Genomic DNA, 115,348 nt, shown 5'->3' with positions numbered 1-115,348 from the left:
TGGCAACACACGCATGCATCCTGCTCAGAGATCTCCCTAGCGTGGTGGAGGAATTTGACATGTCATTAATTCGACCTTGCATGCTTGTTGCGAATGCCTCTTCGAGACTTATATTCAAAAGAGACAAGCATTGAAAAGCCATTCTCATTGTGAAAAGGGAAAGGGTCACAGGGCCTACAGAGTACATCTGTGTACCTCTGTACCCATACATGTTCACACTAAACACCAAACTGCTGCTGCTGAGCCGCATGGGATACCTGAGGCCACCAGTACAGACAGGAATGCTGCCCTTCTCCAGAGCTTTCCAACTAGCTCAAGTTAAATAGCTATTATTTCCATTTCACAAACAGTAAGTCTTCACAAAATGGAAGCAATATAGACTACCTGCTACTTTCTTCCTGGCCTTCCATGCTAGAGATGACTGCCGATAGTAATTGGGGCAGCATATGTCTCCACCCACACATACCATGCCCAGAAGCCAGTTTGCTGCTGGAATGAATGTTTTTAAAAGGTAGGCCCAAAACCAAATCATTTAAAAGATTCTGCAATTTATTAGTGTGCAAGAGGACAAGAGATTAAGCCAGTGCCCGATTTGATGGCTACCAGAGGCCAACCCTTTTCTATAAAAGCATATCTATGCAATGTCACCTTGCTTTTGACCTTAGGTAGGCACCACCTCTGATGGTATTTCGCCATCTCCTTAACACATTTTTATTTAACTAGAGCTTTGCTGTTTAATTCCAGTTTGCTTCTTTTTATTCTGCCAGATTGCAGCTGCATTTATAATCACACTTATATTCTCTTTAATGTGTGCTTACGCCTCAAAACTTTGGTGAGAGGTGACATAGAACTGCTAGAAGCCCCAAGATCTAGTCCTCTTGTCACAGGGCCAAGCTGTTCAGCTTATTCTTTCCTTCTTTTCTTTGTGTTAGGCAGCAGCAAGCCACACTGGATGTAAAGAAAAGTAAGGGGTAACAGGGGAGATTGAGAAAACTGGCAAGGGACCAAGACCTCAAGCAGAAGCAAGTGTTTTGCTCTGAAGGGGCAAAGGTTCTTGGGAAGTCTGTGCATTATTTACACTGAGACGAAGGAATGAGTGTACATACATACTGTGCAATTATGAAATTTTGTAGTTTTTTTCCATGGCCCAAAGTAGCTCCCAAGGGTCTACAGTGTTTGAGAGGCCCTTTTGATCTAGTGTTCAGTACTTAAGAAGCTACCACTGAGTCAAGAAGAACCACCATTTGCTAAGTAGTATCTTCCTATGGTGTACAGACACCCACGTGGGAGGCCGCTTACCATTTCCCTGTACTGATGCCCTGTTCAGGAATCCACAGAAACAGGAAGGCTCTTTTTACCACTTAGTATTTAGCTCATCATCCTCTGCTCACTGTGAATTTTTTAATTCTTGTAAAACTAGCAGGCTGTAGTCCTCAAGCAGACCATGGAATGAAGACCATAAGAGCAGCCCTGCTGGATCAGGCCAAAGGTATATCTAGTCCAGCACCATGTTCTCATAGGGGCCAACCAGATGCTCATGGGAACTCCACAAGCAGGACACGAGTGCAAGAGCACTCTCCTCACATGTGATTCCCAGCAACAAGTATTCAGAGGCATCCTGCAGCCAAGAGTGAAGGCAGACCCTAGTTATGATCGCAAATAGCCTTATCCTCCATGAATTTGTCTAATCCTCTTTTAAAGCCATCCAATAGGTGGCCATGGCGAAATCATATGGGAGTGAATTCCATAGTCTTAACTATGTGCTGGGTGAGCAAGTTATTTCTGTTGTCTATCCTGAATCGTCCAGTGTTCAGCTTGGCTCGTGCTAGTCTTGGCTTCTAAGTTATTTTAGCTTTCCCAGTTTCAGATGCTCAGCTGTTCCAGATGCTCAGCTGTCTTCTGTTAAAAATGAATCTGCTGCCCATCACACAAAGCTTGAGCCAGTGTTTCCTTATTGCTGGACCATGGGAAATGTTTTTAAACAAAGTTCCTTCTACAAATTATGGCTAGGCCAACCTTTCCCAACTAGTGGGCCACCAGATGTTGTTGGACCACAGTTCCCATCTTTCCCGACCATTGGCAATGCTGGCTGAGGCTGATGGGAGTTGTGCTCCAACAACATCCGGTGGCCCACTAGCTGGGAAAGGCTGGAATAGGCCGCTCTTTGTAGTTTGGTACCTTAGGAGATATTCATAGAATACTAGAGTTGGAAGGGGCCTACAAAGCCGTCAAGTCCAACCCCCTGCTCAATGCAGGAATTCATATCAACATAATTAAAAGCATTTGTAAAGGCTTCTCAACATCCATAAGCAACTCTCAACAGAGTGAGCGTCTGAGTGAAGGGTGTGTAGAGAAACAGTACAGTCTGAGCACCAGTTCTAAAAATGTTGAAGCATTAGGGCCAACAATATCTTTTATCCCAAACCTGTGGGCACAACCTTAAGCACTAACACCGTAACTTAGCAGAGAGGCTTGGGCACTCAGCCTGTTTTGATAGTTTGGACATCCCTATGGAGGTGGAAGGAGAGGGGCTTGCATGATTGAATACTCTTCTAACTCCAGTACTGCCTTTCCCCACATGAACCAACTGGGACCCTAGAGTTTGAGGCCCTTCTTTGTGTGCTCCCCTCCATGGGGGGTCCAGAGGATGGTAACACAAGAATGGGCCTTTTCAGTGGTGGGCCCCTGCCTGTGGAATGCTCCACCCAGGGAGGCATGCCTGGTGCCATCTTTATTTTTAGGTGCCAGACAAAGACTTCCTTCTTTATCCAGGCTTTTGTCCCTTAAAGGTGTCAGGTATTTGTGGCCTCTATTAGTGGTGTGGAATCTGTAGACCTGTCTTTTATTTGTATAATGTTTTTCGGTTTTTATTGGTTGTGTTTAATTGGTGTTAATGCAATTTGCTTTAGATCACTTCTGTGAGGAAAAGTGACTAATAAATAATGAAATAAAAATATATGAAATATACCTAGAATCTCTCTAGAAAGGTAGAATTCAGAGCATTCCAGCCTAGCCTTCTCCCTAATATGCAGCCTGAAACAGTAGCACCCAAACAAATTTATTATTTCAGTCTGGACAGATTATGTATAGCTGAACCTCCAAAAAAGTGTCACAAGCCCAATAGTACGAACTTGGCACAATTCGGACATTATCATCGTAATGGTACCCCACACAGTTTAATCTGAGTGCAGGACTTGAGGATGTTGAATGCAGAAGCCTAGGTAAGCATGAGCACCTATAAGCAGAGCATTCTTAGCTGTGCTTAAAAGCTGTCAGCATACATCACCACTACTGTGACTGACCAAGATGCAAGAACAGCCAGAAGTTCAATGTGCAGTCACTGGGAAGGAAGACCCTCCTGAAAGAGTACACACTGTTTCAGTGACTAAAATGCATTTTACCCTGTGGAACTGCAACAAAATAAAACCAAGCCCCCACATCCCAACCAACCACTGTAGATCTTCATGTTACAGGTTCTGTGGAAGCTGCATTTTATTTGAAAATCCACCTTTTTTTTTTTTGCTAACATACTTTTCAACATTTTAAACAAAAATAGAATCTGCGGAGACAATGCAGCAAGTATGCTTAATTCATGTACAGAATTGCTTTCATGCCTTCAACTATCCTTCTTAAGGCCCCAGATGCCACCCAAACTGGTATGATTGTATTTACACGAAGCACTGATCAACAGCGCTGCTCCAAATTCTACAGAAAAACTAAAAAGGGTTCCTAAGCACTGAGAAGCTAACCCACCAGACAGCCCTCCTGCACAAGCCCCCCTGCAAACTGAATGGAGACCTTCCGCTGGAGAACTTAGTGGTGAGCTATGCCCTTTAGTAAAGACACAACTTCTTTTCTGAGTTTTTAATTCTATTTCATGGTACATGATCATGGAGCTGGCACTAGCCAAAAAAAAAAAGAGAGGAAAAAATCAAAGGCATTTTTCACATAATACCTCAGAAGTTGCATTGGGGTTTTGTTTTATTTTTGTACAGAGAAGGAGTCTTTGAAAATGAAAGCAATTCCTCACATTCATTTTGGAAAGGCCGTACGTCAAGTGTAAGATAAATGACATGCCAAGCAAAAAGCAAGGAAAAAAGTTCTTTCCAGAAGCACCAATGTCTGGTTGAGAAATACTGTGCTTGTCCCAACCAGTCAGCTGTTCTTCCCCACCCCCCTTGCCAAAATCCTTAACAGAATTGATGGTTTAACACATTGACACCTCTAATTCTCATGGAGATTTGACAATGGGTGTTTTCAAACCTCTGAATGTACTCAGTGCTCTGTGTGGCTGGGTGCATTACTGGAGTGAAGATGTACGCTGAATCAGAATTAAGTTTTTGTGGATAAAAATGGGAAGAAAAAAATGAGAGAACCCCAAAAGAGAGACATATTGTATACACCCACGCTCATTACTCTCCACAAAAGGAGGCTCTGTGATAGATACATTGTTACTTAAACTGATAATCATAAATAAATACAAACAATAATATATAAAGGAATGTCTATGCAACAGAATATATAATTCTTTTTTTAAAAGTTAAACTTTTCATTATCGAGTCTAACATTTCTGATGACTGCAGAGAAGAAACGGCAGAATTAAGAGTGTTTCGGATTTGATCCCCTAGAGAAAGTCATTGGAGTTAATGGTCAAAGTATGCCCAGTTCTTCGTTCCAAATAGCAGTTCCAGGTTACACGTTTTACCCTTCACAGCAGAATAAGAGGTTTGAGGGCAGGGTTGTGTTATCAATTGAGATTATTAAACAAGAGGTGAGTTACTGACATGATTAAGTCACCAGGAGGGAGAAGAAAAAGATCCCACACCAGAATTGTGGCAATTCTTGGCTTTATACCGAGTGCTGCAGCGGGGTGCAAAGGCTTCCCTATGTGGTGCTCCTACTGCCGTTGTGGGCCTTGTGTGATTTTACTGGGCTGTTCTAGTGAAGAGGAGAGTTGAGATATCAGTTTCGATTTGGCTGGAAAGAAGGGTTTGTTGTTGAGCACGTGACTTGCTGGAACTGTTCTTGTCCCACCCCTTCTGGTACAGTTACATGAATTGTATCTGAGGAGACAAAAAGGCACTGATGTTAACTTGTTTGCACAACTAACCTGCCCACCCACCCATAAGGTTCTTTTACTGTCCACAGGCTTAAACGTGAAGGCAGGCTCAAGGGTCGTTGACCAGCAATATTTTTATACATAAAGTGCTTCTATATAATAACGAATGGATCCTCTGGAAACACTTTCCTCTTACATGTAAAATATGTTCAGGCAAATGTCTGTAGCAACAAGAGACTTGCTCTATCCCCATTTCTACAGAGCTGGAGGGCATAGTGCTGCCATGGCAATTGTTGCATTTGTATCACCCTCTAGGGCAATGAGGAAATAAACTGTAGGGTGCAACCCTTGAGCTGTAAACAGAGGATGGGGAACTGTAATCATAAAATTGGTGAAGGCATCCCAGGTCAGTTCTCCAGGTGACAATAAAGTCAACTGTATAGAAAACAGCATTAAGGAAGCCACAAAAGGATTATGGATTTCTACAGTAAGTTGAAGCAACTCTCTCTTAAACAACCTGGGGCTTTACACCTAGGAGGCTATGCCAAGAAACAAACACACACAACAACTGCCACACAATGCAGCAGCAAGAAAAAAAAAGGTAGGCAAAGGTCCACTTTCTGGAGGATGAAAATTCCAATGAATGGGAATGAGTTATGCAACTACAGTCTGTCGGCTCGTCTCCCTCCTACAATGGTGCTCAGGTGCAGGGTTTGTGAAGATTCTGTTCTGCAGAATGTGGGGTTCATTTATTCACATGGGGAACAGGGTTGGGATGCTTGAGAAGTCTAGAGTAAGGGCGGAGAACCTGTAGCCCTCCAGATGTAACTTCACAACAATGACCAATCATCTCTGACTGCTGGCCATGCCAGCTAGGCCAACAGGTGCTGCAGTCCATCAACCATATCTGGAGGGTCACAAGTTGCCCATCCTGATTTAGGGGAAAAGAGAATCTCTCTCAAAGGGTTGAACACAAAACCAAAATTGTCAGCTTCTTTAATTAGAGATTGGAGTGTGTATAGCCCCTATCTTAACCATAGTAAAGAAGTTTCAGATTTTTCTTTACCATTTTAAGGGCTAAACACAGCAAAATTATCTGCTCCTGCATTTCACATTAGCAGCTGTGGTTTATACCAGGTCACAGAATCACAACATGCAAATTTACAAAGCCCCCAATTGTGATATTTTAATCTGAGGATGAATATTGCTAGGGAGGTGCTTATGTTTACGCAGAAATGTTAACACATGAGGCATTATCCGAGCCACCAGTGCCCCCAGAGTTAACATGCAATACCTAAATTGTCCTACAAGAAATCCTGGAGGGAGAGCTCTGCAAAAGGATCCTTTCCTGAAGCTCTGTGTGGACTCTGTGTGGATGGACTGGATGCTGCAGACAGCTGGGAAAGAAGATGGCAGAGAAGGAAAGAGAAAAAGGAGAAGGCCTCAATGACGGAAATATGAAGGCAGAAAATGTAGTGATGGAGAGGAGGCTGGAGAAAGGTAGCTAGGACTGAAGTGGGCTGGTTAAAAAGAAAAGGACCGATTGCATGCTAAGTTGAAATCTGCTCCAATGGTATGACAGATGCAGGCATTAGAGGGCTACCCACACCAAAGGTGAATTCCAGGATGTGACTGGCAGAAATCACTAGCACTTTTTCCAGTGATATGGCTGATGATCTCCATTAGGAAACAGGGCCAACTAGACACAACAGTGTGCATTCCAGCAAAAAGCAAAAGCTGGACCTGAGGTCAGCGTTCAAAGCAGCCTGAAAACTTACTTACATTCCACGGAGGGCCAACTTGCAGCGTGAGGTGCCAAAAGTTGCAAAAGCAGCAGAACAAAGAGGGGGCCCTGTTGATCTGGCTACACAGGTTTACATTCTATTCAAATACATACTGTCTGAATAGGTTAATAACCTATATTAACATACCTATGTTAACATATAAACATGGAAAATACCACACACACTTGCTCAGTGTTAACTGCTGCCCTGATAGTCTTACATTTTCTGCAGGAGAGCTCGAAGGACAGTAGGGGCACGTTTGGGAAACATTGACCTAGCTACTCCCTCACACCCATGCACGTTCCTCACGGAGCAGACCCATACTTTGTAGGCATTAAAAAAAAAAGTTCCAAGAACAGTTGCATAGCATGAGAGCCAGTGTGGTGTAGTGGTTAAGGTGCTGGACTACGACCCGGGAGACCAGGGTTTGAATCCCCACACAGCCATGAAGCTCACTGGGTGACCTTGGGCCAGTCCCTGCCTCTCAGCCTCAGAGGAAGGCAATGGCAAACCTCCTCTGAATACCGCTTACCATGAAAACCCTATTCATAGGGTCGCCATAAGTCTGGATCGACTTGAAGGCAGTACATTTTTTGTACAGCATGAATGAGGGCAGAGAAGAAATATGCTGCTAAAAAGTCCAAACCCACTGACAGCCTCCATCGTGCATGAAGAAGCATTGTGGCTTTCCTTGCTAAGAATGCAATGTAAGAACATAAGGAGAGCCTGGCTGCTAAATCAGCCCAATGGCCCATCCAGTCCAGCATCCTGTTCTCAACAGTGGCCAACCAGATGAGAAGCCCATAAGCAGGACCCAAGCACAACTAGAGATTTGAAGGCCTGGGGGAAAAATATTTTCCCCAATTTTTTAAAGAAATGAAACCAAAAAAAAGAGGCTTTGGGAAAAGGCTGCTGGACCCCACATTTTTTCTGATTTTTCCCTGGGCTTCCACAACTCTACTCTCTTCCCAGTTACGATTCCCAGCAAGTGGTATTCAGAGGCCTACTGCCTCCAAAAATGGAGGTATATCATGGTTATTGTGGCTAGCAGCCATTCATAGCCTCTTCCTCCATGAATGTGCCTAATCCTCTTTTGCAGCCATCCAAATTGGTGGCCATCTCTACATCTCGTGGGAGTGAATTCCACAGTTTAACTATGTGCAGTACTTTCTTTTTCGCCCTGAACATTTGCCCCACCCCACTCCTAAGAAATTCAATTTCTTCAATTTGCTTGCAGCAATGCAGGATGGCAGACGTCTACCAGAGGGAGAGTCAGATGAAGGTAACAGATGATTCAGCTTCCTGTATGTTGTTAGTGCACATGCTTGCACAAAGTCCAAGCAATCACCCCCTTCTACCTAGTCACATTTATCATCCAAGTTATCTGCACAGCATAAATGTGGGCATCTGTGCATTTGGTTGACCTATGCAGCCAATATCACTTGCTTAGAAACCCACAGTTATTCATTAGCAGCATACTTGCTTTGTGCGAGCCACAGTCTATTTGCCACGTGTGAGCAGTATTTTAAAAAATAGCCGATATAAAAGCCCTCATCATCCAAATGGTCTCTTGCTAAATGTTTATGGCTGGTCTCCCAGCTGTGATCTAAGCAATCCATGTGGCAAGGTTCTACAAAGCCTCACACAGACCTGGTTCACATTGGACTCCAAGGCTCCAAGTGGCAAGAAGCTTCCTGGTGACTATAGTTGCTAAAAAATCCCCTTCCAGCCCTCTGTACCAACTTGCCCCAATACCACATTGCTTCTTAGACTGAGCAGCCAACGAGCAAGTCGGCTTCCTTGTTCCTCTGTTGTTACCAGTGACAACTACAGAGCAACAAGCTCTCCCAATGGATGGCTGCAGCAGTTGGAGCCAGTAGCTCAGGGATGGGGAGCCCATGCCCTCCAGATCTTGTTGGATTACAGCCCCCATAATCCCTGAGCAGTGGCCATGCTGGCTGGGCCTGATGGGAATTGGGAGTCCAACAACATCTGGAGGGCCACAGGTTCCCCCATCCCATGCTAGCTGCTGGAAGCTCCTCACCACATGGGAAGCTAGCTCATAAGACTCCTACGTTAACTAGGACTTGTCATTTATGTGCAAGGGGCCAGGGGCTGGGCCAGACAGAAGCCAAATGTTTTGTCTAATATGGTGTGTCTGGAGATGACCAAATGGATACAGAAGAGAAAAGTGCAAATTATGTAGATGGTTATGAAGGAAGAGGAGGAAGGTGCCATGAATGGTCTGTTTCAGCTTCATGGCACTGATGGAAGTCAAGAGTCATCCATTTAAGTTAGTTTTGCAACATGTTTGGTTCATGCAATGCAGAAAGCTCTCCTACTTGTGCAGCTTAATTAACAAAAGAGCTGCCAAGACCAACAGGTGAGCACAAGGGAGATGTTCTTTCACAATCCCGTAGCAGGCACTTGGTACACAATGCATCTAGTGTGGAGGAACAGGAGGCCGAGTAAAAAGCCAAACACTACTAGGACTCAGAACAGCAAACAGGCTCCCACAACAGCCCTTTGTTTCCTTCCCATGAAACGCTAATAAATCTGATATCAGCAAAGTAAAACCAAGAGTAAGGAGGAATGACAAGCAGCTCAACCCAGCAGCAAACTCGGCAAGTGCCTCAATTAAAGGGTGCACTTCCAACATCTGGGATTTCCAGGGGAAACCTATTTCCTCACCCATTAGGCACATAGTCAAGATAAATTTAGATGTTCAGAAGCAGCAAAACTGCTCTATCACTGATGAGTATGTGCAGGGAGAAACAGCACATGATTGAATGCTTTCCCTGTAAAGAATAACACTAGCTGTCAGGCAAGATTCTGCCCGAATCGTCTCCCCGTTATGCTGAGGGTTTTGTTTGTTTACATACCGATTGTTCCCCAAACATGCTAGTACCTACCTGGCATTCTCAAGTGGTATAGTCCCATGTTCTGGGAAGCTTTATAATTCATGCATCCTGCTAAATAGTCCACCTAATTACCTACTACTAAGGTACACAGAGATCCTTTCCCAAAGCCATTTTAGCTTTCATTAGAGACCGCCATCACTTTCCATTACATTCTGAATGCTTCAGGAAACTATTTAACAGACACAGGAATGCTGTAGCTTATGACAGCCCACCTCAATTCAGGGACGCCTCCATGAGACAAACTTCACATTTTCTTACTAGGGAGGTACAGAAACTAAACAATATATCCTCTTAATTACCAATAACCTGATGCTTTCAAATATAACCTAGGCCAGCCTTTCCCAACTAGTGTGCCACCAGATGTTGTTGGACCACAATACCCATCTTTCCTGACCATTGGCAATGCTGGCTGAGGCTGATGGGAGTTGTGCTCCAACAACATCTGGTGGCCCACTAGCTGGGAAAGGCTGACCTAGGCCAAGATGAACAAGTATACCAATCTGAGTTTCTTTCAAAAGGGGAAGCCACTATAAACATCAGAATCAGGGAACAGTTTGGGCCTCAAGAAATCAAACTTGGATTTGGATAGATGTACTAGCATCTTACAATCTTTCAGCCTAATGCCTTGGGAAAGGGCTGTAGCTCATTGGCTGAGCATCTGCCTTGCATGTAGAAGATCACAACTTCAATCCCCGGCATCTCCAAGTGGGGCTGGGAGAAACTCCTTGCCTGAAACCCTGGAGAGCCGCTGCCAGTCAGTGTAAACAATACTGAGCTAGATGGACCAATGGTCTGACCAGTATAAGGCAGATTCCCATGTTCCTACCCCTTTGAACATGCACATTCGCACTCTTCATGCATTTATATTGAATGACTGACTTTTGATCGCTATTCAGCCAGTGATCAATGGGAGCAATGCCCCAAAGAGCCTTCATTCATATTATCCAGGGTTCCATCAAGTAGTTCTCCATGGACAAACATCGCTGAAGTGGAGGTTTGGAGCAATGGCCTGTAGATTGTGTTCACCTGAAGTGTGCTTGCTGGGGAAGATGAGCTGGGCCACATCTTTGTCAGAATGTTTCCTAACTTTTGGCGGATTTGAAAGACATACATTAGTGTCCTACAGTCAACTTCCAAGTACTCACAGCCATGAGAGAGACTAGGAGTTGAAAGCTTGTGCCTGTCATTCTAGGTGGTTTTGAATTCAGGATAAGTTCACAAGAGCCATAGGTTACAGCTAACAAGCAGGAGATGAAACAGTTTTGCAAGGGGGTGCGAGGAGGGGTGTTTAACAGAAAAAAAGAAGCCAAGAACAAGTTTTAAAGTTACAATGAGCAAGACTATGGAAGAAGGATTAAACAGCTGGATTTCCATTTTATACTAGTTTCACCTGAAAAGGGGAACTGTGTAAGCCATCAAACAACGTTCTACAGAAGCAAGTTTGAGTTTAGGGTTAATTTCAAATATGAAAAATTCCACACAACAAATGCACAAACATGACAATTGCGTACACATCTCTTCTGTTGTGTACAAATGTAAAGCAAATCCACAACTGGCCAATGCTTCCCAGAATGCGTTCAAACAGCTAAGCAACTGCATGCCTGTACCCCACCTTTTGGGACCTACTACACATAGCAACGCCTGTGGTTTTGTACAAAGTAGTACTATTTATGGAGCAAGCATTTGACACTGCTGAAGCCAAGTTTTATCTGCAATATTAGATTCTCTTCCCCCATCACCTTTCATCTCTTTAATATTTAGAACACACCTGCTAAAAACAGTGTCACTTCGATTCCTTTCTCTGTTTTCAACATAAATCTGAAAGCTACTAGTTGCTGCCTATTCCCTTTCATGCTCCTAATCCTGGGATAGGCTTCCAGATGATAATGATGATGATTTATTAAACTTCTATCCCACCCTGCAGAAGGAGCCGAGGGGAGCAAACAAGGGACAATATGCTAAAAACATCTTAAAAGATGATGCTTAAATCTGACTCTCATCAGCCCCAGTGAGCATGGGGCAATTGTTAGGGGCAATGGGAGTTGTAGTCCAACAATGGACTACATTGTCTACTACTGCTACACCATAAAGAACTGCTCTTCCCTCCCTCATGTTTTCATCCAATGCTTCTTAATACCTGAAACACTCCCTCTTCTCCTGGTAAGATGCCTTCCTGGACCATCTTCACCTCAACTGTTCAGCGCCTTTTGACCTTGTCCTCTCCCTTACGTGCGCTTTTTACTTGGGCTGCCAGCTTTCTGGGCTGAGACAGCATAATGTTTGAAGCGCAAGTATTGTGCCATCACACAACATGACCAAATACACACATACTGTTCTTGCTGACAGAAGGCTTTATCCAGTCCAGTTCAACACTTACCTGGGCTCCTGATACAGGACCAAAAGGATTTGGAGGTCTCATGACAGGTTGGCTGTATATTAAGGTTGGTTGCGTCATAACTGGTACTCCTCCCATTTGGGATGGCTAGAAATCCAGAACAGCACAGAATTAATTTCATGTACAGCTCTTTAAAAGATCACAGAGCAGCGAAAATCACCACCAGAAATTGCCTCCAATGGTAAAGTTTAGTTAGTGGCATTGTAAGGGAAATAATTCACGAAGCAAAAAGTTGCTTGCAACAACATACAGGAAACTCCTGGTCTGGGCTCTGTCTCTTAGTGCCTTTCCACTATTTCAGGTTGGCTAGTGGGGAACTGCTTCATGTTTCCACACTGAGCTGACAACTGTGAACAATGCCGGGTGTGCTATATCAAGCTTCTTCAATTCATTCATTCATTTCAGTATCAGGTTAAGATACTTAATTTAGGAAGACCTTTTAAATGTTAAGAGATTTTAACGCTGTCAGCTTGAGATTTTGATTTTAAATGACGGTTTTGCATCTGTTTTTAAATAAGCCAGTTCTTGAGTCTGTTTACATTGTTTAAAAACGCTAAAGAGTAAATGAGACAGCAGCAGTTAAAGCCTAAGATCTTGAACCAGCCATTAAAACATAACTAGATAAACTTAAAGCATACCTAAATAGAAAGAATCTTAACCAGGCGACCAGCACAGAAGGAGCCAAAAAGACATTTAGGAAGATTTTCACTTAACCCTGAACACCCAGGCTAAAACTAAACATTTCTCTGATTTGCAATTTACTTTCCTGTTATACTCCGCTCAGACGTGCCAACATTGGGGGCTAATCTGCAAGTGTGTTGCCATGAATGGGAGTGGGTTTTAACTTCCTAAGATTCAGAAGCCTGCCCAGGGAACCCCTGTATGCCTGCCAGAGGATTCTAGGTATGTTCTAGGGTGCATGCTGTTTCTGCGCAGTGTTGGCCAGGCCTGTTAAACTCCACCATTGCTCTGCACAGTGTCTTCAAAACACACCCTGTATGGCTGCACATACTGAGGGTGGGAGGCAGAAACTGTCTTTCAGCAAGACGCATCTTGCCCTTATGCCCTTTCCTTCCTCATTAAGGAAACCTGAGGCTTCCTGAAACATATTTTAAAGCCAGTGTAAGAGAGGACAGATGAATGGAAATAAAGAACACTCAACATTAGCTTTCTGGGGAAAAGAAGAAGTCACAAAACTAGAAACAAATGGGACTGAAACTGATCTGCCAGGTATGTGGCATCCTGTTCAACACACTTCTCGCAATCATACACAAAAGCAGTAAGGATATGGAAAGAACAGCTATGCTACAAGCCAAGATAAAATGTTCCTTACATGACTTAAAATGAATATAAACATTTACTGACCATTCCATACCCCACCATTCCTGTTGGCGTTGTAGCAGGGTAGGCCACAACAGGCGGCGCCTAATGGGGAAAGGACAGTGTTAAGCTGCATAGAAGTGGAAAAGAGTTCAGAGACAGTAATATATTGCTTTTAACTACATAGAGTCATTCCTGACAGCCAAGACTGACTGATTTCTGACAGAGCCAGAAGTTGGCAACTGAGCATCATGTTATCATCCTTGCAGGTAAGCCTTTAGTGTTTCTTTAGCTAAACACAGTTGCGAATGTACAAGGTCACACACTATATAGCTGGTGCCCAGCTTGATCCAGAACAAGGTGTGAGGGCGTCTCTCTAGACCTAGGATTGCTTAACAGGCAACATGAACCTATCCTATACATAAAAAAAAATCAGAAGCTTCCCAAAAATACCAATTCAAGTGCTGACACAACTCACTCCTAAAGCTGTATGAAAATGAAGCCACACTTGAAGAGGTTGATGAAATTACAAGATGATAGTTAGGGAACCCCCCACGCGACTTCATAAAGCTATTCTGAGGAGATCTGACACTCCAACAATGAAGTGTCTTTGGGGCAGGGATGAGAAGAAAAGAACCACATCGCTTTTCAAAAATGATTGCTCCTATGAACTACAATAGCCACTGGACAATGGAATCCAACTTGCTCTTGGCTAACATGGTTAATGAAGTGACAGTGATTAATATTCATACAGCTGATTAAGCAAAAATATCATGCATATGCATGGTCATAGCTTGTAAGTGCTGAAGACTGGCTTAGGATTTTCCCCACAATGAAAAGAACACAGGGAAAGACCAACGGTAACATGGAAGGAGACACCAGTTGGGATCACTACAGTAAGAGCTAAAGAATTAAAATCACTATGATTTTTAATGTAATACAATTCAACCCCAATATCCACATGTAACCCAGATGGGGTTCACCACACACAAGACAGCTATGAAAAAATGGGGTGGGGGAAACATCCCACAGTCAATTAAGAAGTTTACCTTAATACAGAGATTTGGAAAACATCAAACCCATTAGTTACTTCATTCTTTAGCTCTTATTGACACTTATGAACAATTAGGTTGATCAGTCATTTGTGGGGGTTGAGTTGTCATTTTCACCACTATTATTCCTTCTTTGTGTGTTGAAGTGAGATGGGCACCCATCTTAGAAGGATAATGCAAACGTTATGACAACGCCTTCAGGAACATAACCAAACAGGTGAGGATTTTAACTCTGTTCAGTATTTGGGGGCATATTGGTCTCTCCCTATTTGAAATCAAGTCTACAAACAGTGGAGGGTGAAGTCAAACAGCAGCCTGTAAGGTTTCATGCAGTTATTCACACACACAAATGCCTTTTTAATTTAATTTATTCACCAAATGCATTAAAAAAAGGCAATGCAGACACGCGCACCAGCTGTCTCGCGGCAAATGGTGGAGTTTAAAGCAAGAAAAATCATCATAGTATTTTTCCATGCCATCATTGGAGTCGAGAGATCTGAAGGACACCCATGAGGTCCAGATACGCTAGAAGCTGCTCAAGGTTGTCATCATGCCCAAAGATCTTAACAGAAGAAAAAGTGGGGAATAGCAGGATTATGAGATTCTGCTGTAGTGGTTAATATCAGCATGCCAGTTTGATTTTTTTTTAAAAAAAGGCTGCAGGTTTGGTTCACTTACGTATTGTGGAAAATGCATGCCATTCTGTTTTCCCCCGGAAGAACAATTACATAATGCAATAACACTGGATTAGAAATGAGCACTTACACAACAGAATATACACACAGAGCATTTTAGTGAAAAAGTGCACTTAATCCCACCCCACCCCAGCAATATAAATTCTTATAATCCAAAGCCACTTAAAGAAAGCATCTGGTAAAAAGCGTGCGATCAAGGTTGACAAACCCACAACATGACCTCTCCACTTGTACATGTTTAACATGCTTCATGTGGGCAAGTTTTCCAGATATACTGTCACCCTGGGCTCCTACTGGGAGAAAGGGCGGGATATAAATCTAATAAATAAATAAATAAATAATATACTCAAATCTTCCAATTAAAGACAAAGCAGTCACAAGGGAACCAGAACAGGACAGAATTAAGGATGAATGGAAATGGGTTAGTCTTTCCCTTTCCAACAGTTCATGAAAACTATTTAGGAATCTCTTAGCTTTGAATGTGACTTTCATCGGACTAGATCCTTTCCTCCCCTTCCGCCCCCAGCATATGAGTTTGGTTTTCTATGTGCAGAGAGATCTTGATATGAGCAAACATTAAGACATGCTATCCCCACCCCATCCACAGTGTGAAGTGATACAGACCAGGAAGAGATGTACCATGTCACAGTTCAGCTCAGTTCTCAAAGGTAAAATTGTTAAAACATTTAGAAAGCAACCATTTTGGGGCAAGCAATGTTGGGGTAGAATTAGCCATTAGGAGGCACTCTGAACCACATTTCCCTCATAAAGCCAGCTGGAACACTTGCAGAAGAGGGCACTCAGCCCGTCCCTCCTTCTAGCAATGTCCTCCAGAAGGTTTATAAAGGTCACATAAGGCTAAGAAGAGCCTGCTGGATCAGGCCAATGGCCCATCTAGGCCAGCATCCTGTTCTCACAGTTGCCCATGGAAAACCTGTAAGCAGGACCTGAGTTCAAAGAGCACTCTCCCCTCCTGCAGCTTCCAGCAACTGGTATCTGGAAGCATACTATCTCCATCTATGGAAGCAGAGCAGAGCCATCATGGCTAGTAGCCTTTTCCTCCATGAATTTGTCTAATCCTCTTTTAAATCTGCTGTCACTGCCTCTTGTGGGAGCAAATTCCATAGTCTAACTGTGCACTGTGAAGTACATTTTTATCTGTCCTGAATCTTCAAACATTCAGCTTCATTGGAGGTCCATGACTGTTATGAGCGAGGGAGAAAAACTTTTCTCTATCCACTTTCTCTATGCCATTCATAACTGTATACATGTCTATCATGCCACCTCTGACTTGCCTTTTCTCTAAACTAAAAAGCCTCAAATGCTGCAACCGTTCCTCATAGGGCAATCGCTCCATCCCCTTGATCATTCCGGTTGCCCTTTTCCGAACCTTTTCCAACTCTACAATATCCTTTTTGAGGTGAGGTGACCAAAACTGTTCACAGTATTCCAAATGCGGTCATACCATAGATTTATACAATGGTATTATGATACTGACAGTTTTATTTTCAACAGCTTTCCGAATGATCCCTAGCATGGAATTTGCCTTTTTCCACAGCTGCCACACACTGGGCTGATATCTTCATCAAGCTATCCACTATGACCCCAAAGTCTCATTCCTGGTCAGACACGACCAGTTCAGACCCCATGAGCATATATGTGAAATTAAGATTTTTTGCTGCAATATGCATAACTTTACACTTGTTTACATTGAATTTCATTTGCCATTTTAGGCCCATTCATTCAGTTTGGGGAGGTCCTTTTGGAGTTCTTCTCAATCCCTTTTTGTTTCAACAACTCTGAACGATTTAGTGTCAACAGCAAACTTGGCCACCTCACAGCTCACCCCATCTGTAGATCACTTATGAACAAGTTAAAAAGCACAGGTCCCAATACCGATCCTTGGGGACTCCACTTTCTACAGCCCTCCATTGGGAGAACTGTCCGTTTATTCCTACTCTCTGCTTTCTGCTTCTTAACCAATTCCTTATCCACAAGAGCTCTCCTCTTATTCCATGACTGCTAAGCTTCCTCAGAAGTCTTTGGTGAGGTACCTTGTCAAACGCTTTTTGAAAGTCTAAGTACACTATGTCCACTGGATCACCTCTATCTATATGCTTGTTGACACTCTCAAAGAATTCTAATAGGTTACTGAGACAGGACTTTCCCTTGCAGAAGCCATGCTGGCTCTGCTTCAGCAAGGCTTGTTCTTCTATGTGCTTAGTTAATCTAGCTTTAATAATACTTTCTACCAGTTTTCCATTTATTCCTGCTCTCTGCTTCCTACTGAAAATGGAAATGGACTGCCTTCAAGTCGATCCTGACTTATGGCGACCCTATGAAGAGGGTTTTCATGGTAAGCGGTATTCAGAGGGGGTTTACCATTGCCTCCCTCTGAGGCTAGTCCTCCCCAGCTGGCTAGGGCCTGCTCAGCTTACCACAGCTGCACAAGCCAGCCCTTTCCTTGTCTGTAACTGCCAGCTGGGGGGCAACTGGGCTCCTTGGGACTGTGCAGCTTGCCCACGGCTGCACAGGTGGCAGGGCACGTAACCCCTGAGCCACTCTCTGTGGGGGTGATCTTTAGCTGGCCCTTGACACCCAGGAGACCTGAGCGGGGATTTGAACTCACAGACTCTGGACTCCCAGCCAGGCTCTCCTCCCCACTGTGCTGTACCAGCTACTCTGCTTCCTACTACTAAACCAATTTCTGATCCACAAGAGGACGTCTCCTCTTATTCCATGACAGCTAAGCTTACTCAGGTGTCTTTTGTGAGGTACCTTGTCAAAAACATTTTGAAAGTCCAAGTACACTATATCAACTGGGTCACCTCTATCTATAATTACTGCTGACACTCTCAAAACATTCTAATAGTTTAGTGAGACAGGATGTACCCTTGCAGAAGCCATGCTGGTTCTGCTTTTATATGCTTGGTTATTTTATCTTTAATAATATAATATAATCTACCAGTTTTCCCAGGACATACATTAAGCTAACCAGTCAGTAATTGCTGGGACCTCCCCTGGATCTCTCTTGTAAGATTGGTGTTACATTGGCCACTTTCTAGCCCTTAGATATGGAGGCAGGTTACATATTTTTGTGAGATCAGCAATCTCACATTTGAATTCTTTGAGAACTCTTGGGTAGATGCCATCCAGACCTGGCGATTTGTCAGTTTTTATTTTGTCTGTTAAGCCTAGAACGTTAGCTCAGGCACTGGAATCTGCCCTATATCCTCCGCTGCAAAGACAGATGCACAAAATTCATTTAGCTTCTTTGCAACCTCCTTATGCCGCTTTAGCCCACCTTTGACTCCCTTGTCATCCAAGGGTCCAATCACCTCCCTAGACAGTCTCCTGCTTTGAAAATATTTCAAGAATGTTTTGTTGTTTGTTTTTATGTATTTAGTAATGTGCTCCTCAAATTCTTTTTTAGCACCCCTTATTGTCTGCTTGCATTTATTTTACAAGAGTTTGTGCTTTTTTTAAAATTCTCTTTGTTCAGGGCAAGACTTCTGTTTTTTGAAGTAAACCTTCTTGTCTCTAATAGCTTCTTTGATTCTGCTTGTTAACCATGCCAGCATCCTCTTGGCCCTGGTGGTACCTTTCCTGATCTGCGTTATATGCTCCAGTTGAGCTTCTAATGTTGTGTTTTTAAACAACTCCCAAGCATTTTGGAGTTATTTGACCTCCTGGACTTAGCCTTTCAACTTTCTTTTTACCAATCCCCTTGTTTTAGGAAAGTTTCCTCTTTTGAAGTCAAATGTGACCAGGCTGGATTTTCTTGGCAATTGGCTATATGTTTAATTTAATAGCACTATTGTCACTGCTCTCAATCGGTTCAACAACACTTAACATCTGACCACAGGTCCTGGGCATCACTTAAGATTAAGTCCCCCTGGTCAGTTCCATGACCAACTGTTCTAGGGCACAGTCATTTAGGGTATCTAGATCACCTCTCTTTCATGACTGGAACACATATGTAGCCACTCTATGCCAGGGTAGTTGAAGACAGCCATTACTACAACATTTTCTAGTTTGGATGCTTCTTCACTTTCATTTTTCATCTCAAGATCTCCCTCAGCATTTTGGTCTGGGGGACGGTAAAACATCCCAAGTACTAAATTACCCTTGAGGCCTTGTATCACCATCCACAATCTTTCTGTGAGGAAGTCTGCCTCTTTCGGGGTTTCTAACTTGCTGGAATCAGTGCCCTTTTTCAAGTATAAAGTGACACCACCTTTAACATATCCTTCCCTATCCTTCTGATATAGTTTATGTCCAGGGATAACTGTGTCCCCCTGGTTTTCTCCGTTCCACCAGGTTTCAGTTATGATGACCATTTTCAATGCTGTCCTCTAAGACCAAGCACTTCAGTCCTTCCATCTTGGCTCGGAGGCTTCTAGCATTAGCGTAAACAATGTCTCTTCAAGTGTCTTTGGCACTTTTGGTTTGGCCTGTGGCACTTTGGTCTCTTTAAATTGCTATCCTGTACTCCTGCCTTCACAATCCCTAGTTCTGGGCCTACCCCATTTAAACTTTCATCATTTTTATGTCTTTATCCTGGGGGTGGGTGGGGGAGATTTGTTCCAAACTCAACCCTCCTCAGCTTCTATCGGCTTTCCTTCCACCCTCAATCAGATGAAAAGCTGCTCTGCCACCTTTTTGGTTTTGTGCCAGCAATCTGGTTCCATCCCGGTTCCAATCGTCTGTCCCTTTTGAACAGGCCCAGATTGTCCCAAAATGTTCCCCAGTGCTTAACAAATCCAAACCCCTCCTCCCGACACCATCATCTCATCCACTCATTGAGACTACAAAGCTGCACCTGTGTGTGAAACTGGTAGCATTTCAGATAATGCTACTTTGGAGGTCCTGGCATTCAGCATCCTACCTAGCAACCTACATTTTGCTTCCAGGACCTCATGACTGCATTTCCCCACATAATTGTATCAACACGTACCACAACCATTGACTCCTCCCCAGCCTTATCTACCAAGCTACGTAACTGACGGGTAACATCCGCAGCCTTTGCACCAGGCAGGCAAATTACCCTGCAGTCTGCATGCCCATCACACCTCCCACTACCTATGTTCCTAATGATCGAATCACCCACTCCATCCGGTGGAGAAGTATCCTTGGCATGAGTGGATATCTGCTCGTCTCCAAAGGAATGGGTCCTTTCCAAGGAATAGTTTCCCTCTTCCTGGGATGGACGCTCTGCTTCCCTGAGGCCTTCATGCTCAGTGATAGCAAGGGAGCTATCATCCTGGGAATGGGACACAGCTACAATGTTCCTGAAGGTCTAATCCACCAACCCCTCTACCTCTCTCGGCTTCTCCAGGTCAGCCACCATGGCCTCAAGGAAATGAACTTGTTCTTGGAGAGCCAGGAACTCATTGCACTGAGGGCACACCCACAACTTCTGTCCAATAGACAGATAGCTGTACATGTTACAGGCAGTGCAAAACACTGGAAAGCCCCACAACCCTGCTGACTTCCTACTTGCATAATTGCTTTTGTATTTTATTGAAAGCTTAGGGTTTGTTTAGGTCAAGGAACAGATGGGCAGGGTAGGGTGCCCTGGCCTCCTTGCCCTGCTGCTTAACATGCCTTGACTCTCTATCAGCTGGGACCAGGATGCTTTGTCAGCTGGGGGCTTCCTCTGGCTCATGGGAGCTAGCACCTAACAGTGTGTGGGGTGGTGGTGGTGGCAGCATCTGAAGAACTAGCAAGCACAGGAGAAAGCAGGCCCCCTCCAGCCTTCCTCCATGGTCACATGCCCATTATCTCAGCAAACACATGGCTGGAACCATGTCTATTTCAGCACTCAAGTCCCCATTTTAAAGCACTAAGCTAGTGGCACAGGCAGGCCAGAATAGCACATGCTTAATTCTGCTTCCTTCATACTCGTTTAGATTACCTTCAGCCTAAATATATGTGCACTTGATCCTGATTGCAATAATTTAGAGGCAATAAAGCTATTTTCAGCAGCATTATCGCTAGCTCCATTTTCATTTACCCTCCCCCCAACACACTCTGCCCAATTTTCTAGCTCGAAAAGATGGCGTAAGAATGTTCAAATACTGATCAGAAAGGTAGTATTTATTACAAGAAAATACATGCATATAATGGAAATATTAAAATGATGAACCACCACTTCCAAGCATGTTAAAAATACACCCAGCCAGCAACTGCCACCAATGAATTATTCCTGCATGCAAGTCCTCATCAATAAGGCATTGGATCAAACACGCAAGTCATCATTTTCAAATTTCTCTAGTCAGTTATATGCAATATAGGCAGAATCAGACATTTAGGCTTTATTCCCCTGCCCCCCAATCCAGTTGTACTATATCCTATTATTAGTACAATTCAAATCCTCCTTTGTGAATGCTGTGCAGTCACATGGGATTGCACAAGTCACAGCTTGAAACCTTTTAGAACACTCTCAGGACATGGAGTGCTCCTGCCTCTGCAAGCGTGCATGCCCTACTAAGACTACAATTGTTTCTCTTGTAAGAGATTGCTCAGGGAACAATGCACCTCAAAATAAAAAGCCTCTGGTGAAGGTGCAGTGCCCAACACAAGTCTCTTTTCAGAGTGGTTATGAATAAAGGAAGCACCCCAAAACTGACATTTTCCTCATCAGAGTATCACTTCAGGAAAAGCCATCATGGTGCAGTGGACTGGGCATCTGACTCAGTGCAGGGAGACCTGGATTCAGATCCAGACTCAAAACTCATTGGCTGCCTCTCTCTCTCTTTCAGCCTAACCCTCACATGGGATAAGCCCATGGCTTGGTTCAAATAATCTTTCCTGGCTTCATAAAACATGTTCCGTAAAGCTGAGAACAAGTGCTGGGGTCAGGCAGTCCTCCTCAGCCTTCCCCTCTTCTGCTGGCTCTGGTGCTTTATTCCTGGCTTGTATTAAGCTGGAGGTCCCCATTTCATCTGAACCATTTCCTGGCTTTGTATAAACCAAGGCTATGGAACATCAGACCTACAGGTTGAATGTGGTCATGTCCCTCACTGACCCTGCTCCACACCCTCCTCAAGTGACCTTTGACTCACTGGAATGTGTCTTTGAACTATAATAATGCCTCCTGCTTGCCTGGATGGAGGACAGAGAGGCGTGCAGGGGTAGAAACCTTTGACCTTTACAGAGAGCAGTATTCAGGAGAAATCAATGAACCCAAGTTAGTCAGGTGTATAAACTTCAATTGGCCTACTCTTAGTAGGACTAGCACTGAATGCCACCCATGGGTGGAATGCAGCCTACTGTACTAAGGGAGGAGTTGCATCAATTGCTCCTCCCACTTTTGCCTCTGGCTCCACCCAGAACTGGAGGGAATATGGCCCTTCGACTGAAAAGTGCTCCCCATCTCCAATATAAGCCATAGCCAGACCTCATCTGAACTCATCACGTGTATGCACATATGCTGAAGTTCTGTAGTGGAACTGTGAAATAAATGGATTTGACCTGTTTTGAGCACAGTTTTGAGGTCAGATACACAGTTTTCTGTGCAAACATTGTGAGGCTGTATGTTCACCAACCTCTTACATCACTTAAGGACACTATATCAGCACTGAGTGTGAGCAGTCTTCTTTAAAGAAGAATGAACGATGAGTTATGAGATTTCACTTGAGCCTCTGGGTTGCTAACGTTACAGCACAAGACTGACTATTGAGAATGCAATAGCCAATAACCTAAAAGAAACAAGTCAGCTTATCTTGGGCGCCTACAGGGTATTCTAAAGTACTCTGCATCTCCTATCAAAATTCCTGTGGACCTCCTACCCTGTACTTTCACAGTACATTTTGAGTTGTTGGAATTATGTCCTCGCTCCTAAGACAACTACTTACCATTGTTGGAGTATTCCATGCTGTCGTAGGTGCAACTTTGGGTTGCCAGTTGGAGCCTCCCGTTAGTTTCTTTTCTCCTGGCTGTGTCCAATTTACATCACTTCAAACAAATGTTTTAACAGATTAAAACTAGGAAATTCCTTTCTAGCACAATACATAAAGTTTAAACAAGGTCAGAGTGGGGTTTTTCATCCTGGATCTATCCATGCCTCAACACCGTCAAGATTTCAAAAACAGCTGGACAGACGAAGATGAGGATGAAGAATCTTCACTAATGCTCATCACTCTAGAGCCATGAGCTCACAACTGCCTCAAGCGTCACATAAACAGGCCAAAGAGGCTAGGTCTAAGGCAAACAGGGAGAAAAAAGTCAGAAGGGTGACAAAGAGGCAGAGCACAGTCTCTAGATAAGAGATCTTGATTATTTGGGAGTCTGCAATCTTAAGGTGATCTGATTTATTGCAAGATAGGGATAGATCTAAGGTTCTGAAGGCTAGCTGCTTATCTACACCTTCCTTTCTTCAGAATACTCCTGCTTCCACTCACCCCCTCCAAAGAGGTTTCCTGTCATACTCAGAAACAGAAAACCTGGGAGGGAAAAGGAACAGTGTTACCCTGCCAGATTGATCTCCAGTAACTCAGCCTGCATTCACCATATAAAAATACTGCAAATGTGCGCTTAAAGGGTTAAAACATTTGCACATTGCCAGCATGAGAAATACTCACTTTTTAGTCGTTCCATTTCCAATGCCCAAATCTGTCACAAAACACAAAGAAAATAATTGAAATCAGCCTGTTCATTCATTTTAATGATTTAAAGAGTTGGTACTATAAACTTCATACCAAATATACTCACTGCCCACAAGGTTGGCTAAAGATGAATCCAGATCGTCCAATACTAACTTATTGGGTGGTGCTTTCGAAGCTGGAAGACTTTGGTTCTGAGAGGCCACTGTTGGTTTTAGGAGTCCACCTAATTCATCAAACCCTTTAAGAAAAGCCAAGTAGTAATAGTAAAATGCAATGGAATCCATTAGAATACAGTATGTAACATTTTAAAATCTGTATTTTTAAAGTCTAAATGTGATAAAGCTGCAAATAACTCAGAAGCTATGCTGCTATGATTCTAGGTCAAGAAGTGGGTCAGTGTTGTCAGATTATTATTTTTGCAGTGAAGAAATGGAGATTCCATACCTTCAGCACCCAGGATCCAAAGATAAATTCTAAGAGCAGCAGCATATTTAATTTATTGCATTTACATACCGCCTTTCTGCCAAGGAGCCTAAAGTGATTTACAACTGATAGTCCCTTCAGGAACTGGTGGTTATATGCTCCTGGCCTGGTCTTTCTGGCTGTTGCAGCAGAACCTCATGCTACCATACAGATTTATTGCAGCATAAGCTTTTGTGGACAAGAAATTACTTCATCAGCTATGTGAAAAGGCTCAGGAATCAGAGGACGTTGTCCATGAAAGGTTACACAACAACAAATGTGCTAACATTTCTAAGGTGCCACAGGATTGAAACAGCTTCTTTTAGACATGCACAGATGGTTGCATTATTACCCACTGAGATTTATCCCTTGTTTGAATGTTGTTTTTAAAATGGCTATTTAAAGAGACCTACCACCAGAATCCACTGGTACATTTGAAGTTTTGTTGCCAAACACAGATTCAAAGTCAACATTAAGGCCTGCTGAGGGCTGCGATGGAGCAACAGGAGATTGAGTGAACCCTACAAATGGACAGTTAAAAAGAAAGTTAAGCTTTATTTACATGCAATATGTGAATTCGCAGCTTCTGTACAAGTGGCAGTTCTCTAGCGATAAAAGGATTGTGGCCATCGGAAAAGGGCCTGAAAACAAAGCTTTCTTTGCAGTAGCTGTGTGTTTTGCGGCCTGAGAGGAAGAGTCCATTAAGGCATGAAGTGATGCACTCAAATTTACATGTTGTATATAGACCACGGGGTAACATAAAGAAACGCAATGCACCAGATAGCTACAGCCCTGCACTGCTAGTAAAACTTATTCCTCTAATGCAAAAAAGCCAGAATCCTTAGAAACAACATGGCCTAATACAAACAGTTACTCAATTTTGTCACCACTATACTATCCAAGAACAGATTTCTTTTGAAGTAATGACATGGATTCCTAGTTTCCTATTTCAGTTCACTACCTGCAAAATTGCCCTGTCTGGTGTTGAGATGTATTCAAAATCACTCACTGCTGCTCCTCACTTTACTCACCCAACCTTCAACCCCCACTTTCTGACAGTTTCCCTGGAGCCTCCATTGCTATACCACAAACATTTCAATGGGATTTAGGACCTACATCATACAGTCTATTTTAACCCTGAGCTTCTGAATTATGTGCTCATACACACAAGCCAGCCATGAGCCAGGGACAAGTTTTAAACTGTATTTCCATCTAGCACCAATACTGCACATTTTCAGCTGCCTATGCATTCCATTTCTTTTTAACAGAATTAAGGCTCCCTTGCTTGAACAGACAGGTATTTTTTAATTCATGTAGTTAAAGTCCCACACAAATGCTTATGGCTACTTTGGCATCAGAACTGAATCTGGAGGAATATCAATATAACTGCTGCCGGTTTCATTAGACAGAATGCTAGAGCAACATACAGAACAAAATGGATTAAGCTCACATTTTATTACAAATCACTACACTACTAAAATCCCATACAAACCAACTGCTCCACAACGTCCCCCTAATCAGATCTGTCCGATGCAATAGTAAAAATTGAAAACATTGGAGTAATAAGGCAAGGGACTGCAAGAATAGCAGTAAATACAAATGCAGTATACAAACATGTGGTCCTCCCACGTCTTGTACACTGTGAGCAACTCTGGTTGGTTAACCCCCTCCCCCGCTGCCCACCCGCAGTTTATAGAGCTGGAGATGGGCACTAAAATCATTACAGGATGGAGCATCATTTCTACAAAGGAAAGCTGAAAAGGGCAAGGCATTTTAGTTTAGAAGAAGAAACAAGGGCACAATAGAATTTTATGGTCGCAAATAATATAGACTAACAGAACATTGAAAGTTAGACACTAGAAAGTGGGAGCCAGCCAGTGAAATGTATTGGGAGGAAATCCAGGACAAAAGGAGGTACTTTGCATAATACACAACAGAATTTATTATGACAACAGGTTTTAGTTGTCATTGTTGGCTATCAGCCAAGACAGAAATGGATCAAGCTTTAATAATAAGGAATAGCCATCTCCTCCATGCTCTGCTTGTGAGCTTCTCAAGATGGACTAGATGGCCCTTTGACTCAAGCAAAGCAGTTCTTATGTCCTTAAGACTGCGTCATGTATTACTATCACTGTGACAGCTACTTCGAAGACGGAACCACAAGGACACTCTTTCACAAGGGATGTTGTGCTAAGCAGGTTCCTGCACAGTTGGCCTGTTCCAGCCAGAGCCGTACACACATGCACACACACACACTCTCTTAAATGTTAAGACCCATATGGTCCTTTTATGGGGTCAATGTTTGCTAAGTTTTTCTAACTAAATCTAAAACACATTTCCAAGATAAGGATGAAAGCAGTGGCTGTAAGTTACTTTTGAGGGTAAGTCACGGGTAAGGTAATAATGCCATTCTAAGTGCTTTAGAAATAGTTAGGCAACACTGACCAAATCTCTTGTCAATTGTCAATCCTTTCAATCTATGGCTACCCATGACCAAAAGGCGATACACTGACAGTGGAAAAAATTATTATTAGAGAGGTCTCGTGTGTAATCTTTTTGACTAGGACACACGAAGTTATTTGCAAATACACGCTTAGACCCATTTTGATGCTTTACAAATCTTTTTTACAAGTGTTGACCAGTGGTGGAAAATGCACACAATCCTGCAGCTTGTTTGCAATCCTTTAACTTTGGTTATGGGATCAAGGCTCTTATTTCTGGATAGGTTCAGAGTTTCAGTTCTACTCACATGCTTTCAGGAAGAGGAGTTAAGCAATCATTGGGAACCTTGAAATTGATATGTCTATGTATTTTTCCCCAAGTTTGCAAAATGAATCCAAGTTCCTGGGTTCCAATTTACCTACCTCCAAATAGACCAGCTACAGTTGAGGGCTCACTGCGGAAATGGGAAGCATTAGGATAAGCTTGAGGACCACAAAAAGAATCTGATAAAGGCATACGAAGCAGAAAAGAAGGAATGTTAAAGAAAGCAACAAGACATACTGTATTTGCTTAACCAAATATTTGGCTGCTAAATTAAGACAACTACTACATGACCTCTAACACACACAAGCAATCTAGTGACAACTTCTAAAAAAGGGAAGATTTGACACTATCTAAAGACAGGAAGAAACATCAAATGCCATGTTTTACATCTCTGCAGACCCAAGCAAGTGTAAAACCCTTAAGGCATTTACATTATACCTGAAGTAAAGTGACAGAGCTGAAAAGTGGATGCATATTTAGTTGCTACAAAGGAGTTTGATTCAGGAAACGGATTGAAGCGATCTAGAGAACCAGAAAGAGTTAAATTGAAAGTCATATGCATGACATGATAATCTTGGGATTTATGCTTCTGAGGTCAAACTGTGCTAACTTGGAACCAGAACAGTAACTTGCATGAGGCCAAGCGCACATAACATATCTTACGATCTATACCGGGCAGAAATGAAGTTTTTTATGTGGATTATCTTCTTGCTGATAAACAACCAGATGTTACTAAGAAAGTAGCAAAATATTGTGTGGCGGCCATTGTCTGTAGAAAACAAATGATAAACTAGATATATAATTAACTTGCAATTTTTTTTAATCCTTTAGCTTTACTTGTTTTAAATCTTTTAAATGAATTTTACTGTATGAATTATGCCATATGTTTGAATTAGTCTATTTTCCAGTCTAGTGTCTTTTACTTTTGTACGTTTTCCTCTTGTATTGGTCTTTGACCGTAATAAACAGTATTCATTCATTCATAACATATCGGTTATGCCTTGGGCTGCATATGACACACAGGCTGTACTGCAACCCTATACGTGGCTCATTTAGATGGGGAACCCTGTCACTAATGTGACTACAGCAAAGTGTTGCCTGCATTTAGGAAGAACGTGCCTGAAATACAGTTACCACTGGGTTGTTTGTTTTTACAAATACTAGATATAATAATGCTGAGATGGGAAGGAATACAATGTCTCCTCTCCCTCAACCTCAAAGTAGTTGCTCATCTGAATTTACAAACCACCAGTGTGCTACACTCTGTAGATCAGGTATTAATGCAACTGGGACACCTTAAGAATTGGCTGTAGTTAAACTAGATCTTGTCATTAAAGCTTTTCCCCCCTTTTTTTGAAAATCCTAAGTTTGCCTAGGATAGCCTTGATAGTAAAGAGAAAGGGAAAAGCCAGTCAGATGGTACATTACCAACAAACATCTCACGAGTTGGTGTCCTAGAAGTGAAAGTGGGTAGTACATCAGAGGAGACAGAGAGGTGATCGCTAGATTTTGTGAGGAAAGGATTTAGTCGTGGAATGGCATCATCAACAGCATCAGCAGTAGAAGTGAAAGGATCTGTGAAGCGCAGGCAGAGGAAGGAGGAGAAGAAGAGGTGGGGCAACCAAGTTAGCTGACTTTTAGTAATCAAGAACCGCATAAACAGAACAGTAAGGTGGTTCTGTTTTAAGAGGATCAGTTTGCAACTTGAACATGCCGAGCTTTCTTTTTCAATTTCAGAAAAAGGGACACTTATTCTACATGGCTTATTGGCAAGAGCTAACAGGCATTCTCTTAAGTTACCATGATTCAGATACTTCCTGAAAAGGATCTTGTCTTCATACTCTTGTCTCTAGAAGATAGAATCCACTGACAACATACTGCACAACACACCTTTGATATAGAAGAGTCCCCTCACTGCAGTGTCCCTAACATCTTCCCCAGCCCTTGATGATTTCAAAGCTTGCCTTGAGCCCTCACTATGCCCTGTTTAAATGCCTTTTTGTCTCCCAAGTTGTTTGTTACAACGGCTCGTATAAAGCACCATCATTGAAAAAACTGACTGCAAGTTTAGACCTACAGGCCCAGTTCACACATCATGGCAAACCATAGTTAAAAGTTATGCAGAGATCACTCCTGCTACTACTCTGGAACTAGCAGAGCCTGATGCCTGGCTTAACATTACATTACAACTGGAGATTGTGGCTTGGTTCACTTAAACTACAACTGCTAAGTCAAGAACAAACCTTGGTCTAACATCTTTGGTTTGAATGCAACATTAAGGGATCATCGTTTGTAGTTCCCGCTTGTGCTACGGAAGGAGCAAAGTGGAAGAAATCTGCACACTCATGATAAACCATTAATTATGGCTTATCATGATTTGAGAACGCTACCAGAAAGTGAATATTTAGGCTATAAAAGAGCAGCTTCTGCCACGGTCGGCTTACCACTGGGGTACAAAATGGGACCTAGATAAAGGTATCTCAAGGACAAAGTGCATCTCATCCCAATAGCCTTGGAAGGGGGTAACAGCACACTTGTCACTTAGAGTAACTGTGGGTTATCAACCAGCAATGCCATTCTATAAGCAACTGTTCTGGGATACATCTTTATCAACAAAGTCACGGCACTCTAAAGACTAACAAATTTATTATGGCATAAACTTTCATGGACTGGAGTCCACTTTATCCGTTACATGAAGCATTTTCCTAAGTTGGTGTTGCAAGCCACACTTAGAAGATGTGACTGTCTCCCCATGCGAGTAAGAGGCTCCTTACCTCCTCCTGTTTCCCATATGAATAGCAACATAGGTTTTGGCACAGCTTTCCACATATACTCCTCAGCTCTTTATTATTACAGTTATATCCCACCTTTCCTGCAAGAAGCTCAAGGTGGCATATGAGGTTCTCCATTTTATCCTAACAACAACGCTATAGAGTAGGTTAGGCTGAGAGACTGTGACTGGCCCAATGTCAGCTAGTGAGCATAATGGCTGAGTGGGGATTTGGACCCTGGTCTCCTAGGTCCTAGTCCCACACTCTAGTCAGTTCACCACACTAGCTGAACTGTGTTAAGGTGAGAACTTTACTAAAATAAAACCTCTTGCTGTTCACACTGGGAAGAGGATTAAAGAACTCTGCCTGAGTTCCAGCTCAGAAAAGAAGTCAGTGGGTGAAGCCTATGGTGCTAACTATTCATCTCTTGCTCAGTTCAAAAATACATGTGACATCACAGGCTGTAGGCTGCACTGTGAGAAGTAAGTGAGCAACTCAGATAACCCAACCTCTCTTCCTCTGGTCCTCACTGCTGCTACCAAGTGGATATTTTCTACTCCTGGCTGCCTCCACTTAACACCTCCTTAACTTCTGGAACTAACTTAGTGGCCCAGTCAACTCTCTACGATGGGTAGGGTGGTAAGGCAATTAGGTGTGGGCTGCAGACAAAAGTTAAAATGTAAATATACTGCCTTCAAGTCGATTCCGACTTACGGCGACCCTATGAATAGAGTTTTCATGAGGCTGAGAGGCAGTGACTGGTCCAAGGTCACCCAGTGAGCTTCATGGCTCTGTGGGGATTCGAACCCTGGTCTCCCAGGTCGTAGTCCAACACCTTAACCACTATCAAAACAAATGTAAGTCTTGTTCTAAATGTTTTTATAAGGCAGCAATTTACAGAGGTTTTGTCTGAACAGTTTATTTATTTATTTATTTATATCCCACCCTTCCTCCTAGAAGGAGCCCAGGGCAGCAAACAAAAACCCTAAGAACAGTCAACCAAAAGAGCAAATGAACATACAGGAAAATGGATCCAGCTAAACCTAATCTAAACTATTACTCTATTCAAGCCAATGAGTAGAAGTAAATCTGTTTCCAGCCATCTCAATTCAGCTTCTGGAATCTGGGTCCACTGCACCCCTCCCCATTCTGTCTTATTTCTTTTGATATAGCTTTAATTTCTCTAAGAGCATTCCAACTCTAGCCAACCAGATCAACTCGCCCAATTTACTTACATACATTTCCACTCTTCCCTCACAATCTTTTGGCCAATCATAAGGGCAGTAGAGTTTTGTTTAAATTTCTGTTTCCCACAATGTGTTGTTTCTTTTCCCTCTTAAGTTTCAGTTTCCCGGACTGCACTTTTAATTTCTGGATCAGAACAGCCTCAAAACAGGAAGCAACCATTTTACAATACCCCAAAACAAGACCCAAAATGACTGAAAAGTTCAATTCCTGTACAAGGATAATTAAAAACAAATTGCCAATCATAATTATAGGACAGGTGTGTGGAACCTCAGGCCTGGGGACCAATTGCATCACTCTAGGCCTCTTTCTCCAATCCTCAGGACTTTGTCCAGGCCATGCCTTCTGCCCAGGTTACACCCTCACTAGCCCTGCTCCGGACTCTCCTCAAGTGCTTTTGCCTGGTTGGAATGTGGCCTTGAACTGCTATAATGCTTGCCTGGCAGGAGAGATGTGTGCATATGTGAAGAAAACTGACTTTTTTTGTAGCTGATGGAGCTGAATATATAAAGGCAAGAGTCACAACTGTTGCCATATCCACCTCTGGGCCCCTGAAGGTTGCTCACAATGGAACGTGGTTTTCATGCTGAAAGGGTTCCCATCCCTGGTAAGGGAGGTATGTTTAACTAGAATGTGTTTACTAAATGACAAAAAAAGGCTGAAAGTGATCTACCATCTTCTAAATGAACAACCCTCAAATGCAGGTTTATGATACTCATATAGAAGATTCTTCCCATTTCTAAATAATTCTAGTAACAACTTCAGCAAAGATGTAGCATTAGCGACAAAAAAACCTGGGTTCTTCTACTCCAACCACCACAAAAATGCATGTAGCTACAATAAAAATATGCTTGGTATCTTGGCTGTTCTTTCACTATCCCACAAGATAGTTTGTGGCTGGAGCGAAATAGTGCAAGGGTGTCAAAGAAATGCACAGGAAAGGTCAAATATTAAAGGCAACTTGACCAAATTATTGGATATATTTTGAGGAGATGGGGAAGGAAATGGTGGAAGATGAATTACTAAAGGAATGCCCATGTGTGCAGCTTTGAGTATTACATAGATATATATCCATTGGCAGGACTTTTCTACAATGTCCAAAATGAAAACCTCTTAACTCTCATCAGTCTTACATGAGATGCACAAATGTGCCCCACAGGAGTCTGTCCATCTCATGCAAAGGGGTGTATATGTAAAAGTTCCACTTTGGTCATGTTGGAGAATGCAAAAACCAAATCATAAGGCACTCTACTCCAGGATTCCCCCACATCAAACCCTTTTTCATCTCCATCACATCTAAAGCATTTCTGAATACAGTGGGCATGGATTCAATTCTAACCAAGATTTGCAGATACTGGATGTTAAATGGAAGCTCAAAATAAACCATGAGATACTATCCATTGCAACACAACATTCCATTGCAGACATTACAAAGAAATATGCATATACTATCTGTTATGAGGTATTACCCAACATTTAAATTAAAAAGACTTAAGCAACTGAAAAGAGCAATATCTTATTACCTCACATAATTGTGTATGGAACAATGCAACTTCTCAATATAAACAGACAGGAAAGAAAAAGCAGGAACTCTCAATATACAAACAGTAATGGCTGTAAATGCAAACATTTTTCTCAGTATATAGAAAGGGTCTCCCATTCAAATTTTAATGGTAGGATTTCTTATTCTCCCAGTTAAAAAAAAACCTGCTATGAACACCAAGACCCTCTTCGGAAGCCACTGTCTTTAAAGCCTAGGCTCCATGGACAAAAGGGGGATAGTTCAGTTCTCTATGACCAAATAACATTTAATAGATCTTTGAATATACACTTTTGGAAACAGAATTTGCAACAAGCCTTTGTGTCTCATCCTTTAGATTGTCAGATCTTTGCCATTTTTAAAAATGAAATTCTCCCTGTATGCTTCTGGAAGCCTGCACACAGCAAGTCAGTTGGTGAAAAGAAATCACCACTGTTGCATCATTAAATGTACAGTACCAGTATTTTTCTTTTCATTCCAGAACAGCGGGTGTGCCACAGCAATGGCCAAATTTATGTTCAAAACTGAGGGGGTGGGGTGTTGTTGGTAATCCTACTATCTTCTCTTGGCTTAATTCTGATCACTACAAATCAAGTGAAGTAGCCATTTTTACCCCTTTCCTAGACAAGCATTTGACAAGAACTTACATTCTGGTAGCTGAAGAGCACAAATCAGTACATCACTCTTCATATTTATGCTCACTGAAATCAGTTGGTTTCACCATACACCTATTTTCAAGGCCATATTTAGCATCACCTATATCTTCTTAAATCAGAGCAGGGAGCCTCCAAAGAATACTCTAAACAGCCAAGATTTTGGAGGGACTTGGCAAAACTTTTTCAAGTGTAGCTCCCAGTCTGGGAGTTAAGGTTATTACCTAGAGAGTTTCCCCATTTCTTTTTTAATATCCTTTCAAGTCTTGTATGTTAAGCATAGTTTGCATTGTTAGTAATGTTAATAGATTTAGAAAACTGGTAATATTGTTCTTGAAATGCTGTAAGTCCCTAAGAGTTATAGTTTCAGTTAAGCAGTACCAAAGGCTATAAACCAGGTGAATGAAACATTCATTCAGTTTCAGCCACATCTTCCATTTGCAGCTACAGGGAAGGACCATAACTTAATGGCACAGTGAATGCGTTGCATGCAAAAGGGTCTGAGATTCACCAACTCCAGACAGGGTTGGGAAAGGCCTCTGTCTGGAACCCTGGAGAGCCACTGCCAGCCAGTGTGGATAATACTGAGCTAGATGGACCAATCAGCTGACAGACTCAGTATAAATCAGTTCCCTAGGTCCTTTTCACACATAACCTTTTGATTTATAGATTAGGACCAGAGATTGCAGCTTCCCTGCTTTATTTGTTGGTGTTAGAATTAGCCTGAAGGTTTTTCACCACATGTTTGGAACCAGCTCACCAGTTTGGTGCAAAAGGGAGCAATGGTGGCAGCGGCAGGAAGAGGAGGGCAATTAGGTTCTAGCTCTAAGACCTCAGTCCTGACATACTTATTAATAAGTCCCACTTTATTTAGTGATGACTTGCTTGCTTCTCACCTTTCTTCCTGCTCAACTTATTTTGAAGACTTTGATCCTGTTCAGATGATTCTGTAACAGGACTGGGGAAAAATCTGTGATCTCCTTGCTTTCCTCTCTGTCACGATTCCTCTCCCTCCTTCCCCTTCGCAATTTCCTATTCAGCTCAAAACCATGTTTTGCTAGCTTATTAAAATCCCAGTCTGTTTTTTTCCAATAAATGCTTGGAGGGCAAAGCCAAATCACAGTGCGATGATCTGGACATCACTGCAAACTTTAAAATATCCAACTAGCATTCAAGGATCACAAGAAAATAAAATCATTGCCACAAAAATACAATTATGGTTGCTGGTAAATAGGAAACTGAAAGTGAAGTGACACTACAGTCTGTAGCTTGTTTCTGATCCTCCAAACAATGGTTTTTAGAGTTCTGACCCATTTAGAAATGCCTTCTTACTTAATTTAGCAAGGAGGTATAACTGAGTCTGTGAAATAGTAAAGACTACGCAGGAACCACAACTGAGATTTAACTGGGTTTCTTACCTCCCCAGGTCCCTCCTATTTGTGGCGCAGAGGATATAGGATGCACAGAGGGATGAAAGGTTGGCTGCAAATCAAGGAGGTCATTTGGCAGCTTTGATGTGCTATGGAAACAAATGAGAGCAACTATCAAAGACGTGCGCAGCATTGCTTTCTTTCATAAAACCTAGCAAGATCTTCCAATTACCACAATGGTTCCTAAATGGAATATTCACAGGGCTCTGTGTAGGCACATGCATGCATGCACAAGATGTGGCAGAATTCAGCTCTAGGAACCCAAGGTAAGATCAAAAGAGGTACTAGCCCAAGGACTTGAGCATGCCTAGAGGGACTGACTTTTCCCCCCTTTGGAACAGCAGCACCCCCCCCCAAATGCTGCATAGAGCTTTGTACACCAAAATCAGAACCATGAACTTGGCTTGGTAGTTAATGGGCAGCCAGTGCAATTCTTTCAGCAGTGGGGAAACATGTTGGCAATACCCTGCCCCACTGAGCAGTTGCGCCACCACATTTTGAACCAGCTGCAGCTTCCGGATCAACCTCAAGGGCAGCCCCACACAGAGTGCTTTACAATAATCCAGCCTAGAGATTACAACAGTGGTCAGGCTATCCTAGTCCAGAAACGGCTGCAGCTGTTTTACCAAACAAAGCTGGTAAGAGGCACTCCTAGCCACTGAGGTCGCCTGGGCCTCTAGCAACGAAGACAGATCCAGGAGCGCCCCCAGACTATGAACCTGCACTTTCAGAGGGAGTACGGCCTAATCCAACCCTATGGCCTGAGAGCCAGTGTGGTGTAGTGGTTAGAGTGTTGGACTACGACCTAGAAGACCAGGGTTCGAATCCCCACACAGCCATGAAGCTCACTGGGTGACCTTGGGCCACTCACTGCCTCTCAGCCTCAGCAGGAGGCAATGGTAAACCCCCTCTGAATACCCCTTACTATGAAAACTCTATTCATAGGGTCGCCATGAATCGGAATCGACTCAAGGCAGTCCATTTCCATTTCATGGCCTAATCCAAAGCAGACAACTGACCAATTATCTGAACTCAGGAACCACCAACCCACAGAGTCTCCATCTTGCTAGGATTCAGACTCAGTTAACTGGCCCCCATCGAGTCCACCACCAAGTCCTGGCGCAGGTCCAGGACTTGCACAGCCTCTCCCAATTCAGATGTTACAGAGAAACAGAGCTGGGTATCATCATCATACTGCTGACACCTCGCCCCAAATCTCCTGATGACCGCTCCCAAGGGCTCATACACATGTTAAACAGCATTGAGGACAAGATGGTACCCTGTGGCACCCCATAGCACAAATGCCAGGGGGCCAAAATACAATCACCTAATTCTGTTCTCTGAAAATGACCCTGGAGATAGGATCAGAACCACTGTAAAACAGTGCCTCTGATACCCATCTCACCAAGTCAGGTCAGAAGGCTATCATGCTCAGGGGTACCAAAAGCCACTGAAAGATCAAGTAAGAACAACAGGGTCCCACCCCCCATCCTCCTCCCGTTAAAGGTCATCCATCAGGGCAACCAAGGCCGATTCAGTTCCACAACCAGGCCTGAACCCAGATTGGAATGGGTCAAACTAATCTTTAAAGGCTAAGTTACAATTTTTTCAGAAATTCACATATAATAATGCTTTCATCTGGCTGGACTAGTCTCAGATTTAATGGTGCTGCTTAAGAGTCAAAGCAATAGTGCGCACAACCATTCTGTGTGGTTCTTTCAACAAACTATTCTAGGAATCCAACTGCATCAGCAATACACTGTCGCAGCCTCTGCTACTTCTATAATTAGGCAACGTCCACAATTGCAGGAATTGCTGGTGATGGTAAGTATGTAGCACCCAACCACACAGCGTTCTTCCCAGCAATCTATATCTTATTAAAGCTCCAGTTCTACATCTCCCAGAGAGGTTTTAGAGAGTCTAGAGCATGCACGTGTTTGAATATTTGAGATTCTTGCACTGTTCTGCTTGTCAGTGTTAAGCCAGCAACATTAATAGTTGCCAAATAAAGATTGTTATCTCCTGACCTAATTTTTTTAACAAACAAAGCCCTTAACTGCATAGGACAATTTATACTTGCATGCTCAGGTATCACATGTAGGTGACAGTGTTAAAAGAAACAGCTCTGGCCCACTGAAAAAAATCCTACAAATTACAAGATAGTTTTACTCTTTCCTGAGAAGCCAGGAGTGTCCTAAGCAGTTGTATAGTTAAGTGTACACAAGCATCACTGCCTCTCTTATACATTTAACCAGGATGTATGGCTTATTTCCCCTTCGCACTAATAAGCTAACCTTTTGTTAGCCTCCGTCAAAGCCAAAGAATTGCCCAATAAAAAAAATATCTACAGAACTGCCTCATCTTAAGAATGCACTCCGGCCAGAAATATCCTTTCAGATTTGGAGCAGTGCTGACATACTGCAAGGGCATACCTGTTTGAAGAACTGGGTGTGGAAAAAATGTCAATCGCTGGTGTAGTCATTATGCTTCCTGCTGTATTAGACACAGGAGAGGAAGCTGTTGTTAAGGAGGTATGAGGTTTCTTTGCAAGTTCTTTTAGACGTTGTTCCTGTTGGGAAATGAAGCCAACATAAGAAGAAAAAATGTTTGCTTGTAACAGCTGGTAAGTTTAAGTGGAAGAAAGCCCTCCGACAGTGGCCACTGTTGATACCAGTGAGCGGCTGCATGTAAAACATTTGTCATTACCCCACACAGCAATAAAAATCAGCCTCACCAAATATGTTTACACAGAAACTTGAAGGAAAACAGCTCCATTCAAGGAAAACATGGAAACATAGGAAGCTGCCTATTCATTCATCTAGCTCCATATTATTTACTTTGACTGGCAGAAGCTAACGGGGGTCCCAGGCAGAGATTTTACGTATCAGCTTCTACCTGAGCTCCTTTCAGTGGAGATACCAGGGACTGAACCCTGGACCTGATGCATGCAAGGTATGTGCTTTGTCACTGAAACACCATTGCTCCCCTGGGGAATCTTCCATTTTTTTAAAAAAACAGCAGCCAGCCCTCTACAAGATATGGTATGTTACAGGCTATTGCATTATTTCATGAGATTCTGTAGAAGCCCATGGCACTGTACTGAAGCTATCTATGCTTGTTTTGAAGAGAACCTGTATAAATGAACCATCAGGGACACAGGGATTTTTTAATTTCCTGAATTCCAAGACCAACAGCCCCTTCCACCATTCAGGGATGATTTAGAGCAGTGTTTCCCAAACTGTGGGACTCCAGATGCTGCTGGACTACAGTTCCCATCATTCCTTGCCATTAGCCATGCTGGCTGGAACTGATGGGAACTGTAGTCCAGCAACTTCTGGAGTCCCACAGTTTGGGAAACACTGATTTAGAGGGATGGGGGAAGCTGCTCAGCTTACTTGAGAAGCCCAGATGCCATGCACAGTCTTGGTAGTGCCAGCAAGTTAATAATTTGAATCTGTTCTGTCACCTCCAAGCAAGAGTCTTTCTTCCTGAGCAGCCCAATCAACAGTCTAGGAAGCTCTCCATGCCCTAGATACAAGCCCTATTAAGGCCTCTAAAAGGAGGTAGGCAAACTACAAATGAGTAACAGAGTATAACGTTTTTTGCTCTTTTTACATAGTCTTATAAATAGCTCTGTGTAACCTGATGGTTCAATACCAGAAAAAAAATCAGGCTAAGGGCCTAGAAAGTAAGAATCCTATAGTTCAAGTTAGTCCCAAATTTCATAAATAGCCCCAAACTCTTGAGCAACAGGAAAGTTGCTCCCCATGCCCCCATTATTCACAGATAGCTTTAAAATGAATGAGAACAAGCCACTCTCGTCAGTTGGGACCCACAGCCTATTTTTTTTCCAGTCTTTGAATATGGCATACCAGGAGAGGGGAGCCTTCCAGTCTTTTGTGGGCAGCCTCCCGGGGGCTGCACGCAAGTGATGAGACATACACCACCTTCCATTCTCCAGCCAGGCAAGCAAGAGGTATGACCATATTTCAAGGACACATTCCATCCAGGTGAAACAAGCAGAGTGCAGAGCAGGACCAGTGGGGGGTACAGCATGCACAGCGTCCCAAGGGCTAGACAGGGAGGCTTGGAAGTCTGCATTCAGCCCCAAGGCCTGAGGTTCTTTTAATTTTTTATTACTGCACTTATATCCCACCTTTACTCCAAGGAGCTCAAGGTGGCATAATGGCTCTTCTCCCTCTCTTTATCTTCACAGCCCCCTTATGAGGCAGGTTAGGCTGAGAGAACATGACTGGCCCAGGGCCACCCAGAGAGTTCATGGTTAAGTGGCGCCAGGTTAAACCCTTTTTATTCTCCCAGGCATTTTAATCTATTACTTTAATCTATTTTTAGCTCTTATTGTATACCAGGTTGTTTAATTGTTTAATATGTATGTTTTTACTGTTTCTTGTGATTCTATTGTATTTTATTCCCTGTTGTGCACCGCCCTGAGAGCCTTTTGGCTGTGGGCGGTATAGAAATCAAATAAAATAAATAAAATAAAGTAAAATTTGTGCAGTGTGGTCTCCCAGATCCTAGTCTGACATTAACGATACTGGTGCATCACACTGTCTCCCCAGCCCTGCCATGTAAGAGTAAGACAGGATATATGCCACTCTTAGCACAAAAGGGGGGAAAAAAAACCATGCTCACCTTTAAAGCCTTTAAACGTGTCTGTTCTTCTTCTAGCGCAGCTTGTTTTTCCCTTTCATCTACTTTGGTGAGCGACAGGCCAGTGCTTGCAAGGGAGGAGACCGCATTGGAAAGAGTGGTAGCCCTAGGAAAAGTTGACAGCAGGAAACCTGGCAGTTATATAGATTACATGATAGCAAAAAATATGCTCAAAAGAGCTTTGCTTAGTTTCATTCCAAATGGTAAACATGAGACACTTTCTTCTTTTGTGGACATAACCTGGGAAGCAAATTTGCCTATGCTTCCGAATAGGCAGTAAAATTGAAACCACCTCGCTGGACACCTAAGGGTGATTTGATGGTGTACAGCTTGGAGATGTTAACAAATCCACTAATGCTAATGCCTCTCCGGCATTGTGGAACCTGGTTTGTACCTTGGTACACCAGTGAGCTAAGGGAAATGAAACAGGCTGGACGATGACTAGAGCGCAAGTGGTGAACGATGTGCTGTGAGGCTGATCGGACACGAGTAAAACATCATAACCATGCCTACTGTGTGGTGGTGAGGGCTGCAAAGAAGGCCCATCCTCTGCCTCCATCGCATCCTCAAGTAGCCATCCAGTGGAGCTTTTCCGTATTGTCAGGGGTCTGTTGACATGAACTCCAGGAGTTTTAGACCCTTTGGAGGCCCACTGTGAATTGTTTGCAAGGCACTTTGAGGGTAAAGTCGCTCACCTCCGTAGCAGTCTTGATGCCCCCTCCACATCTACTGTAGTCCCCAATGAGGTGTCCAGTGCAACGTCTGCTGCAACTTCGTGGGAACGGTTTCAGTTGATGCAGTCTGATGACATAGACAAGGTGCTTGCGATGATGCAGCCAGCAACATGTCCTCTTGACCCTTGCCCTTCTTGGCTTATTAAAGCTTGCCGAGCGGGTTTGACCAAGTGGATCCAGAGTGTGATCAATGCAGGAGGGAGTGGTTCCAGGCGCCATGAAGAAGGCGGTGATCCGACCACTTCTGAAAAAGCCCACCCTGGACCCATTGGTTTATGACAACTACCGACTGGTTGCAAATGCCCCCTTTTTAGGAAAGGTGATTGAGAGGGTTGTGGCGCAGCAATTGCAAGTACTCTTGGATGAAACAGATTATCCTGACCCATCCCAGTCTGGCTTCAGGCCTCGTTATGGGACTGAATCGGCCTTGGTCGCCCTGATGGATGACCTTTATCGGGAGAAGGACAGGGGGAGTGCGACCCTGTTATTCTTACTTAATCTCTCAGTGGCTTTGATACCATTGACCATGGTATCCTTCTGGGCCGACTTGGTGAGATGGGTATTGGAGGAACTGTTTTACAGTGGTTCTGATCCTATCTCCAAGGTCGCTCTCAGAGAATAGCATTGGGCGACTGTCTTTTGGCCCCCTGGCAGTTGTGCTGTGGGGTGCCACAGGGTACCATTTTGTCCCCCATGCTGTTTAACATCTGTATGAAGCCCTTGGGAGAGGTCATCAAGAGATTTGAGGCGGTGTCAGCAGTATGCTGACGATACCCAGCTCTATTTCTCTGTAACATCTGAATAGGGAGAGGCCGTGCAAGTCCTGGACCGGTGACTGGACTCAGTGGTGGGCTGGATGAGGGCCAATAAACTGAGTCTGAATCCTAGCAAGTCAGAGGCACTGTGGGTGGGTGGTTCCCGAGTTCAGATGATTGGTCAGTTGCCTGCTTTGGATGGGGTTGTACTCCCTCTGAAAGAGCAGGTTTGTAGTCTGGGAGTGCTCCTGGATCCATCTTTGTCGCTAGAGGCCCAGGTGACCTCCGTGGCTAGGAGTGCCTCTTATCAGCTTCGGCTGATGACAGCTGCGGCCATTTCTGGACCGGGATAGCCTGACCACTGTTGTCCATGCACTGGTAACCTCCAGGATGGATTACTGTAATACTCTCTATGTGGGGCTGCCCTTGAAGTTGGTCTGGAAGTTGCAGCTGGTGCAAAATGTGGCGGCAAGACTGCTCACTGGGGCAGGGTATCACCAACATGTCACCCCGCTGCTGAAAGAATTGCATTGGTGCCTATTTGCTACTGGGCCAAGTTAAAGGTTCCAGTTCTGGTACAAAGCCCTATACAGCTGTGAACCAGGATACCTGAAATACCGTCTTACCCCTTATATACCCAGTCGATCACTGCGCTCTGCAGGTGAGGGCCTCCTGCAGATACCATCTCATCAGGAGGTCTATTCTGCACAACATAGGAAACGGACCTTTAGTGTGGTGGCACCTACTCTGTGGAATTCCCTCTCCTTAAATATTAAGGAGGCGCCATTTCTGTTATCTTTTCGCTGCCTATTGAAAACTTTCCTCTTTCAACAAGCTTGTTAAGTTAAGACCTATCCCAGTCTGCGTCTGTGTTGGAATTGCTTTCAATATTTTTTTTAAAACCTTTTTTTCCTAAACAATATTTTTTAACCCTTTTTTATTTAAGATGTTTTTAAAGCTTTTTTAAAGAATGTTTTTAAAGTTGTTTTGTTTTAATGTATTTTAAGGTCTGTTTTTATGATGTTTTAAAGTGTTTTTACTGCTTTTGTTTGCTGCCCTGGGCTCCTGCTGGGAGGAAAGGCAGGATATAAATTAAATAATAAATAAATAAATAAATAATGCTACACATCCTCTGGCTATGTTCAGTATATTCACAATGGATCATGTCCCACTGGCATGATTTTACAAATGAGCCATTCAAAGCACACACAATCTCTAGGGCTTCACAGTGATAAAATACTGTAACTTTGTCAGACACCACTTTAGTTTAGCCTAGACCACATGGTATGTTCTTATTTAGTCTTTAGTCTGCCTTGGTAGGTCCTGAAGCCTAGAAGCTGTATCGATTTACCTTCAAGATAAACATTTGTGACAAATGTTTATTTCTGCTACACTAGTGATGAAGGCAAGATGAAGCTGCTTCCACTAGCTCCTCCACTGCCGTGTGGTTGGTTTGCCGTGATAAGCAGGTTAAGTCCTTCTAGAAAGTTGTATCCAGTCAAGTCATACTTTAATTTATACCCTGCCTTTCCTTGCATCTATATTTGATGAACAAAGATTTAACTCAGTCTGGCATTTAGGAACGGTTCAAATTTGAAAGAAAAGGAGATACTAGTGACAGAAAGGCTGGAGACTGATCCTCCATTCTTTCAATTTTTACAAATGACATGTGTACATAAGGAAATGTTACATAATAGGGAAAAGGCAGATTTTGAGAGAGTATTAGAAAACAGGAGTATTTTCAAGAACGTATCAGATATTTAAAAAAATACTATCAAGACTTATATATGTAAAGCAAACAGAATAAATGTAGTTGGCAATGGGGTATGGAACATTTTGACCAAGAAAAGCTCTTCCTTCACAGTGTCCACTAGTTATAAAGAAAACTAATTTTGAGATGGCTATACAATGGAATTGTTCCCCTTGGAAAAGTAAAATTGTGAGCAGAGTGAGGCATGGCCATTGCTGGTTCTGCGCAGCAAAGAAAAGGGAACTTCTACCATATTTGGCAGAAATGCCCCAAAGCAGAAAGCTATTAGAACATGATGGCTGAAGTGATAAATGAAGCTTTTCAACTTTAATTAATAACAAACCCATTAACATATTTACTAAATGTTCTGAGCTATAGCATACCAAAAAAAAATCAAATACAGTTATTATATATATTCACAATAGTGAGGATACTAAACACTGGAAAAAACAGAAAAAACAACTCAATTAGAACTGATTAGGAAAATATGGGAATAGTTGCAGATAATAAAACTAAGATGATGAAACTGCAGGAGGAATATAAGGAAGCACTAACTATAGGTTCCCAGCGAAATAGCTAGGAGTTTCTGGAGCAGGGACCGACGAGTAGTAAGATAACGTGAAAGACTATGGGGAGCATTCAACTAACATCCTGTCAGTGCAAGAATTTATGTTTGTGCAACAAAACTTCTTTCTCTTTCCCCCATGTGTGGCCTGCACCCTCCCCCAAATCTGCTCTATATGGTTTGGGGAACACCTAGAATAGGTTTAGGGGGCATGGGGGGAGGGGATGGAACATTAATGTAGCTCTATATAAGATACAATGGTATTAAACTACAAGTATCTATTTTCTTTTTTTGAAAAGCTGTTTGTTGAATTATTTTATCATTTCTCCCTTTGTTCTATTTCTCTGTTAATGCATGTATGATGTTTGCTTGCCTTTTACATACCTTTTCTAATTTATTTATAACTTTAATCTTTAAAACTCTTCTGTATTTCTTCACAAATTTGTACTTTTTGTAATAAAAATTAAAAGGGGGGAAAGAAAGGTTTCACAATTATCAGTTCCAAACACAAATAACCCAATACTTTGCTGGTAACTAGGTGACATAAACCAAGGATCCCTCCTAGCTTTAACATCATCATAGTTACAAGTGACGAGTATCATCAGGTGCTTATTACTTCATCAGCTTCTACATCCCTGTTGGGTGTCTGCTGTGGTGGACTGCTTGAAGACAGTTCGGAAGCTTAAATTAGTTCAACGTGCAGCAGTAAGAATGCTGACAGGGGCTGACATTCGTGCCCGTACAACCCCCCTGTTGCAACAGCTTCACTGGTTGCCGATTTGCTTCCGGACTCAATTCAAGGTGCTGGTGTTGGCCTTTAAAGCCCTTCACGGCCTGGGCCCTGTCTATCTGTCCGATCGGTTGTCTTCTTATGAACCCCCCCCATTCTCTCAGGTCCTCCAATAATTCGTTCCTTAGGATACCTTCATCCACACAAGTTCATCTTTCAGGAACCAGAGACAGGGCGTTCTCTGTTATCGCCCCTAGACTCTGGAATTCCTTGCCAATAGAGGTCCGGTCGGCCTCCTCGCTTCCGGCATTCCATCGCCAGGTCAAGACTTCCTTTTCCGTCTCGCATTTAACCTGGACTGAGGAATAGGAAATCTCTTGACCATGAGAGACTATGGAGTAATGATGTTGTTTATTTTACTGTATATAGTTTTACTATTTTAACCTTATCTTATAACTTTGTATTTATGGTTGTATGTCTTGTTTTTATAAGGTATTTTTTGTCTATGTTCTTTTATTATAGAGTTGTTCGCCGCTCTGAGCTTTCCAGGAAGATAGAGCGGCATAGAAATGTTTTAAATAATAAATAATAATAATAGTCACACCTTCCCTATTCTACCCCACATTTTGGCATGGAAACAAGGAGGATAGGTAGTTGTGCTTCCCCTGGAAGGTCCGTCACTCCCGACAGCTCTCTATGGAGCAGCCACTGCACATAATGATTATAAGGAGCTACCATGTGGCATTTGAAGTCAGTGTATACATTTAGCAGCATCAAATAGCCAAGCTTACCCTGGACTGTAGCACTTCAAGGTTAGGTGTGGACCTTTGAGTTTAAATACTTCCTCAGAACTCTATGCAAATAAGCAGAAAGGCTCAGTACAGCCTTCTCTTTGATATGTGATCTTATGTTGTGAATTCTCCTCCATTAAGAAAATTTCAAACATGTAATTATCCCCTTGCTGTTCGAAGTGGTACAGCCCGGAAAAGTAGTTAACATTTAATTCTTTTTGACATATAAACTGGTTCCACTAGTTGTCTTAAGATCAAAACAGGCAAAGCGTATTTGAGGAAGCTTCAAGCACTGCCCAGTATTCAGTGCCAACTACAAGGAAGATTTAAAACATGCCTGCTTGCAGCAGTAGAGTCTTTGATTTTCTTTCCTTCCAAGGAGGCTAAGTGCTGTTCCAATGCATCAAGGAGGCTGCTTGGTGCCTACGAAACAAAATCAGTAGCCTTTGAGAGATTTAAGGCAAAAGAAGTCAGATCCCCTAATCACAAGTTACTGTGATACAAGAGTGTTTAATAATTTAACAATAAGCAGGTGAATACAGCCACCACTTCACCTTCACCAAAGGTTTATTAAAATGTGTTGTGGTACACAGGGCTCTACTGCTGTTTCATTATACAAGACTGCTAATTTAAAAACCATCCATGAACTGAGGATAAATACAAAAGAAAGTCACAAAGAAAAATGGCACATTCATGAACAAGCACGCACTCTTATGTTCCAAGGGATATAATTTGAAAGCAGCTACTACTTTAAGCCACATAAACATGTTAATGCGCTGTTAATCTTTGCCAACCTGAGTTTAGATTTTGCAGTTCTCTACCAAGTTCTGTTAGCTTGCTAAAAAAAAATGAAATGGATGCAAATGCTTATATAGACAGACACACCTCTATCACATAATTTAAAGTGATTTAAAATTCAGCAATTTACAGCTTTAAGGTGTAATCCTTTACCTAGGATCATTAGCTTTGGAACAAAGCAACTGAGAAATAGTTTTTGCTGAAATCTAAGCATAGGAAGAACAGCAGATTCAAGCCCCATTTTTAAAAAATCCTCTAATTTAAGAATATGGTTACAACCAATTAAACAGACATGCATGACAAGTGCTTAAAATTATTTACCTGAGAAAGATCTGGTATGTCTCCTCTGTCTATTCCCACTTGCTGTAACAACAAATAGATTTAGTAAGACATAGGCTTTAACCATGTTTGGGCTCCTGCCGGGAGGAAGGGCGGGATATAAACCAAATAATAAATAAATAAATAAAAATGAAGACAGGATGAAGAAAATACACTGACAGTAACATCATGAAGGGAAAGGGCGTTTAACACACCTGAAGGCTCATACAACTCAAGAAAAAATTGTAAAAAACGTTGAAACTTATTTTAATGTGCCAACAGTATCTATCTGTAAAGCCCATTGCAGCCAACCTCATTTTTAACAATTTTGCCAACTCTGCAGTTGCCAACTCTCCCTTCGCTTTTGGGGTCAACTGCTATGAGGAGTCAGAATGCCTTACTTCTGAAGAATAAAAGTGATCAAAATCAATCCTGATTACAGTAAGTAGTAATGGTTTCTTGCCAAGAAGACTGTACATGCCGTTGCTGACATAAAGTTAGTTCTATAAACCAAGTTTCCTGTTGAATACCTGAACGCTGTTTGTCTACTTTAGTATTTTTAGTATTGGTATTTTAAAAAATAAAACTCAGTTTGTATGCCACACTTTTTTGTAATTATCTATTAACTTGCATTTCTTTATGGGTTTAATTATGTTTTTAACTTTTTTACTGATGTATATCTATATTGTTGATTACGATGACTAGATTTTAAATTGTATATGAAATGCTTTCTCTGTTGTACACCGCCCTGAGAGCCCAGGCTATGGGCGGTATAAAAATTTAACTAATTAAATAAATAAATAAATAATAATACTTGGAACTATAACCATGGCCAAATCCTTGCACACACTCCTTGGTTACTGCCATCAAGACAGCATCTATGTCTTAAGTAGCAACCTAAAAATAACTGTAGTAGGAAGCAAGGAGCAGGGCAGAGGACTTGCTTCTTTACCATCCTTCCTTCCCCAATGCAATGAGTTGACTGTGTGCATGGTGTGTGTGTGTGTGTGTGTGTGACTGGACTCAAGGAAGTATTCTCCATCCACAATCTCCTGACTGCAGGAACGGAGTGAGACTGCTTCTTCTGCCACTGAGGCAGCTTGGGAAGGTCCCAGAAAAAGCAAGCTGAAAAGCCATTTTAGCCGTATCTTCCCCCTCTCCATTAAATCAGTTCAGTAGCAGAGCAAATCTGAGCTCTGCTCCATCTGCAGTCATCACGACGAAGGGGAGAGAGCTCCATGCACAACTCCCTGTCCCAACAGGTGTAAGGAAACACGCGTGCAAAACCCTCGCCAGCAAATGGTTTTAGGGATTTGGGGGAAAGGAGAGGGGAGAGCTGGAGACCAGAACAGAGATGCAGATCAGTAATGATTAAGCTTCTGAATGGCTTGAGGGCTGTATGCTAACAGCGGATGAAGCCAAAATGAAAGTGGGCGTGGCCAAAGTTTGTGTACACTCACATGCAGAGAGACAGGTGCACACACACACACACACACACACAAAGACACAGTCTCCTCCTCCGCTGCTCTGTGCCAACCAGCAGAGAGAATGGAGGGGGGAATTTCCTCCCCATTGCAATGGGACATCCGTCCTGCCAGTACTGCAATGTGAAAGATGACACCCCAGTCCCCTGGTTACCTTGCAAAGACCCTTCTTCCTTTTTGTGCAGCGCCACTGCTAACTGGTCAGTGCGCTCCCCTCCTGCTTCCCCAAGTGTTTTGACACCCTAGCAGTGGCGGAGCACAAGAGGGAGGAGAGGTACCACCCAATTTGCTATGGGCTGGTGGGTCATTTCAGGCAGCACAGTGGGCATGATGTGGCCTGTGGGCTCACTACCCTAGATACAGACCCTCTCCTACCCTTACCACCACTAGAGCGTTCAACATGCACTGTTACTCAAGTTTAAAAATAGGATAATGCATTTGTTTTAAATTGTTTTGATATTGTTTAAATTTTAAATTTATGTTTTAAATTGTTTTTAAAGTATGTGTTTTAAATTATATATTTGTTTTAATGTTGTTGGTTGCTGTAAACCGCCCAGAGAGCTTCGGCTATGGGGCGGTATACAAGTGCAGTCAATCAATCAATCAATCAATAATAGTGGTGAACAAGACTCTGTTAAAGAGGGCTGTGGTTTAAAGTATGATGGAGCAACACCCCACAGAAAACCAATCCGCCATGAGCATATTTCTACGTGAGGAATATTAAGTTCTAGTTATTTAAGAAAGATCTGCAAGCACTGGACTTGCACAGGATTGCAGTCTCTCAGCACTATGTACTCAGGTGAACACCAACACAAGGCTGATTTGAAAGAGGTTTGAGAATCACTCACACAAAATATTTTCTATTCTATGATCTCCTCAGTTGCTTTGAGTGAACCATTCATATAACCTGTCTCTGCACCACGATTCTCTCCACTCCCCCACCCCCAGTGTGAATGGGTTCTTAGCACTCTTTAAGCCGTCTAATTCAAAGAGAACGATCACCATTTTAATTTTTATTCTCCATAAAACTGTCATTAAGAGCATTCAGTCATTATGAACAATGACAGAGTTCAGTAGACCAGAAGTTTTTTACCTCTGCAACTTTGAGAAACTCAGAAATTCTTGTCATTCTAGTGAGAAACTTCTTATATATGTCAAGGCCTTCTTTGCACTGATTCTTTTTCATGTCAAAGTATTTTTCTACAAAATAAAGAATTTAAAAAGGTGAGGATTCAAGGTATTTATGTTTACAGCATAACAAACTTTATTTAGACAAAATACTAAACCATAGTTTAGCATTACAAGAATGAGCCTAGCCTCATCCTGGATTTGCACATTCCCCCTCCTCTGGTGCAGCCACAAGGAGATTGGAAACTTCTGTTATCACCCAGACCCTGAACTGTCATTAATCTTAACTAGGGATAGCAAAAACAAGCCAGCTTTATAAAACTGTGGTTTAAGTTTAAGCTTTAGGGGGTTTGGGGATTGTGCAAACCTGGGCTAATTTTGTTATTGGAAAGATCAACTGTGGTTCACCATTATATCTCAACCAGTCCAACAACTAAACCAGTTACGAAGACCAGAGATGTTTGCCAAGGAGCAAATGAATAAACTTTTGCAAGTTCCTCTTCACTCTCTCATGCACTGAGGCGCAAGAGGTTTCAATGTTGGCTGTGTACATATCTAGAGATTGGCACAGGAACAATAGTTCCAGAATAAGAAATAGTGGGAAGCCTTGAGTTCCCAGACAAAAGTCAGAGTTAGAACCCTAAAAATGTCTGTAGTTATAGTTAAACAAAGTGAAACCCTGCATTAGCAAAGGTTGCATTTAAGTCACTCTAGAAATGGTACTGAAGCTATCTTTATATACACACAAGAATTGGTAATAAAAATCAACCCCTCTTATTCAAGCCTGATTTTTTAAAGGTGCCAATTTCCTCTGGTACAGGCAGGAGACCAGAAACTAACAAGTCATCACAAGGAGAATCCTTCAGTCCAGAGACCGGTTTTACAGTGAATACAACAAATAAGGGGTGTCAATAGCCAGAAGGGAATGGTATTAATCTTGTGCAAATCTAAAATTGTCAATATTGTGGAATTAAATCACTGAATATCATTTTCAATGTTCACAAATAGTCTCCCTCAGATTTTGGATTTACTTATTTAGATCCACACAATTTGGGATTTATTTACTTTTACTTTCACCCTATTGGCAGGGGACTGTCAGCATTTGTTATAATGTATTATTGGATCCTCCGTGGCACAAGATCCTCCGTGGCACAGAGTGGTAAGCGGCGGTAATGCAGCCGAAGCTCTGCTCACGGCCGGAGTTCGATTCCAACGAAAGGAGGAAGTCGAATCTCCGGTAAAAGGGGTTGAGGTCCACTCAGCCTTTCATCCATCCGTGGTCGGTAAAATGAGTACCCGGCATATGCTGGGGGGTAAAGAAAGGCTGGGGATGGAACTGGCAATCCCACCCCATATATATGGTCTGCCTAGTTAATGTCATAAGTCGTCACCCTAAGAGTCGGAAACGACTCGCACTACAAGTGCGGGGACACCTTTACCTTTATTATGATTTCAGATAGATGTTATCAATTTCCAACATGGTGTAGAGAAACAGGCAGAACTAGGAACACTGTCCTCATAAAAAGACAACCCAACACACAATTTCAAAGATACAGTATGTTGTGACTGAGCAAATTTGGTAAGCTAGGCAGCAACACATGCTTTGCTGCACTTAACACCACAAATACCTGCTTTATTTTACAGGAACCATTCACGCTATGGGCAATCCATAAGAACCACAATGGCCTACCCAGCACTAGTAAGCAGGGTTTCCACTTTTTTACTGGCACAGCTTCTATTCCTCTTTCGGCAACCTGGTACATACCTACCTGCTAAACATTTGTGCAACACTGATGTGAATGACACAACAGTAGCTAGGCCATACTGTACCCAGCACTAGTCTTGTTGTAGAAATTACATGAAGAATCTAAGAGCATTCCTGCTGGATCAGGCCAAAGGTTCATCTAGCTCCACAACTCCACTGCAAGGAAAAGGGGAGAGTACTGTTGCACTAAGATTCTGATTGCCAGTTTCACATAGGCATCCGGTTAGCCACTGTGAGAAAAGGATGCTGGGCTAGATGGGCCACTGGCCTGATCCAGCAGCTCTCTTCTTATGTTCTTATCCTATTTCCAGTGGCAGCTAGATAGATGCCTTTGAGAAGCCCACAAAGAATGGCATTAAGCTCTTTCCCACTGTAGCACCTGTTGTCTGCTCAAGTTGTGTTCAACAGCAGCCTGATAGGCAGAAATATTGCAGAGGAAACACTTTTACCTCCAAAAACAAAATGCTTCAACTGCTGTATTTCTGCCTCTCTGGATGCTACTAAAGAGAGGCAGAAGCACCAACAAAGTTTCTGATTCAGCATTCATTTGTACAAATGCATATATGGACACCACATGCTTTCCTTCCAATATTAACTCCAGCTTTTCCTCTTCAAGTTGTGCATGGGACAAGCCCTATTCAAAAGAACAAAGGAATGCTTGGCCTACTCCACTCTCCTGTGGAGGTATGAAGGTATCTATAATCAGATTTAGAGGTACTCAAACCCACAAACTTCCATTCATGACAGCCACCCTAAGGTGACAGTGCCAACGGTTAAATTACTTAACAAAATTGTCCCCTTCTCTAAGATGCAAGAAGAAAATTGTCAGCTTTGCAGACTGGTTGTGTGGCAGTTGGACAAAAGAATTATAGTTCAATTCAGTCATTTTTCATGCCAAAAGTATTCTGGACTAGCTTGTATTTAGGTAACTACATATTTCTATTTACATATAAAGAGAAGCAGCCCTTAAAGCAGTTTAAAATTATATTTCAGGAAGTCAAAACTAAAATCACTGTCTTGCCTACTGAGTACAAGAAGAGTGGTAAGAGAAATAATATTTACCCAACAGGTTAATAATCCCTTCATTATATGCTGCAAAGAGTCTAATGGCATCTTTGAAGAGAAGCATGAAGGCAGCATTAATTACCCCATTTGTAAGTTCGTTGCTGTTGACCTGCCAGCAATGAGAAAGAAAGTTAGTTGAACTGGGAAAACATTCACAGCTATCTTCTGTTTTCAGTATACAGGGCAAAGACCCCTCTTGCCTTTTGACGCTATGCACTATAAATTTGTGACATCACAGTCTGATGAAACAAAGATCTCTTTGACTTTGGGAACTCTGCAGCAGTTACACATGGCTTTAAAAAAACAAGACACCACATGCTGCTTTCCAAGTGCCAAGAGGGGTGTGCCAGTGACATCCAACTACCATACAGGTGTTGGGAAAAGTTAATAGTGTAATTTGTGTTCCTGTGATGCAAGGAGCACTCACTTTATATCAGGCCAGCTATCACTATATGCAGTTTATGAAAAAGTCAAATTTTGTACAAAATATGCTAGCTTATGTCTAGTGTTCCATAGTTACATTTCCTACCCTCACTCTGTTGCGTTCCATCAACCTCTGGTGAATGTAATGAGAGGAATCCCCTCTTCCTCTCCAATGTGGAGTTGTGGAAGGGGCAAGGCTTGTCCCTCACAGTGATGGTGAGCTTTTGAAGGCACAACACAACTACTGGGAAGGTTTCTAGTGCACTTGTCAAGCTGGAAAGGAAGGTTTGGGTGTATTATTTTGGCACTCCATGACAGAGGCTCTTGGAGCATCTCTGCTGCCTAGTACCAACTTAACCCAGCCTTTCTTTCTGTGTTGGGAGGTAAAGATGGATATGGCTATTTGGGTGACTGCAGACTGAGGGGTTCAAAAGCTACTCTGGGCTTCTAAGGCTGTTTGATGCCCAGTGCAACTGAGAGGATCCTGCCCGGTCTCATTTCTAGCTTTTCCTAAGGGCAATCCTGTGTGCACATACATGGGAGTAAGTCCCACTGAACTCAGTGGGAATTTATTTTCAAATAGACACATCTAGGATTTGGCTAAAGGGAGAGGCAGGATCTTGGCAGCCTCAAGTTTTGGTTTGGGTACCAAGACCAGTCAAACTTTCAATCAATCAATTTATTACAGTTGATAGACCAGAAATAACAATCAAATGTTTGGTTTCTTGCCAAAACCTAAGGCCAAATCTATCATCTTCCATAGGATCTTCTTTAGGGACACTTTTGGGGAGTGAATTGTTTTGTACAGCTATGACTCGCAATTCCTAATTTTGTAGTCTATGTTTATTTATTATTACATTTATACCCCACTTTTCCTTCAAAGAGCTCAAGATGATGTACACAATCCTCCTCCCTCCCCATTTTATCCTAACAACTCTATGAAGTAGGTTAGACAGAGACTGTGACTGGCCCCAGGTCACCCAGCAACCTTCAAGACTGAGTGAAGATTTGAACCCTGGTCCCAGGTCCAACATTCCAACCATTATACCACACTGGATCATCTTCTTTGACATTTTTCTGGTCTTATTTCATCTTTACTTTAAAAAAAAATCAAAGCCATGGTTTGCACAGTTAGAAGCTGAAAATATTATTTAGGTTCTAAACAATGGTAGAGCAAACCATGGTTGAATGAAATTTCTGAATTAAGCCTTTAGCTCATCTTGAGCTACTGCCCATACGAGAGAGACAATCTTCCATAGTCTAATAGTGGGCCTCAAGCATGCCAGAAATACATTCAACTGACAACACACATGCATGCTTACAAATATTACCACTCCCATCACCAATACGGATTGGAACCAAACATTTTCCCCTCATAGGCAAATAAGTTGGAACATCTTTTTACTACCTTTACCCAGCAAGGGCACAAGTATAAACAGGATGTTTATAAGGCTACCTTGAATAGGTAGCCTAGCCTTTATCCATGTAACAATTTAAAAACTTACATTGAAATCAAGAAGCGCATCCATCTGATTTTGTATTATTGGTACAGTTTTTAGGAGTTTCTCTGTATTCATGGTCCTCATGACTCCGTCAGCCCTAAGAGAAAGGGAAAATGACAAGCACATTAGCAAAACTAACATATTTTGCATGATGTACTTACTAAGAGCATAAGAAGAGCCTGCTGGATCAGGCCAATGGCCCATCTAGTCCAGCACCTGTTCTTACAGTGGTTAACCAGTTGCCATGGGAAGCCCACAAGCAGGACTTGAGTGCAAGACCACTCTTCCCTCCTGCAGTTTTCAGCAGCTGGCATTTGGAAGCATAACACCTCTGACTACGGAGACAGAGCATAGCTACCATGGCTAATGGCCAGTACTCTATGGAGATGGTTGCTATAAGGATCTACAGAGCTCTGCTTTTCTCCCTCTACCTGTGTGCACATACCAAAGCAATATACAAGACCACTAGCAATAATAGGAGGCCTATGCTGAACCCTTGCTCTGTGCCCAGGCCAAGTAAGGTGCCTGAATGTAATGGCAAAGACAGAATGCCTTGCCCCAGCCTCCAGCCCTAGGAGCCTTCAATGCAGGAGGAGGTGCTGCCAGAAGAACATAGGAGGATTTCTGGCCTTTTGAATCTAGGCATAAAAGACTTCCGGGAAGGGTGACTTAGCCTGTGCCTGCTTTTGAGACGGGCTCCTGCCTCAAAAGAAGCTTATTCAGATATATCAGTCAGTTTTTTCTTTTTTTTTGACTGATTAAACTTCTCCCGGGTAGGGAGAAACGAAGAGATTAACCTCAAAGCCTATTTTTGTTGGGACGACCAGATCTCATTAATTTATGGGACGAGGTCCAGCCGACGAAGGTGGGACGGATTTTCAACAGCAAGCTCTATCTGGAAAAGCGAACGTTCATCTTATCTTCTAAGAGAGAACGCACTAACAGGCAAGCACCCTTCTTTCTATATTTTTCTTTTACTTGACTTAAATTGTTGCTGTTTAAAAGAGATTTGCCAGATTGATCGGTTTTTGACATCTCACTGGGGAGCCGTAACTTCTCTCTGCTACGCACTAATTAATAGCTTATCTCTGTTTTTGTTGCAAAAAGCTGTCCTGGATTTGCATTCTAAAGATATACACAGAAGAGGGATTTCTATTCCAGATTTTTATTTTGAAAAATATTATACTGTTTTGAGACTACTCTCTTTTTGGTCTATTTTATTTTGACGAATCTGTTTCTTGACGATTGCCATTAATTGTTTCGATCCTGGGAACTGCATTTTGTTTACTTAACTATTGGAGAGATAAGGCTGTCTGCTCTGTTTATACTGTGATGTCACCAAGTTTGGAGTATTAACCCAATTGTTGCTGAAATAAGAAGTGGTTTTTCTATATTTTTCTTTTAAAATGGCAATTAAGAAAGTGGCTGAAAATCTGGAAATAACTATGTTTCAGAAAATAATGGATGAGATTGAGATAATGAAAATTGAATTGAGTAAAATGAAGCAGGAGATTAAAGATATAAGGGTCCCTGTGAGAGAGGTGACCCTGGAAGGGGTCCCTGTGAGAGAGGAGACCCCGGAGATTGGAACAGGGGTCCCTGTGAGAGAGGTGACCCTGGAGACTGGAATAGGGGTCCCTGTGAGAGAGGAGATCCCGGAGATTGGAACCAACGTGGAACAGGAACAAGATTTGGAGTCTATGGACTTTAGAAATAAAATCTATTGTTTGGAACTCAATGTTATCTCTGAAGAAATGAATGAAGATTCTAGAGATAAAGTTATCAATGGCATGGATAATCTTCTGGACTGGAATGATGTGATGGAGCCCAATATAGAGAAAATCTATGGAATTAACTGCAGCCATGTGACAATGGAAAAACTTTTAAGAGATGACCCAGTGTATTTTGAAAAAAAGAACAGAGATATGATTTTACAGCAGTATTTCAGCAACTTATTCAGAATGGATGGCAAGAAAATATTTGGGATAGAGGTAATCCCCATCAGACTCTTACTATATGACTATGGCTTTGACAGCAAGATTATTATGGAATACTGATAATGGAAGATTGGATATTGAAATTACTGGACTTAACAAGACTACTGAAGATGGAAGATGGAAAATGGAACTAATAGAGATAATAGAACAATGGCTACTGAAATTATTGAACCTAACAGATTCTGATGTGATGGATTAATTGAAATGTTTATTTTGACTATGGTTATGACAATAAGATTATCATAATTAGTAATGAGATGGATTAATCGATATGCTTATCTGGAAAAAAAATTGATAGATATATTTCTTAAAGAATTGAAACCTCTCTTTGACTTTTTGTGGAAAGAATAAAGTAATGTTTATGAGATTTGATGATTAAGTAAGATAACTACTGGAGGAAAGTGATTTTATAATATGACTTAAGAGACAGGATTGTTATATATTATAGACTTATAACTGATTTGATCTTTGACAAATGGGAAGTCAATATTTTACTCTTTATTTTTTATTTTTGTTTTTTTTTTTTTTTCTTTTTGTTTAACTATTTTTGATTTTGTTTTTTGTCTTTGAATGTTTTATGATTTTGTCTTGTATGTTTTATGAAAATCTGAATAAAAATTATTGAAAAAAAAAAAAATGAATCTAGGCATAAAAGATTTTGAGAGACGGCTGCTAAGCACAAATGCCATCATGCTTTGGGGCTACTTTTGGATGTGAAGTTATTGTTGTTATGTGCCTTCAAGTCGATTTTGACTTATGGCAACCCTATGAATCAGCGACCTCCAATAGCATCTGTTGGAAGTTATATATCACACACAAACGCACGCACACACTGTAGTGATCATATTTTTGTTTACATATTATTGTACTATTTTATCCAGATGGGTATGCTTTAACTTGGATTCTTGCACTGAGCAGGGGGTTGGTCTTGTAGACCATGATTCTAGACTGTTTTATGTGAACCACGTTGAGCACAAATCTGTTTGTGGAAAATACAGTGTACAAGTAGACACCAGCTGTGGTACAGGGAGGCACAGACAGTCCTCCCGTTACCTTTCACAGCCCACCACACTGCAGGAGGAGGGAGAGGGAATAAGGCTCGATAGAAACACTCCATTGTGGACACCAGGGGAATGGATCATGCCCAGTTAGTTCTATTTTTACACTCTTCTTTGCAGAGGACTCAAGGTAGATGACAAAAACCCAACACAAATGAACACAACAATCTTAAAATTAACGTGTCAGCTAATAACTCCAATGTATCCCAGTCTTTTTTCAAGCACACAAAAGGACAGCAACAACAAAAAGCAAAGTATTTTGGCCTTGGAAACTGTGGAGAAGCCTTCAAGCACATCAAGCAAGTTATTAATTGACCAAGCTATCTTTCTGCAGTTCTTCACTTGGGAGACTATGCTTGTAGAACCACCTTTGGCAGTTAAACTACTTCTTACAATAGCAACTCAGAAGATCAACACCATCAGAAGTAGCACTAACTTGAGACTATCTCATTGTTTATCTAAGTTCCTAAGTGTCTCAGTCAGCGTGACATGCCCATTAAATATTTAGGACTCAATTAAAAAAAGTAAACAGTAAAGCAAAACCCTACTGATCTTTCCATTTTTCACATTTTATTGTTTGTGCTGCTTCCAAGAATCCTGTCCTATGAATTTTTTAGCACAAGATGTATAAGGTTGTGACCAGCTGTGTCACTGCGTTGAGTGGTTCTGCTTATGTAACAGAACTTCCCGTCTCTCTCTCCTCCCCCTCCAGTCTACTCCGGGAGCTCCTCCAATCCTCCGGAGCCACTTTGGGAGAGGAGGTTTTGTTGTCCACCAATCCTCTGGAACAGATTTGGGGGGGGGGGTCCACTCTGCTCCAGCAATGACTTTGATGGATTCAACCCAAAGTATCTAAAGCAAGTCATCAAGACAATTCCATCTAAGAAGATACACAGCAGTAATCTCTCATCATTAGCATTTTCTTCCTTTATACCAGAGGAGGCCCACAAGTCTTTTTGTAAACTGTTTTGTAATGAAAAGCGCTTCTAGCTCACTCAACAGCATTCCTTCAGCTAAATTTCTTTATATCAGGTAGTACTGCATTCTTGATTCAACCATAGAAGTTTTTTTTTTACTTACTTCCAAATAGTTCCTAGCCAGCCACTCTATCCTCATCTGTATTTTAGTATAGATATCGTTGCCATTTTCTCCCTACCGATGTAGTACAAGGTTATGTCTTCAGACCAACACTGGTCAAAGTACAAAAATAAGTTAAGGAGACATTGCCTTTAGGTAACGCGGAAAGGTGGTTTTCAGCTACGCACAACACACCAAGGTTGGAATCAGAAAAGCTACTTTAGGCATGTCCCAAAGTGTTGGAGCGCACCTTCTGTGGCAAGCCCTACACCTTTGTCAATGGCTGTTAGTTATGCCACCTATGCGGATCCTTCAAGGCTGCATCCAACTGAGTATCAGCTACTTGGAGCAACTGTGGGAGACAGTAATGCTTGTCCCTAGAAAAAACTAGCTGGTCACTGTTGAAGCAGGATGATGAACATTTGATCTGACCCAGCAAGGCTCTAATGTTCGCATCTCACACTGCTTTTCAAACTTTCCAGAGTTTCAAAAGAGATTTGTTCTGTACCACAGAGGACTTCTGTTCGAATAACACAAGTTTTTAAAGCTTCCTTGGGCATGCAGAACTAATCACACTGTTGACTTTAGTCCTAAGTAATTCAGATGCAAGACTGGCAGAGACACAAGATAATCTGGTAACAGTGCACAAGGAGGGGCGGAGAAGAACTGTATTCTTACGAAAATGCAGATATTTTAAAGAATGGTACTGGTGAAGAGCCTTCAGGATTGTCTCTCTTCTTCCAGGCTACTTGACAAAACACCATTATTTCAAAACTCTCTCATACACACCCCATAATGTTAAGACTATTTCAAGCACACATATTTTAGTTTTAAGAATTTTATATACCAAAATCTTTTCAAGGACTGCTCTTCATTAACTTAAAAACCCTTGCTGCCAGCTTTTTAAAAAATACTGAGCATACAAATTCAAGTCCAGAATTTTAACATGACTGCTGTGATAAAATTTGTTTGTGGAAGCCCAGGAATTCTAGTGTGAACATTGCTGCTATTTACATCAGCACTACATCAACCCTCTGACCTGCAAGGTTTTTCCTTCCCAAAAGGAAACACACATGCACACTATTTTAAAAAGAACCACCCAGTAGGAACCAAATCATTACGTAGCTGAACACAAAGCACAGTGGTGTAAAAACAGACCTTTGAGTGCATTGGTAATGACTAACCTTCTGCTGGCTAATGATTTGTTTAAAGTTGTACTTTTATATTTAAGAAAACATACTAAGCAATTCGAACAGAAGCTATAAACAGCAAGCCATATCTTAAAATAAATTTATTCCATCCAGTGTAATCCTTACCCTCTTTTTACTTTTGTGAAGTCAAAGGCTACTTGTCTGTAAGAAACGGCTTTTTCATTCAGATACCTGCTATATCGCCTGATAAATGTGGACATATCATACCCTAAGGAAGGGAAAGGCAAGACAAATTAGCTCCCTGTTTTGTATGAAAACTTAAGAGTAAGCATTAAAAGGGTACATTGTTAGATTCACAGGATCATCATTTGGATACTGTGGCCAAATGAAGTATCTGAATTATTGTGATAACCCATCAAGACAATTAAAAGAGCATGGACTTCCATAGAACAGGAATTTCAGACACAGACTGAGTTTCCTTCTCTACCACATTTCCCTCGACCAAATTAAAACCTGCATATCCCATCCATCTACCCCAAATTTTAGAAACAATTTCATGAACCAACTTAGTTTGCTTGAATGTATACAAAAGATAATGTCTACAGTCTCTCTTTATTAATATTAATGGTTACATTCTGGGGGGAGATGGTGGACTTTCACCACTGAAATCTGCCCTATTGTAGAATAAAGAGAAGTTCAAATATCCTTTAAGCACTTGGAGAGCTTTCCGGCTGAAAGATTACACTTTTGGAATGTTAATTTAATTCTGAAGCAATGATGTTGCTATAAAGACGTCTTCAAGGATGTTATGACTTGCTTGAAACAAACCAAATAACTTACCTTGCAATCCACTTTTGTCCAAGAAATTGCTCAAGTTAAACAATGTGTTCCTGGAAGCCAGATACTGGATAAAACGCTAGAAGGAATAAAATGACTTTGGGTTATTTAACTGGAATTGTATATTATTATTTATTAAATTTATATATAGCTCAGTGTGTGTCTCGTTTTAAAAGTGCTCTTTAATTACTTGTTTTTGTTTTATTGATAATTTTAAATTTTCTGGTAAATCGCTTAGGTTTTTTGTTTAATTCAAGCAATATATACATTTTGTTAAATAAACAAACTTGAGGAGAGTGACCTAGGTCAGCAACCTTATAAGCCAGCCCTCCCAACCTGGTGTCCCCCAGATGTTTTGGACCATAACTCCCATCAGTTCCAGCCAGCACAATTTGGGTCCTAAACTACACTTGGGTGTGATGTCTGAACTGAGTCAGCTATTTAATGGCAGAATCTTTTCAACAGTAGTTTGGAAAGGTGATGTCTGCACAATACAAATGAAGCAGCCAAGACCTACGGTAGGCTCCTCCTTTCCACACAAGCACAGCTTGCAGAGCCACAAGGATGGAAGGCAGATGAAGTGAGAGTGCTTGCCACAGGTGAGGATTCTCAGTTAATACTGTGAAAATGCAAAGACCTGAAGTTCTTGAAAAATAAGAAATCTTAAAGATTCAATTGACCGGTAAAGATAAAGTTGTTCCATGAACTACTAAGGAATTGGGCAAGGAGGACAAAGGGGAGAGATGTGGAGAGTATAGCAGCCAAGACTCTCAAACGGTCTAAATAAATTAAACAGAGCAACTGCCATACTGGCCTGACATAGATCCATGGATAACTGAAATGACTTTTTTAAGTTGAGTTTCCCAAGTTGATGGGCTAGTAAAGACAGCTCTTTGGACAGGAATGACATCCCACTAAGTCCAAAAAGGGTATTTAGCTTACAATTCATACCAGCATTTTAGGTCTTATTTTACTGTGTTTTAATATGTTTCTTGTTATTGCTGTTTTTATCATGTACGTTGCTTTGAAAAACTTTGGTGTAAAAAGCAACAAATATAGTAAATAAATAAGTTAAAACATACATACATTTTCTAACATACTTTGAATTCAATTTCAACTAGGATACTGGATCATTACAACTATGGCCTACTCTGAACAGTGAATGGGATTATATGCATTAGAGACATTTAACCAGTCAACAATTTAACCAAGCAGTAAAATGATACAGACTTCAAATGACTCACATTAGTCCCATTCATTCCTCAGCCTTGGGCAGCCACAATTGCCTTTTCCTTCCCTGATCACACCCTCATCAATTCCAAAGATATGAACTGCACAGTATAAATAAAACTTTTGTAATAGCATAGCATGAGGTAAGAAACCGTTTTAAGAATAAGATCCTGGATGTATTTCACATGGTTGATGTGGCACCATTGTTCTGCAAAATGCCCTACTTCCCCTCTCTTTAACAGGAAAATGATGTTTCTGTGATAGAAATTAGTTCGGGCAACATCAGACTAGCAAAATAAAAAGGAATTCTTCTTGTTCAAGAACTATCCCCAGCATTCTCCAAAGACATGTTCAACCACATGCATGATGGAAATGCACAACTTAACAAATGTGTTATAATTTTATTGGGGCTGGCTTTTTAATTCTTCTGTGAACTGCCCTGGAATCGGATGAAGGGGCGATATATAGTTAACCAATACAAAAACCTGTTTTGAGATGTGTAACTTAAGGAAGATTGTGGAAGGGCAGAAGTCACATTATCCCTCAGAAGAGATCATGAATGGTAGTATTACAGAACATGTGAAGTTACTGCAAATTGGCTATTTCTGAACTCTTCCCTATTTATTATGGCCCTGCCTGATTGTTCTATTGTTTTCTATAGTGGGAAAAAAAGTTTTTAACACCAACAACTTTTAAAAATACTATAGGTCAGGATGTTTACACTTTGAGATTAACATCTCCAATACATTTAGATCAGGGGTGGCTAACCTGGAACCTCCCAGATGCTGCTGGACTATCACTCCCATCATCCCTAATCACTGGCCATGCTGGCTGGGGCTAATGGGAGTTTGAGTTCAAAAAATATCCTGAAGGCGATCAGTCCCCAATCCCTGCTGCAGACAAACCTACAATCTTATTTGTGGTGTGTAAGCAGTCAAAATATTCAAATGTATTTTCACTGGTTTTGCCAGGTTATATGCATTAAGCCTTCTTCTAACCTTATATTCTCAGGCTGTTTTTAAAATACCATTCATTATCTCCAATGCAGAGCAAAAGGCCAGGTTACACTGAGGAAGGCAATTCCCTGATGCATGAGTGATCTGCATTAATCAGTTACCTCATTTCCATACACCATTAGATGCTGAGTTGTGATGAGTGACTTGAAAACCACTACCCAGCTACTGTTCATTGTCCTTTCAAACAAGCTGTCCGCCAACTGTGGGATATTTACGTTCATCTCATTTGTGCACTGTATTAAATCTGCAACACAAAGAAATTCTTATTGATATTTAAAAGAGCAACAGGTTCCATTCAGTGAGCAAGGGGAAGCTTCTTTCATCTACTGGCTGCATTCACACATCACAGTAAGCCACAAACTGTGGCTTATCTTGAAGCAGCAGTACGCCAGTACAGACTGCTGAATCGCTCCTGCTGCAATCCTCCCTTCATCAAGATGGGTGCCACAAACCATGAGCCTTGGCTTAGAGTGATGTCTGAACCAATGTTCATAACTGGTAAGTCAAGAACAAATTTTGACTTCACATTGTGGTTTGTTTGGAGAGCAACCACGCACACTTGCTCCCAGGTATCACACAAAACCAAGGCTTGCAGTTTCTAGCTCCCAACTAAAAAAAAAAAAAAAGTGGAGCAATGTGCACTAGCATGCTGCTATGTCACAGCAAGTCACAGTATACGGCTTCCGGCAATGTACAATCACGGCACTGACTGTTTGTGGGGTTTCCAGGACCCCTTCAGGTGATTCAGGGAGACTGCAAGGCCCAACATGAAACAGTACACCATGGAGTACGCCCAATAATCATTTGCAATATGCAGTGATTCCATGGCAGATGCTCAGGGATTCCTCAGCAGCCCAGCTGCTGTAGAAAATATTCCCTGATGAAAGCACTCTGGAGAAACACACACAAGATGAAACAGTTATCCAAGGTTTCAGAATGAGGTTAACAATGGAAGACGCAAGCTTTTTGTTCAGAGGAAGAGGGAGTGGAGACAAAGGTTTAATAAAAATTATGAACAGCATGCAGAATAGTTTCTATTCATCCTCATCACACTAAAATTAATGAAATTGATGGGTGGTAGATTCAGGACCAACAGAAAGTAATTACTCTTCACACAGTGCATAATTATCATATGGAATTTATTGACATCACCTCAAAACACTTTTAAACTTATGCCAACAAAAACAGCACAAGACATTCATAAAAACAGATTATAAAGTGCAGCAAAAGACCTACATCACTAACACCTCTAGAGGCAGCATGAAACTAAAGTTAAGCCTTCTTGCACAAAAAACCATCCAGACCTAACTCCAAAATACCAAACAGGAGAGGTTTTTACTGATGTCTTAACTGTGAAGTGATTTAGCCTGGAAAACGTCTATCAAGTATGTGCCATAAAGAAGGGCCTGCTCTGTGTACCCACAGATCTATTTTCATTGTGGTACAGAACTCCAAGCAGGGGCTCTTTAAGGCTTTAATCAGGTGAGCTCCTATGGGAGAAGGCTAAAGATAATTGTTCTTAGAAGTGTTTACAAGTGGTAAGATATCTAAACCAAAACAAGTGTAATTAACTCTGCAATCTGACCTTGTTAAAGAAACAACAAGCAGCATTTGGTGCTAGCTGTAATTCCCAAACATATTCCAAGCACAGCCTTCTGTAGTATATACAATAATAATCAATGCATATTACTGTACCACCAATTCCAATAAAGTTGTACTTGAAGACTTTTACATGCATTGTACAATGCAGGATGTCAGAGTAGTGTCAAAACCAACATTATTATTTTATAAAAGACAATTTCTGCCAGTCCCCACCCCTACAAAATGCCACTCCAATAATGCTATGTTAATAGAACCAAATTAGGCAGGTTGCTAGTATACGAGTACACACAAAATAAGATTTGAAAGCAGCATCAGCTGTCCTACCCAAACTAGAAATTGTTTCTAAATGAATAATAATAAAGAGGCACAATCCTCAGTTCATTTTGGAGACTTGATTCCTGGAGACTGTGATAGCAAGGCCAATTATTTTATACAAGGAAGTCTCCAAGCCACAGGTATGTAACTGAAGGAAAGAGGAATTTAGCCATGTTAAAGGACTTCAGGAAGGTATGAGAAGACAAAGCATATTCAGTAGGCTGGAGACACAGCATGCAGATCACCGCCGCCAAGAACATTTGAGGGGCTCATTCATTTGTTTTCAAACAGATTGTACCAAAAGAAAGATCCAAACATTGTCTCCAACTCTTATGCTTCCTGCCCCACATCAGAGTACAATAAATAACCTGTCCAATTCTGCAAAATTAACCCTTCTTCATGAATCCAACACCACTTCAAATTTCAGCCCATGTACAATTCTGGGAGGAAAGTAACGCAGCACCAAAGTAGCCTTTCCAACAGTTCTCCAAGCAGCCAGTTAAAAAGCAACTCCAGTTCTCTAGTCAAGAGCTACACAATATGAGTCATGTTTGGAACCCTAAGGACCACTTCCAATTAAACTCTTCCAGGTGCAAGCACTGAATATAATACTATGTTCCAAATATTAGTACATGCCTAATGTGCAAAGTGGCTCAAATCTACTCATGGGTACTGGAATCCTGTGAGAGCCCAACCCCTTCTATCCACACACGCAACAAAAGAGGAAAGCCAGCTACAGGCTTTGACCATTAGCTCCACAACAAGGCTTTCTTCAAAGTTAGAGACTTATGTTTGGCAGCCACAGAAATACTTAAGTGATTTAGCAGATTAAAAATGTTAAAGCTGCATTACAGCAATCTAACCTAGCCATGCTGCCAAGATTTAGTTTAATGCTTTTAATGTTAGAGAGCAGGGGAAGAAGGGGGTCTCAAGTTCGACTGGTGGGGACGCGGGATAGGGCCTTCTCAGTGGCGGCCCCTAGGCTGTGGAATTCTCTCCCTAGGGATATAAGAATGACCCCCTGCCTGCAGTCCTTCCGGCGTCAAGCAAAGACTTTCCTATTTCAACCAGCTTTTGGTACTGATGGATGCTAAAGATAGGACTGCCGGGACCTGCACTGCTAATGCCAAATATCATTTTAAATTGGCTTTGATTCTCTTTTAGCTATCAGTTTGAATGGTTTTAATACTGGATATAGTTTAATTCTATTTTAATGTAGATTTTGTATGTTTTAATTATATGTGTTTTTATCTGGAAGCCGCCGTGAGTTCCAGTGTTGGAAGGATGGCGGGATATAAATAAAGAATAGTAATAATAATAATAAAGAAGGTAAGGGCAGAAGTGATAGCAAATGGTCTACAGAAAAAAAGGGGAAGTCAGCCCTTAGTTTTATGCTTGCCTGAAGCTTCTGTAAATGAAGACTTACAAATAAAGACTTAATACGCTCACTGAAGTAAGTGGTCCCTGTTTCCTTAGCCAGCCCAAATAGTTTTCAACTTCCATGACTAAAATGTTGTCTTCCAGTGGCTGTCAACTGAAGTAACTTGTAAGAAATTCAACCACTGTTCAACTTTATGAAAAGATGCACTGTTCTTATATGTTTTGTTCAAACCTCAAGAGCCTATGAACACCTAGTTTCAAAGACCTTTCAAGTTTTGGCCATGTGTAAAGTTTCACAAAATGAGGGTTTGTAAGACAGTTAGGAAAACATGAAGCTCTTTGGATTCAACTTTTGGTTGAGGCTTACATCATTCACACCTACAAAAGCAAAATGCAGACCAAACACATGCCAAAAATATTAAGTTTTATGCCCAGTGTCTGCATATTTTCTGTGTTTTCACTGCTACCTCCAGGTTTCACTTCATACAGTGTTCCCATTCATATCCAATAATCTGGAAGCGTTTTCAAGACTCCAATCTATCATTCTCTGGAAAAGAAGCCCCCTCCCACAACACTTCTGGACTTTTCAAGACCTCATAAGGCTTGACAGATACTTTGGTATTTTAACTAAAGAAAAGCACACAATTGGTCTTCCACACCAGCTCAGAAATCATCAAATCCTTGCTTTCTGAACATGAAGAAGAAGCCCTACCATGCTGAAGACTAGTATAGAGACTCAAAGTAGTATTTTATTATGTCAAATATAGGGCTGCTGCCTAAAATGACATCTCCATGAGAAGTCTTTTGTTCCCTTCTATAGCACACCTAGCTATATTGTGAGTGATGTGTCATTTTTTCCCCGCTCAGCCAAGGATGTGGACGATGCTGAGCAGGAAAGTGCCCAATACAATGGCATCCTGATACAGGTAAGTTATGAAAAAGTTTCCCAGGAGACGTTTGATACAGGGATGCAGTTTTTGAAGGCAGCATCAAACATAATATGAAGTTGCAGCCTCAATTCAAATATGAAGTTGGCAGCCTTAATTAAAATGCTTTTAACATAAACACAAAATGTAGAGTGCTAGAGTGCTTATGTACTTAAGTAATAATGAGCAAAACACTAAGATCAGAATTGGTTTTATATCTTGCCAAAGAATTTTAAATCAGCACTGGCAAGAGAGTATTGTTAAAAGCCCAGATTTTAAACATGCATGATGAAGAGGAGAACTCTGGTTATATTCTGAGAAATTTTGTTATGCTAATTTACTGCTCAGGAGCACTTTAGCAGGATATACAATAAGTATCCTGATGTTCTTAACTGTATCCAATTTTTTGAAATAAAAAGACCTGTATTACTTTGTAAAGTACAAGCAGCTTTAAATCAAGTAAAACCAAAATGTCCTATTTTGTAGATAGAACAGCATGTCACATAGATATACTAATCTCCAAAACTGATGGCAAGATCTGTACAACAGAATCATAGAATCATAGAGTTGGAAGGGGCCTTGTAGGCCATCGAGTCCAACCCCCTGCTCACAGCAGGAAATCCACAGCTAGAGCATCTCCCGCAGATAGCTGTCCAGCCTCTGCTTGAAGACATCCAGTGAAGGGGATCCCACCACCTCCCTAGGCAGTCGGTTCCATTGCCGAACTGCCCTTACTGTCAAGAAGTTCCTTCTAATGTCCAATCTGAATCTACGCTCCTGCAACTTAAAACCATTAGACCTAGTCCTACCCTCTGGGGCAGCAGAGAACAAATCTGTACCCTCCTCTATGTGACAGCCCTTCAGGTACTTAAAGAGTGCAATCATGTCACCCCTCAACCTTCTCTTCACCAAGGGGAATTAAGGAGCTCCACTTTCCTCCAACTTGCAAAAGTCTTTTACTACCGATACCAGATTGTGTGAAGCCTAGGTTCAAGTCCCTACAATTTACGTGCAGCTCCCTCTCTCCTATCACCTTGAGACTCCATACTTATTTATTTTTATTTATTTATTTATTTTATTGTATACCGCCCCATAGCCGAAGCTCTCTGGGCGGTTTACAGTAACTAAAAACATTAAAACAAATACAATTTAAAACAGATCTTATAAAAACAATTTAAAACACAATTTAAAAATGTAAACAGTATAAAACACATGCTAAAATGCCTGGGAGAAGAGGAAAGTCTTGACCTGGCGCCGAAAAGATAACAGTGTTGGCGCCAGGCGCACCTCGTCAGGGAGATCATTCCAATATTGTTTGTGCATCCATGTTGTCCTTCTCTCAAAGAAGCTATAATATCCCAAAGAAATTATAATCTTGCTCTTGATTTCAATCTATTGCCATGGAAACAGATATAAGCAGTTCTGTATTAGGACCCCCATTTATTGATTATGTGAGTGGGAGGGGCAAACATGCTTCTGAGGAGAGAACTTACCTAGTATTGCTTCAATTAAAAATCATATTTCTAGTCCCTATTGCTGCAGACAGAAACAGAAACACACACAAACTAGGGAAAGGGACCCCAGGAGAATTAGCTCAACTGCAAATTTTATTTACATTATTATTGTATTATTGTATTTATATATTCTCTGATTGTTTTATTATTATGTACACCGCCCAGAGAGCCCTTGGGCTTAGGGCGGTATATAAATTAAATTAAATTAAATTAAATAAATAAATAAATAACATACTTGAAAATTATTGGGAAGGGGCAAGGACTATGTACCTTACATAAATACTTACCTTACCTTACATACTTCAAGGTAATTGTACATTAATGCTATAAAAAGGGCAGGACTGTCAACCTTCGCATGTGGCCCTTTGAACTTTACGGCACTATCAATTTGTGTTCACTTTGATCTTTATCAGGTGATTACATCATCTCTGTGTGGGATAATTAGCCAGGTAAATAATTTAAGGGATGCATATGTCCAAAGGGCAGCACCAATGCCAGAGTGACAGAAACAGCAAACATGTTTTCCACTGTTAGGGTTAAATTGAAACCCCAGTGCTTGTAAAACTATAGTTCACTTGTCCTACCCAAACCAGCTTGAGCATCATGGGAAATAGAACCAAAGTGGCCTTTATTTGACTCTTGATATAAAATGTCGGTTTATTTCCTGGTGACCTGACCCTTACCTACATTCCAGTGGCTCGCATAATAAAAGCCGGTTTAAGCTGGAAACTTCCCTACTATGCATTTCTGTATCACATTTATGCTTATAACCTTGCTTATTGTTACTAATGTGCCTTGCATAGGAATGTCAAACGCTGTTCCAATGTCCCACAAACCTTGACTTGTAAAACTCCTTTGATATGTAAGCAAAGTAATATCATGTCTGTCTCCAGTTTAGGGGGCGCCCGGTTGCAGCTGGGCCTCCCCTCAATAGTTGCCTTTGTCTGCTCCTGCATAGTGCTTATCTCAAGGACATGCGAAATATGCAGACATAGAGTCTAAGAGATAGTCTTGATGTTTCCACTTTGTCCTTCCCCCTGTACCCCTTTACCTCCTTACATATGCCCCAAAGCTATGACAGTTAGCAATTGCTTCTTTTGTATTTTATGACGTGAACCCGATATTGTAAACTTCGGGGTAAGCCTATATAAACCCTTGAACACCAATAAACGAGGTTCCCATGCTGGCCTGCTTCGGCTTGTAAGTATTGGGTCCCCTTTGCAAAGGTTTTTGTCTCATGTTACTTGATCTCTGATAGTGGGTTCATTTGCACTCAACTCCGCACTCTTCCCGGGTGTAATAAGCGAGTTGGGGTTGACAGGGCGACTTGCGTGTTGGGTTTGGACCTAACAATTGGGGGCTCGTCCGGGATCCCTTGTGCGGACCCCCTTTTTGCCATTGCACCCCTTAATTTGATAACAGGCGCCACGAGAGAATTTTCTCGGTTATCAATAAAAGTGGGCGGCTTTGACACTTTGGGGATAAAGCACAGTTGAGGAAAACCCGCTATCAGACGTCATGGGAAATAAAGGGAGTGTGCCGGTAAAGGACAGCCCTTTGGGAATAATGTGTATGCTGTGGCAAGAGGAGGACTTGCCTGTGCGTAAGAGAGGCCTGAAAAAGAGAAAGATGATTGAGCTCTGTGCGGTAGCGAGACCGCGGGTAACTGCAGTATTGGCACCGGGTGAACGGTAGCCAAAGAGTGGCTCCTTTAAACCCGTTCCTTTAAGAGGAGTAGGGGAGCGGATTGAGGTAAAACATTCAGATTAATTGCATTTCTGGCTCCTATGGCAGATGGGAGTGCAGAGATTGCAGGGTTTTTACAATGCTGAAAGACAGATCTTTGACCGGTGAGGCCCCCCCTCCAAGTTATTTTTCTGAGGATGACTCAGATAGAAGAATGATTTTAAGTCGTTCTATTATGCTTTCCACGCCAGCGCCGCCTTCTAGCCCCGAAGGCGGGGCTCCTCGGACGGCGCGGAAACAAGTCTCTTCCGATTCAAGTGCTGAGACGGAAGAGAAGGATCCAGGAGAGGGGCCCTCAGGGGGGAACGGTCACGCGCTTGCGAAAAGGAGAAAAAGAGAAACGGTTATTGACTAAGGAAACGCCATTGATTGTGCGAGACCAGCCGTACCTGGATGCCCAGGGACGGGTCAGACTCCTAGGTGTGTAAGGCTTGTGTTTTCCCGGGAAGTAAGAACGTAAGAATGGTAATAGGAAGGATTTGCATAAAAGAAATGTGTATGAGTTGGGTACCCAAGTGAGAGGTTGTATGCGTATAGCTTTTTTTTGAGTTTATGTATGAAAGTTTTTCTGTGGGTTTGTTTTCAAGGGAACTTTCCTTCCATTACTGTCGTTCATAAATCATGCTGATTTTACCTTTTCCTCTTTTAACTGCTTGGATCAGCTGCGCTGCCCACCTGTTCTCTTAGTAGTTCTTAGCATTTTTTTTAAAGAAAGTATAGGATTTGAACTAAGCGATTCCTTTTAGAATGTCAGGATTTCTTTTTCTTTTGTTCCTGTACTGGGTTAACTCCTTCTTCCCTTCCTCCTTATTTGATATGAATTTAGATTATTAAGGTTTTTTTTGTGTTTGTCTGTCTTGCTTGCCACAAATTACTTGTGTGCATCTTCCTTCCTGATGTAATGTTTTATATCCTCCTTATCTCAGTCAAATTGTTTTCTCCAGTCTGTTGAAACAGTGGGATGATTGTTTTCTCTGCAGCAGTCTTATGCTTTAAGTCTAACGTGATCCCTATGGTTTACTATGTTTTATATAAAGACGGATTGGCTGTGTTTTCCTAATTATTGTGCTGTCTGTTATGTGATTGTAACTTATTAAATATAATTTCTTATTTCAGCCCTTGCCGTTTGACATTAATCCCAATAGCAGATGTTCACAGAGGGGGGGGATATTTGTCTAGAATAAGTTTTGCTTTTCATTATTTGTCAGTTATTTCTTATCTTGTAAATGTTACGTTTCTTTTGACGTGGTTCTGTTTTTTTGTTTGTTTGTTTGTTTTGTTACTGCATGTTGAGCCAGAATTACAGAAAAGGGAAAGAGATTGGTTTCCCCCCCCCCTTGTTCTCTAGATCTAGCACAAACGTATTAAGCATACATCTTGAAATCAGGAGAAGATACTAGAGTTCTTTTTGTTTAGATTAGACCTGAACCTTTGGCTGTTGCTTGTAGATAAAAGCCTGGCACAGTTAGTTTTTCTGTCAGTGGCCAAAGGGGCAAAAATAACAAAATTACTTTTGAAACTACTCTACCCATTTACCTGTATATAAAGGGAGGCAATTGTAAGTGCCAACTAAATTTGTATGTAGTGCCTTGTGGGTAGAAATGTTTTCCTCCCCCCATACACTTTGACAGGGAAGAGATACCCATGAATTAGAAAGGTTGTAAGTAAAATGAAGGATTCTAGGAAATAAGTTATTTTGATGGTAGAGGAAGGATAGTTTGAGAAATATTTATTGATGGTAATAAGAAAAGGGAAAAATGACAGGAAAAGGGAAAAATGACAGGAAATAACAAAATGTTGTATGTGGGTTTTTTTCCCTCTCTTCTTCATCATTGTTGCTAGATTGTGGATTAGAACCTATACCTGTTTAAACTTTTGAACTTGGGTAAAATATATATATATATATATTTGGAAGTCAACAACAAAACTTCTTGAAGGTTCTTTCTTCCATAAGGAAAATAAAACCTCTTCTTGAGGTACTCGATCCCAGGTAATTGTTTTAAATTTGTCTGTGAAATGTATGATTTGCCCATTTCCTAGATAGGCAAAACTGAGGCCACCTTGCTGTTTAAACCTAATGTGATGCCCTCTTGTGACTAGGTAAAGTCATTAGCAAAAGGGGACCAAAATGCAGAGCTTCCAGCCACAGTAATTGTCTACCTCATATTAGAATTCACATTGGGAATCAATATTACTTTGCTTCCAAAACAGAAATTCATCCCCAGTTGCTCTTTGACTGAAGATGGACCAGGACTTTCAACAGGAAAATGCTTTCCTCATTGTCATACCTTGTGCATATAAATCACACTATTACTAATGAACTTTTTTCTTTTAAAATGATGTTCACAATTCTAACGCATGTTAGTGCATTTATTCCTTGACAGGCACTTAGAGCAACTGCTCTACATACAGGATGAGCACCATTGGAACTCCCTGCTGATTTGGAACAGAACTTAATCTATTTGTGCCACTAACATCTCTTTGTTTTGCATTCATAGCAAGAGGTATAAATCCTTTTTTCTCTGCTTTCCGTGGCTACTTTTCATGAGCAAGGCTCTACATAGCCAGAGGATGGGGAAACTCAGAAGTTTAGAATATGTTGTACTGTTGTGTGTTTTGTCTGTCTGTTGCAAAAACAATATTTTGGTTTTGTCCACTTTGATCAGAAGTCTCATCTGTGGCCATGGATGTTTTATTTTTATATTTTCTTTCCTGCACTGAAGTGTTTTCTCCCCAAGGAACATTTTCCTTTTGCGTGTGTATCACAGAAGATTTTTATTTTGAGACATTTTGGACTCGATCTTTGAATTGCTCCAGGACCAGAACACGATATGCAACTGGCATGCTATTTTCCTGTATTGCTGCAATAACAGCATAGAGGCCTGCTTCATTCTACCTAACCACAGAACTATTTTCGGGCCTATTTTGGCCAGCAACCTGAAACGGGCACCTTGTGCAAGTTTGCAATCTTTTCATACAGTCCCTCGGGGGGGGGGGGAATGAAGATTCTTTCATTATTCCAGTTTCTCTGCCTAGCATCAGCAAAAGACACACATGTTCAGTGGAAGCTGTAACTGAACATGAACAGGAACAGGATGAACTTTGTGCAAGCCATCCCACAGTGTGTTTATTTGTTTTATTTACTTGTTTTCTTTGTAATATTTCCATTGTAATATTGAATGTAACTGTTTCTGCATTGTCCTTTAAGAATGTGTTGTTATTGTTTTCCCTTCATAATTTATATGTTATGGCTGTTTTGTTCTTTAGATGTTTTTACTTTTCAAATCCTTCTGAGTGATTCTGTAATAGGGGTTTACTGAATTTGGCTACTTCAGATGTGAGGTTCATCAATGTGAAGTTTTGACCCATTTGTTTATTTTCTCACTCTGTCATTACAATGGCTAGGAATAGGTAACAATTAATGTGAATGGATGTCAACACCATAAGAATCTAGGAAGATGATAGTTCGGAATTCCATCAAGATTGCTTTTCTCTCAAAATGATTAATGTATCTTATGGCTTTTTCATGCTAAGAAATGAATTAAGTTCAACTATTGTATATTCTGGACATGGGTGCATGTGCCTTAGAACATTTTGTGATTATGATGTTATTGATAAGTACTATACACAACCTATGCTAACATTTCAATAGATGCCTTTGTGGTATTAAGGAAATGGTAGGATGTGATTTTCCATTTAAAGTCCCTGTATGGATCATCCAGAGAATATTAGTTAATCCAGATTTGTTTCAACACACCGACCTAGGTGATCTTCAGACACTACCTTCTCATCCTATGTACAGAAACAATTAGAAGCAGTTAAACAAATGGGGGAGCAAGTACACTCTAGATAGCACATGATTACCATACAGTCACTTACATTATAGATAAGCACTCACAGATATAGGCACATGGATGATTTTGGATTCCCTGTTTGGCTGGGATAAGGATGCCAAAGAAGGTTTAACCCTTATAATGCACCCCATTGTGGTGATTTTGAATTCTGATCTTTGTCTAATTAGCCCTTGTAATGTGTATCCATCTCATATGGCACAGTCACACCCTGGAAGTCAGTATTGGAGCCAGGGGGCAGAACGGTGCTTGCTAATATGTGAAAGGTCATCTGTGTACATCTGCCTTTCACATAAAAGGAGGGAGTGGTACGGCTTGGCTAACCCCGTTTTGGTTCAAGTGGAATCTAGGAGGTGCAAAAGCCAAGAGCTATAACTTCCACCCCAACTCACACATACCCCCACGGCTGGTAATGCGTTCCAGAGGTTTTGTGCATAGAAAAACAAGGGCAGAGTTAAACGCTGTCGCATAAATGTTATCTTACTCCTTGGCGGATACACCCCCATCCACAGGGAATCCCATTGCTCGTTAGAAATAGCATTAGTTTTCCTTTTTTCTTGACTAGAAGCACACATCGGAAAATATATACAGACATAGGGGGTCTTCTTATATTGAGACCCCCCCCCACTGGCCTGGACTTTACAGGAGACAGGGACAACCAAAACAAGGAACACACACTTCACCACATGGGTAAGTGGGAGTCCCCTTTGTTACTTAAGGAGTACAGTCTCCTTTGCTTCCTGCTACAGCTTAAAGGCGGTAGAGGAGGGCTTAGTGATAAGCGGTTTAGTAAGAAGTGAGGTCTGTGTGACCAATACATGTGATATACCCACTTGAAAATGGCAATTAGACTTTGAAGAATGGGACATAAAACAGTGGGTAAGGTAATATTACTGTTGAGATGGTAGCATTTGTTGCATTTGATTTTCCTTTGGTCACTGACTTGTTCTTTTCCTATTGGGCTTAACGGGTCGCCAAATGCCTGCTGGCCCTTGGTGGCTCTGTGAATTTTGGTCTAGCTGGCAGAAGATATTGTTTTATGTGATTATAGTAATAGTTTTTTTTAATTATTATTACTGGATGTTGTTACTTGCAATGTATTTCTAATGTTATTCAGTTAATGTCTATAGGTCTCTGAGTTTAGTTTTAGGGACCAAAACCAAGCAAACGGGCCATTCTAGTAGTATCAAAAGGTCCAGTCATACTTGACAGTTCCTTGGTCGATGTACTGAAAAGGGAGTTGAGCAGACTGACGCAAGATTGTGTTTTATGTTGTAATAGTTATAGTATTATTAATAGCTGTTTGTTGCTGTATACAATGCATCCCAAATTTAATCCAGCCTGCCTGCATAGGCTGATTTCTTCATTTTCCCGAAAGCCGCAACCGACTTACATGGAAATGGCTTTGAGACCGATTTGGCAACCCAAACAAAGTAATACAGCTACCTGAGAGACCAGTTAGTCTCTCAGGGCTGAAAGGGGGGACTGTTAGGGTTAAATTGAAACCCCAGTGCTTGTAAAACTATAGTTCACTTGTCCTACCCAAACCAGCTTGAGCATCATGGGAAATAGAACCAAAGTGGCCTTTATTTGACTCTTGATATAAAATGTCGGTTTATTTCCTGGTGACCTGACCCTTACCTACATTCCAGTGGCTCACATAATAAAAGCCGGTTTAAGCTGGAAACTTCCTTACTATGCATTTCTGTATCACATTTATGCTTATAGCCTTGCTTATTGTTACTAATGTGCCTTGCATAGGAATGTCAAACGCTGTTCCAATGTCCCACAAACCTTGACTTGTAAAACTCCTTTGATATGTAAGCAAAGTAATATCATGTCTGTCTCCAGTTTAGGGGGCGCCCGGTTGCAGCTGGGCCTCCCCTCAACAGTTGCCTTTGTCTGCTCCTGCATAGTGTTGCGTGTTGGGTTTGGACCTAACACCACCTCTTCACTAAGTGAAGGAATAGATGTCTGTTGGAGAGCCTTTGTTCAACATTTTCATTATAATTTTGTGAAACAAAAATTACTTGTGACTATTTTGAGCAAGACTGGAGTTGCCTTCTATGTACACTTTTTCTAAAGGGAGACAAATAAGGATCCACTGGGGAATTTCTTGGGAGTGGTAAAAGCCCCCCTTTCTGCTCCATTTCCAAGCTCCCTCAACTTGTTCTGCACAGGACCTAACGAGCAGTGCTGGTGAGGGAAAAGAGAGAACTATACTTGCCTCTGCGTGTATGTGTAATGCAGCTGATTTGACAAAGCACTCCTTTACCCAGCAAAAGTAGTTGGCCCCCAAAGTAGCTTTAACATCCATAACATTGGCCCAGTGTTTGCATGAAGTAGTCCCTTTAGCAATTCATACTTCAAGATTCCAGTTAATTTAAGCATTGACATCATAAAGGAACAATTTTGATTTTATGCCTCAACACCATTCTACTTCAAAACACTGAAGGGGAAACATTTACTGTATTATCATTACCAGAATCTGCCCTGAAAGATAGGCAGACCCTTGAGCCCTGTTGTGATATTAAGTGTGAAGCAAATACATGTTTCTCTAAAGTGTTTAAGCAGTAGCATCTTTCACCAAAGACACCAAGATACAGACACTGGCCTAGTGGGACAGTTTAAGGGACTATGTCATTGACTGCTCAGCTATAATGCTTTAACACATGGATAGCTTGGCCATAATGCTCTAAATACAACCAGAGCCTTGTTTGGCCCAGCATGCCATGGAAAATAGTTGCCATTAGGTATGCATAATGTTGATTTTTTTTAAAGTGGCTTTATTGAAAGTCTAGTGGATATCAATAGCTGTTGCCATGATAGCTGAATAGAACCTTCCATATTCAGACACTTACTGCCTCTGAGCAGCAGTTGCTAGGAAAGACAGCAGGGAGCAACGTTTTGCCTTCATTCCCTTCTTGAGCAGGCTGGAATGCCTTACACTGCAACTTTTACATCTGTTAATTTAAAATCGAAATGAACTTTGTCAATCTTGTGACAGCACATACAAGAAGGCCAACTCAGTAACACCCTCAGCCTACATCATGTCTACAGAACCCATGAGAGTGATGACTTCAGATGGTATTTGATTTTTAGTTCTTTATCCTTTTCTGCCACCCCATTTTAAGAATAAACGGAGATGCCCAAGATTCTAAGTAGAACAAAACAAAATGGACTGGATGGGAGCTAACAGACTGAAGCTCAATCCAGACAAGACCGAGACGCTGTTGGTGAGTGCCTTCTCTGCTCAGATGGTGGATGTTCATCCTGTTCTTGATGGGGTTACACTCCCCTTGAAGGAACAGGTTCGTAGCTTGGGAGTTCTTTTCGATCCTTCCTTGTCTCTTGAGGCCCAGGTGGCCTCGGTGGCACGGAACGCTTTTTACCATCTTCGATTGGTAGCCCAGCTACGTCCCTATCTGGACAGTGACGACCTTGCCTCAGTTGTTCATGCTCTGGTAACTTCTAGATTGGACTACTGCAACGCGCTCTACGTTGGGCTGCCCTTGAAGACTGTTCGGAAACTACAGCTAGTCCAGAATGCAGCGGCCAGATTGTTGACGCGGACCAGAAGGTCCGCTCATATAACACCTGTTCTGGCCCGTCTGCACTGGCTTCCTATTTGTTTCTGGGCTAATTCAAAGTGCTGGTTTTGACCTATAAAGCCTTACACAGCATGGGACCGCAATACCTGGTGGAACGCCTCTCCCAATATGAACCTACCCGTACACTGCGCTCAACATCTAAGGCCCTCCTCCGAGTACCATCCCATCGAGAAGCTCGGAGGGTGGTGACTAGAGCTAGGGCCTTTTCAGTGGTGGCTCCCGAACTGTGGAACAGTCTTTCCGATGAGGTGCGCCTGGCGCCGACGCTACTATCTTTTCGGCGCCAGGTGAAAACCTTTTTATACTCCCAGGCATTTTAAAGTGTATTTTAACAGCATTTCTGTATTTTGGACGTTGTTTGGTTCTTTTGTTGTTTGTTTGTTTTGTTTCTTGATTTATTGTATTTATTGTATTTATATATTGTGCTGGTTTTTATCTTTTTGTACACCGCCCAGAGAGCCTCCGGGCTTAGGGCGGTATATAAATTAAATTAAATAAATAAAATAAATAAATATAACAACTTGTTTTAACAGGTCCGACCGCATGGTTCCTATCTAACAGAGTTAGAATTGGCTTGTCCTCAAAGATGTGTTCTACCCAGAATTTGTGTTTAATTTTATTTGGTGCGAACAGAACCCAGGGCAAGGAATTATCATACAATTATTCTATACCAGACTGTTTTTCTTTAAGAACTTCAACAGTATTCCCACGTATTAGCCTGTGAGAGTAGGGCAGGAATTTGTGGTTGTCCTTGCAAGAACTTAACAAGTAGATTTCTTTAGTCCATCCTACACCACATAACCACACTACACATCACATCGTCACAATGCCAATAAATGAGGACCAGCCACTAAAGCTGGGTGGGGCGCCATATGATATTGCTCTGCCCACTGAGTATGTATCAGTTGTAGTGACATACTCATGTTGGGAGAAATTAGTTTGGCAGAAAGCCATATTCATATCCACATCTCAGTGATTTATCATACAGTTAATGGAGATACAAATAATGGTGCTCAATCATCAAGATAAAAAAAGCTGTCCATAAAGCATGCAATCCAAGAACATCAACATGCGGCATACCAGAACCTTTTTGTTTTGTTTTGCTTTTATTTGTGTGTGCAACAAACAAAAAATACACACAAAATATGTGGAAAAAAGAAATGCAAGCATAGCAACCATTTTTTTAGTTCTTGAGCTTGGTACAATAACACATAATCTTTACATTAATTTTACCTGCAAAATTAACAACTAAATCATGTTGGTAGCATTTTTTTAAAAAAGTAATCTCTAAGCATTTCAGAATGTTGAGTGTTTCCCTATCAGCAGTTCTCTCAATCCTCCAAACTGCTTTTTAATTCCTCCATATGAGTCCTGGCATAGGTCAGACTTACAGAATCAGTGAACCAATCATCACTGACCATTGGCCATGCTTTCTGAAGCTGATGGGAAGTAGGTAACACTCATATGACTAGAATTCAGGGACATTCAATGAAGCCGAATGTTTGAAAAATCAGGACAGACAAAAGAAAGTACTTCATCCGGTGCACAAGTAAGCTATAGAAGGCAGAGATGGCCGCCAGCTTGGATGGCTTTAAAAGAGAATTTGCCTTTTCCTCTATGAATTTGTCTATCAATGTCTATCAATGGCTACTAACACGGATGGCTATGCCCTGCCTCCACTGTTGGAAGCAGTATGGTTCTGGATAGAGTTGCTAGAAACCACGGGAGAGGAGGTGCTCTTGTGCTCTGATCCTGTTTGTGGGCTTCCCATATGCATCTGGCTGGCCACTGTGAGAAGAGGATGCTGGACTAGATGAGCCACTGGCTTGATCCAACAGACACTCCTTATGTTCTTATGGAGCTTAGTATCTAGTGCGCCTCAAGTTCCTCACCCCCAGCAAAGAGACTGTTGATATAGGGAGAAAAGTCCTTCACTGAATATACAGAATATTTATAACTGTGTTTTAGAACAGTTTTAATTATAATTATTCTGTGGAATGCTTGTAATTATTTTTAGTATTTTTTTTCTTGTTTTGTTTATGTTTGCTGCCCTAGGCTCCTTCGGGGAGAAAAATGAGATATAAATTCAATAAATAATTATTATTTCCCCAAAAATATTTCCTTTCCAGGAGCTCATGCGTCGAACAGACCAGTAGCTTCATTTAAACATACATGCAGGTTTTGAAAGCAGTTTTGTTAGTACTTTAGAATTAAACCAGTCATACAAATACTTACATGGAGGGATCATGCCCACTCACTGCCTATGAGCTCTAAAGAACAGCCAATGAACCCTACTGTTTGCCCTATTGGAGAGACAGTGAGGATCTGTAGACACTACCAGCTTCTATGCATATTTCTTTTCTCTGTCTGAGGCAGGGACGGCATGGAGGCTGGCAGCTGCCAAAACATCCAGAAATATTTTGCTAGTTGGGGATAGCATAGTGCTATGGCAGCTGCCAGGAGCTTCATGAGCCAGTAGGGATGCGTGCACATTGCTACTCTTAGGGCACTCGCAACTCACTGAAGGAAAGCAGCCAATTTCAAAGCAAAAAATAACCACAATATATGTTATGTGCCTTCCAGTTGTACTTTGCAGCTCAAAAGCAGCTAATCAAGATACAACTACTCAAACTGACTACATTTGATGGGGGCAGAGGGGACAGAATGCAGTGCACAAGAATTCTGCTGCTTTCAATTTTGGTTCAAAAGCAAAGGTTAATTCAGGTTAACACTAAATCATGGACAGCTATGTATATAATTATTCATTTTAAATATTTTAAAAAATCACCTGCACCTTCGCAGGTATCTCAACAAAACCAAAAATACATAGCGACAGAAATGGAAATGGACTTCCTGCAAGTCGATTCCGACTTATGGTGACCCTAGGAATAGGGTTTTCACGGTAAACAGTGTTCAGAGGGGGTTTATCATTGCTTTCCTCTGACGCTGAGAGGAGTGACTGGCCGAAGGTCACCCAGTGAGCTTCATGGCTGTGTGGGGATTCAAATCCTGGTCTCCCAAGTCAAAGTCCAACACCTTAACCACTACACCACACTGGCTCGAGGGACACAGGAATTCAGGGAGATTAACATCAACTGAATCCTGCAAAGGTATGAGAACAATATACATTCCCTAGGAGGCTTATTGTTAGAGAAAGTATCTTTTGCAGGAAGGATATTCCTGGGGGGCTAAATAGCACAGTAAAGACAGACTTTGACATCAGAAGTCTGAAATCGAAATATCAGGAAGTTTTAGGCAAACTATGCACTTGATCAAAGTTCACTTCTCTTCCTGTTATTAAATCAAAGGGAATGCAGGTCTTACTATTAATTATAAGCCCTTTAGTAGTCGTCAGCTAGCATCCTTCACAATCCTAGCAGGTAGATGTTATAAACACACATGGAGTTGTTTAGTGTATGAAGAGGAAGACTCAAGGTTTGCACAACTCAGAAAAACTCCTGTAATGTAGAAGCTTTGGCGTATTTATCAGGATTTCCCTTACTGGTATTTCTATTTTTCCCTAGAAATTTCACTTTGGAAATCTCTTGCCCGCCCTTTCTATTACTGTTTAGTTTAATTAATGGTATACCTTACTGCTGCAGTGAAGAGTTTATTCCATGGAATGTGTCATGGATAGAAGCACCATCTTCCAATTTCTGAAGGCTGGGTGGCTTAAGAAGGTCAGCACAGTCAATTACCTTTTTTAAAAAAAATATCTAGTTTCCCCTTTTCTATGGCTTGGTTCAAAGTGTGGAATGCCAGCTGCCCTAAGAACCTGACTAGATCAGACCAAGATAATCTTGTTCAGCACTGATTTCCCCAACAGCCTAATGGGTTCCTCAGCACAATGAAGAGCCCAGAGCGATTGTGATCTCCCATTTGTCCCCAGCACCTGGTATCCAGAGGAAGACTATCTCTGAACACACAAGTTCCATTTAATTAGTATGGGCTAACAGGCCCAGTCCTCCATCAATATGAAGTAATCCTTCAGTCCTAAACAGCAGCAGACACAGCCATTATTTATTTTTGTATTCCACCCTTCCTCCAATCCAGAGCACAGGTTGGCTAAAAATATCAACTAGGTAAAATAAGACACACTAAATAAGAAGCTGTAATTAAAACCACAGAATCACAAATCAGCAGGTGACTACAACATTACCTGAATAAAAGCCAGTTTCTATTAAGATCCAAAACTTGGACAAATAAAAATGTCTTTGTTCAAATGTAAGGGCTAATTAGATCTCACCTGGGAGAAAATGAAAATGAAATGGACTGCCTTCAAGTCGATTCCAACTTATGGTGACCCTATGAATAGGGTTTTCATGGTAAGCAGTGTTCAGAGGTGGTTTATCATTGCCTTCCTCTGAGGCTGAGTGACTGGCCCAAGGTCACCCAGTGAGCTTCATGGCTGTGTTGGGATTTGAACCCTGGTCTCCCAGGTCATAGTCCAACACTCTAACCACTACACCACTGGCTCAATGTTCCATAAATGGGGTACTATCAATGAGAATGCCCTGTTACCTGTCACTATTCTAACAACCAATCCAATAGACAGAACAGCAAGTAGGACAACCCCACGAAGGTCAGATTGTCCCTTTCCCATTGCAAACTCTACAGTATAACATACACACACAGAGGGAGTCTCAATGGCTATTTTCAGCTTTTCAGCTCTCCAGACAGAGTTCACAACTGTGAGGGCCACTTTACATTTACATGGCGAAACTTTTAAAAAATTTCTAGTTCTTGCAGTAATTGGTGAGGTAACATTCACAATCATATACTGTGCTTGGAAGACCTGGTAGTCAAAAGAAAGTACATAGCCCCATATCCTTTAAAATCTAGCATTTGTAAACCACATCACAAACTGATAGTAGGCAACATTCAGTTTCCAGGCATATTTTGGAATTTGGTTAACCAACCCTTACCTAGCGTCAATTGGTCTACTCAACAGGAAAGTTTCCTGGCAAAGAGAACCCAGAAGTGAAGATGTAGCATCACTGCCCTACTAGCAGAAATACCACAGTTTGTCTGTGTGAAGCAAGCCGACCTAGCCACCAGGAAGATAGAGATGAAGCTGCTTTACAATGAGCCATATGTCTTATCCATCTACCTTAGTGCTGTCTACACTGGCTGCCAGCAGCTCTCCAGGTTTTCAAATACGAGTCTTTCCTAGATCTACCTAGAGATGTCAAGAATTAAACATATGACTTTTAAAAGCAAAGCCTATGTTGTACCACTGGGGTATGGGCCCTCTTGAATGTTATAGGCTATGTTCTTCACAACATAAGCAGGGATTTTCTCTTCAACTGCTCCACTAACAGTAGGCCCTTTACCTAGACTTAAGACATTCTATGACTTAATTTGCAGAGGGGTAGCCATCATAGTCTGTAGCAGCAAAACCAAGGTCTTATGGCAGTTTAAAGACTAACAAATGGATTATGGCATAAACTTTCATGGACTAGAGTACACTCAACCATGAGATCATTGAATCTGATGAAGTTTATTGAAAGCCATAAAGTCTGAACATTAGGCATCCAAAAATCCCATGAGAACCATTTCCTTTCTTTGAAGGGCCTCCAATATCCTAAAAGGAATGACTGACCCTTGAATTGTCACAGCTTACAGGCTACAGCAATGTTTCCAAGCAACATGACCACAGGAGATGTAGACTTCAAATGATGAAACTGAGGCCTTGAGGACCTGATATGGCTGCTGCAAAAGTTAAACTGTGACAAGACTGACAATATACCATGTAGATTACTGATCCATTGTTAACCATTGCTTCTCTTTAGATTCATGCCTTTTTCTAGAAGGAACAAATTCCAGTCATGCTTTCAGATATCCTCTAGAGCCAAGGGTCAATGGTGAAAGTATGTTAGTCAGGTTCTCACTGAAGAACTGCTTAACACAGCTAAGCAGTTTGAAGCGAATGACCTCTTAATGATAAAAACCCTGCCAGAGTTCAAATGCTACATATATTCCCAGGCAAATCTGTTGAAACAACTTAATATGGTAATTGTCCCCAAGAAATAAGCATTGAGAATCCAAGCAAAGCAGTTCATCACTTAATGTCAACTATTCAACTAACTATGCAATTAACTAACAACTTGATCTGGTAACAGATCAAGCTGCATGACAATCTACCAGCCTCACAACTAAAGTTGTTTGTCACCAGAACGGTGATTGTCGCTCATTCCCCCTCAGTTCCTCATTCTGCTTCTCCTCCCCCCATTTGGTAAGAAATCCAAGTGTCCTAAGATAGCATCAGATGGTAACCAGGTGCCATTTAAACTTAACTGCATCTGGTTTTCATGTTCTTACTTGCAACGTGCTACCACTCACCAGAAAGCAGACAGTTCCTTATGAACCCAAAACTAGCAACACTCAAGAGCTAGTTTTGACTACCCATCATGTGTGAATATAAGTATCAAAACGCTCATCCAGGTTTTTAAACTGCTACATGCTGAGACCCTAGCAGATAAAACAGTGTAAGGTGCAGGTCTGCAAGGCAATGTTATTTGAAGATAGAAAAGACCTATATTTATGATAGTTCCACAGACCAATGGAGACATCCTGGTCTGGAAGAAATAGCATCAGAACCTGCCAATGGTGCCCTAGGGATGTGGAAGTTACAAAGCCATATCATTTAATCAGAAACAATAAAGCTACATATATGCCTAGTGGTTGCAAAGCATGTCAGGAAACAACCCTGAAGTTTAAAAGAACTTCCCCTATCTTGACAACTCTACCCCTTGAGTATATTTTACTGTTTAGCATTTCTTCCCATCCAGCTTACAACAAACTTGCACAACAGCAACAAATTGTTGTTTCTTTAAAAATGGGGACAATCTGGGCTGCATAGTTGCTTGCCTGCAAGATCAGTTCCTAAATTCATCCAATTACAAGCTGCTCTGGCTGCTTCCATCCATAACAGAAGTCAGCCGAAACTTCCTGTTTAAGCAGAATTTTCTTTCGCTGGAATATAACACTGTCTTTCATAGCTAAATTCCAAATATCTTTATAACTTTTCATTCGTGTTGCTCAAGACAAAAGCAAAGTATGGAGTGATCAACAACAGTTGACTGCAAACAAGTTTGTACAGGCAATATTTAGCATGGCACACAGGTGAAGCATAATGAGGCTGTAGGTGACAAACAAGGATTTGGGTTTCATGATGTGGGTGTATGCATAGCATTCCAAGAATAATGATCTCAAATTGCCAGAGCTTTCAAAGAAAACTAAAGTTTATACTAAGGCTGCATGTGCTATGCCTTACACATGGCTGCTTGAACAGCATATGCATTAGGATCATATATATAATATACCTTTGAAAACCTCACTGCTCTCTAATATATATGGTGTGGAAACCTATTTAGCCATAGCAGTAACTATATGACATACTGGATACGTAGGATAGAGCAATCCAAACATGGTATTTATCTAGGCATTCTGTTTTCTAGTGATTGCTCATGGGAGAACAAACTATTGGTGGCATTCTGAAATTTCAAATACATTTTGCATTTTTTTCCAACGGTAACATCAAGATAATTCCAACTGCCTTTATCTTTAAAAAATATCTTGTGCCAATTTGTTTATAATCGTGCTATTAATTGTGCTAGAGAGATTTAACATTTTCTGGGCTTAAATAAGCTGTTGGCTGGTAGACAGCAAATTCTTTGAACTGTACTATATATTATGATTAAAGCTTGTTGCAGAGATACTGTTACCACATGTTGCACTCAGCACCAGCTCTCAATAAATACAACTGGGGAAAACAAAAAGATTAAGATTGCCATTTAAGAGGCCCTTTATGCAAACATAAACAGGTACAGCTTCTACTGCCACTTCCCATCAGCAACTTTTTATACTAGAGGCAGCTATTGACCTGAGTTTTGGGTGACTTGCCTTAGAGACAGGCAGACGTCAAGCTTAAAGGATCAACTTTGTTTTTTACTAGAACTTCAAGATCCATCAACTGGAGACTAGTACAAAAAAATCTGGGATTAAAGAATTAAATTTTGAGTCTAGCAGTTTGCTTTGAGCACCAAAACTGAAATGGAACTTAGTTGTGTCACACAAAAACTTACCATTGGTTACCCCAAGCGTTCACCATTTCATCAGTATGATTTAGGGTCAGAGAGGAGTCATTTTGTTGTTGCTCCTGTTGAACAACTGGGAGAAAGAATTCCTTGTAGATCTATCACAACAACCCAGATATCAATAACCAGGTCCAAATCTACCTTCTTACCCCAGCTTGCCTCACAAGGAAGGAGGGCTTAAAAGTCAGAATGTTCATTCACGTACAGTAGGGGCCCGCTTCCCGGCTCTTCGCTTCCCGGCGTTCCGCTAATGCGGTGGCTTTCATTCCCCATTTTAAAGCCACTTTTGCGGCATTTTCACGGCATTTTTGCACGACATTATACTCAATGGGGTTCCACTTTACGGCGGGGGTCCGGGACGGAACCTGCCATATAAGCGGGGCCTGCCTGTATTGCACAATCCTTTTATTTATTTTATTTATTTTATTTATTGTACTTTTAGACTGCCCTTTAGCGACAAGCTCTCAGGGCAGTGTACAACAGAATATGAGGGCCTTAGGAGTCACCCAATATGATTACTGCACATTCATCTCTCTTCCAAGAGGTCATCACTATCCCACTGCTTTGCATAACAGCACTGCAATGTGCAATAAGGCTAACCAGTATTAAAACAAGGTATCCTAATGCATCCTGGGCAGATGCCCATTCAACCTTATCTTGAAAGCATCTGAAAAAGTAGACCGTACAGCCTGCTTGATGGTAATAATAATAATAATAATAATAATAAATTTAATTTCTTCGTCGCCTATCTGGCCAATGGCCACTCTAGGCGACTTACAAAATTGTTAAAATACAATTGATAAAATACAGTAATACAATATAAAAACAACACATCTGCAGCAACAATATTAAAACTGGGCAGGAGGCATTACAGTTATAACAATTAACCCTCCCCGGATACCCCGAAGGCCTGCTGAAAGAGCCAGGTCTTTAAGGCTTTCCGAAACACATTTAGAGAAGAGGCGTGCCGGAGATCTTGTGGGAGGGAGTTCCAAAGAGTGGGGGCCGCCACTGAGAATGCCCTCTCTCTTGTACCCGCCAATCTGGCTGTTTTTGTTGGCGGGATTGAGAGAAGGCCCTGTGTGGCCGATCTTGTCGGGCGGCATAATTGGTGGCGTTGAAGGCGCTCCGTGAGATAAACTGGGCCAGAACCGTGTAGGGATTTAAAGGTCAATACCAACACCTTGAATTGGGCTCGGAAAACAACTGGTAGCCAGTGTAGGTCGAACAACACTGGTGTGATGTGATCTCGGCGGCGACTATTCGTAAGTAGTCGAGCCGCCGCATTTTGTATCAGTTGTAATTTCTGGACAGTTTTCAAGGGTATCCCCACGTAGAGCGCATTACAGTAGTCCAAACGAGAGGTGACCAGGGCGTGTACCACTAGTGGGAGCTGGTGAACAGGAAGGTAGGGTTGCAGCCTTCGTATGAGGTGTAGTTGGTACCAGGCTGCCCGGCTCACTGCCGAAATCTGAGCCTCCATGGACAGCCTGGAATCAAGCACAACCCCAAGGCTGCGGACCTGGTCCTTTAGGGGTAGACTCACCCCGTTGAACTTCAGGTCAATGTCGCCCAACCTTCTCTTGTCCCCCACAAGTAGTACCTCGGTCTTATCAGGGTTCAACTTCAGCTTGTTCCTTCCCATCCATCCACTCACGGATTCCAGGCACTTGGACAAGGTCTCCACAGCCAACTCTGGTGAAGATTTAAACGAGAGATAGAGCTGAGTGTCATCCGCATATTGATGACACTGCAGCCCAAATCTCCTGATGATTGCCCCCAGCGGCTTCATATAGATGTTAAATAGCATGGGAGAGAGGATAGAGCCCTGTGGCACACCACAATTGAGAGGCCAAGGGTCTGATACCTCTTTCCCCAACGCTACCTGTTGGTACCTATCGGAGAGAAAGGAATGGAACCACTGTAATACAGTGCCTCCAATTCCCAATCCCTCCAGGCGAAGTAGAAGGATACTGTGGTCAACAGTATCAAAAGCCGCTGAGAGATCGAGGAGGACAAGAAAGGTGGATTCTCCCCTATCTAATGCCCTCCTCAAATCATCTACCAGAGCGACCAAGGCTGTTTCAGTTCCGTGACCAGTCCTGAAACCCGATTGGTATGGATCCAAATAATCCGTTTCATCCAAGTGTGCTGCCTACCAAGATTTAGCAAGTCCCTGATGCATTGCCATTTGGTGTGGCCACATTTCAAGCAGCCAATTATAATTAACTAATACAGTAGAATAGAAACTTAAGTGGTGAAGAAAATGTTTTACAGCCAGTATGCTGCTTCTGCTCCAGATACTATTAGCAAGGCTTTCATCACTTGACTTCCAAGGTCCACATACCACAACGTACCAACTTAGCTATCTTTCTGGCATCATTTTGCAACAGAACCATAGCATTTTATTTGGCTGAGCATGTTACAGAAGTGCATCAAACTACTATCCAGCTGGGACAGTACTTGACAGATAATGTAGTGGTTAAGGTGTTGGGCTATGACCTGGGAGACCAGGGTTCAAATCCGCACACAGCCATGAAGCTCACTGGGTGACCTTGGGCCTCTGCCTCTCAGCCTCAGAGGAAGGCAAAGGTAAACCCTCCGAATACCACTTACCAGGAAAACCCTATTCATAGGGTCACCATAAGTCGGAATCAACTTGAAGGCAATTCATTTCCATTTTTCAAGTATCAGACCACAATTTCAAGCAAAAGCTAGATTTATCAGTTTACAGAAGAGCATATTTTGCTTCATAGCACCATCTGAATTATATCAAAGTCAGGAACGGGGAACCTGCAGCTCACTGGATGTTGGACTCCCCAATTCTCATCAATCCCAGACGACATTTTATACTGTAAAATGTCTGAAATATCTGATTTGCAATCAGAATTTCACAATAAGCGTAAGAAGATTGCTTTGCTATCATTTAAAGGGCAGAGATCATAAAGTTGTCCCATCCATATGGATAGCTTTATATTAGCTTATTTGACATGGCAAGTTGGTATACAACTTAACTTTTAAGGTAGGGCAATTGCTGTTTTTTGTTTAAGTCTTTAAGTTTTTTGTTAAGCATTGTTCACGATATCACCAGTCCAACATATCCATATTATTATAGAAGACCCCAAGTTATAAGTAGCCTGTGAAGCCAACAATCTGCAGTCTTTCACATAATAGTAGATTTGGAAGGGGCCTATAAGGCCATTGAGTCCAACCCCCTACTCAATGCAGGAATCCAAATTAAAGCATACCCAACAAGTGGCTGTCCAGCTGCTTTCTTGAATGCCTCCAGCGTTGGAGAGCCCACTATCTCCTGAGATCATTAGTTCCATTGTTGTACCACTCAAACTGTTTGAAGGTTTTTCTGATAGTCAGCCAAATTCTGGCTTCCTGTAAGTTCAGACCATAATTCTGCATGCTGCACTCTGGGATGATCGAGAAGAGATCCTGGCCCTCCTCCGTGTGGCAACTTTTCAAGTATTTGAAGAGTGCGATCATATCTCCTCTCAGTCTTCTCTTCTAAAAGCTAAACATGCCCAGTTCTTTCAGTCTCTCCTCATAGGCCTTTGTTTCCAGTCCCCTAGTCTTTCTTGTTATCCTCCTCTGAACCTGTCTCAGTTTGTCTGCTTCCTTCTTAAAGTGCGGTGTCCAGAACTGGATGCAGTACTCAAGATGTAGCCTTACTAGTGCTGAACAGGGAAAAACCTCCTAACTGCTGGAGCAGTATGACAGTGGAACCTATTACCTAGGTAGGTGATGTGCTCTGCAACACTGGAGGCATTCAAGGGGCAGCTGGACAGCCATCTGTCAGGTATGCTTTAAGTTGGATTCCTGCATGGAGCAGGGAGTTGAACTTGATGCCCTTACAGGCCCCTTCCAACTCTGCTATTCTATGATTCTATAATTCACTCATAGAAAGTACACATTAAAAGGAAAAGCCTCTAAATGAGCCTTTTTTAACAGCTTATTAAAAAAGCAAGATGTGATGAAAACTAGATGTTGCTATAACATTTACTCTTTAGGACTGCTCACCTTATAAGTAGCTTGAATAGATAACCACTACTGTATAAGAAACTAGTATTTAGTTAGGCCTAAGGCAGGCAGAAGGCTATTATAAGTAAAAGACCGCAGAAAATATCCTAGCAGATGTGATATTAAATTGTTTTTAACTTTATAAGACACTGAATCAAGAAATTTATGGTTTTAATATGTGAACATTCTGACCTTTTCAATAAGGTATGCAAGAAAATCAGTTCATTTTGTTCTTACCTGAACCAAATACAAACACAATTTGAAGTTACTGGAACCTTCTTCAATGAGTCCAAAATTATCCCTTCATTCCCCAGTATATGACACTAATGAAGGCAGCAGGTACAATATTAACAAAATCGCAAGGCACATCTTTTGTACCAACACTTGCCAATATCCAAAAAATAAATGAGAAATTGAGTTAGCATCTAAGAACTAGATTGCACTGTAAAATGTGAAGACTTGGGGAGGTCTAGATTCTGAAAGTTACCTAAATCATCTTCAGGCATTTGTCTGAAGATGCAAACTCTATTTATGAAACTGGGGTCAAAGATGTGTATACATGCCCCACCCCATGCACATCGCCCTACACATTCAGTCCCTGACCTTTCTCATGTGAAGTTGGGGTGGTCTGTAACTTTTACTCTCACTTGAACTTCAGTAGAATGCCTCACATGATGAGGGACCCTGTTTTATCAGAGTCCCTGATCCCTTGGAGGGGAGGGTCCACTGACATTCAAGTGAACACGAATATAAGCCTCCTGCTTAACAGGGAAGCCTGGGGACTGAGGGAACAAGGACACTGGGGTGGGGTGCTTGCGTACGCATTCACCCTTTCAGGATTTGCACGTTCAGGCAAATGCCTGAACATGCCACTAGTTTTCTTAGCCTAGTTTCTTTTTTTAATTGACTTTAGCAGTTGTCACTGCAGTACACACATTCCGTCTACTATTCCGTATTTGGCATGAGCATATACTTGACATTTTGATGCAAGACTTCAGTGCTGATTTTACAGCATCCATTATGCTCATTGTCAATTTCTAATCAAGTTGGAATGAAATTACTTATGAGCCTGTTTGACTAGAACTGACCTGAATATGCAAATACATACCTCAGTAGCTAGGAACACTTAAGTATTCCTTGTCCCTTGAGTGCCATACCAAAAAAAGTTCTCAGATTAGAACTGCAGCACTGAAGATCAGAAGATCAGAAATAAGAGTCTTCGTCTGCAAGAAGTGTATGGTTAAAGAGTTACATGGGGGAACCTTATTTACACAATAATCTCATATGGGCTGAATGTTGAAGACTAAAATCAAACCTAATGCCTCTTCTGGCTTCTAGTTCCTTTAGTACTGCCCCCTCTTTTCCTATTCTGCCCATTTAGCCACCAGCCGGTGTCACAAATACACAGCCAAATGAGTTTGTTCTTTGGCAAGTCACAAGGCAAGGCTCAGGAACTTTACATAAGCCACTCCAGGTTATCCATGCAGTACGAAGTGAAACAAGCAGGTAGAGAACAAGTGGTTTGCAAGAGGCTGTTAAACAGGAACCTAGAATCCAGAGATTTATTGCACACCTTTGCTGTATAGAAGACAATATTACAGTATTTATTTATTTATTTCATTAAACTTACAGACCGCCCCATAGCCGAAGCTCTCTGGGCGGTTCACAAGACAAGAAACATCAAAAATACAATAAACGTATAGCAATATAAACACATTAAAAGTTTAAAATGTTAAAAAAATAAAAACAATATCAGCGCGTACAAACATGTTAAAAAGCCTGGGTGAAGAGAAAAGTTTTAACCTGGCGCCGGAAAGATAGTAACATTGGCGCCAGGCGTATCTCTTCTGGGAGATCGTTCCACAGTTCGGGGGCCACCACAGAAAAAGCCTTTTTCCGCGTTGCCACCCTCCGAGCTTCCCTATAAGTAGGAACTCGGAGGAGGGTCTTTGATGATGAGCGTAGTGTACGGGCAGGTTCGTAACGGGGAAGGCGTTCCAACAGGTATTGTGGTCCTGTGCCGTGTAAGGCTTTGTAGGTCAAGACCAGCACTTTGAACCGGGCCCAGAAACAAATAGGCAGCCAGCGCAAGCGGGCCAGAATCGGTGTTATGTGGTTGAACCGTCTGGTAATCAAACAGGTGCCCAACCAAGATATATGAACTCTTCCAGAAATTTGAACTATTATAAGTAGTGTGGAGTCATGATTATACTTTATTCCTAGGAAACTAGCAAAATTAATTAATTAATTAATTAATTAATTTTGCATCCCGCCCTTCCTCCCAGCAGGAGGAATAAGAATAAGATAGGTGTCTACTTGACGAATCGGTGCAAACATATGGATTAACATATCACCAGACATAATTTTCTAATCTCAAACATTTCTTAATTTTCTATTTCCAGTATTTGTTTTTCATTAAAAAACTGCAAGGTATTTTACAAGGAAATCAAACATTACATACAATATTTAAAAAAAATGAAACTGATAACATTTAAAAAATCAAAATTCATAGAATAAAATTCCATCCACCCTTCACCCACACCTTCAACAATTACATGTCCCAACATTAAAATGAAAATGGACTGCTTTCAAGTCGATCCTGACTTATGGCTACCCTATCAATAGGGTTTTCATGGTAAGCGGTATTCAGAGGGGGTTTACCATGGCCTCCCTCTGAGGCTAGTCCTCCCCAGCTGGCTAGGGCCTGCGCAGCGTGCCACAGCTGCACAAGACAGCCACTTCCTTGTCTGCAACTGCCAGCTGGGGGGCAACTGGGCTTCTTGGGATTGTGCAGCTTGCCCACGTCTGCACAGGTGGCAGGGCACGTAACCCAAGCCACTCACTGTGGGGGTGATCTTTAGCTGGCCCTTGACACCCAGGAGACACGAGCAGAGATTTGAACTCACAGACTCTGGACTCCCAGCCATGCTCTCCTCCCCACTGTGCTATACCAGCTGTTCGCCCTTCACCCACACCTTCAACAATTACATGTCCCAAGAGTACCCTGTGTATATACAAAAAGACCATACAACACTGGCAGTCTAACAGTAGGACGCCAAAACCTAAATATTACACTGGATGTACAAAAAAACCCTACCTTCCGTGTTTAGATCTATTACAAGTTCATAACATACTGTAAATATATTGTCTAGTCAGATTTGTGTTTTCAGAATAATTCTGTATGGAACTTGAGTCAATGACATGGAACATCTTAAAATGCATTAAGCACTCTTATGTTAATGTGAAGCTGTACTGTTCATGTGAGTCTGGTTCTCTAGAAACAGAGAAATAATTAGAAAATAAAAATGGCAAGCCTCCCAATATATTAAATAGTTTTGAGAAGAGATAAACAGAATGCGCTGTTGGTGCTCCAATTAGAAACAACAGAAACAATAGCAGCAAAGGAAGTACTATTAACAGATCAGATTAATAACCATTAGGGATCTAGTTCCCTACCTTTTGCATATATTAATGAAAAGGGTCATAAAACAATCAAGAAAAATTCAGTGTGGATGCCATTATGAACAGCCCTTCAACCATTCTTTCATTTCAGATAGCTGACAGCTACAGCATAATTTCAAGTTATGTGAGATGTCAGAATAATTCAGATATGTATATGTATGCATGCAAGTGAAAAATCCATGACAGTTCACAATTTTGTTTGAGAGTCAGAAAACAGTCATACAGGATTGTCCTTTGTGTTTCAAAATGTTCGGCCTATTGAGTTCACCATTGTTTCTACCACTGCCATCTATTCCTTCCCCCCCAAAAAACTTCTGTTCTCACGCCATTACTATTCCAAGTATGATAAACTATTTTATACATGCAGAAAACCACCCCAGGGTTAAGGAATCTACTATTTAATATCCATCTCACAAAAAGAAGCCTAAATCTTAATCTTATATATTATTTCGAGGCCACCCAGATTTGTTAGTTACAGCAGTGGTCCTCCAAGTATTATACCAGTGGTCTGGTATAATCAGAGCAAGAACTTACTCTGATCCATCTGTATTCATTACTCTGGGCAGGTGAGAGCAAGTGGAAAGTCCTTCTTGGACACAAGATTTCTCCCATAGTTTCACTATCTGAGATGAAATACAGGACTAGATTACGCCTCAGTATTTCGCCAATTACTGTCCATAAACTCAATCTGGAACGCAGGCAGGCTCTCTCAGAGAATAGCATTTCCAAGTTTAAGCAGGGAATATTAATAAATTCATTATGAGGGAAACCATTAAGTAGAAATCACAAGAATCCCATTATATCCAGAGTTGCCAAGTGTTTTGGGCCCATGGGCACATTTGGGATTCTGAGGTAGTGTCATGGACACAACAGCCTCTGGTTGCTACTGAAAGAGAAAGCATGCTCACATTACACATACACACTTTTTTGTGTGTGGAACTGAAGTTGGATCCAGTATGATTAGAATGAATCCTCTTGAATTTACTGGATTCTAACTGTATTTTACTAGTGTTGTATTATGATGCTGTTTGTTTAATTTTGGTTTCTGACTTTATTATATTTATTGTAGTTATATATTGTGCTGTTATCTCTTGTACACCGCCCAGAGAGCCGTTGGCTTAGGGCGGTATATAAATGGAATTAAATAAATAAAATAAATAAATAAATTGGCAGACAGCACAGTAAAAATCACAGATCCACTGCATGCCAACAGCAGGACATGGGTTCTCATGATTTTACATAGAATGTCATCAAAACTACTAAGAAATCATAACATATATGTGGACACAGAGGTGACTATGATTTGATGGTGGTGTTGAGGAATCACTACTCCCCCCCCCAAAGAAGAAGATCCATAAGGCTGTCTCAGATCAAGGGTTCTGCATTATGGCAGAGCTGAAGAGCACCGAAGTCATGATTTACACAATTCAGTCAACTGAGACAGCAAGGGAAATAGAGTGAACGGTGTGGGTGGGCAGGCTCAGATGCTTGCGGGCACCAGAAAGTCTTCAAGGTCACCATTGCACCCATGGGTGCCACTCTGGCTACCCCAAGGTTAAGGAAACACCTCAAATACATCTCTATAATTGATCGCTGTGACGAATTTGCCAACCACTTCCAGAATAAAATATCTTGCATCCGTCAGGACTTAGACTCCAATGTTATAGCAGTGGAATCAAATGAGGTCTCTGGAGCACAGTCTGGTCATATTTTATTGGATGAGTTTCAATTGGTGCAGCTTGAGGATGTTGACAAGGTGCTTGGACAGGTGCATGCAACCACTTCTGTGTTAGATCCTTGCCCCTCTTGGCTAATAAAAGCTAGCAGGGATGGCACTGCCGGCTGGGCCAGGGAAGTGATTAATGCCTCACTATGTGAGGGAGTGGTCCCGAACTGCCTTAAGGCAGCGGTGGTGAGACCACTTTTGAAGAAATCTTCCCTGGACCCAGATAATTTGTATAACTATAGGCCGGTAGCAAATGTGCCATTCCTGGGCAAGGTTCTGGAAAGGGTGGTTGCATCCCAGCTCCAGGCACTCTTGGATGAGACCGATTATCTGGATCCATTTCAATCGGGTTTCAGGCCCGGTTTTGGCACGGAGACGGCCTTGGTCGCCCTGTTTGATGACCTTTGTCAGGAGAAAGACAGGGGGAGTGTAACCCTGTTGATTCTCCTTGATCTCTCAGCGGCTTTTGATACCATCGACCATGGCATCCTTCTGGGGAGGCTTGCGGATTTGGAAGTTGGAGGTACTGCTTGGCAGTGGTTCCGCTCCTATCTGGCAGGTCGTCTCCAGAAAGTAGTGCTTGGGGAGCACTACTCGATACCCTGGGCGCTCCAATATGGAGTTCCGCAGGGATCAGTTCTGTCCCCCATGCTCTTTAACATCTATATGAAGCCACTGGGTGCTGTCATCAGGAGTTTTGGAGTGCGTTCTCATCAGTACGCTGATGATACGCAGCTCTACTTCTCCTTTTCATCTTCTTCAGGTGAGGCCGTCAAGGTGCTAAACCGATGCTTGGCCGCGATAATGGACTGGATGAGAGCGAACAAATTGAAGCTCAATCCAGACAAGACTGAGATGCTGTTAGTAAATGGATCCCCTGACCAGATGGATGTTCGACCTGTTCTGGATGAAGTTACACTCCCTCTGAAGGAGCAGGTGCGCAGCTTGGGAGTCCTTTTGGACCCGTCCTTGTCACTTGAGGCACAGGTGGCCTCGGTGGCACGGAGTGCTTTTTACCAACTTAGGCTGGTAGCCCAGCTACACCCGTATCTGGACAGGGAACATCTTGCTTCAGTTGTTCATGCTCTGGTAACCTCGAAATTGGACTACTGCAATGCACTCTACGTGGGGCTGCCCTTGAAGACGGTTCAGAAACTGCAGCTTGTGCAGAGTGCAGCGGCCAGATTAATAACTGGGACCAAGCGGTCGGAACATGTGACACCGATTCTGGCCCGCTTCCACTGGCTGCCTATATGTTTCCGGGCTCGATTCAAGGTGCTGGTTTTAACCTATAAAGCCTTACACGGCACGGGCCCACAATACCTGATGGAACGTCTCTCCCAATATGAACCTAGCCGTACACTGCGCTCAACATCGAAAGCCCTCCTCCAGGTGCCTACTCAGAAAGACGCCCGGAAGGCGATTACAAGAAAGAGGGCCTTCTCTGTAGCGGCCCCCGAACTATAGAACACCCTTCCTGACGAGGTACAACTGGCGCCTACATTACTATCTTTTCGGCGCCAGGTGAAAACCTTCCTCTTTACCCAGGCATTTTAGTATTTTTAGTATTTTTAGTATTTTAATATTTTAGTATTTTGTATTTAATGTTGTAAAGACAGTTATATGTTCATCTTTTTCTAATTACTTTTTGACTTGTATTTAATGGGTTTAATTATGTTAATCTTAGTTTTTGTTGTATGTTTAAATTGTTGATTTGATGACCAGGTGGTTTTAAATTGAATGTAAAGTGTTTACTTGATGTACACCGCCCAGAGAGCTTTGCTATGGGCGGTATAAAAATTGAATTAAATAAATAAATAAATAAAAGACGTGATTACAAGATCACATCTAATGAAACATAGTTCTTTAGGTTGTACACAATGTTGTGTCTACTCTGATTAGACACACTGAAACTAATGTACTTAAGTTAGTCACATCCATTACTTTCAGTGGACCAACTATAGCTTAGTCTGCCTCATCTCTATCCCTGACTGGATTACCGTGTCCAGTGGGGTCACCACTTAGCAGTCGCAAAAGACAACTGAATTTTGGAACAGGGAATATACGGATATTGCTGAACAATACAGATAGTGAACATCCTGAACGCAGGACTGCCATCATCGCGAGGGAGTTGAGACGTTTTAATATTGAGATAGCAGCACTCCAAGAAACACGAAGAGCAGGAGAAGGACAACTGAAGGAAGAAAAAGGAGGTTATACCTTCTTCTGGAAAGGACTGCTTGAACAAGAACAAATACATGGAGTAGGCTTTGCTACTAAAAATAATCTGGTGAAGCTCTTGTCAAAAGTTCCTACTGGCATTAATGAACAACTCTCAACTCTCTGGTTAAAACTTGCCAAAAACCAGCAGGCAACAAGTGCTTGTGCACCAACATTAGCTGCCGATGAAGACATCAAGGAAATTTTTTATAACCAGCTGGACACCATTTTATCAGAGATACCTAAGGAGGATAAAATTATCTTGGGTGATTTCAATGCAAGAGTTGGGCGTGATTTCGATTTATGGCCAGAAACCATTGGGAAAGAAGGAGTTGGCAATAGCAACCTGAATGGCATTCTACTTCTGACTAAATGTGCAGAGCATAATCTTGTTATTACAAACACACTCTTTAATCAGAAAAATAAATTTAAAACATCATGGAAGCACCCTCGGTCAAAACACTGGCATCGCCTGGATTATGTAATTGTCCGTGGCAGAGATCGTTGTGATGTACTCCTCACTAGGGCCATGCCGAGTGCTGATGACTGCTGGACAGATCACCGATTAATTCGATCCACTATGGCCATTAATATTGTTCCTCAACATAGACTCCAAGGAGGAAAACCAAGGCGTAAAATGACACCCATGCCCTTCAAGATCCTATTAAGCGAGCCTGCATTCAAACAACTCTCAAGAAACATCTACCAAAGGAACTCCCTGAAAATGTCGAGGAGCACTGGATTAAACTGAAGACATCCATTATTGCAGCATGTGAACAAACTATTGGATACCAAACTAAGAAACATCAGGATTGGTTTGATGAGAATGACAGTGAGATTGAGCAAATCATTGACAAGAAAAGGAAAGTCAGATATGGCAGAAAGACATTAACTGTGCTGCTAAGAAAAAAATCTATACCAGTGCAAAGGCTAAGGTCCAAAGAAGAACTAGAGAATTTAAGAAAGCCTGGTGGATAAAGAAAGCTCAAGAAATCCAGCACTTTGCAGATGCTCATGATACACGGGGCTTTTTTAATGCCACTAAGACAATCTATGGACCAACAAATTATGGTACAAATCCCTCACGTTCAATGGATGGTAGCAAACTGCTTAAGGATAAAGAGTCTATTGCACTGCATTGGAAAGAGCATTACCACGACCTCCTCAATCATAACTCTGTTGTGGCTGATGAGGTCTTCTCGCACATCCCACAACAACAACTAGAGACGAGCTTGCAGTATCCCCTAATTTGGATGAAGTCAGTAAAGCCATCAATCAAATGAAGAACAACAAAGCTAGTGGAGCTGATGGGATTCCTGCTGAAGTCTTTAAAGAAGGTGGGCCTGAACTTACACAACTTCATAAGCTCATCGAAAAAATCTGGATGAGAGAGGAGATCCTGGAAGACTTTAGGGACACCATAATCATCACTCTTTTTAAGAAGGGTGATAGAACAGATTGAGGGAACTATCGAGGTATCCCTCTTCTTGCTACCGCAGGTAAAATCCTTGCAAGGATCCTCGCAAATCACCTCCTGCCGATCTCAGAGGATGTCCTCCCTGAATCTCAAAATGGTTTCTGCCCTTCCAGGGGGATAGTGGACATGATCACTGCACGACAGCTTCAACGAAACTGCCAGGAGCAGAATCAACCATTAGGTATGGCATTTATTGATCTGACTAAGGCCTTTGACGCTGTGAATCAAACTGCTCTCTGGACCATCCTTCTAAAAACTGGATGCCCTGATCAATTTGTGAATATTTTGCAACTCCTTCAAGACAACATGACAGCGACAATTTTGGACAACAATGGCTTTCAGAGCGATCCATTCAGAGTCGGATCAGATGTAAAACAGGGATGCGTCATTGCTTCTACCTTATTTGCTATCTTCATCGCTATGATTCTACACCTTATTGCGGGGAAACTCCCTACTGGTGTGGAAATCATACATCGAACAGATAGAAAGCTTTTTAATCTCAGTAGGCTGAAAGCAACAAGTAAGGTAATGTCAACCTCTGTTGTAGAACTTCAGTATGCTGATGATAATGTCATCTCCGCACATTCAAAGAAAGAACTTCAAACTATCCTAAATGTCTTCACAGAAGCATATCGAAAGCTTGGACTCTCAGTTAATATTAAAAAAACCAAAGTGCTTCATCAACATGTGCAAACTAGTCTCTCTGTAGCACCATCGATCCAGCTTAATGGTGTGACGTTGGAGAACGTTGATCACTTCCCCTATCTCGGCAGCCATCTCTCTGTAAAAGCTGACATCAGTGCTGAAATTCAACATTGTCTGAGCTCTGCGAGTGCTGCATTCTCCCAAATGAAGAGCAGAGTGTTCAAGGGTCGGGATATTCGCAGGGAGACCAAAATGCTTATTTACAAAGCCATTGTACTACCAACCTTACTGTATGTCTGTGAAACATGGAACATTTATAAACGCCACTCCCAACTTCTTGAAAGATTCCACCAACACTGCCTCCAGAAAATTCTGCAAATTACTTGGGAAGACAGACGGACTAATGTTAGCATTTTGGAAGAAGCAGTGTTGAAACAATTATCCTTCAACATCAACGTCACTGCACTAGCCATGTTGTTTGAATGTCTAATCACCGTCTTCCAAAGCAGCTACTTTACTCCAAACTTAAGGATGGAAAATGGAATATCGGTGGACAGCAAAAGAGGTTTAAAGATGTTCTTAAAACAAATCTAAAAAAATGTAACATGAGCATTGACAACTGGGAAGTCTTGGCCCATGAACGTCCCAAATAGAGATTGGCTATTATCAAAGGTGCTATGGACTTTGAAGAAGTACGAATACAGGGCGAACGGGACAAACGAGCTAAGCAAAAGGCACGTCAAACAAATCCTCATCGTGACCATCTTCCATCTGGAAACCTATGTCCTCACTGTGGGAGGCTGTGTAGATCCAGAATTGGCCTCCACAGTCACTTATTGACAAACTGTTAAAAACCTTATCTAGGAAGACAGTCTTACTCAGTCACAAGTGATCGCCAATGAATGAATGAATGATTAGTGGTGGATTTCTATGGGACTATCCACACTTCATTAGTTGTTCTGTGATGCTTCCTCAATGTTTCCACATTGTTGCGGTCTAGAGGGGCATTATTGCGCTATAGCGCAATAAAAGAGGAGAAAAAACCAAACCCAGAATATTTGCTGTAATGGTTACAGGATTTTCACAGGAAATTACAGGATATGCATCTATTGCAAGTGAAGTAGTATGGCCAACCCAAAACTTTGCAGGCGCAAATGGTATTGAAAGCGTGATTGTGCATAGCCGTCCCAAAAACATCATGAGCACAAACCATGATGAGTCAGATATAACCCTCTATAGGTTAAAGAACAAATAAATATAAATGTATTGGAACAGCAAGCAAACCATGCTGATAAATTGTGGTGAGGATCTTATGTGCTGACCTACAGGACTCAGGTTAGATATTATTTATCAAATGTTAACAGATCAACAGAACAGACTAATGTTTTAACTACTACTAAGATCAAAAGCAAATGAACCAATTACAAAAATCTTCTGGTTACTGCAAAAATTATATGGGGACAACACTGGAATCTACTTCAACCCTAAAATAAAATGGTTTAACGGAACAGTGAAAAAACGATGAAGAGAGAAATGTACAAAGGAAGTGGCCTAGCAGTCTTAACCGATTTGTGAAAAAGTTTTATTTACGTAACTTTTATTCATCTGAAACAAAGCATCTTCAACATTTTAAAGCAAAATAAACCAGTGTTCTGCAGATCACTGTAATGCCTCAGAATTGCCAAATGATCAAAATACGGGGGACTCAAAACAAATTGCATCAACAGATCATAATGATAATGAGCAAGGTATCCTTTTGTTCTTTCTCATGGGATAATACCAATTCTACCTTATAGCTCCCAAATTAAGCTAGAGTAGCCAGATACCCAATAGAAATAGATCTTGTGGGTCACTTTACCATTCTTATTTTCCACAAACAGTTAAACACATGGTGTGACTTTGAGACCCACACGGCACCAACACAACAGTTCTGTTCATGGCTTCCTACAATGACAATGAGCCATAGCAAATCTTGGAATTAAGTGCCCCCTGCCACTGTACAAGTTACGGCAGCTGAATCACTTCTGCCAGAGAAAGGGAAATCAGTAGAAGTTCCAGTCCCTTTGCTACTAGCACTATGCAATTACAAATGACATTGCCTGCATACAGTACTTGTGCTCTGACAGACATTATGGTATTGGGAAACTGATGCTTGCTTTAAGAATCATGGACTATCCAAAAGCTGGGGGGGGTTGCTTTTAAAGACGTTCTTTTTTAAAATGAGGTGAAATTGTAGTCTGAACATTAAAAGGAACAGATGATACTACTACTACTACTATATTTATATCTCACCTTTTTTCCAAGGAGCACAAGGCGGTGTACAAACATGGTTCTCCCCCTCCCAATTTTATCCTCACAGCAAACATGTGAGGTATTTTAGATTGAGAGACAGTGACTAGCCCAAGGTCACCTAGTTCTTTTGCTAGTACAACCACTCAGGCTTTCACACACTATAAACTGGTATGACAGTACTCCAACAAACCTAGTGATATAATTAAGACAGAAAACCTTTTAAACAGGATAATTACACCTCACCTTCCTTCCTAGCCAACAATGGTCTCCACTGAGCTAAACTGCATCTACCACCAAAGCTGCCTTACTCATCAAGAACCAAGCCTGAAAAAAGGCTTTACATTATGTCATTCAGTCATGATTTCATAAAACAGTATTTTTCAAGAATGAATGAAAAGTTTCAACCCATGGAATATTACATCTACCCATTATTTTCCTTTGCAAGTTTGAGCAGAGTGCCTTTTCATTGGGATGTGCAATGTAGGGTAGAAGCTGGTTACCTCTAAACCCTGGTATAAGGCCTAAATTCTTACAAAGTCTTTAGTTCCAATCCTGAAGATTTCATTTTTTGCAACAGCTCATCATATTTTAAACAGTATCACTAATGGACACAAGAATGTTTAAGACACCATTCAGCAATAAGTTCATGCCAATTGATCCTCAAGCATATGGTAAAAACCCAGATCACCTCCAAAACCTTGTACATAAAATATTTAAAAGCCACCTAAAAGTTAAAGCTATAGTTAGTTTTTACAAGTCTGCATGCCTTCTAAGAAATAAATATCAAAACCAGCAAACAAAATGCTCTGTAAAAGCTTCATGGAATAATTCTTACATAATGTAATTTAAATAGTAAAGTATATGAGGTCTGAAGTTATACAATCAATCCAGATTTGAGCAGCAGTATCCAAATTACACAATTCAGGTCTGGCTCAACTTTTAAGAATTTATGTGAAAGAAGCAGCACAACCCTGCCAGGCTGATCATCTGTGCCAGACGCTCTCTGCAGGAGATTCTCTCCCCAAAAGAATTAGATCCTCTTCCAATCCAACCCACAAATCAATTATAACTGAGACACAAGACAATCTAGACATACCATGCACACACAAATTCTTTTATTTCCCCAACTAACAATGTTTTGAGAATGGGAGGAAGGAAAATTAGGTGCTAAGTATTATAAAAGATTGCAATGGAAGAATTTTTCAATCCCAGGATTCCAGAGGTAGTAGAGCATATGGCAAAAGATATTACTAAGATATTTCCAATTTACCATTCTTGGGCAAGGTGATCGAGCGAGTGGTGGCTACTCAGTTACAGACACACTTGGATGAAGCAGATTATTTGGATCCATTCCAGTCGGGCTTCAGGACTGGACATGGAACTGAAACAGCCTTTGTCGCTCTGATGGATGATTTGAGGAGGGCGTTGGACAGAGGTGAACACACATTCCTCGTCCTCCTGGACCTCTCAGCGGCTTTTGATACCGTTGACCACGGTATCCTCCTGGATCGCCTGAGGGGAATGGGAATAGGAGGCACTGTTTTACAGTGGTTCCATTCCTACCTCTCTGATAGGCACCAGCGGGTGGCATTGGGAGATGAGGCTTCAGACCCTTGGCCTCTCAATTGTGGTGTGCCACAGGGTTCTATCCTTTCTCCCATGCTATTCAACATCTATATAAAGCCGCTGGGGGGCATCATCAGGAGATTTGGGCTGCAGTGCCACCAATATGCGGATGACACTCAGCTCTATCTCTCATTTAAGTCCTCACCAGAGATGGATGTGGTTACCATTTCCAAGTGCCTGGAGGCCATAAGTGAATGGATGGGAGGAAACAGGCTGAAGCTGAACCCCGACAAGACCGAGGTACTGCTTGTGGGAGATAGGAGGAAGTTGGGTGATTTTGATCTGGTGTTGAATGGGGTAAGATTGCCCCTGAAGGACCAGGTTCGCAGCCTCGGTGTTGTTCTTGATTCCCAGCTGCCCATGGAGGCTCAGGTCGTGGCGGTGAGCCGGGCAGCTTGGTATCAATTACATTTGACACAAAGGCTGCGACCCTACCTCCCTGTCCATCTGCTCCCACGAGTGATACATGCCCTGGTCTCCTCTCGCTTAGACTATTGTAATGCGCTCTACGTGGGGCTACCCTTGAAGACGGTCCGGAAATTACAGCTGGTACAGAATGCGGCGGCACGTCTGATCAAGAACAGCCGCCGCCGAGACCATATCACTCCAGTACTTAAAGATCTGCACTGGCTACCAGTTGTTTACCGGGCCCAATTCAAGGTGTTGGTTTTAACCTTTAAAGCCCTACACGGTTTTGGTCCAGTTTATCTAAAGGAATGCCTTCAGCATCACCAGATAGGCCGCCAAACGAGATCAGCCTCCCAAGACCTTCTCTCGGTCCCACCAGTCAAAACAGCTAAGCTGGTGCGGACCAGAGAGAGGGCATTTTCAATTGTGGCCCCCGCCCTCTGGAACTCTCTGCCTTATGATCTCCGCCATGCCCCCTCCTTGACAGGCTTCCGCCGAGAACTGAAAACATGGTTTTTTAGGCAGGCATTCGAGACCTCTGTCTAATTTAGTTTAAATTTTTGTATGATGGGGGTAGGTTTGGATTGAGTATACTTATTGTTGTTTTGTATTATATGTTATATTTTACTCTATGTTATATTTTAGTCTATGTACGCCGCCTAGAGTGGCCGTTAATTCGGCCAGATAGGCGGCCTAGAAATAAAATTTTATTATTATTATTATTATTACTAGGAAGCTGGAATACTTCTAGCATCAAATTAATAGTCAGTTAAGGGATTAGCCATTCAGTATCCACATGCTGCTTACAGAGAGGACATAAGGAATACTATGCAATCAGGCTTTTGAAGTCTAAATGTTTCTCCGTGAACCTCACGATCCCAGCTTTGAAAGGGTCCATGAAGTTTTTACTTAGTTGCCAACAGAACCTTGTGAGACCAAACTTACCAATTTGAATCAAGGTGGGCTTTTTATTTAATGCTAAATACCTGTTTTACCACAGATTGAAATGGTAATACATGTAAGAATATAAAATCCCTTAGTAGAGCAAGTAATGCTTCAATCCAAACCCCACTTACCTGGGAGTGAGCCCCAATGAATTCAATATGACTTGCTTCTGAGCAGACATAATTATGACTGCAGCTTGTGTCAGACAACCTAGGAAGGGGTACATCTCAACATACCATACGTATGTGATTGAGAATGACCCTAAAACCACCACCATATGTACACGCTACTAGAGATGCCTTTAAGACAAAGAAACCAAAAGTGCACATTCAGAATAGTTTACTTAGAAACCAGGCCTTCATTTATGCAATACTTACTCTCCTGAGGGGGAATCATTTCTACTAATGCTACTTCTGGGTAGCAGCAAGTATGCTTTTAAAAAGCAAGTCAAGAGGAGATTAAAGACCACCTATTTACTTTGTAAATTTCTTTGAAACACTCTAGTGCAGGAAGACACAAATCAATAATTGTCACCATCATCTACTTCCAACTCCCTGCTGGAAGATAGAACCACCCATCAGTTCCCGAGAGATCACCGTAAACCAGCCTTTCCCAAACTGATGGCCCCCTTTTGGTTCAGATTACAACTGCCATCAGTCCCAAACAGCACAGCACAGTGCAGGACGATGGAAATTATGATCCAAAACATCAAAACCATCAGGATGCAGAAGACTGTTCTAAATAATGAAAGTGTATCACAAGCTGTGTACAACTACATTATATTCATGAATCAACAATGCAAATAGCTCCAAATTATTCAAATCAGTAAGCCACGTGCTACAGAAGGCATAACCATTCTCCCACTGACTCATAACAATGTGACCTGGTGGAAAATTATTTCCAACATCAAATATGGTGGTCAGACCGTACAAGATTTAGCCACCAACCCTTCCTAATGAGATTACGTTAGAACCACAAACTTTTCTCTGCTACTTATTTGCCAAACAACAGAATAAACTCAACAATTTGTCTTCTGCTCTGGTATCCGGCAGAGAGCAACAAAGTAACTCCCTCTAGTGCAAAAGCTCTATAGCAGAAACCATAGCTTGAAACATTTGTAGGCTAAGTGATAAAAAACCAGCTGGAACTCTCTTCAGCTGCAGACCACTCTTCACAGCAGATAAGGATGTTTTTCTCATCTGCAATCAGAGAGAAGATTCCAAAAGGAAATTTTCAAAAACACATCTCACACACCTGCTGTTCAGATGCACATAAAAGAATCTTGCTAAACCCAATGTAAGAGTGTGCATGGAAACACTCCAAGGTAGTCATCAGTCTTTAATGTCAATGGTAATCTTGGCTGTGTGTATAAATATTTTTTTAACTTGTGCCAAGGAAACCTAAATATTGCAACCATGATATATGCACATAAATACTCTTTTTCATAATAATCCGAGGAGAGTTTTTTGATGGAGCAAGGAATCAAAGAAAAGTGCAAGAAGAAAACAACATGGAGTTTTGGGACAATTGCCTGTAAATGGCAGAATGAAGGATGCATAAAGTAAGGAATATATATATAATATATATATAATGGACTGCCTTCAAGTCGTTTCCGACTTATGGCAACCCTTTGAATAGGATTTTCATGGTAAGCAGTATTTAGAGGGGGTCTGCCATTGCCTCCCTCTGAGGCCAAGAGGCAGTGACTGGCCCAAGGCCACCCAGTGAGCTTCATGGCTGTGTGGGGATTTGAAGCCTGGTCTCCCAGGTCATAGTCCAGCACTTTAATCACTCACCACACTGGCTCTCTAAAGTAAGGAACAGGGATCACATAAAACAGCACAGGAAATCTTTTCGCTTCACTAGATACTGCACACACATTAGAGCTTTCCTCTGCACCTTGACTTTTTTGAAATTTAAAATTGCGGTTCTTAAAATGCCAAGATCTGAAGCCAATATCTGATTCTACACTCAAGGAGCAATTTCACAGATGTGGAGAACACTCACTGTCCTGACCAACAGAATTAAAAACTATTTCTGCTATGATGATGCCCAGAGTCTTATGGTATTAGACTATTAGGAGCTTCTTAATGTTAAGATTCCCATCAATCACGTGCAACCCATTTACTTTGATACTGATCCCACACACACATTAAAAGGCAGAAGCCTTCAAATCTATTTTCACTATGCAAACTTAAGTTGTACAGTGGACTGCACAGACTTCTCCACTGTATTACAATTCAGGCAATGAAACAAATGCCAGGACACCCTTGTAAGATGAACCAAGTAACCTAAAGTAACAGTCACAGCTTTCTGAAATTACTATAGGAATGGAGTGCATGGAAGATGTTTGTAGGGGTGCCTTTCAGAAATGCTAAAGGTTAGGTTTTCCCCTCCTCAGGGACCAAACATTAAAGGCATACAGAATATAAACCCATGGTAATGAGGCTCCTCAAAGGATGGGGTGCTTAGACTCAAAGCAAAATTCCCTTCCCTCCATCCATCTACCAAATGGATGGCAAAACTACATGTCAGTGGTGGCTAACCTGTAACCTTCCAGATGTTGTTGAACTTCAATTCCTACAAGCCTCAGCTTGCAAGGCCAAATGTCTGGGGTGATGGGAGTTGTAGTCCAACAACATTTACAGAGTTACAGTTTAGTGTCCCTTGTTAAAGCCCTTGGAGTATGGATGTAGTTGAAAGCAAAGAGCAGATCACAGATCAGTAGATCACTGCTGGATCCCCAAATGCTCAAGGGCTCATGTGGTCCCCAAGCAGTAGTTTAACATGACAGTATTTCAAACCTCAACAGAAGGTGCCAAGATGAGCAGAACTGGCATTCCAAGCTCCTAGTTAGTCATTCTCTCAAGCCCCAAGCCACTACAGGAGTGTAGCAGAATTAATTTAGTAGGCTCCCATCTACTGAGAAATTATACAGTATGCAAAACTTAGATATGTTGAGAGTTCTCTGCAAACAGGGCAGGGGTAGGAGGAGCATAATATACCTGCACTGCTGCTTATTATCCTTTATTATAAAACTGTCCATCCCAGAAAGGTATCAAAGCCCAAAATGCAACTGCTATACATATATACTTTAACATTTTTACAACTACAGAAGCCCGAATCGACGGATGTAGAGTCAAAGTTATCCATGCTTTGCAGAATGCAACTTCAAGGCAAGACTAGCATTGGTGTCAGTATCCCTTCCTGAAGATGAGCAGCTAAGCCCCACAAAAAGTAGTAAGCTGTTGCTACCAAGTCATGATCTACAGCAGGGATAGGGAAGTGACTCTCCAGATGTTGCTGGATCAACTCAAGTCAGTCCCAGCCAGCATGGCAAATGGCCATGCATGATGGTAGTTGTAGTCTAGCAACATCTGGGGCTACAGGTTTCCCATCCCTGATCTACAGACCAGACAAAGGCTGCAATAGGGAAAGAAGCGTGAAACAGCAAAGAGTTAGTAGTGACAGGCTCAAACTATTTGAGTAATACAGTAATTTTCAGGGGAGTGGAGGCAGGATTGGGCCATCAGAAAATGTGCTTCATTTAAAAATAAGGAGAAAGGTGCCGGTGCCAAGGGAAAGGTCAAATAGCAAAGGGAACCTTCAGAAAGGAAGTGGTGGACAATTTGGTGATACTCTGAAAAAGAATGCTGAAGGATAATAGATGGTACTGCAACCTTAACTGACTTATCAGCAGATTAGTCAAGTAGTTAACTGATTCATTAGTGAGGATCTATTATTATTAGCAAGTATTTTGTTTCCAATCAGCTATTATAACAGGGAGCAAAAAGAGCCACAAAACAAGCAGTTGTTGCTTATTAAACTATTAATTCTTATACTCCTTTCAATAAGCCACTGGTTAAACATCTGAAGAACAGCTAAAAATTAAATGGCTTAGCAAGCCCAACAACAGTTGGGGGTGGGGAATGAACCAAGGGAAGGCAATGAAGTTACAGCCAACAAATCAAAGAAACGTCTTAAGAGAAGAAGAGGTAAGAAGACACAGAGAGGAGGATGAAGGCACAAACTGTAAGGTTGGGGATCAAACTTTAAGAACACAATACGAGTCTCACTGGATCCAGCAAGAAGGTCAGACTAGTCCAGGATCCTCTGGGAAGGGTGAAGGGGCATGAACGCAATAGTTTTTGTCCGCTTTTGTCCCCCTGCAACTGATGTTTGGCTAGTAGAAACATTGTTTGGCTAACAACCATTGACAAGACCTCTCCTCCTCCATTAATTTGTCTAACCCACTTACACGGTCCTCTTAACCTAAGTGCCCAACACCACATCGTGGGGTAGTGAATTCCTTAAAGTTAAGGGGAGAGGGTCCCAAACACCGCAGAACAGAAGGAACAACAGAGGACATAATGCTTCACAAGAAAAGGCCCAGTGTGGCGAAGAGAGAGTGTGGGGAGGAACTGGGGGGAACTACGGGGGGGCAGAGAAAAACGACCGAGACGGTGCCAGTTAAGAATAGTGGAGTAGGAAAAGCGGGGGTGTGTGGGGGTGGGAGAGAATCGGTGTTTAGCTCGACTCACAGTCCAGGTGCTTCTTCTTGGGGCCCATCACCTCGTGCGTGGTGGCCTTACAGACCGTCTTGGACACGGCAGAGCCGGTCACGATGTACTGCGCCGCCGTGATGCGGTCGGTCAGGCTCTGCCCAGACATGGTGGTGGTGACGGTGGTGGAGGTGCCAGATTCCGAGCGCCGCCGCTATTCTTTAGCCAAGCTGGTGAGGCGGGGATGAGGGAAGGAAGGAGGGACGGAGGGAGGGCGGTCCCAGCTGGAGCCGTCGCCGCCGCCTAGCCTTGGACGCCAGGCAGCGCTCCGCCCTCCGGAAGGGCCGGGTCTGTCACCCGGGAAAGAGACCTGCTTCCTTCTCCGCCTCCTCGGTCTCCAGTCACTACCACGCCCTCTCTTCGCGCTTCCGACACTCGGCTGCCACCGCCAGCCTTCTTCCCTTCCTTCCTTCCCTTTCACACAGCTGGAAACCGCAGGAAAATGGCGGACGGAGGAGGCGCTCAGCCCCACCTCAGGTCTTTCCGGGCCACCAGCATCACGTGATAGCTAGTATACCCCACACATACACACCTTTTCTCTCACTCTCTCTCCACCCTCCTTTTCGCCCTGCCCCTCTAGCCACGTGACATGCTCTACTGTATTTTTAGGGCCACACCCCCTCCGCCCCTGCCACGTGACATTCCATCGCTGCCACTCTGTCCTCTCCTTCCTCCTCCCCCGGCCACCCCTCTGCCCTGCCCTGCCCTTTTCTTGCCCCACCCCCTCGCTTTCGCGTAACAAGGAGGAACGCGGTGACGAAATCAGGCGGGAGTTGCGCGACTCTCTCACCCCTTCCCGCACGTTCTTTTTTTCATCACTGACTACATCGTTGACGCTTCTTTGGCGTGCGGGTGGGAAGCTGGTAATCGTCACTGGCTTGTTGTAAGGGAAATCTCAGCCCCTCAGCTTATTCCTGCCAAAAATAATAAAGTGGTATCTGTCGACATAATTGCCTGGCTCTCTCTGTTCGTTTTTCAATTGGCATCCGCCCTTTCCCTGAGACTCTGGGCGGACTACACAAGGAGTTTCAAACATTATAATTTAAAAGCAACCATGTGGCTCGTTGTTGGTATTTGCAAAAATTACTGAGGGGTTTTGAATGCGTTGGACGTAACACAGCAGCGTAACCTCTCATGTATATTTTGGGAGGTTTGGGTGAATTACCAAATGGACAGGTGGAAAGATCTGTGAATTTCGGTTCTCTTAGTTTCTCATTTTTCCAATCCTAAATTCAATTCTCTACATTTCTGTAGCAATTTGCGATTTTTTAAAAAATCCTCATGAAAGTTCTGCAGTATTTTAGTGTGAAGTTTTCCTAACACACATTTTTGTAGTCAGTTTTATTTATTTATTTACTAATGTACACATTTTTGCAAGCAATTTCCCCTCATCATGCATTTTTGTATATTATTTTCATTTGACAGCACCACTCCCCCCCATGTCAGGTGTTGTACTGGTAGGAGGAGCTTGCTTATCTTAGGTTGGGTTTGGGTGTAGCAACTGCAATACGCTCATCTTGATTCATCCTGAAGCAATAGCCAGCACGCTGCAATACTCCACTTATAGAATGCACAAGCTCCACCCCTTCCTTATCTCCAGCCAACCCGCAGTCATTCTAATGATTTGACAGCAACACTCCACCCATTACACTGTCTGTGCAGTAAGCTAACTCCTCCTACTGGCACACCCCCTGTACAGACTGTAATGAGTGGAGTGTTGCTGTCAAATCATTAGAATGACTGCAGGTTGGCTGGAAATAAGGTTGAGGGGTGGAGCTTGTGTACAATATAAGTAGAGTATTGCAGGATTAATCAAGATGAACATATTACAGTTGCCACACCCAAACCCAACGCAAGATAAGCAAGCTCCTCCTACCAGTACAACACCTGACATGGGTGGAGTGGTGCTGTCAAATCATTAGAATGACTACAGGTTGGCTGGAGGTAAAAGGAGAGACTGAAAGAACTGGGCATGTTTAGCCTTGAGAAGAGAAGACTGAGGGAAGATATGATAGCACTCTTCAAGTACATGAAAGGTTGTCACATAGAGAAGGGCCAGGATCTCTTCTCGATCATCGCAGAGTGCAGGACATGGAATAATGGGCTCAAGTTGCAGGAAGCCAGATTTTGACTGAACATCAGGAAAAACTTCCTAACTGTTAGAGCCATACGACAATGGAACCAATTACCTAGAGAGGTAGTGGGTTCTCCAACAGTGGAGGCATTCAAGAGGCAGCTGGACAGCCATCTGTCAGGAATGCTTTGATTTGGATTCCTGCATTGCGCAGGGGGTTGGACTTGATGGCCTTATAGGTCCCTTCCAACTCTACGATTCTATGATTCTATATATTCATTTTTATGCACTTTCCCCTAACACAGGCATTTTTAAAACATTAGTTGGCAAACCTCATTGTAAAATCCGAATAAGTATGAATTTCAAAGGATGGCTGTGTTTCAGTTCTCATATTGTTTTGGAAAGTGCAAATTTGATAGATTTGGCTTGAAATGCTAACTGAATTTCTCGCTCATCCCTATGGGTGATGTCCCATCTGGGTCTCAACACCATCGCCAAATTACATAGTGAGTTTTGAAGCCTTGAAAATTACAGTGCTTTGATACAAAGGTAGGGAAAATATGGAGACTTGTAGTGGCTAAATTTTTAACAAAGTGTTTTCTAAGTAGATGATGTTAAGGTTTACAAAATTCCTTCATACCATCAGCACTATTTGTTTTCTGCCTCTTGCTCCTGGTCACCTAGTGCCTTCAACAAGATCACCTGAGGTGGATTTATTTATTTTAACTCACAGAGTAAGCCAAACCATGGGAATCTGCCAGGAGATGTGGCTGCCAAAAATGGGCCAGCACAAAAACCACTGTCCCCCCAACACATTTGGTGTTGCAGCAAGGGAAAACCTCACAAGCTGAGCAGAAGTCCCAAAAGGCACACCTATGGTGCCGGTTCCAACTCCATCACTGCAAACCAATCTGAACACACCACACAGCAGGCACACCCACCCTGTCCATTGCATGCTTGGCCAATCACCAACACACGTACACAATGCACAATTCATGCACCCCAGGGGAACACTGTAAACATGTACATTAATACACAGGTACATGTAGCCCCACTGCAGCCCCCCAATGCACTCCACTTTCCCCTGTACCCACACAAGTCAATGCAAAACCATACCCCCCCAAAAAAGCTCAAAAATAGATGCACAGCACAGATGAGTACAGCAGATAGATAGCACATCCATTCCTCACATACCCTCAGGCATGGCAATGCCACAAGCCGTGGCCAACAGACTCCTTTCTCCCTTGGAGGCAGCATGGCCTGCAGCCAGCATCATGCACAGCACTGCCAGCCATGCAGCCCTCCTTCTGGCCACTGTAGCCACTTTGATCATCACACAAAGGAGAGGCAGCATGTCCAGCTCCTCTGTCAGTCCATATTGAATGGCCCCACAGCTCAGAGGAGCTGATAGACAATGCTGAGGGAGGTGGTGAAGACCCCATCAACTGCACCGGCATGAAGATAGTTCTTGTGTGGGGCTGTGTCAGCTCATACCCCAACTCCCTCTTAAAAAATGTAAATGTACTGCCTTCAAGTCGATTCCGACTTATGGTGACCCTATGAATTAGGGTTTTCATGAGGCTGAGAGGCAGTGACTGGCCCAAGGTCACCCAGTGAGCTTCATGGCTACGTGGGGATTCGAACCCTGGTCTCCCAGGTCGTAGTCCAACACCAGCTGTAGTGAAGGCTAAAGATCAGAGGTGCATTTTGCCACACTTCCACATGGCCGAGAGGGGACATTATTCTGAAGGAAGTTTATTCCACAGCCTCCGATAGAACTGATGTTAAGGCTCTTTTTTGCTTTGACAGTTCTTTGTTTTCTTGGTAAAAGGTAAAGGTGTCCCTGCACTTACAGTGCAAGTCGTTTCCGACTCTTAGGGTGACATCTTGCAATGTTTACTAGGCAGACCGTATATATGGGGTGGGATTGCCAGTTCCTTCCCCGGCCTTTCTTTACCCCCCAGCATATGCTGGGTACTCATTTTAGCGACCATGGATGGATGGAAGGCTGAGCGGACCTCAACCCCTTTTACCGGAGATTCGACTTCCTCCTTCCATTGGAATCGATACTACTTTAATTGTCATAGCTTTTGGGGAACTATAGTTTGTTAAGGGTGCTGAGAGTCATTAGGAGCCTCCTCATGGAGCTATAATTTCCACACTGTAAGAAACAACAGTTCCCAAGATCTTTTGCCCTTTAACACATAGGGGCTAGCAAATAAAAAGAGGGCCACACACCAGAGGGTGCAGAGTTTGGCAGCAAACCGTTGTTCATGAATTACTCCATGTTAATTAATCTAGAATAAAATGTGCAAAGTAACAGAACTGTTCAACATTCTCACGTTCCATGTCTGTTAGAATGCAAGACTGAGAGCAGAGATCATCTTAGGCTGCATATATACCACACATTTAAAGGACATGGCTCCCCCAAAGAATCCTGGGAACTGTAGTTACTTTCCCAGAGCTACAGTTCTCAGCACCCTTAACAAACCACTGTTCCCAGGATTCTTCAGGGTATGGCATGAGTGTGAGTGCCTATAGCTACACCCACTACTAGCATGTGGCCCCCAGAGAGGTTGGCCAAGGATGAATGTGGCTTTCAAGTAAAAAAGAAAAAAATTAGCCACCTATGCTCTAAGGTCATCCATGGAGCCCCTTCTCTGGATGACCCTCAATCTGAAGTGGCTACAAAAGACAGAGACTTTTAGGTGTTGGCTCCCCAGTTGTGGAATGAGCTCCCTAAGTACGCTTGTCTAATACACTCATTGATGTTTTTTTGGTACCAAACTAAGACTTTTCTCTGTTCCCTAAGCTTTTAAAGATCTGGTTTAAGTTCCTGTGGTACAGTTGGTGGTTTTAATATACATGTATGTATCTGATGGCTGTTTTAGTTCTGTGCTGTATATGGTATTTTATCATGCAGATTTTATATTTGAGTTTTTATGCTGATTGCCTCTTATGTTTATTGTTTATGGTTTTATTTCTATTTTTTCTATTTTAGTTTCATGCTGTGACAGCCACTTCACAGCCACCCTGGGTCCCATGGCATCTGAACTAAGGGAGTTCCCAGCTAATGCAGAGTGTATCCCCCCGCCCAACCCACCCTTCTCCTTTAAAGAAATCACTGCCACCAGATAAAAAGGGAAAGTTACTATAAGGCTGACCCTTATAATACAGCCTAATGATAATTTAAAAACCCTTCCTTGGGTCTCCCTGAAGCCTCTCAAGTTAGCACAGTCTTGTGGCTTCTAGGCATGATGGTGTTAAAATAAAGAGTGACCACATCAGTTTTATGAAACAATACCTAAAGTTTACTAGAGCTAAAAAAAAAGTATGGTGTTTTAAGAGAAAGTTACAGAAACCAAGTATATGCCCTTTGGAGCAAAGAACGAACAAAAAGGAATGGAAATGGACTGCCTTCAAGTCGATTCTGACTTATGGCAACCCTATGAATAGGGTTTTCATGGTAAGCGGTATTCAGAGGTGATTTATCATTGCCTTCCTCTGAGGCTGAGAGGCAGTATCTGGCCCAAGGTCACCCAGTGAGCTTCATGGCTGTGTGGGGATTTGAACCCTGTCTCCCAGGTCGTAGTCCAACACCTTAACCACTACACCACACAAAAGGTACTAAATGGCCCACTCTAACCCAGCCTTTCCAAACCAGTGTGCCTCCAGATGTTGTTGGACCACAACTCCCATCAGCCTCAGCCATGGTTGAGGCTGATGGGAGTTGTGGTCCAACAACATCTGGAGGCACACCAGTTGGGAAAGGCTGCTCTGACCACTACACAAACAAACACAGGTTTAAACACAATCCTGTGGCCCTATCTCTAAAAAACACTATCTCTAAAGATACAATCTTACTTTCAAGCTCTTTGGTACCTTCTCTGCAATTCCCCCCATGCTCTCCGCCATCTAGGAGTCCCACCTTGAATTACTGCCTCCAGGCTGTCCACCCGTTGATATAGCCCTTGCCAACCAGTTGCTCTGCCCCGCATGGTGCCCCTTAGACCAGAGATGTGCCAAACTCCTTGTCTGCAATAAAGTCTTACCAGGCTAGGGCATCTGAGCAGCTTAACCCTATCATCGCCATGCAAACAAGAAAGATATGAAACAGAGGTGCATCCCCACATAATACACAGCAGTCCATATACAAGCAAAGTCCATCCAAACAGTTCTGAACAGCAAAGTACAATTCTTTCACAGTTGCCTAGAGAAAAGATTTATAAGGAGACTAATAAATACAATAAATAACGTTTCCATATAGCAAGACAGTTGACATGTAATAAGCAAGGAGAGTTCGCTGCTAGTAAGACCAGATAATACTAGGCGAAATGGACAAATAGCCTGACCTGCTGTCAGGCAGTTTCCTAAATTCCAGACTGAGAAAGAGTGATTGAGTCAAAGGCCACATCCACCATACATTTAAAGCACTATTATACCACTTTAACAATCATCATGGCTACCCCCAAAGAATTCTAGGAACTGTAGTTTAAGGATGTTGGTGTTGTTAGGAGACTCCTCTTCTCTCTCACAAAGCTACAGTTTCCAGAGTTCACTGGAAAGAGGGATTGATTCTTAAACCACTCTGGGAATTGTAGCTCTGTGAGGAGGATAGGGATTTCCTAACTCTCAGCCCCCTTAACAAACTATAGTTCCCAGGATTCTTTTGGGGAAGTCATAACTGTTTAAAGTGGTATAATAGTGCTTTAAAACTATAGTGTAGATATGGCCTTTGTTACAAAGGGAGTTTAATGCCTGAGCAGGGATTTGAACTGTGCATGGCCTTCCCATCTAAGACTGCAATCCTAGCCCCACTTACCTGAGAGTAAATTCCACTGAATTAAATACACACTTACTTCTGAGTAGACATAGAAAGGCATTGTTGTGTCTGATTCTTTCTACTGTGCCTCACTGGTTCTCAGGTACTGTACTGACTTGGCCACGATTGCAGACACCAAAGCAAGACTCATGACCTCAGGGCCAACAAACTTGACTGAATCACCACATAAACAATATGACAAACAGAAGCATAAACCACATGATAAAATATTATATCCATGTGGTTTATATCCAAGTGGAAATTGGTTAGGCATGAATCATTCTAATAGGAATTAACAGGTCATGTATGTTGCATTTGAGCAACACACTTCTGTGTGCAACTGCAAATGCTTGTGGAACTGAAAGCTCTGAAAAAGAGGAGAAAGGTCAATGCCTGAGGCTGAACGTTCCAAGAAGACTGAAATAATGTGGATTTTTTTTTCAGGATATCTGGCAGAGTTCTTAACTAC

At 42.0% G+C, this 115,348-nt stretch overlaps 1 protein-coding gene and 1 long non-coding RNA gene across 7 annotated transcripts; one reads left to right on the top strand and one right to left on the bottom strand.

Moving 5' to 3' along the window:
* Nucleotides 1-3,474: 3,474 nt before the first annotated feature.
* On the bottom strand, nucleotides 3,475-108,564 carry PICALM (phosphatidylinositol binding clathrin assembly protein). 6 transcript variants are annotated; one of them, XM_061628901.1, is made up of 23 exons: nucleotides 107,963-108,564; nucleotides 61,649-61,791; nucleotides 59,305-59,380; nucleotides 58,630-58,732; nucleotides 53,185-53,278; nucleotides 51,254-51,365; nucleotides 48,392-48,498; nucleotides 45,818-45,859; nucleotides 45,036-45,121; nucleotides 39,356-39,479; nucleotides 37,135-37,271; nucleotides 34,691-34,791; nucleotides 28,492-28,638; nucleotides 27,162-27,242; nucleotides 24,711-24,818; nucleotides 23,942-24,073; nucleotides 23,812-23,842; nucleotides 23,086-23,185; nucleotides 15,210-15,233; nucleotides 13,525-13,584; nucleotides 12,142-12,246; nucleotides 6,354-6,456; nucleotides 3,475-5,063 (listed from the first exon to the last, which is right to left on the bottom strand). In XM_061628901.1, the coding sequence occupies exons 1-22, from the start codon at nucleotides 108,090-108,092 to the stop codon at nucleotides 6,364-6,366; spliced, it is 2,136 nt and encodes a 711-aa protein (XP_061484885.1). In that variant the 5' UTR covers nucleotides 108,093-108,564; the 3' UTR covers nucleotides 3,475-5,063; nucleotides 6,354-6,363. The 6 variants fall into 6 exon arrangements, with proteins under 6 accessions (XP_061484885.1, XP_061484886.1, XP_061484887.1 ...); XM_061628902.1 differs by lacking the exon at nucleotides 15,210-15,233; XM_061628903.1 differs by lacking the exon at nucleotides 6,354-6,456 and having other exon boundaries at nucleotides 107,963-108,563.
* Nucleotides 79,535-81,687, top strand: LOC133386015 (uncharacterized). The gene is made up of 3 exons (XR_009763058.1): nucleotides 79,535-79,602; nucleotides 80,017-80,172; nucleotides 81,444-81,687. It is a non-coding gene; the product is annotated as an uncharacterized LOC133386015 (long non-coding RNA).
* Nucleotides 108,565-115,348: the final 6,784 nt, after the last annotated feature.

This window comes from Rhineura floridana, chromosome 5 (genome assembly GCF_030035675.1).
Source record: "Rhineura floridana isolate rRhiFlo1 chromosome 5, rRhiFlo1.hap2, whole genome shotgun sequence".
Lineage (NCBI taxonomy): Eukaryota > Metazoa > Chordata > Lepidosauria > Squamata > Rhineuridae > Rhineura > Rhineura floridana.
This window is presented reverse-complemented; position numbering and strand designations above follow the sequence as displayed.

Coding starts and splice junctions, on each gene's coding strand:
- PICALM (XM_061628901.1), bottom strand. CDS start 108,092: ATGTCTGGGCAGAGCCTGACCGACCGCATCACGGCGGCGCAGTACATC. Junction 53,279..58,629: donor TTCACAAAAGTAAAAAGAGG/GTAAGGATTACA, acceptor CCTTTCTCTTAG/GGCTGACGGAGTCATGAGGA. Junction 15,234..23,085: donor CATGGAATACTCCAACAATG/GTAAGTAGTTGT, acceptor GGGGGAAAACAG/AATGGCATGCATTTTCCACA.